Source organism: Onychomys torridus, chromosome 1 (assembly GCF_903995425.1).
Source record: "Onychomys torridus chromosome 1, mOncTor1.1, whole genome shotgun sequence".
In the NCBI taxonomy this organism is placed as follows: domain Eukaryota; kingdom Metazoa; phylum Chordata; class Mammalia; order Rodentia; family Cricetidae; genus Onychomys; species Onychomys torridus.
Genome location: NC_050443.1, coordinates 141974321 through 142104027, shown reverse-complemented (window position 1 = coordinate 142104027; position 129707 = coordinate 141974321). Strand labels below are relative to the sequence as shown.

Genomic DNA, 129707 nt, shown 5'->3' with positions numbered 1-129707 from the left:
ATTCCTTAATTTGGAGTATAAAAGAAAACAACAACCAAGACCCTAAAATGTTCCTGATGTCTGTTGCCCCACTAATAATTTGTATAGGATCGCTCTGTTCCATGTGGATTTAAAAATAACTAATTAAATTTTTATATAGCAGGGTGTTTGGTTTGGTTTGGTCTCTTCTGAGTGCAAAAATCTGACTCCTCCCACTGGTGGTGGTAGTCGTTCCTCTTCATCCTCCTCTTCCCCGTTCTGTTCTTTTTTTCTCCCATGCTTTAAGTTTATCATTAAAACAAACAAACAAACAAACAAACAAAAAAACAACAAAAAACAAAACTTGTCTGGCAAGACAGTGCACAGCTGTGATTGGAATCCCAGCACGTGGGAGATGAAAACAGGAGGATGTGAAATTCGAGGTCATCTCTGACTGGCTAGGCTATATGAAACTTAGATCTCTAAAAGCCAAAAGTTTTACAAAGCAAACTATGTGTGGTCGTTGTCCTGGTCAAGAAACAAGAGAAAGTCTACAAATTATACAAAGCAAGACGGACCTGTTTAAGACACCATAAAGTCAACCTACTTTGCTCTCTGACAAGTTCTAGGATGAAGCAGTGAAATGAAGGAGTATGTTAAGGTCTCTGGGCCAAGAATAAGTTCAAGAAGCCTGTGAGAAGAATAGGACACCAGAGGTTGGGGAGATGGATCAGCAACTAAGAGAATTTGTTTCTAGCAATCACAACCACCTGTAACTCCAGCTCCAGATCCTCTTCAGGCCTCTCTGGGAAGGCACACACACACACACACACACACACACACACACACACACACACACACACCACTTTTTTAAAATATGATGCATTCCTCCAATAGCTTCAGATAACTGGTAAGTCTGCTTCTTCTCATCAGAACCATTGATCCTTCCCTTAGTGCACTAGGGAATAGCCCTGACTTCAGAGAGCAGAGCTGAGGGAGCACACTGTGAAGCATTAATTTAATTAATCTTCATCAATAAAAATTGGGAGTCAAATATTGGGGCAAGAACTTGAAAGATCAGAGAACTGGGAGCAGCCACCAGTTTCTTCCTATCTCTTTTGTTCCTCCGTACAAAAGGGCCGAGATCCTCTCTCAGCCCTGCCTTACCATTTCCTGTCTCCTCTCTCTACAGTCCTCCAAACCTCTTTGGTCAGCTACTGCCTAGCGCTACCCTCTGACAGATGCTTTATTTGTCAGAATACAATCAAAATATCACAATTTCCCCCTTTTTGTCTAAATAAAAAGCAATAAAATATATACAGGCAAGAATTACATTAACAGTGTCTAGTCCATTTGCATTCAACAAATTCTGAGAAAATATTCCATTATCTGTTCTATCTTGGGGAGTCCAAAGTGTTGTACCTAATTCACTTTCTATCCTAACTTGCATCACCAATCCCAAAACTATCCTTTAATGTCTCTTAACTGATAGGAATTCCAGCCACACCCCCATGATTGTACATGCCCCAGTGGAAAACTTAGTCATTTCTGCCTAGTCATACATCCTACATAACCCATGCACTGTGTGGTCATGTAAATTGCATGCAGTGTGACCATGTGGTCTATGTGATGAGTGGAGTAGCCACGTGGGCCCATGTACATGTATGTGGGGTAGTCCTTAAAAGGCAGATCCCATGTCCCCTCCCTCTCCTCTTCACATGTCCTTTCAGCAGACCTGAACTAACTATAACTGTCTAGTCTTCAACTCCATCAGAGACCTGAGAAGGATATCTTACCTGAGTAAAGGAAGTGCAGAGCAAACAACTTCCAAAATGAAAAAAATGACCAAAACAGCTGACTGCCTGGACAGTCACCCAAGGTTCCTCTGTAATGTTGGGGCATTCATCTTCAGCCTATAAGTCTACAACATCTGACAGACTTTTCTGTGAAGCAGAATTTTTGAAAGACTGCCCCACCTTGTCTTGGCTAAGTTTGGCAGTCACTTTTTTTGTGTCCTGCTTGTCCAATTTGGATAGAATACTGTCAGCAGTTGAGGCAAGGGTAGTTTCTTGCCCAGTGGCTAACTTTTGCCACAAAGAAAGCAAACTCCATATGAGTTTCTTTAATACCCATCATTTTCTCTGAAGTAGAATGGTGCTGCCAGGAGCAGACAAGTCTCATAGTCATAAAAAAAAAAAAAAAAAGAACCTTATGTTATTAAAACATCTTAAATGCTATATTCTGTAGGTCTCTGAAGTATTTGAAGACCAGCTGTCTATCTAAAATATAGTTGTTTGACCTTGAAAACATACCTAACATGACTACAAGCTTGATTGTAAATAGGGGACTAACTACTAATCTGCATTTTTTATTATCCTAATTAGCTTATAATAATAATTTTCAAGGACTAGAACTTTATATTACATTGTTAAATGAGCTGTATAGGTACAATACTTTGAAAAAGAGTAGAAATGTATGTACAGTATAGTCTAATAAAAATAACTTTAAATTTATATCAATATACAAAAATATCTTAAATGGGAGTAGAAATGTACATATAATATAACAAAAATAACCTCAAATTTGTATCAATATACAAGAATCCAAATCAATGTAAAATATATAAGACTAGTAGTTACTTTTTATAGTTTAAAAGTAGATTCAATAATCTACCCTTTTATCCTATCATTTCTATATCCCCCCTTTTTCTTTTTCAGAACAAGATCCCAGAATCTAATCTCCTTTGTTCAGCTTTTTTCCTGACCATTACCAATAACAACTTGTAACCAATCCCCCTAAATGACAAATATCCATAACCCACTGAACAACCAAAACCATTTACCTCACCTCTTGGGAATGTGGGTATCATGTCCTTAATATCACCTCCTGCTGTCTGGGGGGGTGACAGCATCCTTAGAGGATCCTGGAAAGAAAACAAACCTGGGATAATGGTCAAATCCTGGGGGAGCTAGCGTATCACTTGTTGTCCAGTCTCTGTAATGGGAAAGTACTGGGCTTATCTTCAGTCCTGGGAGATAGGACCATCTTAGCTAGCCACCTTGAAATTGTCCTGCAGTGTTTATAGTGCAAAGCGGATCTCTGGGTGGTGCTTGTCAGCTTAATGTTGTTACCATATTCCCTGTGGAATTGTCATTGTGGGGCTCCATTCTCCTTTTGGAGACTTCAAAGGTTACTGCTAGGCATGGTCATAGTTCACTACAGAAAACTTAAACGTTTTAAATGTCATATGTAGCAGATCTCAAAGAGGTTAAAGGACCATAATTTGTTATGTACATTCAGAATACAAAAACTTAATTCCTACTTACCTGATAGAGCCTAAAACCCAAAATCACATACAGGAAGCTGGATGAAGCCTTTTTCTAGTATTAGTTAGTACTCTATGTGACCATTAATATCATGACAAAAAGTTTAAAAATATATATTAATCTTATAAATTTTGAGGTAATATTTATACCTTAAGAAAAGTTTTAAAGAATCAAAATAAAACCAAAGGATTATGAGATTAGTTGCAATAGTATAGTTCCTTGATTTTGGTTTTTCTTCTCTCCCATATCAAGTGGCTCTTCTGACATGCAACAGAGAATTTAGATTTTAATGAGGATGCTTAGGTTTAGAGGAGACAGCCATGCTCCAACTCCAAAGCCAGTTTTAATTTTCAATTGATCTGGGACTATTAAAAGACTATTTGTATTATATGTCTGTAGAGAAAAGTAGAAGACTTATGAAATTTTATCCTGTTAGATCTGTGAAATATCAATAGGCCAATTTACTCTTTTTCTTGGGATATTTTCTCTGGATTATTCATCCTTTTTCTTCAGATGTCTCACTTATCTGGTGATCTTCAGATTCCTTAGCTGGATGCCTTCATTCTCTTTAAAAGACAAAAACAAAACCATTCCCCAAGCCTAACTTTGGGGAGTTTCCCTTTTGGCAGGTTATATCTGACCAAATGAAAGGTATTTGTTAGTCTTATAAGTTAGTTTAGATTGGATGGTCATGCTGGTTAATGAACTATCACCTCTTCTAATTAAGAGGTGATAATTGTCTCTCTTGTTCAATCCTAATCTTTATCAATTTTGATGATATCCATAGCTTTTCTTCTCCTGTGGAAACAAAAGCAAAACTTCTTTCCCAATGTAATATACATCCTGGTTTCCATTCTGAGGTCATCACATCTTTAAAGTATACAGGCTGATTTAATTCAGCAGTTTTTACTACTGTCCAATGTCGCTCCACAGCTGTCGTTCCTTTCTCATTAGCATTTGGAAAATTTAAAGTTAACAAAGCACTGTGCAATCTATCTCTGGGGGGTCCTTCTTACCCCTTTCTGAGGTTGGTTCTCCTTTAAATTCCTCTGTCTTTGAACATCTCTGTTATCTGTTTTAGTAAGTTTTTCTAAGGCTTGTAACTTATCAGTCAAAATTGCATTATTTTCTTTAGTAACCTTTTCTAAGGCCTGTATCTTGGCACTCATATCAACTAAGTTTTTTAGGAATAAAACAAGAATTACCAAACTGATAATGTTTATAATTGACATTATGTAAGTCACAGCTAAGTTAATTATCCCCTCATTTAATTGTTCCATTTTTAAACCATCCATTGTGGAATCATACAGAGATCTAACTACATCCATTGTAAATAGTGTTTCCCATTTTTTAATGTGAGAAAAAACTCTCTCCCTTTTTTTTTGAACAAATTTCCCCTTTTAGGAATTCCAAGTTGTCTCACCAAATCTGCTGATGACAGTGAAGTGTAAGGCTGGCTGTTACTGTGTAGCTTGTCTGGGTGGAGAACACAGGTGGTACACAGCCTGGCTGAGGACAGCTGCCACTGATTGTGTGTCAGCAGCCTGAGGAGGGGGGCCAGATAAAGCACACAACCTGTGGGGAAAAGAAGCCAAGGAGCTAGCCATCTGAAAGGTAGACACAGAGGAACGCGCAAACACATCACTTCACATGCAACCCGCCGGAAGTGAAAGCACAGAGCTGTCTGAAGGCAGAGCCTGCTGGTGGTGAGGGGCTAACACCATCAGCATTTGGAGCTCAGGCTCCTGGGGAGTTTGGGACTTATGGAAATTGCTGTAGAGAGGCTGCAACAAGAAAATCCCAGACTGTATCAGAGGGCTTGGGGAAAGAAAGGAAAAGTCAATGGCATGGTGACTCCAGCTGGTGCAGCTCCAGCAGGTACAGTGGCTGCAAAGCCGTGGGCAAGCAGCTATTTCGTGAATTCATGTCCCAAAAGCTGGGTGCCAGATGAAGCACCAAGCTAATTAATCTTTATCAATAAAAAAAGAAAAATCAGTAGTCAAATATTGAAGTAAGAACCCAAAAGATCAGAGAATCCGGAGCAGCCACCAGTTGCTTCCGACCTCTTCTGTTCCTCCATCCATAAGGGCCTAGATCCTGTCTCACTTACCACTTCCTGTCTCCTCTCTCTACAGTCCTCCAAACCTCTATGGTCAGCTAGTGGCTAGCTCTGCCTTCTGACTCCAAGCAAGCTTTATTTGTCAGAACACAACCAAAATAGCACACAACAACACTGAGAAATAGCAATTTTCTAATATACTTGCATTTAATCAGAAAAACCTAAGCTTGATTCCCACAAATCTTTCAATAAAACTGTTATCCCAGAAAGATAATATATCTGCATGGTTCTGTATTTGTCCTTCCTCCACCCTCTGTACTCAGATGAAAGCTGTGAATTATATGCCTTGTGGTTCTAAGTGTTAAAAATCATCTCACCTTTTTATTACAGATCTAATATGTATAGAACTCAAATGGTTAGAACTAGAATGTGTTTGAACAATGATCCAACTCAATTTTATCAATAAGGGCTGAAATCCTAAGACGTTTAGAACTGAAATTCATAAGCCCTTATTAATGATATACAAATAGTGTGTGATTAAATTTAAGAAGAATTTGTTTAAACATTTACATTGAGGGTCCTACAAATATGTAGAAATAAAATATAGCAAATAGTTCAAGTGCGCAATGATAGAAGATTAATTGAATTCTGGTGAGGGGTCAGGGAGATGGCTCAGCAACTAAAAATGTTTGTGATGCAAGCCTGAAGACCTGAGTTCTGTCCCCAAATCCAACAGTAGAAGGGAGAAAACCCAATTAACCAATTCCAGTAAGTTGTTCTCTGGCCTGTACCTGAACTCATATATGTATTACAGTCACATACACATAATCATATAAAATTCCTAAATTATGATTTAAGTTTCTAATATTTCTTCATCATCAAAAATGACATCATAACTAAAGAACTATGCAGTCGGCCCCCTGTGTCAGCAAGCTCCGCAGATGGTTGGCTGAATCAAAAATAAGTAAAATTATTTGGCAAAAACAGTACATATGCAATAAGCTTGTACAGACTTACTTTACTTAAAACAGACTAGAACAATATAAGCTAAAAAGGCTAATAATAATTATATCTGTTTGATAGAATTAATGGAGATAACTGAGACCTACAAATATATGTTCTAGGGGCTGGAGCACTGTGGGAGGCCAGCTCCCACCTTTTCAAGGGTTCCTATGAGGAGGAGAGAGGGATAAGAAACCTTTAGATAGAAAGATAGCAGAGAGGAGAAAGAAACGCAGGATAGCTTTGGGAGGACCTGGATCAAAATCCACTGGCCCCTTCTGTCTCATCAAAAGGGCTTTTTATAACAATGCCAAGGGGCAGGGCAAAGGACCTCCCCCTTGCTAGATCAAAGCACACCACACAGCCAAGACCTTTCCAAACACCTGGTAACTACGCCCCGCCCTGTGGTCAAACATCCCCTTATGCAACCCTGCTGGGTAAAGCAAGCTCAGATTCTCAGGAGCCTGAGTAAGTTCTCACTAGAAAACATTTGTGGGTTTTTAACTATTGGAATGCCACATGGCATGGTATTGTGTCTGTAATTCCAGCTCTGGAGAGTGGAGACAGAAGGTACTTAAGGCAAGCTGGCTAACTAGACTATCTGAATTGTCGAGCTCTGGGTTTGAGTGAGAGACCCTTTCTCAAAGAACACAGTGGAAGAGCAATTGAGGAATATTCCCAGTATCAACCAGGGACCTCCATGTACATTTGCAAGTACATGTGAACATACACACATCACATCACACATGCGCATCACACACATGAAAAGAAAAAGAAAAAATACACATATATACATTTATGTTCTAAGCCTTAATGGATACTCCAAACTCTATGAAACAAAAATCCTAATGATTGTGTTGGGCCCTAGAAGGAACAAAGGTGGATACTAGACTAGTTTTAATGACTTTGGGGGAGAGAGGAAGATGACTTTGCAATCTGGTCATGTCTTTACTCTGTAGTATTCTACTTACATTACTCTGGCTCTTTGTATATGAACTCCATCTGTTTTTAGTTGAAGTCTACATTGTGATAACATTATAAAAGCTCATATAGTACTAAATGTGATCCTATAATATTGCTAGATATTTTTACTAACACAGGAAACTTATTTCATCACCTCAGCACCCAGGTGTGGTACTGCACTCTTGTAATCCCCACACCATAAAGAAAACGGGAGGATTGTGTGTTCAAGCCCAGGATGGACTACCTAGTAAGTTCCAATCTACCTTGGGCTACACAGTGAGACCTTGCCTAAAAATAAAATAAGTAAGTGTTGGCTTAGAATATTGTTCATTGATACAGTGCTTGCCTAGCATATGTGAGGCCTTGGGTTTACTCCTTAACATTGCCCTCATGCCTAAAACTAAAATGCCCAATTTTAAATACTTGATTATGATATACAATATTGTGAATATAAGCCAAACCTCAGACCTCTTCAGTGTTCCAGAATCTAAAGTTTAAGAACTTACGAGCAAAGAAACAGGAGAAAAACAACAAAATCTCAGCAAACAGGTACAATATCAATTATCTGTTTTATTAATACATAAAAAGGCAACAGGAGCATGACCTGTCTTCATAGGCTTTACTAGACTTTAGAGAAAAGGAAGAGAAAAACTACATTTTTAGAAACATACGCACTAAATGTAGAGGTGCTTGGTAGATACCCTTGGTTTGAGTATGTTGGTTTATTTCCTCAAACACAAGATTTCACATAAAAGGACTACTAAAAAAAAAAAAAAAAACCCACATTAATGCCAGGGAATGCTAATGCTATCTATTTATCTTTTGTTGACATATCTTTAGACCAATTGTTGGAACAAAAATAAAATAGACATGTTAGCATATTTAAGCTGAGAGGCACTGTACAGATGATCGTTTACGTCTGTAAATAAGGAAAGCAGTATCATTTGTCAATCAGTATTAAATAGAATAATAATAAATGAAGACTAAATGAAATACTGTTAATATGAAATTGGGTTAACACATGCAAAGAATATAGTAATATAGTGTAAACAATCTTGTAGAGTATGAACTGCTTTTAACCTGAAAAAGTAGGTAAATGCTACCAAGGGGCTAACAATGATGACTTTAAAAGACCAATTTATGCTGATGTTAGAATTCACAATGATATGAGAATGAGAACACTAGGAACATGAATGGTTTTGTTGCCAAGAGATGGCTCTTTTTCCCTTGGCATTTGATAGTTCCAAATTACCCTTTTCCTTTGCTTTGTTCCTTTTACTACAAAGGCCCGGGGGACCCCTGATGTAATCATTAGGAAAGAATAGGGAAAATATCTCGAGAGAAAAAGCCAATGCAGGACTTGCACATGGACACAGCTAGAGAGAAAGGTTCCTCTTCTAATGCAATGCAATAAATGCTTCTCACGTATTAAAGATTCTGAATTGTCATAGGCTTTTTCTTAGTAGTATGCCTTTTAAGTGGATGACTAAATAATTTTGTTCAACAAAACTGACAGATGAAAACCAAAAGTCACAAATGAATCTTTTTGTAAAAGCAATTAGGAGCTTCATTTTATTGTAGAGGAAGTTCAGTATCTCTGGTAGTAACTTTTCTGTTGCTGTGATAAAAACCCTGGGGCCAAAGGGAACTTAGGGAAGAGAGAATTTATTTTGGTTTATGGTTCCAGAGGGCTGAGAGTCCATGATGGCAGAAGAAGGGCATGATAATAAGAGGTGGGCACGCTGGCAGAAACAGGAGCTGAGAGCTCACGTCTTGAACTAGATGTGGGAAGCCAAGACGGGGAACTAGAAGTGGTGTGCGGCTCTTCATCTCAAAGCCCACCCCCAGTGATGTATTTCCTCCAGCAAGACTGCACCACCTAAACCTCCCCTAATACCACTACTAGCTGGAAACCAAGTTTCAAATACCCAAGACTATGGGGGACATTTCTTATTCAAACCACTAGTCTTTGGTATCTGACTAAAAGCAAAGCGTATACTTCCTCTCTCAAAAAGACAATCAGGAACTATTATAATAAAAAATGTACCTTATTTCTCAGTTCCATCCTATCTCCATATTTTAAACTACCTCTGAGACTCATTGACACTAATATCAGGCCAAAGTTACCTATAAGAATGACTAATTTTCCCTGTTAGATGTTGAATTATGCTTTGTAGTATAACATTTATTATAGTATTTATTTATTTTATATTATTTATAGTATTTATTGTAGTATAACATTTATTATAGTATTTATATATTATAGTATAACATTTATGTTTAGTCTGAGATTTAGGAGGGAATGCAAAGACTAATCTCCTACTTGACATCTGCTAATTTTAAGCACTATACTTTCTATGGTCCCATCCTCCAAGTCATCAGGATGAAAACCAAAACCAAAACAGTGGCAAAGATGACATACGAGGCTATAGGTAGAAAGGGCTAAAAATTGTCCCTGAGATGATGTGACTCAAAGTAGTTTTACTTAGTTATTCCATAAGTTTTAATGGAGAGTGTTCCTGAATCTAAAACATTGTGGTAGCTGCTGGGTATCACATGGTGAGAGAAACAGGTGCTCAGCCCCTCTGTGGCTCTTATATTCTCATGAAGAGATAGGTATAGTCAAGAACCAGAAACATTTGTTAGTAAAAATTGTAGTATATGACACATAGGCAAAAAAAAAAGCAAGTTATATATGATACTAGTATGAGTAAGTGTATAGCTTTTGATGGTGTTGTTAGAAAAGCCTGCTTGGTGATATACTACTTAAGCAGAAACCTGAAAAAGGAGAAAGGACCTGGCCTGTGAGAAGCAGGAAGAGGCTTCGTGAGGGCTGTGAAGACTGTGTGAAGCTGGAGGAGGGACTTGCTGAGCATGTCTCAAGGACTGAAAGAAGCCAAACTAAGTTTCTCCAATGAGAGAGAGTTCATAAATTGATTTCAGATTTGGAGTGATTGACATCTGACTACCAAAATGGAGTGTAATTGTCTAGTTCCAACCCTTTCTTTCTTTCTATGTCCTTTGTGTTCTTCATTATGCTATAATGAACAGTTCACCAAAGCAACCATTAGTTAGATATATTTGGAGAATTAAAAAAAATTAATAGCAGAAGAGGGAGCTTATGGAGATGGCTTAAATACTATAGCATCCTCCACACAAACATGAGAATCTGTGTTAGCTCTCCAGCACTCACATAAAATCTGGGCTCTGTGCCTCTCATTTGTAATGAGACAGACCTGAGAGCTGGAACTGATTGGACAGCCAGGCTGGTTCAGTGAGAGACCCTGACTCAAAAAATAAGGTGGAGAGCAATTGAGGAAGACACCCAACATTGACCTCTGGCCTTTTCACATACATACATATGTGCATACACATACATAACACACATGCAAACACCATGAAAACACACACACACACACACACACACACACACACACACACACACACAAACACACATACACACACTCATGGGTCCTAAGTATATTGGTTAAATTCCTGTCAAAAAACTCAGAATTTACCCTGTATTTTAAGTAAGAATATTTTGAGACTCATCATTTGAGGTTTACCTACCATTACAAAGCTAGAGGAGCAAAAGTCAGGAAACCTATCACCAACTTTCAGTCTATGGAACTAAAGTCAGTGACTATAATTTGTTCAGAAGATACTGCAGATCTCGAGGAACTCAGGTAGGCTCCCAACAACACTGTCTGAAACACCTATTCAAGTGAATCTTTTTTTTTTAAGCATTTCTTTTGACTTTATTTATTATGTGTACAGTGTTCTGTCCACATGAATGCCTGCAGGCCATAAGAGGGAACCAGATCTCATTACAGATGGTTGTGAGCCACCATGTGGATGCTGGGAATTGAACTCAGGACCTCTAGAAGAGTAGCCAGTGCTCTTGACCACTGAGCTAGCTATATCTCTAGCCCCTTAAGTGAATCTTATGAAACTTCTGCTTCTGCTTGTAGTGACTTCCTGGAGAATGATAATCTTTGCTCTTGGCTTCTAGAATCTCATGTTCTTGCTAGCAGGCCCAACTCTTTTTACAACAGAGAATTTTAAAATGACCAGCAGTGCTGAGAATGTGCTAATGATCCCAGGTTGGCAATAGACAATGTAGAACAGATAATCTCTCTTAGTTTGGTAAGAAAAAAGTGAATCATCCATTAGGAATAGTGGCAATAAAACAAAACAAAACAAAACAAAAACCCTACCCCATCTTGGTCCTTAGTTATCTGGAGTCTGGTTAGGGAAAAATGGTATTGTGCATTGGTGGTTTGGATTATCTGTCTATCACGAAGTGTATCAGCAGAAGCCACACTGTGCTGTCCCATCTCAGTCTGAGTCTTCAGTAAGTTCACTGTTTTTTGTTTTGTTTTGTTTTGTTTTTTTCCTTTTTGCCAGAGCTGAGGATCAAACCCAGGGCCTTGTGCTTGCTAGGCAAGCGCTCTACCATTGAGCTAAATTCCCAACCCCAGTTCACTGTTTTATTAAGCAAGCTGCTTCACATGTCAGGTATATATCATCATCAGTGAATCCTACTGACCTGACATGAAGCCTATTTCCTCATCCTTTTCTTGTAAAATGGGAGCTTTAATAAAAAAATTATGTATCATATTATCTATTGCTATGTAACAAAAGAACCTCAGCTTGGTGATTTGAAAAACATGTCTCACAGGCCTGAGTACTTACTGGGATCAGTTGGAGTGGGAGTTAGTTAGGGTTCTGCAATTGCAGTCAGATAATGGCTAAGACTACAATCAACTGAAGGCTCAACTAGCCTGCATGTCCAAGACTTACTTTACTCCATCATGTACCTTGGTATTCTCTGCGTGAGCCCCGCTTCTCAAACAGGGAGTCACAACTCCATAGAGAGTCAAAACTGAATGTAGGGGTTGTGAAAAATATGTTAAGAGTAGAAGGTTTCTTGACATACAACAACCAAAAATTAATTCAAAATCAAATGTGTAATGAGCCCAAGGTGTTTCTGGTGGTACTTGTCCATGCTGTATTGCATGACTTCACTCTAGCCTTCTTTCTGAACATATAACACATGCACTTTGCAGGGTACATGCCAATGCCACCATGCGACAACAGTGTCTGAAATGCCCCAGTTTAGATTCTAGACTTGTATATGTTATGAATCATGGGTATTTGTACTTTACAAATGAACTTTTCTGCACTTACAGAAGCATGATGATTGGATTGTGGAAAACCAAGGCTTTTAATACTTTTTTGGCATTATTCTTCAACACACACCAACTTAGTCTCTCTTTGTGTTATATTATGCAATAATGTTTGATTTTAAAAATTGATGTTGGAATTTCTGACTTGAGTTTCATTAAATATAAATTGGCGAGTGAAATTTGGTTTGTGGCTAGGATAAAATTTCTAAAAATTTCTGAAATGCCTATAAATATACTTCTACCATTTTATACTATATATTTATGCAAAGCTGAGGTCTCAGCATTGATGACTATAAGATCACAGTACTGATCAATTTTGAAAAATCTTGAAGATGTTCTACTATTTTCATATCAATATTTAGCAAAGATTTAAAAATGTTCTATTTATTATTATTTGGAGGGAGGGAGAGAGAGAGAGAGAGAGAGCGCCATAACACATGTGTGGTGTCAGGGGATAAATTCTGGAAGTTGTGTCTCTTCTTTCACCATAAGTTCTGGAGATTAGGCTCAGGTCATCAGATTTGTACAGCAGGTGCCTTTACCTGCTGAGCCATGATGCCAGCCTTCAGCAAGATTTAGTTCTTTATGTAAAAAACAAAACAAAACAATACATCTCATTAGTGTATAAATTTACTTTCATCTTTAAGAAACAATAAAATCATATGTGTATCAAATTATTTTAAAATAAGATGTGATTTGTTGTCAGTAAATGTTTGCTTCTTAAGGATTTATTTTTATTTACATGTGTATTAATACATGTGTGTGAGTGCATGCCCATGTGTGCAGATGTATGCACTGTTGTGCACACATGGAGGCCAGAACAGGGTGACATCCTCTGCCATGCTTTACTTATTCCTTCTGGCAGGGTCTCCCTGTGAACCCTGGCTCACATCTTCTACAGACTGGAAGCTCACAAGCCCCAGTGATCCTCTATTCCCACCTCCCCTTGGAGCCGGGATGTGAGGCATTTGTGAGGACACTTGGGTTTTTATATGGATACTAGAATCTGAACTGTGGTTATCATCATAGATTAAAGACTCTTACTTAACTCATGAGCAGTGCTCCAGTCCCAAATGTTTTATTTTTGTATCTACTTTATAATCACATAAATATTTCTCAGGCAAAAAGGGATTATGAATGGAAAAGGTTGAAGAAGCCCTGCTCTAGTACTCTTCTGGGAAAATATTTGAAACATAGTGACCTTGGGCCATCATACATAGGAACTGGCTCCAAAGAGGAAAGAAGTGAAGGATTTGGCTTCAATTTCACAGTCTTATGATGGTCACAGCACAACAATCAGTTACCAAGAGTCAAGGGAATGGAGAAAGTCCCACCAGAGAGTGTGAAGATCACACTGTAGAAACAGATGTTGGATATAAAGCATAATTCTGTAGATTTTTAGATAAGATGATCTCCTACCAGTGCTAATGTCATGCCATGAGGATAAGTAAGGCATCTCATGAAGAGAAGAAGAAATCAAAGCAGGGACAGGTCCAGCTGCTGCTCCCATCTTGGAAGATGCTTTGTAACAACCCACAGTGCTGACATCCCTTGGTTTCTGCTGCTGAAAGCTTGACCACCTACCAGTAACTAACTAGAGCATTATGGGGTGGGGATTTTTGAAGGTAAGTATAATCTTTTTGGTCACTTTCTTCATGGGCCCATTGGATAACTATTATCCATTATGGCTGTAATCATAAGTGCAACATTTTGTTTCCTTGATTATTGACAACTTTTTCTTCAGTGACTGCCCTTTGGTTAGCATTCATATAAACTAGCCATCAGATTCTATTCATAGGCAAAGATTTTTTTCATTATCTCTTAACTCCCTTTCTGTTGCTATGATAAGACACCATGACCCAGGAAACTTATAGAAGAAAAAGTTTGTCTGGGGCTGACATTCTCAGAGTGTTAGAATCTATGAATATCTTGGCAGGAAGCATGGTACTGGAGCACTAGCTGAGAGCTTACATTTTGATCCACAAGCACAAGGGAAAGAAGGAGGAGCAGAGGGAAAAAGAGGGAGGGGAGAGAGAGAGAGAGAGAGAGAGAGAGAGAGAGAGAGAGAGAGAGAGAGAGAATGACAAGCATCTTCTGAAACTCCGAATCCCATCCCAGTGACACACTTCTTCCCACAAGGCCACATCTCCTAGTTTTACCAGTGGGGTGGGGTAATATTAAAAAATGTAAGCCCCTGGAGACCATTCTCATTCAAACCATGAGATCCTTCTTTCCCAAAGATTGTCAATTCCTAAATTTTACTAATTCCTATATGATTTGTTCATAATTCTACCAAAGTCTCTGGCTCACCAAAGGATTTGCTGCTATCCATAGGCCAGTCAGTGTAGATCAGTCTTCTGATCTTGCCTTCTTCCAATCTGAGTGGACAGCTAGACACAAAATCTAATGTTCACATGGAAAATCTTCTTTCTACCTGGTTCTTTAAGGCCACAAGTAGGCTAAAATGCTAAAACACAGTAACAACAGGGTATGAAGAACTATTTGGAAGCTAGACATGTTCAGTCACATGTCTTGGGGGAATTCTCCATGCTGCTATAGGGAACAGGACAGGGAAAGGAAGAGGAGGAAAAAGGCATGTCGCTGCAGCAGAGGTAAGTAGTTTGGATGTCTGAGTCACTTACTCATGCCATTTGTGTCTTTGGAAAGTGCTTGAACTGATCTTGCATATCCTGCTTACAGCACTGTCACCCTATAAGCCTAGTAATGTCTTAGATCACATGATCACTTGATGTCTCAGGTCTTCAGTCCCAAGGGTGCAGGAGCAAGGCCAGCACTTTTCCCAGAACTTATCAACAGATTGGCTTTCTCCAAACTTCTGAGGGTATTGCCGCCTGTTTTTATGTACTACTGTGTTAGCATTCTGATCTGCTGTTTCAAGTGCCATTTGGCATGCTGAGTCATATGGTCCAGATTGGCTTGCACAAAGGCTTACATCTGCTTCAGAGTCTCCAATTGCTTTGGAAACCATTGAAAACTATAGGTTACTCAATAAATGACTCAAAGACAAAGAACTCAATGGGAGCATGCTACATCCAGAATCTGAGTGGGCTCTCATGTCTCAGTGACAGAGTCCATAAAATGAAGCAACTTGCCCTTCCCCTTAGTGGAAATTCTGGGGTGTGCTTTGGAACAACACTAAGTTGTCAAGGCCCTGAAGGTTTCAAGGGCCTATCTTCCATCTTCTGTGACACATGTGTCAAGGCAGGGGCACTTGCTATTTCCTGTACACAAAATCAAAACCCTTAAAGGAATGAAGGACTAAATACCCTCATTACATACACATAGGCATCTGTATACATCGTAAGTAGAATAATGCAGCTGTCTATGCTGGTCTATACTTTTGCACTGGGGAATGTAAACACAAAAGCTGGAACACTATTAGACTGTGCAATGTTATGTTCCCTATTCATTGCCTTGCATATAGTATACTTTGAATTAATACTTAAGTGAATGCATGGCTAGACAGAATTATTTTTTAAGAAAAAGTGGTAAACACAGGAAAACTGACATGAAGTATAACTGTAGTAATACATAGAGGAAATCTAGGAACTTAGCCATAAGCCTGACTACAAGGTCCCTAGAGTGCATATTTTGTCAGTTGAATTTTCTCTAAAAGGTTGTCAGAAGACATTGAACAGGTTTATGCTTTTTGTTGAAATCTACTTATTCCTTGGGGGTTGTTTGCATCACTTTATACTTTACCTTGGCCATACATGCATGCATGTATACATTCATAAATGCACATATACATTTATCTTCACATACACACTCCCAATCTTTATCAGATGGTGAGATGAGAGAACATTTGACATGAAATTTTCTCTCCTGGCATCTGGCACAGAACTTGAATGTAGCAAGAATTTCAATATTTGTCAAATAAACAAATAAAGGCTCAACTAAAATGATACCTTTAGCTTGAAGCTTTCTTGGATCACCCCAGCTAGGAGTGTTCTGAGACCTTGAACTTCACTGCACTCAGCAAGTCTTTGGCACCTTCCACATGCTGTTGAATCTTATAGTTACTTATTTATATAAATCTCTATACTAAGTTAGGAGGGGTTGTCAAATTCCTTTTAGTATCACAGAAAACAGTAACTTCTTATATGAGGAGAATATCAAGTGTACATTTATTGACAAAAACCATAATTATTCTTTTATTATTAATGTTATGAGTGGCAAAGAATAAGAAGAGAACCATAATTATAAAAATCTATCATTCATTGGTTATAAATATGTAAGTTCATTGCAATCCATAATTCATTGTTATTTTTTTACCAGCTGGAAAATTGCACAAAGTATAGAAACTATACTAGAAAAAATTATCAATAATCATATGTCTTTAAGATAATCTTGAGATAAGATAATCATACCCAAAAAATTATATGCTTTTAAAGTATATAACTATAGATATGAGGTAGATCACTGAATCTACCCTGAGAAAAAAAGATAAAGAAATAATAGGATAAATGGGTAGATCACTGAATCTACTCTAAAAAGGAAAAAGGAGAAGATATAAAAAATGACAAAAGGTAGACTACTGAATCTACTATGAAAAGAAAAAAGATAGGATAAGTAATGAAAAATTTTTGTCTGAGTTTATCAAATGTTACTGGAGTGGACATTATTATATATAATGGAGTTTTTCGTCTGAATCTGTCAAATGTTAATGGACTAGACATCATTAATGTAATTCTTGACTATATATATATTGTATATACTTATTGGATAGTTTTTCTTGTATTAGTTATAACCTTTTTTTAATTTTAGACAAAAACAGGGGAAATGTGGTGGGTATTGTGTTCCCTGAAATATTGTGTGTTCCCCGAAATAAACATATCTGGGGTCAGAGAACAGACAGCCACTAGACCAAAGCCAAAAATGGTGGCTAGAAAATGGGAAGAGTAAGCCATAACAGAAGTTGGGCGGTGGTGGTGCACGCCTTTAATCTCAGCACTTGGGAGGCAGAGCTAGCCAGGCTCTCTGAGGTCAAGGCCACTTTAGAAATAGCTAAGCATGGTGACCTATGCCTTTAATCCCAGAAACCCAACCTTTAAAACCCAGGGAGTTGGGGCAGAAAGAGAAAGGTATATAAGGTGTGAGGACCAGGAACTAAGAGAGAAAAGCATGTATTTAGTTAAGCATTTGGCTGGAGAAGTGTTCAGGCTTTGGAGCAACACAGTTCAGCTGAGAACCATTGGGATGAGGACTCAGAAGCTTCCAGTCTGAGGAAACAAAACCAGCTGAGGGACTGGCGAGGTGAGGAAACTGTGGCTTGTTCTGTGTCTTTGATCTTCCAGTGTTCACCCCAATAACTGGCCTCTGGTTTGAGTTTTATTAACAAGTACCTTTAAAATTCCTACTACATATAACTTAGTGGTTTTTTTTGTTTTGTTTTGTTGTTGTTGTTTGTTTTTTGTTGAATTCATGAGGTGTGCTGTATAGGCATCACCATCTAATTCCAGACCACTTGCCCAATCACATTGCATGTGGTTCTTGTGTTTGCTGTGTTTCTTTAGATTTGTTTTGTTTGTTTTCCTTTTAGCATGCTTTATAATTGTCTGTTGAAAACTGAGTGTAATATACAATATAAAAGCATAATTTTTCCTCACATTTCTGGAAGCGTTGAAGTCAAGCCATCTTGTTTGCAGGTGGCTGCCTACTTATTGTGCCTTGAGTTGGATTTTCTCTCTGTACACACATATCCCCAGGATCCTTGTGTCTGGATTCCTTCTTCACATGAGAGCATCCTTCATGTTGGCTTAGAGTATAGTTGGCATGTAGTGCCACCATTTTATCTTATTGACACCTTTACAGGCCCTATCTCTAAGACAGTAAAATTCTGATTTACTTGGAATTAGGGCTTCAACTTAAGAAATGTGTATGGGGATGGATATAACCCAAACCACACTGCATATCAACTGTTCTCTTTAAACTGTGTTAGTTATCACCTAAGACTGAAAAGATACTCATCTACAGCTAACCAAATTTCATTCCCAAATAACACTATCTAGCTTCAAGAGTAGTTTAAATATCTCAAAGCAATGAAATCCTAGCTTCACCTTCTGGTGTCTTGAAACATTGCTATTATTCACTTCTCTTATCTGTGAATGATAATTACCAAATACAATATTGGCATTATTGTTTTGAATATACTTTTCTTTCAGACAAATATAAGAAAATGATTCATCTTAATTTTTTTTCTCTAAGACTCATCCTCTCTTTGTACAAACCCAAGTTCTCAGTCTGTGTAATTTTACTGCCCTCTGAAGAACTTTCAAAATGACAAATTACCCCAATTTTCCTTGGTCTGAGGAAGTTCCTATTTCTGAAGGACCACTTCACTGGTACTGAATTCTGCACTGGCGAATTTTTAATTATATCCTCATTATCTATCTTGTCTTCCTGTAGCATCACTCTGGAAGAGCTTCTTCTCCTCCCACCTCTTACACATAGGGCACTCCACTCACTTTCGTTCACGGTGTTCTGTTGCTTATTGTCTATAGTTTGAATAGGAAATAATTGTGTGTGTGTGTGTGTGTGTGTGTGTGTGTGATTATCCTACTTGGGGTTCGCCGAGCTTCTTGGCTCTGTGATCTGTGTCTGTCATCAATTTTGAGACAATCTTAGTCCTTCTTATGCCAACCCTGTTCTCTGCTCTTCTCTCTGTGGGGGACCAGCCCCCACTTTTATGACCCAGGGTACTCTTGAGTAGGAGACGTGAGAAATTTTAGATAGAAAGAGATACCTGGATGATGAGAGAAAAGACAGGAACACAGGATAGCCTTGGGAGGGCCTGGGTCAAAACCCTCCAGCCCAGAACTTTATTCAAAAGGGCTTTTTATGGCAATGCCAAGAGAGGAGTAAAGGACCTTTCCCTTGCTAGAGACGGGCTATGTGTAGACCCTTCTAAGCACCTGGTACTCAGGCCCGTGGTCCAATCATCCTTTTTATGCAGACCTGCTGGGTAAAGCCACTAGGCAACCTAAATGGGCTCTAACATCTATTTTGTTTTTGTTTTCCTTTTATTGAAAGATTTTCTTCCCTCATATCATATCTCCTGATTACATTTTCTCCTCCCTCCATTCCTCCCAGTCTCTTTTCCTTTCCTTCTCATCTGGATCCACTTCCTTTCTGTTTTTCATTAGAAAACAAACAGGGTCTCCTATGGCTCTTACATTCTGCTTCCTATACCATAGGGGTCCCCTGCATCCTGAAGGGAGGGATTGCATGGAGACAACCCATTTGGGGCTGAGTGTTCCAACATCTCTCACTCTCTGAATAATGTCTGGCTGTGGGTCTCTGTATTTGTTTCCATCTGGTGCAGGAGGAAGCTTCTCTGATGATGGCTGAGTAGGCACTGATTTATGAATACAGTGGAATTCCATTCAGAGTCATTTTATTGCTATTTTTTAAAAAAATAGTATTTGGTTTTATCTATGTTCCTGGGATATCTAGTCTCTGGTTCTTGGTCATGCAAGCAGTATGTGGTATGAGTTCCCCTGGAGTGGGCCGTAAGTCAAGTCAGATAGTGGTTGGTTTTACAAGTTTTGAGCCACCCCTGCCCTGCCGTATTTTGCAGGCAGTACACTACTGTAGATAAAGGGTTTGTGGCTGGGTTGGTGTTTATGTTTTGCTTTTGGTGCCTTGCAGAGACCTTTTTGTACCAAAGGTGCTAGAAGGTAGGGGTGAAGGCTCTGTGTTGACACCAGCTTAACTCCTCCAAGTTCAATGAGTGCCTTACAGCAATGGAGCCTAGCTGTCAGTTTGTGGGGAGCAACTTATAGTCATGGCAACAGCCTGGATTACTTGGGGGTTTCCACGGGACCCCTTTGACCAGCCAACAACTCAGTTTAGATGTAACCCAATCTTGGTTCTGGAAGCTTCATCTGGTGACAAGAAATGTTCTGTTGGGACTCTTTCTCCCATGATTCGGCAATTTCAGTTAGATGGCCTCCATATATCTATATATTTTCTGAAGCTTCTACTGTGTTGGGTTTCTATACTACCCCTCAAATGGCCCTTCATTTTAGCTGTCTCTCCCCATATTCCCTCCTGAATCCTCCTTGCCCATCCCTATCCTCACTTGATCCGCCCATACCAGTGACCACCCTCATCCTTCCCTAACTGTTCCATCCCCCTTCTTAGGGAAATAAATCTGTCCCCTTTCCTAGCCCCTTATTCTACATCTCACCTCTGTGGTTAAATGGATTGTAATTGGTTATCGTTAATTGACTTAACAACTAATATTCACATATAAGCAAATACATACCATCCTTGTCTTTCTGAGTCTGAGATACCCCCATTCAGGATGCTTTTGGTTTGGTTTTGTTTTAAATCATTCCATGCTTTAGTCTTCAAATTTCATTTTTTTAACAGCTGAAAAATATTCCATTGTATAAATGTACCACATTTTCTCTATTCATTCTTCTGTTGAGGGACGTCTAGGTTGTTTGCAATTTCTGGCTATTATTTACTTTTATTTTATGTGCATCAGTGCTTTGCCTGCATGCATGTCTGTGTGAGGGTGTTGGATCTCTCACACAGGAAATGGAGCCACAGAAAGTTGTGAGCTGCCATGTGGGTGCTGAGCCAGGTTCTCTGGAAGAGCAACCAGTGCTTTTAACCACCAAGCTATCTCTTTCCAGCTGCACCCACAACCCCATTTTCTGGCTACTATGAATAGAACAGCAATGAACATGGTTGAGCAAATGTCCCTGTGGTAGGATGAAATATCTTTTGGATATATACCCAAGTGTGATATGTCTAGATCTTGGGGTCGATTGATTCCATCTTCCTAAGGAACCACCACACTGATTTCCATAGCACTGCACAAGTTTGCAATCTCAGCAGCTATAGATGAATTTTGTTTCTCTTACTCCACATTCTCTCTGGCATGAGATGTCACTTGTTTTATTGATCTTAGTCATTCTGACAGGTATAAGATGAAATCTCAAAGTAGTTTTGATTTACATTTCCCTAATGACTGAAGATATTGGACATTTCTTTAAGTTTTTCTCAACCATCTGCCTTTTCTCTTTTGGGATGTTTCTGTTTAGGTATATACCCCCACTTTAAATTGAGTTATTTGGTTTTTTGATGCCTAGTCCTTTTTTTTTAGTTCTTTATATATTTTGGATATTAATCCTCTATTGAATGTATAGTTGGAAATTTTTTTTCCTGTTCTGTAGGCTGTGAAAATGATGAGGAAATATATTTTCTCAAGAACAAAGAAAAGTCAGGAGATAGATTACAGAAGCTTAGTTCTACTTCATTGATTTATCTAGTCATTCACTCACCCAATATACAGTTTATTTATTTTGTGTGTACACATTTGGTGTGTGTTCCTGTGTGCATGAATGTGCAGGCATGCATACATACGTGTGTGTGTGTGTGTGTGTGTGTGTGTGTGTGTGTGCGCGCGCGCGAGCATTTGGAAGCAAGAGGTTGATGTTGAGTGCCTTCCTTGATTGTGCCCTGCCTGATTTTTTAAATTTTATTTGTTTTTCTTTTGTGTACATGTGTGCCCCCTTTTCTATATGTACACCACATATGTATAGGTGCCAACAGAGTCTAGAAGAGGGTGTTAGATCTTCCGGAACTGGAGTTAGAGATGGCTGTGAGCCACCATATGAATGCTGGGAGCCACCCCTGGCTCCTTTGAAAGAGCAGTACATACTCTTAACCAGTGAGCCATCTCTCCAATCCCTCCACATCACTTTTTCAGTGAATCTCTCACTGAACTTGGAGCTCAATGATTGGCTAAACTCACTGGCCAGCCATCTTGTATTTCTGCCTCTTTCTCTTCAGTACTGAGGTTAGAGACCCATGCCACTTCTGCCTCTTCAGATGAGTGTTGAGGGTCTGAGGCCAGCAAGCATTTTACTGACTGAGCCGTCTCCCCCACATCCTGGATGTGTAATCTGAGTGACTGTTTGCTTTGCCTTGGTTTTCCAAGTGTCAGTTTATGTATGAATTATGTCCTTTGAGCATTTCTCAGCAGCGACAATTTCACCATACTGGTAATGAACCAGGAATTAATAATTCAGCCTTTCACTGTCCATTTCCAGGTCTTAATAGACATCAGTTGAAAGAAAAATCATGGCAAAACCTACCAGGAGATTCTCAGATTTTTTATGAAAAGAAATAGATATAGAATTGCTAAAACCTATTATTTACAATCACTACATCTTGCTTTTGAAGGTAAATCAGCCATGTGGCCATGAAAACCTATCAAAAAGTAAAAAAAAAAAAAAGTATATATAAATGAACAACTTTTGTAGGTTGCATAAAATTTGTGACAATGAAGACAGCCAGGGAAGAAGAAGAAGAAGAAGAAGAAGAAGAAGAAGAAGAAGAAGAAGAAGAAGAAGAACAAGAACAAGAACAAGAAGAAGAACAAGAAGAAGAAGAAGAAGAAGAAGAAGAAGAAGAAGAAGAAGAAGAAGAAGAAGAAGAAGAAGAAGCGTGTTTACATGTTTTAATTCTTTACCATTAGAAGGACAAGCTTAGGATTGAAGATATAGCTCAGTGCTTTCCTACAACACACAAGGCCCCAGGTCCAACCCTAAGCACAAAAATAAAAAGGAAGAAAGAGAAAAGAAAACATCAGTTTACAGAAAAGAAACAGGGATCACCACAGATGGCTTTATTTTACCCCTGAACACGGTTCTTTTTGCCATCTGGAGTCACTAGAGAACAGTGGCTCATTCTTCAGTCTGGACTAGTCCTTCAGAAAAGGAAGTATTAACAGAAACAACATGTATTGATAACAAACAGAAACACAGATCAGTCAAATATTTTGACTTATATTCTTGGCTCCAAATTGTTGAAATGGGAGAGTTTTTGTATCTGTAAATATTCCTGTCTGCTGAAGAGTTCGATAGTGTGCTCAAGGATGACTCTCTGTGTGCAGGAGCAGTGATTTAGTTTTCTAGTGTGTTGCAGTTTGCAGAGAGAGCAGTTGTACAAATAAATATAAGGATATCTTGCTTTACGTCACAGCCTGAGGTAAAGTCCGGTGGCATGTTACTCAGTCATCATATTGAACTGTGTTTCAACCATATCAGGAGAAATCTGAAACAACTCATAATGACTCATTTTTGTAGTCTGGAATCACTAGTAATCTCTTCTCTTCTCTTCTCTTCTCTTCTCTTCTCTTCTCTTCTCTTCTCTTCTTCTTCTCTCTCTCTCTCTCTGTCACTCTTCCTCTCCCTCCCTCCCTCCTCTGTCTCTCTTTCTTCTCTCTCTCTGTAGCAAGCTTTATTTTTTTTAAAATTATTCACACTAGGCAAAGATGAAGTGTTCCATGTTGCTGAGTGGCTGATGAGGTTTGCACCCCTCAGGTCTTAGGGAAGCAGATCTATTTGCTGTTCTAAAGAATGAAGGCTCTGGAGGCTGATGCCTTGGCTTCAAATACATGTTCTACAATTCTGTGATCTCTTCTAAAAACTGCCTCAGTTTCTTCTTGTATAAAATGAAAGTATTATTTTGAGGATGTGTTGTGTGCTTATTCACTAAGATAATACTAGGAATGCTTCCAAAATACCTGGATTAATACTTGCTAATTATTTGTCACATAATTTGAAGTAAAAAAATTATAAAAATCATTAGCCAGTGGATATTTATGAATTAAATAGATTTCACTTTAAATTTTTTAGAATTGAGAGGACATTGAACTTTGTTGATGGTATTTAGAGAGTAGGGTTCCCTAAGCCCATCTCCTTCTTTTGGGATTCTGAGATAGAAACTATGAGGGGAGATGCTCAGTGTTGGGGGTTGAGTTGAGACAGGGATTCCTCAGCAGTCGAGGACTTCTCTCTTCCTGTTGTCTTCTTGTGGGGTGTGTACACTCCAGGGCTTCTTACTCCTTGGAGGCTGTGTAAGTTATGAAATCTACCACCCTGTTGCTATAGCTGTAGCGGTATTCATTGTCATACAAGGAAATGATATTTACAAAGTTTGAAACCCCAAAGCTTGCCCTAGTGACAGACCTCCTCTCCACCAAGGCCACACCATCTAATCCTTCATAAACAGTTGCACCAACTGGGGACCAAATATTCAAACAGAGGAGCCTATGGGGGCCGTTCTCATTCAAATCTCCAGATTAGCAAAAAGAGTACCAATCTCTGGGGGAAGAAAACCAGATATTTCCGATGAACTTAGACATAAATTGCTGTGGGATGTCTTTCTGTATGCTGTGAATGTGTTGCTCTGATTGAATGATAAATAAAATGCTGATTGGCCAGTAGTCAGGCAGGTAGTATAGTAGAGTGGGATAAGGAGAGAGGAGAATTCTGGGAAGTGGAAGGCTGAGTCAAGAGACGCTGCCAGCCGCCGCCATGAGAAGCAAGATGTAAAGATTCTGGTAAGCCATGAGCCACATGGCAAAGTATAGATTTATAGAAATGGGTTAATTTAAGATGTAAGAATTAGCTAGTGAGAAGTCTGAGCCAATAGGCCATACAGTTCGTAATTCATATAAGCCTCTGTGTGTTTACTTGGGTCTGAGCAGCTGCAGGACCATGGGGCTGTGGGAGCCAGGCAGGACCAGAAAAACTTCAGCTACAATAAATCCCTTTGAATACTCTTTCCCTCCCATGGAATTCATAAATTACAACTGTGACAGTTAAGTAGGTGTTCTACTTTAATTGTCATGAGAGCCCTAAAAGCCGACTCCCCCCACCCAGTGTGTACTTCGAGAAAGAACTGATTTCTATCTTTAGTCCTTCCACAGTTGTGAATTCTCTGGTAGTATCTATGTTTCCTGCAACTGCTGCGACTTAAAACTAGGATCACCCTGACCTGGTCCAGAGCAACAGAAGGTCAATGGAATGAAGCCGCACATCCGTGGCACTGCTCCCTGACCATTGGTCCTCTTGGACTTCTCATGGGCTGGAGAATTGACGTTGGGATGGACATCTGGATTTGGTGGCTACTTCTGTGACTGTGTTAGCTGGGAGCGATGATGACATCACTTAGCTGGCATGAACCAATCTGCAAGGCATCTCACTGAAGCAGTGTGGGAAATCATCACTGCTCATGTTGATTTTAGTGTAGCACCAAGCAAATTTGGTATCTGAGAAGCTTTCATTAGTTAAATGTTAAAATACACATACAGAAATCCTGCATTTACCTAAAATTGAGTTTGGGATTCTTTGGGGAAATTTAGTTGGATATTTATAACAGATTTCAGAGGATGGAATAGTCTTTCTAAACATGTCACCAAAACCTAAAACATAAAAGTATTGATAGAACATCTATGCATTTATATACATTTCATGTTAATAAAATCCAAAATATTAACAAATTAAATAATGGAAAGACATGGGAATACACATGACATATAATCAGAATTCTTAATATATAAACAGCCAATATATCAATAAACAAATGATAAACCATCCAGTAAAAGACCAATGAATACTGTTGTTTGAAGGGAGATATTTTTAAAGAGGAAAATGAATTACTTAGTTATTACAGTGAAAATTATTAATTGACAACCAGAAAGAAAATATTGTTGGAAAACAGATCAAGATAAGGAGAAATGGCAAAATACAATGTAACTGGGTTAAACATTGACATTCATTATCGGTGGCATCAACTATATCTCAAGTTAATGACATCATAATTAAAAAAACATAATTGAGGGCTGGAGAGAAGGCTCAGAGGTTAAGAGCACTGACTGCTCTCCAGAAGTCCTGAGTTCAATTCCCAGCAACCATGTGGTGCTCACAACCATTTGTAATGAGTTCTGGTGCCCTCTTCTGGCCTGCAGTCATACAGGCCTGTATACATAACAAATAAATCTTAACAAACAAACAAACAAACAAACAAACAAACAAAAACCATAATTGAGCAAATTAAACACCAATAAACTAGAACCCAAAGGAAGACACAGTGATGATTTGGCAAGTGGTCTGAGACATAGACTGTAGCACAACACGAGAAGAGAATGATCTTGAGTCATCATAGAACTTAAGAAACTTCTTGTTGAAGTGCAGTCGTCTTGATTCTCTTGATGATGAAGATTTGATTCAGGCAATAATTAATGTTCTGTGAATCTGTTACCTCATCTCTTCCGGGTGTGGTCAGTATGCTTGGAAGGAACTTCTGGACCTGGTAGCTGTTATGTAACTTTTTTTGGGGGGGCGGGGAGATGTTTTAGGTCAATACTGTGCCAGGTGTTTTAAGAGGAGCTAGAGATTCAGCATGTCAGTGAAAAGTAGGTCTTACGTGATTATATTTTATAGAAGACGATGAAGAGGTAGGCAAAGAAAAAAAAGATAAACTTACCTTTCTATCAGAGGAAAAATAGGGTTGTGATGGAGATATAGGACAGTCTAGGGCGAGCTTCTGGGGACACAATGTGATAGATGAGAAATGCCTATACAGAAAAGGAGGGGCTGCATGGTCTAGGAAGCACACTAAAAACCATGGCACACTAAAACCAAAAATTCTAATGTGGTAACGATCCCAGGGTACTCTGCAAGCAGAAGTGATCCAAGTGTGTGGTAACAGAAGGGAGAGAAACACTAAAAGGAGTTGGGGAAAATACATGGTCTACACTCATGTATCAGGCCAGGGAGGAATACAAAGACTTAGATTTTATTTCAAGAGTCACGAGAAACCACTGGATTGTGTTACGCTGAGATACAGTTGATGTAACTATCATTCTCTGGCTTCTGTGGGAAAATGAATGGTAGTAGAAGCAGGAAAAACAATTTAGAGCCTAGTGTCAGATTAAGGATGCCCAATATGGAAGTAATTGGAGAAAAGTGACCCAAATGAAGACATATTTTGAAGAAAGGATGAATAGGGTTTTGTTTGTTTGCTCTCTCTCTCTCTCTCTCTCTCTCTCTCTCTCTCTTTTTTTTTTTTGGTTTTTCAAGACAGGGTTTCTCTGTGTAGCTTTGCACCTTTCCTGGAACTTGCTTTGGAGACCAGGCTGGCATTTGCTCTTATAACTGACAGTGTAGTGGCTGTATGTTGATGAAGAAAATATCCAAAATGAGAAAACATGAAATTAGCCAGCTTTTATCATAGAATATTAACTATAGCTAGTGTGTTGTAAGCATGCTGATTTATTCCTCTTACCTGAAATATTATACCATTTGAGAAGTGTTTACCCAACTTTCTACCCATACTGTATGCCTTGGTAACCACACTTCACCTTTGTTTCTGCTAATTTCAACTTTTATACGCATATAGTATATGTAACTATGGAAATCCCAGTACCCACCTTTGCTAAGGAGGCAGAGACAGGTGGATCTCTGAAGTTAGCCTGCCAGCCAGCCTAGCCAACTTGGCAAGTTCCAGGTTAATGAAAGATCCTGAAAAAAAAAAAAAAAAGAGTAGAAAACGCCCAAATAACATATGTGAATCTGTGATTGTCCTTGGTCCTATACTTGGTCCTACACACACACACACACACACACACACAAACACACACACACACACACACACACAGGAGAGAGAGAGAGAGAGAGAGAGAGAGAGAGAGAGAGAGAGAGAGAGAGAGACTACTTACCCAGTCAGATAAATGTATTACACTGTAGTTTATTACAGTCATGTTAACCTTTGTCTTTTGTAAGCTACAACTGATGGGATGAGCAGACACACACACCTGGGGTGGATCCAGTGTGGTTGATTAATTATCTGAAGGTACTAAAGAAATCAGCACAACTAGAATATACCTCAGAGTACAGCAAATTCATCCCCAGAGGACAGAGAGGGGTTCAATCTTCTGAAATTCTTACCACAAAGTTCATATTGACAGTGGACATGGCTGAGTAAAGATTTCAATTAGTCCTTCTGGAGGCATTACCCCTAGACTTACATACTAAGACTGAATGAGTTCTCCAAGAAGATTAATCTTAATTTCTGCCCAGCTCCTCACTGAAGCCACAAGCCCTTCATTAAACTCAGCTTTGTATGCTAGAACTAAATGAAGATTAGCAAAATGAGCATATACAAAGTTATTTATTCTGAGTTTTCTGTAGTGAAAGTTAGCCACCATAGCTTGCATTTGGGCAGAAATTCAAAGGCAGGCATAAAAGTGGGAAAAAAGAAGCTTGAAGTGTCCCCTGACTGGGGACTGTTATCATAGGATGTTGCAGGCAGATTGGGACAAAATTAGTGACCCTATCATTTAATGAAGTCCTAGCCATGTGGGGTCAATTATTATATGGGGCATTGTGTGGCTTCTGAGACTGTCACTAGACATGGTATGTAGCTTTCTGTAAGTCTGACTTATAATAGGCCACCTTTTTCCAGGCTGGTAGAGTCCCTGAACAGATTGTTAGACTGTGGGGCAGAGTTCTACTGTTATATGCGGTTTGATCATTGTTCATTTGCATACCTCATGTCTCAATACAGCAGTATGGTTGCAAGGGTACCATAAACCCAGGCACAGGCACTGCCCTTGAGCTTACAGACTGCTGCATCCTAGTCCAAATACATTCTTAAACTTAGCCCAGTAGAAGCAGAATAAGTGTTTCCTCAAAGCCCTTGAGAATCACATGGCCAAAACTTTCAGTCTACTCTAAACTGTTCTGCAATTGGAGAAATAGACTGAGCCAGAAACACAAAACAAACATGTGGCCACTGTACTTTATACCAAACCACCTTCACAACCATCCTATTTTATCTGTAAACCTTAATCTTTGAGACTGTTCTCACTGTGCTTGTGTGTTTAGGGTTGTGTCATCCAAGTAAAACTATTAATGCTGTTGTGATGATGTGTTGGGCAACTTGCTGAAGGCCTTGGTGACATAACTTTCCTACAGGCAAACTGCCCTTGAACAGGATGCTGTGTGCAGAGCTCAGAGGTAATTCTGGGAACTGTGGAAGTGCTGTTACATTCTGGGTGTGAGAGTTTAGATTTGGTGGATGCTGAAGTCCCCTGAAGGAAAACAAACCAGTCATTCTCCCTTTGGGTTTGTTAGAAGAGATTGCCAATACTGAGTTGATTTTCACACATAGTTCGAAACCATCCTACTTGAATGGCTGTCAGCCACTTTCTCTTGGATAATACATAAGCAAGGAAACTTTGGCAGCCCTGTCTTCCTATTCAGGTAGAAACACATCTTCTTGCACTACCTGAGGCTATTTCCTTTCTCTCTGAGATGCCTGAGATATTCTATGAATTCCATGTCTCAAATAATTTCATATGGGAATGAAGACCAACTAGTTCTAGCTCAGCCTAATCAGGTAAGTGTCTGTGATGATATGTCTTCTTCTCGGGCCTGTCATCTCCCTTGTCAAGGATAACATTTCACTCTTGATGGAAGAGTAGGGAATGGCAGACCAAAGATAATGTTCAAACAACTTCAAAAGAGCTACCAAGAAAACAAGAATATGATATACATTTTCATTTGATGAAAAATATAATGGAGAACGGGCATGTCCCATAGACTAGGCTGAATTGAGAAGACAGCAAGGAAACACTATAAGAGGATAAAAACCATTATATAAAATATGAATTGCAATAACCCAAATAAATAGTTTAATTTCCTTCTATAAAATGAAAATATTAATTACATTCTTTCTGTGAACGACACTCATTCTAAATAAATCTAGAAGGCTAAGTCTAAAAAGGTAAGCCAAAAGCTTGGGGTGGTGATTATCTGCCTGTAATCCCAGCACCAGCCGGACTGAGGCAGGAGGATTGAGAACGAGAGACCATCCTGGGTTACAGGGAATAGCCCTGCCCCAAAAGCAAACAAACCTATGAACACCAATAGCAAAAGATAAGCAAAAGATACTCCCCAAATCAGAGTAGAAATTGCAATGTTAATGGAAAACAAGAAAATTCAGGGTCAAAATAATTCACATGGAGTAAAGTATAGAATTTAAACTCAGAGCATCTCCTGAAGGTAAAGGAAAGGATTCACTCACATGGTCAAAGAGAGTATAATAGTAGGTTCTCCTGACCCTCTTCTACTATGTCAGTTACAAAAATCTCACCTGGTCACATTCTCCTCCCTTTCCAGGGGATTTCTGCTCACTAGGATGGCTTCTACACTGCAAGATACAACTCATCATTTTTAGTGATTGCCTTTCTTTTTTTTTCTTTTTTAAAAAAAAATATTATTTATTTATTTATTATGTATACAGTGTTCTGTGTACACCTGCAGACCAGAGGAGGGCACCAGATCTCATTACAGATGATTGTGAGCCACCATGTGGTTGCTGGGAATTGAACTCAGGACCTGTGGAAGAACAAAGCAGTGTTCTTAACCTCTGAGCCATCTCTCCAGCTTGGGGTTGCCTTTCTTAAACGATACTTCTAAAAATGTCACTTCTTTTAATTTTCTATTGCTGCAAAACACATTACCACAGATGCAAAGAGCTTTGCAACAACATTTATTAATTCAACATTTTGTAAGCCAGAAGTCTGGCCATACTTGGATGAATTTTCTGGTTAAGGTCTTATAAATCTCCAACCAAGGTGTCAGCTGAATCGCCTTCTAATTTGGATGCTTGAGAGGAGATGGGGAAGAATCATGGGTAGTGGTAGAATTCCGTTCCTTGTAGTTGTAGGATAGACACCTTCATTCTCCTGCTAGCCATCAGCTTGCCTTGGCCTTCTGGACCCTTCCTTTAGACTTTGCATAACCCAGTCATCTTCAGTGCTGGTTCTGCACCTCAAACTCCTCCTCCATTTTCTTCTGCCACAGTCAGGGAAACTGTCCTCATGATAAGATATCTTGTCCATGAACTCAAAGTCAAGTAATTGGTGCTCTTTAGTACATCAGAAAAATCTCCTTTGTCGTGTGAGGTGATGTAACTACAGAGTCAACATTGCATCATCTTCATATTCCCTTGGATTCAGGCAGGAAATCGAGAGGTGGCTCTGTAGATTTTTAGAATCCTCTCTGCTCTATCAGTCAGAGTCTGAAATAGAGAAACTGGTCCTAAGGTTGTAGTGCCTGGGATTCATGTATATTTAAGTCAGCAGTATCCCTGGAATTCCGAGTTGCATACCACATTGCATAAGTCCAAGAATATCTCTGTTTGACCTAAGGGGTTGGATTGACTCAGTTCTCTGTTCTTTGTTATTAAGTATGTACTTGCCCAGGCACTGCCCTCAGTAGAACTTTATCTAGAAATCATTGGTGTTTCTTGGAGAATTTCCAGACCTAACATTAAAGCAAATGCGGGGGACTTTTATTCCCTTTGGGGCTTTTTTTTTTTTTTCCTCAGCCAGGGTCAGGAAGCTTTCCACACCTGAGCCCTTCAACCCCATGGGCAATACCGAGCTTCGGGCTCAAATGCACACTTGTCTTCCTGAACAGCCAGGAACCGCCTGGACTGTCAGAACCTTTCCCATCATCCCCGCTGAGCATCTGTGGGCGGGGCTTGTTGGGAAAAGAGAAAATGTCCACCTTCCCCCATAGCAAAAAGGCATCCAATTCCTCCCACTCCTACTGAGCCTCTTGCTTAAGGAGAGAGGGTAATCCTTTATTCAGGTTGAAGAGCAGGAGGAACAAAAAAGCCTCAGCAATATTGCCTGGATTTCCCGGACTCCTTTCTTCCTAAGAGCTGTTAACATGGTTAAATCGTCTAGTCCTTGCTACTGGCAAACGGCAAACTTCCAGAAATCAAAGCCACACTGTGCAGAAAAAGGGAAAATGAAAGGCTCTTTAGACCACTGGTGACAGCGGATATTTCGTCTTTAAATAATTAAGGATATGCCATTTGTACGATATTAAGGAAGGCTCTAATCTACATTTATGTTAGAGCACGTCATTACTATTCTACAAAATTAAATTTTTATCGTGATAGCTATGGACATTTCTGCCAGGGAATTTTACTTATTGGCTAGATTAGATATTAAAATAAGGGAAATAATGAATTATGGAATACTAGATGTTGAATATTTAATAAATCAATCCCATGTTGCCAGTGGAGTTTCTGAAAGAATGCCTGTTGCATCCTAACACTTAATCAATACCAGTTAATGACAATGCCTTGAGGGCAAGTGGAGGCCTAATTGGTCCAGTCTAAATTAGAAACACAGAGGAACCACACTCAGACTTAAAATCATTCTAAAACAGGCGGCCGAGTTGAACTGTCGGTAATTTCCCAGAAGTCAGAGGAAAAGAAAGAAGACTGATGCCTTTGTCAAGTGATTCCCTCAGTGGTTCCTGGGCCGTAAAATTTGGCTCCAGCTTACAGGACTTTGCTTGTAGGTCCAGCTGTTTTTCTTTCACATTTGTATATAACCTTGAATGGGACTAGTTTTATCCTCCTTCTCCCCTCCTCCTCTTTCTCCTCTCCTTCTTCTTCATCATGCTGAGAAGGGATTCTGACTCTCAAATTTATACTACCTCTGACAGGAAGAAGAAGAGGGGAAGAAAGGAGAGAGACAGCGGAGAGGGAAATAAATGAAGGGATGAAGAAAACAAGGGCATTGAAAAGCAAGAAACGAAAGGAGGAAAAGTCAAGAAAGGATGAGGGAGAGAGGAAAGAAGAGATGGACAGAATCTGGATGAATAAGAATATATCATTTCCAGATAACAGGTGGGCTCCAACATTTGGGTGTCTGATAAAGTACCCATCCGTGAGTCTTTTGGGTAAAGTATTTCCTCATACCAAGGTCCCTAATCTAATCTACATGTCTCTCTCAAGGAAAGCATCACATGCTTCTGCTACTTTAGCCCTTATTGTATACCATTTGCAGTACCCAAGAATCCAAGAGCTTTAGGTGTGCCAGAAGCATCTTGTGACCAAAGTCATGCAAAGGCTCTTAAGCTCCCGAAGGAAAAAATTCTACACACCCTGGAAAACAATCATCGTTTTCCACAATGATTCTTCAAGGTCAAAGTGCTTCTAGAAAACAACTCTTCACTCCAAAGTTTACCCTAGACACAGTGAAAACAATTATCCACTCTACTGTTTATCCTGGATACAGTGGCTCTGCTAGATCCCTACAAACACTAAGACAGAAAGGGAATGTGGTTGTGTTCCTTTTGTTTCCCTGCGGCAGCACTGTTCTCTGCTTTGATTGGACAGAGTTGGATAGATATGTGGTGCTCATTAACCCTTTTAAAGTCCACTTCTTTTTCTCCTTCTATCAAAAAGGAAAGGCTGAAATTGCAGCAGCTGGCACTTGGCTCATGATTGGAGACTACGCATTTGACTTCAGTTAGTTTGGATTGCCGTGGCTGTGAGCAAAATAAGGATCTTAGCCTATCCCTGGGATCCACACTATGACCGATGGCCACAGGAAACACCTGGAAGATGTGTGTAATCAAATTTATGAAATCAGCTCCAGAAGAACTCCTCAATATGGACATCAATACAATGCATCTTTGATAAGTGAATCTATTTGTAATGTGAATTATTTCTTTATATCTTCTTTATTATTAATTTTTTGCGTGTGTGATTTTTTTTTATGAAAATGGGCTCATTTCAATTTTTTTTTGTATATTGTATATTTGAATCAGGAACCAAATAAGTACTACTCTTCTGATTGGTTCATATGAATTTTAAGCTCGTTAAAAAATATTTGTTTAGTTAGTTATTAGATGGAGCCTCACTATGTATCCCAGGTTAGTCTCAAACTTAGGCACCCCACCTCAGCCTCCTGAACGCTAGAGAAGTCTGTCATGCCTCTCCAGACAGGCGAACTTTCAGTGCCTTCTGGGATCTGTGGAATTCTGAGTAAAGGGTATCATTCACATTTGTTCATTTGACACTGGGAAGACACAACACAACAATGACAAGAATTAGTGTTGACACAAAATGTCAGAAGTTATAAAGATCTTGTAGACTCTGGGAGTGGAATTCCAGGTCCTAAACTGCCTAGAAGTAGTTTGGTCTCCGTATTCCAAAGGGACCAAGTCCCTTCTCTGCTCCTCCCCTCCCCCACACTGCACAGTTCCATCCTGGCGCTGTTTGTCATAGGAAGAAGGCAGTGCTCTGCATCTGGGACTGGAACCGAGCCTTTGGCTGCTCAAACTGTTCATCTCATTTGCTGAATGGCTCTACTGTTTGGCAGGCAATAGAGCTGTACAGGGAGGTCATATTCTAGGACTGGGGTTTTCTCTTGCTCTCTTTCAGTTAAACATAACTGTGAGAGGAGGTGTGGCGGAAACAGATGGCCAGTCAAGACTACTGCCACTGCTATTTCACCTTAATTGATTCCCTGCGCTACCTGCCCTTATCCCCTTGTTTAGGTTAGGCTAGCGAGCCAGTGCAACTACAAATCCTTAGTTTGCAGCCCGCCTTCCAAAGTCTGTGCAGACTGCTACTTTCACTGCATCCTGGGAAATGTAGTTCAACCAGTAATCAGAAGACAGGCGATCAGGTTAGAAAAGCCGGAGAAACCCCACCTTCTACTGACTCCGCCTTCTCTATTGATGCGCCCCTCTCCTCCCCCGGTTGCTTAGGAGACCAGAGACGCAGAACCTTAGTCCTTGTTACGCAGAGCTGGACTGGTGCTGAGGGAAGCCTAACCCGGTCTGTCCTCAGCTTGAGCGCAGGCATGGGGACCTTTAGAAGCTCGTGTCTGGACTGTTTCGACAGTAAAGAGCACTGCTATGAGGTTGGACCCACGAACTTGCTGGAGCGCAAAGGCTCCCTAACCCTCCGCTCTCAGCACAAGAAATACTCGAAGCCAGTGTTGGTGTATTCCTGGTGAGCCAAATACTCGCCATTCGTGGGTCCTAGGGAGGGAGGAGAGGAGAAGGATCCCGCAGGAGGAGGGGAAGGACCAACAGAGTGTCAGGAAACAATAATGGAGAAGAGAGAATGGGAAAGAGGAGAAGAAAAATCAAAGAAAAGGAGAGTGGAGAGATAGGGAAAATGAACAAGAGAGACGTGGTACGGAGAAGAGAGAGGGGAAAGATCTTCCACATAGCAGGGACCTATCAAAGTGAGCAGAACTCTCCAGGACTGCTCCCCAGCACACAGCAGGACCTGCTCCAGCCGGAGTTCAGCTGTCTACACGGGCAAAAGGAGTGGGGGTCATTTAACAGGCTTGAAAGTCTCCCCCTTGACACCATGCTTACTTGTACATGGGAGTCCTATTAGAAAGCCAGGCCCACTGGCAAGGGGCACAGGTCCCTGCAGAGGAGCAGCGCTACCAACGCTTGGGGAGGGGACCCATTTGAGAGAAGTCCCTCAGCAGCCCGCAGGCTATCACTCATGAAGAGCCTTCCAGCCAGAGGTAGCAAAGTTTAGTCTCACCTTGGGTAAGGCCAGGGAAATTTGGCGTATACTCTGCTTAATTTCTTTCTTTCTTTTTTTTTATTATTACTTGGTTACACTTCAAATCCACATAAAGATCCAGGGTTGTGTGTTCCCCTGGAAAGCTGAACAGCCCACTTGTACGTCCATCTTCTTCTGAAGATGGTGCTCTCAAGACTTCAGGAAGCATTTTAAGCATTTGGCCTTCTGTGATTTGGAAATTGTGCCTAGAATTCACTTAGGTTCTCTCTCTCTCTCTCTCTCTCTCTCTCTCTCTCTCTCTCTCTCTCCTTAAAGTGGTTAATAGCTGCAATGCCAGCACTAGAAAAAAAGTGGACAGTTTTTGGGGGTGTGGGCATTTGAATGTAATTGACTGTCGTAGGAAAGTGGCACTATTAGGTGTGGCCTTGTTAGAGGAAGTGTGTCACTGTAGGGAGGGCTTTAAGGTCTCTTTTGCTTAAGCTTCGCTCAGTATGACAGTCAACTTCCTGTTGCCTGCAAGATGTAGCACTCCCAGCTACCTCTTCAGCACCTTGTTTCCCTGCACACCGCCATGTCCCACCGTGATGATAATGGACTGAACCTTTGAACTGTTAGCAAGCTACTCCAATGAAATGTTTTCCTCTATACGAGTTGCTGTGGTCATGGCATCCCTTCAAGCAGTGAAACTCTAACAAAGAGGGTCAAGTTTCTTACAGTAATTACATTCGGGATATTTGTAATATTGGAGGGAAGTAAGAAGACCAAAATGGAGAGAAGTCACAAGTCTTGTCTACTTCTACACTGTTGCCTTTGAAGAGACATGAATGATTCCGACCATAGGCCTGGTTGGACACAACCATTCCTGCACTGTTGTGACGCTGCCATTTCTGTTCTTCAGACTTTTGAAAGCCTGTCTACTCACTACATTTCTAAGGCCCACTCATTCCTCCTTTATTTCTTCTTCCAAAGTGTTCTCTCTGCCTACTTTAAACTCAGTGTGAGAAGTTATATAGGCACAAATTCCAAAGCTACCCAGGGAGACAGACTCTTTCAATAATACAATTTATTGTGGGAACAGACTTCTTCACATTGATGGCGTACTTGCTTATGACAGGGGTGGAGTCCTGAGTACCATCTTTTGGCTTCATACATATCTTATTTCGTGGCCGTTAAGCAGAACACTTAGCTCTTCCATGGACCTGTTATACCACAAGGATTTGGATCATAATAGACATCGTCTCTATAAGTTATTGATGAGAAAAGGTTTTTAATGAGGTGGCACTTTGGCTGCCTTCTGCATTTCCGTTGCTTTGAAGAACTTGTAAACAGCATGGATATCAATAGCAGAGCAGCAATGTGAAAGGGGCAGGGCCTGGCAAGAAAGAAGGGTAGGAGAGTCAGCTCAACTATTCCTGGACATGCATAGAGCTTTCCTTTGGTTCAAATGGAGAATTAAATTCAGCTCAGCAAGTATTTATGTGTCGCACACTTTACTACACATTAGGATGCAGAAAGAGAAATGAAGACCATTGAGATAATTTTTGTAAAGCACTCTGTCCTCCATACGCTATCTATTTCGATGAGGAAAAACCATGACCAAAGAAACTTGGGGAGGAAAGGGTTTATTTGGTTTACACTTCCACATTCCACAGCTCCATCACTGAAAGAAGTCAGGACCGGAACTCAAACAGGGCAGGGACCTGGAGGCAGGGACTGATGCCAAGGCATGGAGAGGTGCTTTTACTGAATTGCTCCTCATGGCTGCTCAGTCTGCTTTCTTACAGAACTGGGACCACCAGCCTAGGGATGGCACCACCCACAGTGGGCTGGGCCCTCTCACATCAATCACAAATTAAGAAAATGCCCTACAGGCTTGTGTACAGTCTGATCTTATGGAGGCCTTTTGAGGCTCCTTCTTCTTGTACCTTGTGTCAAGCTGACATCAAACTAGACAGTACACACATCTAGAGCAGAAAAAGTGGGCAATAATACATGATAGTCAACACTGTGAAGTATAGCACAAGAAAAAATCTGTTAGATAAACTTGAGCTCTAGATTTTAATGACAGCCCTATGGCTATGTGATATGACAAGTGATTTGACAGCTCCAGAACCACTTCTGGTGTTGTAGAACAGTAGTTTTAGGATTATTATATGAGCAAAAGTCACCCTTTAACATTAAGCATGGTATATAGTTAGCACAAAATTATATGTATTAAGACATTGTCAGTGTTCTCAAGGAATTTAACAGGCTAGTACAGGACTTCCTTGATTTCTTGTGTAAACTTACCTACTTGGTGATGATTATTTGCAAATTAGAATCAGCACTTGAGACACCCCCTGCCCCCATCTTTTTCACATGTGTAGAGAGGCAAAAAGGTTCAATGTTTTTTTTCCCCCTCAATGTGCATGTTCACAATTGAGGTCAAATAAGGCAAAACTCTGCCTTCTTTCTTCCCTCAGAGATGTTGTTCTTGTAGTCTGTTTTATGCTATCTTCTCTCTCTTCTGCATTTCTGTGCTTTTTGGTGATGTTATTGCTAGCATGCCCACAGACACCAGGATGAAGTGCTTCTTGGTGCCTCCAAGCATGAGAAGGGTGTGTGTGTGATGTGTCTTTTGAAGAAAGCGTGTGTCAGACAAGTTTTGTTTGTGTGTGAAGTCTAGTTGTTGGTGGCAAGTTCAATATTGATAAAGCACCCACATATGTCAAATAAGATGTCTTTAAACAGGTGGACAAAGGGGCTGAGGATGTAGCTTAGTAGCAGAGTGCTTGTCTTGTAAGTGAGAGGCTCTCCCTAAAGTCACAAGAAAACAAACAGGAGCCCCTATAAAACAAGGCTATACACTTTGGCCAGGAGGTCACAGGAACCTGAACCTGTTTCCTGTGTGAGAGATGCTCATGAGTGTTTTGAAACCTTTATAGAACATGCACTAATGAGAATCTACTGTAAAGATTCAGAAATAGTGGCATCTTATGAAGCTGGCCACACATGCTGTCTTTTCACAAAACCAACCTGTTATTTACTATCTATGCTAGCAAGGCAGCACAAAATTGAGTGTACACTTAGGAATGAACAATGTCAGCAAACACAATGGTTAGCTTTTGATTGCTTTATTTTATGACACATTTAAACTCTTCTTAAATTATATTTAGTAGTGGCTTTTTTAATTCAGTTGTTAAATACCTAAGGTCTGTGCTTAGCATTTTGGTGACCTCTCAGTGGAGTATTTCATCAGGGACCTTTTATACTTGCAGGTACAAATGAAGTGTGCAGCTAGGAGAATTTCCGATTTACTCTTCATTGTTGTTTAAACATGTGGGTTTTTCCCTGAGTCTTTCTATCTGACATATAATAAAAATCTGTTTGACCTCCCTTAATATATTCAAAATAGCTGTGTATGGCAGACATGATCAAGGATGGGAGTTGAGGGATACCTCTAGTCCATAATTAGCTTATGACATTGCCTAAAACCCACCTTCTCCTCACAGCTAGAGTGGTAATATATAGAGCCTATCACCCTTGTCTCAGCCTGCTGCTTTTGAGTTAGAAATACCTTCTGTAGATGTCATCTTTGCTCACTCCTTTCTGTACCATTTTTGGAACCATATTATAAGATGTTTCCATTAGAAGTTACAAGCTGAGAGAAAATTATCTCCTGGGATATCTTCCTATTCATTGGGAAAAAAAGAAACAGAACAAATTATACTTGCCTTTAATAAAGTCTCTCATGTAAGATGAGTTCATTCACTCACTCACTCACTCACTCACTCACTCACTCACTCACTCATTCATTCATTTTCTTCTGTTCTTGGGCCAAATTGACAACTGGTAACAAATGGTAATAATTTAAAGGAAAAATATTCATCCAGATCTCCATGGAGACAGATCCTGCTCTGGTCTCCATGGCAATATCTAGTTTTAAGGACTCAGATTAATTTTATGCATTTGTAATTTTAATTGTTTTTCTTTCTTGCCTAAGCCGCAGACTAAAGACCTTGAGGGTTACACTTTCCCCATGCCATCCTCTACCTCCTAAGAAGAAGAAAATGAAGATGAAAGGGCAGAGGGGGAGTCAGATGTAATCCTTGTGGGGACGGGGAACCGTCTCATTATAAAGGTTTTTCCAAAAGCTAATCTGGGCATCGCTAATAAATTAGAGGTCAAAGGGAAATTAATATCTCTCTGAAACTCTTAGACTTTTGCACTGCTCTGTTGGTGGAGCAGGGAGAGCATGTGTACATAAAGCCCTCCCATGAAGGGGGAGAGCCATTCCAAAGCACCAGGCCAAGTTTGTGTGCTTAGATAGAAAACAGAGTGTCTGGATTCCTTAATCTAATGTGTCACTCTTTTTGTGTTTAACCCATGACTTTCATGGGTGCTGACCTGGAAGGATTTAGAGTCCTCACATCACTGAGGGCCAAACTAGAGTTACATAAAGCTCTGCTGCTAACAGCCTTTGCTAACAGTCTTTGTGCATCTCCATTACACAGGAGGATGAAAAGGCAACGAGGAAGATCCCTTCCTAACCATGTGCTCTAGCTTGTGTCACTGAGATTCATAAGGGCCTCCTGTTCCATCATACCTCCAACTTTAAATAGACCCAGTACCTCAAGAGAAAGCGTATTAACCCTTTTCTGCACATTTGAGAAAGATCCAGTTATATGGTTTCCTTGCATGAAGTGCATAATTTGGTTTCAAGTAAAGGAGGCATTAAAGGGGGTGGGGTGGACAGACCCTGACTTTGAGCCACACCATTCCATAGCCTGGGTACATGACCAAATAAAAAGGAAGTGGGCAAAATGCTGGTACTCCTTCCTCTGACTTCTGATTGTTGTACTATGCCTGGTCGATCCAGCTCTTGTGGCCATGTCTTCCCCACCCTGCTGAACCATAGCTTTCCATGGTAGATGGCCAAAGAAATGCTTCCTGTTTTAAGTTGCTTTTTGTCCGTCTGATCTTTGGTCACGTGGAAGAGTAAGCAACGCTGCGGAGGAGAATTAAAAAAACGGGTTGAACTTGTGCTGATCTCAGTTGTGGTACTTGACGTATCATCAGGGACTGGTAGATCCTAGGAGATTTTGAGTTAAGGTAGGGACAAGTGCTTATATTATAAAGAGCTATTTTTATTTCTTATAAATGTTCAAATTATAATATTGCATGTGCATTTTTTATAATGTAAAGTAGGCTGGAGACATGGAAATATATTCATTATCTAGTGGGTAGCAAAATCCAAAATTTGCATACTGGTGGGTATGGTGGCACACGCCTCCAATCCTCGCACCTGGCATTCTGAGGCAGGAAGATTTCTATGAGTTCCTGGTCTCTCTAGGATACATCTACAGACAAGTGCTTCCAAAAAGAGAGCAAAGATTTGCCTATGATCCAGATGCATATGATACAATTTATTTTCTACAATTGATCCTCAAAACTTTTCAGCTGTTGGCTACTACAGAAGAACTTGAACATGCCAGTTAAAGCTCTTCTCTACCTTTCTAACTTTAAATGGCTTGTTTTAGGTTAAAATAGTCAATTTCAGAACAGTGCCCACTCTTTCCAGGTCCTTCCTCCCCCACATTCTCCTTTCTCCTGTTCCGTTTGTGTGGATCAAGCCCTCCCGTTTCCGGTTGTGTGGATCAGGTCCTCCCATTCTGTCTGTGTGTATCAAGGGAGAAGTGTTAAGTGATAGTTGGTAGCAGAGGTGGGTTTGTCTTTCAGAACTGTGTAGACATCCTTTTTCTTGTTCTCTTCATTCTTGTCCCACTCCTATGCTTGCTGCTGGTGAATTTATTCTTTTTTGAGGACTTGGTACGTCTGCTCTCAGATACATTCCTACTTTGGCTCTTGCTAGTTCTGAAGATCCCCATGCTGGTCTCATTCTCCCTGGCTCCTGAAATGGACCTATCACTCCATAACCACTGGTGGCCTACTTTATCCCTCAACATGGTCACTGATAGCTCAGATTCCATATATGTGTACTGCATTTGCTCTATTGTGTTAGCTTTTCTCATCATTGTCACTAAATCTGTGACAGAAACAAATTAAGGAAGGAGGGAAGGATTCATTTCGGTCTGTGGTTCAGAATGTACCATTTGCCTTGATGGTGAAGGCACAGTGGCTGCGGACTTGAGCTTGAGACACAGTTTGCTCACACTTGAGGAAGCGCACCCCACCCCACCTACAACGATCTACTTCTTCCAGCTTTGCCTCACCTAAAGTTCCCACAACTTCCTATGGCTTCTCCAGCAGGTGGTCACCTGGTCAAAAATACAAGTCTGTGGGAGACATTTCACATTCATGCTATAACACCTGATTTGCCCAGGCTAGCTCTCTCCTGTTGGCCTACATATATCAAAGCCTCTCATTCAATTTCTATAGTGTTCCTCTTTGGAAGGCAAATTTTAAGGTCACTCTGCTTGGGAACTTCCAGCTTAAAAGAAATTAGTTTTCTTTTCTCAACAATGCTGGCTTTTAAGTGTCTCACTCAGGACTAAAATTCTTAATTTATTCTGTCAGAAGTTAATCAGCAATGCTTTATTGCTTATCATATTTCTGGGGAAACAATCCTGATTCATCCCACGGCAGATGTGGATGCCTCCAATTATCAGAGTAGAAGTTATTTTAAAGGGAACTCAGCAAGGCATGAAGATTGGTCCCCCGAAATCCATGGTCCTTGTGAGAAAGTCTGACAAAGATGACGTTTGAGTGGTAGTAGAGATGCCATCATGCTATGTGAACTCAATCAGACTCAAAAAATAAATCTCACATTTTCTTGCCTTTGTGGAATGTTTTTTAAATGATAAAAAAGGAATTGAAAGCAGAAGGGGGAACTATTTGGAAACAGAAAGGAGGTTGATGGGAAGGGAAGGGATGTCCAGAGAAAGAGGTGGAGCCACAATGTGACCAAAGTACCTGACATACATGGGTAAAATGTCATGATAAAAATCCATTATTTTTGTACAACCAGTGTAAACCAATTAAACAAAGTGAACATGCTTTAGAGCCTTCTCTGTTTAACATATACACGAATCTTCATTGGAAGGCTAGTGGTTACAAGCTATAACCAAGTATGTGGTACAGACTGTTGGGCCTCTTCTTTCCCTCTCTCTGCTACTTCTATGTTTCCCATAAATAGTACGTATTGTTTTCACAGTCAGAATCAAGTGACAGTCCTTTTAAACATTGACAGCATTTTCTAGAGCTTTCCCAGTAAAGCATACGTTCTTGAAGTGATCAGAATGTAGGCATAATACTTTACCTTTTTCAGGATACAACTCACTCTAAATGGCTTATTATGACTCTTTAAAAATCTCCCTTTAATTGCTAGTTTTTGCTGGGTAAGAATCATGATGCACATTTTTTTGGGGGTTAGCCACTCTTCCATTCTTGTCTGTGAGCTGCCACGGCAGCTCCTACGCCACAGCTATTTTAAGTCTAGTCTACGTTTTTCATTCCTCAACATACTCCTGCTACCTCCAGATGCTTTTTGAATGAAGTCGTTTTTGCGGGGAGTGCAAAGCACTTTCTTTTCTTTCTTTCTTTTTTCTTTTCAAATACAATTCAAGAGGTTCTGCCTTCTTTACCCTGGCTCCTGGCTCCCCACCCCATGCTATTCTCTTTTATGCAATTCCAGTCAAATACTTTTTCAAAAACTAGTGGTTATGGAGTTGTGATGGTGCCACCTGTGCGAAAGTATGTTTCACTAGCTGGCATTTTACGAAAATGCAATAGTTTTGCAGGAAAAATTGTTATGGTTTGAAGGTGAAACTGTCTGCCCCAACTTTTGGGGCACCTCTGCAGCATGTGGTGCTGTTTTGGGAGGTTTCTGGCATCCCAGGAAGTAGGACCCTGATGACTGGCCTTTGGAGGCTATCTTGTCCATGCCTCCTACTATCTCCCTCTTTGTTACCTGTCTGCAGTGAGGTCAAGAAGCCCCTTCATACTCGGCTCTTCCAGCATCTTGCCCAAGAGTTTGACTGAAGGTTCTGGAACTGAGAGGAACACATATTCCATCCTCCTTGAGATGTTCATGTCAGAGATTCTGCTACAGGGGTGAAAAACAATAACAAAACTAAACCAGTGACAAACCCTTGAAAGACAGAGTGCAGGTGTTTTGTCATGTGGATACACTTGAAATTAAAAACCATCATTGATTGCTATGTAGAGAGACCTCTGCCAATTCCCTATCCTCATGATATCCTAGTTGAGCTGACTGTGGGATCCACCAGGGCCCGTCATCATCATCATGCTGATGTAACCTTTCAGTCTCAAGTCTGATTTCACCAAGCTTTGCACTGACGATCTCCTTGTAGATGAAGGTGTTGAGGCAGAGGAAGGGGGTGAGGAGAATGTGGCTATGGACACACACCAAAGTCCAGGCTCAGGCTTTTGAGACACAGTCTCACTATGGAGCTCAGTCTGCCCTAAAATGCATTCTGCAGACCTTGCTGGACTTGAACATAGGATCTATCTCCCTCTGCCTCCTGAGTGCTGGGATTGAAGGTCTGTACCACTACTCCAGGCTCAGACCTCTTTTCTTTTTCTTTTTTAAATGGCACTAGAGCTAGTATTGAGCAAACACCTCTAGAAGTCCCTCATCCTTGGTACCATTTCACATGTTCACCAGGTAGATCTCTTTTGGTTATAAATGGCAACTAGCTTGCACTAGCTTCAGCCAGGAGAATGGCTTAACCCATGGCATTCACCCTGGTTGGCTTAGGATCTTAGGAACACAGGGCCAAGGGGGAGTAGTTCCTGCTCATTGCTTTACTCTTGATGCCTGTTACTTGTCTTCTCATGGAAGAGCAGGAGAAGCATAACTGCTGCCATAGCAACTGATAATTTACATCTCTATCTCCAAAGGAGAGTCGGGCTTTAAGGGATTTTCAGCTCCAAATGTAAAGATCTGAAGTCAGTTGTACATCTCTGGATCAAGTGTCAGTTTAGAGTCATCTTTATAAGCAAGACCAAACTGAAACTTGGTGCCTCTCCAGTCGCCATGGAAATGTATACACAGGAGAAAGAAGAGATGATAGACTTGAGATCCCAGAGACAGCTCCTGTTCCAGAAAAGGATTCCAGATTCCATGCGTTCAGTTCATAGCACATGTTTAGAACAAAACACATTAATATTTTAGATGTAATTAGCAGAAAAGGAAATCTTGTACATAGATTAGGTAAGAATATTTTTCTGGTGCTTTGAAAGGGTTATGAATAAATTTGAAAATTGTGATATTGCTTTTGATAAACATTAATCTTCCTTTGTTCCATTTCTTTTAATTCATTTTGAAATACAATTATGCTTTAATTGTTATTAGTCACACTATATATTTTTTTATTTAAGCTTTGGTGCATTAACAAAGATAATTGATTGCCAGGAATACAACATACTTCTTTGGTAACATTAGATCTCTAATCAGACTGTTAAACCTTCAATAAATGGAATAATTAACATAATGCTATTTGTCTCTAAATAAATTTTAGTGCAAATAATTTAGGCTCCTTACATAGAAACTATTGAGAAGATTATTTTGAAATTAAAATGTAGTGAATAACTTGTCACAACTTTTTCAAAACAAATTAGGTATAGTGGTGCAAGCCAGGGATCCTAGCATTCTGAGTCAGGAAGCTTGAAAGGTCAGGGCCAGCCTGGGCTACCAAGCAAGACCTTATCGGAAGCAAGCAAGCAAGTGAACATACAAAACCCACCCCGGAATAGAACAACCTCTCACCTTCCCCGACACAACCAAAGCAAAAGGCCACAGCCAAAGACAAGTCAAAGTAACTTTTAAACATCTAGGAAAACTCCAAATTGCTCACCCAGGAGCCAGAAGTATTAAATGAACTTAAAAAAAAAAAAAAAAAAAAACAACTTTTCCCCAATTATGTTCTCCTTAGATGCAGACCTCTTTTGTGAGTATAATTTATTTAAAATATATTTACTGGGGTTAGGGTTATAACTTGGTGGTAGAGCATTTTCCTAACATGTACAAAACCCTATGTTGGATTTGTGGCACTGAAAAAAAGTCAAATATATTTATTGCCATGTGTATCAAAGGCACTGCGGATTCCGGACCTCACACTGACCATTCTCCCTGTCCTTAGGATGCCAGGGACTATTACTATGAGACAGTGGTGGGGAGGGCTAAGGTAGCAATTGTAATGCCTGCGGCATGTGCTACAGTTAAGGCTAAAATAAGTGGGGTGTCCTGGTTATTAGGCACAGATCAGAGTCTAGACCCCACCCACTGAGGTTTCTAGGTGCTGTGGCTCCGAATAATGAATCAGAACAGAGACACACAGATAGTGACAGCAACAGATAGTTTATTAAGAAAGGGAAATGGTTCTCTTGAGGGTGGAAGCTGGCCAATGAGCTGGGAGGACAGGTGCTCAAGAGCCCAGGGCCAAATGAGTTCTTGTGCTTAATAGGTTATTTTCATAGTGCCTGCCTTGTGCTTGTATCCTGGGGCTTTTCTACCTCATCTCTGCTGTTATATGGCCCAGGTAGAGAAGGGTTTCTATCTATGCCATTTGGCTTCTTTTGTATGTAAGTCTCCCTATCTCTCTCTCCATATGCCTACCCTCCTCTCACATTGGGAGCAACTAGGAGAAGCATGTATCTTGGGCCTCAAAAAAAAAAAAAGTAGAAAATGATAGAGGAAGACACAAAATGCTCTTTGCTGGCCTCTGTACACACGCATAGATACATAACTGAATATCTGAATGTCCCCCCTACACCTCTCTCTCTCTCTCTCTCTCTCTCTCTCTCTCTCTCACTCACACACACACACACACACACACACACACACACACACACACACAAATAAATAAATATAAAAAGAAAGAAAAAATAGTCTGGAGGGTGTAGAGTGCTTGCCTAGCATGCCCAAAGCCAGGGCTTTGGGTTTGATACTCAGCGAGGAATAAAATTGGGTATGGTATCACATGCCAGAACTCTGGTGGTAGGGGAAGGAAAGTTTCTCTGCTGCATAGCAAGTTCGAGCTGCCCAGGCCTTGCCTTCCTGAACCCCCAAAAACTTCAGTCTACATAGATGGCTTCACTTTTGAAATTGGAGCTTTTCCTTGTATGTTAAACAATCCCTTAAAAAACAGAAGTGTTTTGGGGAGCTACCTTTGGTTGGCATGTACTTATGTCAAAGTCAGGGTGAATTAAGCTTGGTTTAATGGCCCATTGTGAGTTTTATGTCAACTTGACACAGCTAGAGTTTTCTGAGAGGAGGGAGCATCACTTGAGAAAATGCCTCCATAAGATCCAGCTATAGAGCATTCCCTTAATTAGTGATTGACGTAGGAAGGACCAGCCCACTGTGGTGGTGTCATCTATGAGCTGGGTTCTATAAGAAAGCAGGCTGAAGTTGGGCAATGGTGGCACATGCCTTAAATCCCAGCACTCGGGAGGCAGAGACAGATGAATGAATCACTGTGAGTTCAAGGCCAGCCTGGGCTACAGAGTGAGATACATGAAAGGCACAAAACTACACAGAGAAACCCTGTCTCGAAACAACCCCCCCCAAAAAAAAGAAAGAAAGAAAGAAAGAAAAAGAAAGCAGGCTGAGAAAATGACTAGGAACAAGCCAATAAGCATACCCCTCCATGGCCTCTGCGTTAGCTCCTGCCTCCAGGTTCCTGGCCTGCTTGAGTTCCTGTCCTGTCCATCATTGATGGACTACAATATGGAAGTAAGTGTAAGCCACATAAACTCTTTCTTCCCCAGCTTACCTTTGGTCATGGTTTCATCAGAGCAATAGAGTCTAGGGCACCAATCCTCACTGCTCCAGCTCCTGACAATGCCACTCCATAAATAGGCTGGAGAAGACATGGCAAATGTCTTGCCATGTGTTGGGCACAAATTTTAAGTGTCTTACCCCTAGAGAACCTTCTGGGACTGATAATGTCCTGAAGGACAAATATTTGCTACTTAAAAACTTTCTCTGTATCTTCCTTAGTAATTATCCATTTTGGCTTTTTGCTTCACAGGGGGAAATTTTGGTAATTTTTCTTTTTTTCAGTTTCTGTATATCATCCAATTTTCTAATATATGCACAGAATTATGGAAATGTAGGCTTTAAGACTTCTATTTTAAGGAATATGTATTCCATATATAGGCATATATGTATGTGTGTGTACACATGTACATGTATATGTATCAGGCTGACCTTGAACTTCTTACATAGCTGAGGATGATCTTTTATTCCTGGTCATCTTGCCTCCATCTCCTGAGGTCTGGGATTATAGATGGACATCCCCACACACAGTTTAATGAAGTGCTGTTTATTGAACTCAGAGCCTTGTGCATATCGACAAGCACTTTACCATCTGAGCTATATCCCACCCCTTTAAATGATATATTAAGTCATAAGTCCCATAGACACAGATTACTCCTTTAAAATACAAAATTCATTGAGTTTTAATATATTCACAGAGTTGCACATCTACCACAAAGACCAGTTTCCTGACTCTGTGATATGAAAGTAATGTGATCTTTCTGGAACCATGAAGCCATAATTAACCCTTCTATTTGTAAGTTGGCTTGGTCATGGTGTCTAATCGCAGCCACAGAAAAAGTAATTAATACTCTCTCCATCTAAGCTCTTTTTCTCTCAGCCTTTTCTTCCAGACATTCCCCAGCCCTTAACCTCAAGCTATTTCCTGTTTTTACAGTTGCCTTTCACTTCATAGAAACAGAACTGCAGAATTGATGGATTTTTGTGACTTAGTATAATGTTTTCAAGGTTCATTTCTTTTTTTCTGCTTGATCATATTCTGTAGTGTGGACATTGTACCATTCAGGTTCCAATCTCCCTGCTTTGCCTTGACTCATTAGATAGGGACTTCTGCATTTTATTTACTAAATTTTCTTGGTTCTGCTGTTCTTCCATGTTATTTTTCATTTGATGTTTTATTTTGAAATTTCCCCCTGTTCATATTTAATGATCTTAGTACTTACCTACTTAAAGCTTTGATATTTTCTCTGGGTACTGCCTTAGGTAGATCATATGCATTCATGTGAGTGTTGGGTTTTTTTGTTGTTTGTATAATTTTTTAGGTAAGGTCTCCTGTAGCTCAAGCAGTCTTTGAACTCACTTTGTAGACAAGGAGGACCTTGAATTTCTGACCCTCTTGTCTCTACCTCCCAACTGCTTGGTTTTTATAGCGTGCACCACTATGCCTGGCTAATGTGGGATGGTTTTACTGTCTGCAGGGTCTCATGGACACATGGTTTGTTTTCTTCTTCCTGAGGCGATCAAACAGCTGAACGTCCTTCCTAGTCTCATCCTCCTGTCAGCACTGTATGCTTCAGATTTTTGTAACACTGTGTCTCTCCACTTCTGCTGCAGATTCCTTTGCTAGTTTAAGTTGGGATAAATATTTGATAACAACCCCCCCATCTCAGTGGCTTATCATATAAACATTTATTTCATGCTCCTACAACAGCTTCTCTATAAGTTTTTTGCTGGGGTGGGGGTAAACCACTGCTCCTTCTGAGGCCAGTTCTTTACTGGGGTTTAAAAGGCTCCTCCAAAATGCATGTTAAAATTTAAGTGCTACTGAGATGGTAATGGAAAGTTCACCGTTTACAGGTCAGGAGACCCCTGATTGAATGGATTGGTATTATCTTGACAATGGCTCCGTTATAGAGTAGGCATTCTCCTCCCTCTTCTTTTCAGACTCCTCTCTCTCTCTCTCTCTCTCTCTCTCTCTCTCTCTCTCTCTCCCCCCTCACTTTCTCTCTCCCTCCCTCCCTCCCCCTCCCAATCCTGCCCTATGACTCCCTCCTTATGTTATAACAACAAGAAATCCTTCATCTTCAGCTGCCCAACTTCTCCATGAGGAACTTCTTTTCTTTATAAATTATCCAGTCGGAGATAAGCTGTTACAGCACCAACAAGCAGGCTACTCGATGATCCAGAAAAGCATCTCTCTGTGTGGCAGGAGGAGAGCTAGATTTCAACCAGAGCTTCCTTCAACTGTCTTAGCCCCTAAACCGTGTAATTTCTGCTCGTAGTTTTCTATTGGCCAGATTGAGTCAAATATTACCACTAAGTGTAGGGGCTCAGGCATCTTTTTAGTTCATTTATTTTTATTCTGTGTGTTGACTATGCATAATAATGGGTTTCGTCGTGGTGTTTTCATAGGTCCATGTAACGTATTTCTGTCATGTCCACCCCGACTTCCCGCTGGTCTGCCCTGACCTCCCACCTGGTCCCCCTCCTCTTCCATGTCTTCATTATTCATTTTGATGACCCAGTGAGTTTCATTAGGGTTGCTTACTGGGCCCTGGTTGAATGATTATTTACAGAAGCATTAAGTGACCACTGATACTCAGGGATGGGTGAGGCCTCTTGAGGAATCCTCACCCCCCATTACCATGATGTTGGGAATAGGTCCTGGGAGTGGGGAGCTCAAGGGCCTTTCTCTCTGCCTTGAGGGATGTTGACAGGTCCAGCCTTACACGGGTCTTGTGCAGTGCCCTGCCTCACTCTACTCCTTCCTCTGCCTCTTAATTCTTTCCACTCCACCTTCTGTGATGGAGTGGGCGATACAGGAATCCCATCCATGGCTGAGCTCCAGCAGTCCCAGATTCTTACACTTGAACCAGTTAGGGGTCTTTACAGTTAACACTGAAGGCCTTGGGGTTCTGTCTTCTGTATTCCCAGGACAAAAGGAGACATTGTACTGGTGAGCACAATGCCTGTCACATACAGAAGACTGTCATGTAAAACTCCCCTAGAGGGACTCTGGGATAGGCTTGTATCCCTTTAATGTTGGTGTCCTTGAGCTACTCACCTATTACCTATGCTGAAGAGCAGTGTTGGAAAACACTCTGAGTGCGGCCTTGACTCAAAGGTTCTTCTTATCTCTCTGACTACAGGCTTTCATTAAAAAATTGACCTGGATTTGTAGCTCTTGAGAATTACTAGCGTGTGAGACAAAATTTAAATGTCTTCTGCCAAGCATTTTCCAATGTTTACAGTGAAAGAGTCCGTGGGCACAACTGAAGTGCGATCTAGTCCAGTCAGTACTCAGCAGGTTCCCACCTATGAGCCACTTGATTACTGAGACCGTGTCTCACTCAGTCAGCGTTACTATTGCTATGATGAAACATCAAGACAGAAGGACGGTTAGAAAAAGAGTTTCTTTGGCTTACACTTCCACATTGTAGTCCATTATTGAAGGAAGTCAAAACAGGAACTCAAACAGAGTGGGAACCTGGAGGCAGGAACCCATGCAGTTAGCTATAGAGGGTGCTGCAGTGCTGTCTTGCTCCCCACACTTGCTCAGCTTGCTTTCTTATAGGACCCCGGACCGCCAGCTCAATGATGGCCCCACCCACAGTGGGCTGGGCCCGCCCACATCAATCACTAAGAAAATGTCCTATAGGCTTGCCAGCAGCCTGATCTTATGGAAGCAGTTTCTCCTTTGAGGCTTCCTCCTCTCACATGACTGTGGCTTACATTAAGTTAAGGTAAAAGTAGCCAGCACAGAGACCTCTTTCCCACGACCTCTTCTGATCCCATCTCCTGCTTGGTTTTCACTGGCTCCTGGCTCCTTTTAAGTAGCCCACTCACATTAAGTAGTCCACGCACATGGTGTAATCTGGGGCTAACAGTTCCTGCTTCTGCGAAGATTTTAGTTTTGCTTTTAAGTCCCCCTCTTTTTTCCCTGTTTTTGAATGATTTCCCATAAAAAAAATGGGAAAAATGGACATTCTTTAGCTTTTTTAAGATGAAACTGTTTTAACTCTAGATCCTATTTACACAGAAAATCTCATTTGGTTTGGTTTTGAGTTTCTAATGTGCTGAGGAATCCGAGTCTCCAGGGTAATTTTCTTTTCAAGTCTTAGATAGCAGAGGATTAGAAATAAAATGAATTGGAACCAAATAACCTTATATTATCTATTCACTGTGCACAGCTCACGGAATCGCAGACATACTCACTAAACTGGACATTAGATTCGTTTAATATGACCATCTGGTATTTACTCGAATGATATTGAGATAGAGGGAGAGGAGCTTGCATAAGGAATCAGATACCTTTTGCTTGTTTGCAGTCAGAGGGACAACTAATTTCCATGCCTGTTAATACTCCCCCAAGCAGCCGTGCTCAACCTTCCCGATGCTTTGACCCTTTATTTATTTTCGTTGCTGCTTCATAACTGTGATTTTGCTACTTTCAGGAATTGTAATGTAAATATCTGATATGCAGGATATGTGACCTCTGTGAAAGGATCATTTGACCCCTCCAGAGGGGTCATGACCCACAGGTTGAGAACCACTGATCTAGCTGTCCTTTGCACTACAGTGAACTATAGTGAGTGTGTAATTCATCTTTCAAATCGTTGACTCTTTCTCTTAATCTCTTTCTTCCACCACTCAGAATACCTTTTTGTTTCCTTTTGTTTTTTGAGTTGTGGGAGCTGGCCTTGCATTCACAAATGTCTGGTTTCCCCCTATCAAATGCTGGGGATTACAGACCCGAACTACCACACCAGGCTCGGGGTGTCTTTGGACAAATAATACAAGCTATTTTGGGGAGGGAAAGGTCACAGAAACCCTGAGAAGTGTATTAGAATGTGGAGATAATTGAAGGCTAGTTGTCTTGGTTTGAATAGATGGTTGTCATGTCTTCTGCTGGACGTCATATCATGAAATGTGTCCCAGATGGTCTAGTCAGTTGTACTGTCCCCTTGCCTGAGACGTGTTTCTTCAGCTATCTGTAAGTCATGTGTTTGGCAGTCAATCAGACTGACATTTCCTTAACTGGTTACGCCTCCAACTGCTGAATTCATTTCTTTCCTCACAATATCCTCTGTGGAATTTCTTGTTTTTGAAGGTTTTCTATGTAGAAAATTTATAATAGTGATGACTCTTGATTTGCATGCCACTCAATATATGTTGAATGAAGAAAATATGGCATCTTCATCTTCATCAGGTAGTTTTCTCTAGAGCACAGTTTAGGTGCAGGTTTCCGGATTGTGGTGCAGATGTGCAAATCACATACAACACAGGATATACTGAAAAGGTCCCTGTTCACTACTCTAAGATGTCATGATTCCTCTCAAGAACATAAAATTTCCTTACAATGCTGCAAATATATCTAAATGTCCTTGTTGGTTTCATGTATAAACCACTAAATAACACTAGCTTGGCCTATCCATCTTTTTGCCTGTGAAATCTTAAAAGGATTGTCAAATCTCTTTGCAGCATTTGCTTCTATTGGTTTTAAGTTTTTAATGTGTCAGGGAATATGGCTGACTCTCCAGGGTAATTTTCTTTTAAAGTCTTAGGTAGCTGAGGATTATGAAACTTAATAGCAGAGATATCTCTCTTCTTATTTGCACTACATTTACATCAGAAAATACAATAGCTGACAGCATGGCTGCGAACTACATTAATAATTCTAAAGCTTAAAGTTAATGTATTCTGCCATCTGGAGTCTTAACTAAACATTTCTAACATCTTTGAAATCTGCAAAGAAAATGTGTCTCTTGTCAAGCAACCAGAAGCTGCAATTTCATTGTCCTCATGTCAGATACTTCTCATATTCAAAACCTTGGCAATTGGTGTTGTGCATATGTCCAGTGAGAGTGCTCCATTGAGAGGTTGATTTATAATTCCTCTGGAGACAAGCTGGTGTTGCAGAGAGCTGACTTGTCTGTATGCGTGATCACTCCCTCCTCATGGGGGCTTTTGAAGACTGAGCCAGGATACTCTTTATCTTTGTGGACACGTTTGAAAGCCTTTTTCTTCCCGAATTTATATTAGGGTGACAGTAACAAAATGCAGGAAGATTCAACTCGTCCATCAATCATGAAGGAGCTAATCATTTATAACGTGTCAGACTGTGCGAGTCACCAGATCAAAGAGATGAATCAAAAATAATCTTGATGTCTAAGAAGCCCTCAGTCTCAGGAGAGCTGGATTCTATAATGATCATTACAGAACAGTGCAAAATGTGGGACCGTGAAAAAAAGTTTCTTTGCAAACGTCCACTTCCTCCCCACTCCTTAGAGATCCAAGACCACAGAAACCCTAGAGTGCAACCTGTTCCCTTTGCTACGAGAGGAACCCAAGGCCCTAACTCCACCTTTTTTTACTAGAAGGAATCCCCTGTGGTGGGGTGGCCTGAACAGAACTGTGGCTTCCTGCTAAAGCTCTGGGATAATTTGTTGAGCCTCAAAACTCATGTGGAGTATTATGTAGGCTTGCATAAGAAGGGTTTACAGATCCACAAGAGAGAATCGTAGACTGGTCATGAAGTAGTCCTCAGATTCCCATAGAGTCCTGGGTAGCAACTTGGCCTGGTCCTTTTGATGAGATAGTGAATTACAACTGAGTCAGGCTCAAGATGCAGGCTCTTCAGGGCATCATCCAGCATGGGATCTACTTACACTGGTCTTTGCCCAAGCCCTCGATCACTGACAACAAGGTCCAAATTCCTGTTGTCAGGCTGCTTTTTTATATAGCTTATAATTTGGTCTCTGTCTCATCAGCCCTCTTTCCATTCCTAAGTCTATTTATAATGTTAAAACACAAAATTACAGCAAAATTGGTGTAAGAATCAAGTTGGCTTTACTTATAATTCCACAACTAGGCAGTATCTCATTTTAGGAAACAGTGTTAAGCTGATCCTAGTCTAGAAAACTGGCTCTGTGGGGAAGAAAGAGTTGATAAAACAGACACAGAAAAAAGATCAGAGTAAAAGGTCATTCAAAAACTTCTTTAGAGCATTAAGATGGAGGGCATTTGTGACTTCATACTGACTCAGGTAGCCTGGGTTCTGACTTGTTTTAAAGCTCAGTTGGATTATATAGCTTGTGGCACAGTGATTCCATTCTTGTTTGGTCTGCTGGAGGGTGATGCAGAGAGCTAGTTCAAACAGTGGCCTCCTGTAAACTCTGATGGTTAACATACAGCTTGTGGTGTGGCTTCTCTCATAGAAAGGCAGAGCCTCATCTACTGCTGGCTAAGGATAGTTCAGATAATCTCTTTATTTATTTATTTATTTGCTTGTTTGTTTGTTTGTTAATTTACTTACTTATTTACTTGGTGTGTGTGCGTGTGCGTATGTGTTGCATGTGTGTGGGTGCGTGCACATGTGCTGTGTTGTGAATGGAAGTCAGAGGCAATCTGAGGGAGTCATTTCTCACCTTTCACCATGTGGGCTAAAGGGGTGGTACTCAGATCATCAGATTTGGCAGTAGGTGCCTTTCCTGGCGCTCACATAGGATTTCTGTCTTAGGGTTACTATTGCTGTGGTGAAACACCTCAGAAACATCAAAGAAATTTGGGTAGAAAGGGTTTATTTGGCTTACACTTCCACAGCACTGTTCATCAATGGAGGAAGTCAGGACAGGAACTCAAACAGGGCAGGAACCTGGAGGCAGGAGCTGATGCAGAGGCCATGGAGAGGCTCTACTTACTGGCTTGCTCAGCCTGCTTTCTTATAGAATCCAGGATTACTAGCCCAGGGGTGACACTACCCAAAATGGACTGGGCCTTCCCCCATCGATCACCAATTAAGTAAATGCCCTACAGGTGTAGCCATAGCCCATCTTACGGAGGCATTTTCTCAGTTGAGGTTCCCTCCTCTCAAATGACTTCAGTTTGTGTCAAGTTGACATAAAACTATCCTTTACAATTAATTTCTTATAAAGAAATAGCCATAATGTGTATATTGTGGTTTCTATTTTTAATGGGATTTCTGTGTGTGTGACTATGTGTCTCGTGACTATATGTGTTTCTTGTGATTTTCTTTGGCTCCTTTTCTTCTGTTTGTTTTGTTTCTATTCTGCCTTGCTTGTTTTGTTTCATTTTATTATTACTTTTCGATGCCTGTTTTCCAATGAGAGAGAGAGAGGAGAGAGAGAAAAGATAAAAAGGGTGTGGATTTGCATGGGAAGGGAGGTAGGAGGGCCTGGGGGAGGGGAAACTGTAATCAGAATATATTGTATGAAAAATATCTATTTTCAATAAAAGAAAAATAGGAAAAAGTAGCCATAGCTACCAGATTTGCTGGGTAGAACATGGTCTTTTAGAAGAAACAGGCCCATTCTTTTTTATTTTTAAACATAGCTTTTTTTTTTTTTTTTTAACAGATTCTTTAGGAATTTTACATTACAACCCCAATACCACTCATTTTCCAGTCCTCCATGTCTGTCCTCCACCCTTGTCACCTTCCCTCTGAAAAGAAAATAAAAATAAATAAACAAAACAACAGAAAACACCCCCCCCCTTCCCATCTTTCCATCACACATCATTTGTCGCAGCAGCCTCCTGAGCTTTGGTGTATCACCAAGTAGACCCTCCTGCCCAAACAGCTCTACTTGCAAATGTTCATTGCAATGAGTTGTTGGTCAGGTTCAAGGCCTCTGGCTTCTTCTACACTATCAATATTGAGCCGTCACTGAAACTTTTCTCAGATATCCTGCTGTTGAGTCATGGAGATCCTGCGACTGTGGTTCCACAGGACCAGACCGGTTCCTTCATGAGCTCCAGCATGTCATAGATGGGGTAGATACTAGGGTGGGCCAACACAAAGCCCTGGATGTGGTCCCGGGTAGTAGCTGAAGTAGTTAGTCAAGGTGTCCTCCATGACCACCCACTTCAGGCGAGGGTCACAGCCGGCTCTTCTGTGCACATATTATTAGGGTCAGCTCTTCCTCCATGCTCATGGTGAGGGTTGGGGCCAGCTCTCCCATTGTGGCAGATGATAAGGATGAGCCTGCTCTCCACTGATGTGCAGGGCCATTTCTCCCAGGGCTTGTGAGGGGCCGGGTCATCTCTACACATCCCTCAGACATCAACATGGCTTCAAGGGGCAGTCTAGACCATATGACATCAACATGGCCCCCAGTTGGTAACATAGGATATCATCACAGAACCTGGCTATAGTAGGACCATGGACCCAGACATGGCCCTTGGCTACAGTTTAGGCCTGGACATCACCATTGCCTTGAGTGGCAGCACATGCCACTCAGATTAGTATGGCCCCAGCAGCAGCATTGCTCTTGGACATCAACATACTCCCATTTTCAAATTAAATTTCATTGTGTATTTTTAATGTACATGATACTGGGTTTCATGAGGACATTTTCATACAAATGAGGTACTTATTTAAGCATGTTCTTCACAACCCCTACTTACCTTCCTCTTCATCAACTGGTCCCTTTGTTCCTCTAGACAGTTTTTGAGGGTTTTTTGTTTGTTTGTTTGTTTTTATTGTTTTTTGTTTGTTTGTTTTTTGAGACAGAGTTTCTCTGTGTAGCTTTGTAGCCTTTCCTGGAACTCACTCTGTAGACCAGGCTGGCCTCGAACTCACAGAGATCTGCCTGCCTCTGCCTCCTGAATGCTGGGATTAAAGGTGTGCGCCACCACCGTGTGGCCCTTCTAGACAGTTTTGTTTCTACCCTCATGTCATATCTATGTGTGACCTTATCTATCCATGCAGAATGTAGGAATAGAAACTTAGAGAAAACGTATTTATCTATTAAGATGGGCTTCACTTGTTCATTAAGCAAATGCTTAATGTTCATTTGCTTATCTCCAGTTGTCTCCATCTTCCTGCAAACAGTCTAGCTTCATTCCCTATGGCTAACATCCATTCCTCTGCTGCTGGACACCTAAACTGGTTCCATGACTTCACTACTTGTGAATGGTGCTACTGTGAACACTGGTGAGCGTGTGTCTCTGTGATGTGTTCACTTAGAGTCCATTGAGAAGATACCCAGGAGTGATAGAACTGGACCATATGGCAGTTCTGTTCCTAAGTTGTTGACAATGTCCACTCTGGCTTCCATAGTGAGAGGATAATGAATACCCAGGTCTGGGAGATTTCGCTATATCTGACGTAGGATATCTGAGGGAAACAAATGTGTGTACACTATACTTTTATGTCCATTAACTTTATTCCTCTAAGACAAAATTCTATCAATACAGCTATAGCTCCGTCAGGCATTCAGGGCAGGAATAACTCTGGATACACCAAGCTCTTTATCCGTCTACTTTATTTCTCTGGTCTGAAATCCTGTCTACTTAGCTTTAGTTCCATCTGGTTCCTTCACATAGTCCTGTTAACGACTAAGCTCTTATGCTTTCAGCCTCATCTTTGTCCTCTTGTTTCCGCATTCTCCATCTCTACTACTTCTCTACTCTAGTACTAATGGAGTACAAGAGTTCTGTCTTACTGTCTACAAAACTTCTGTCTTCCTCTTTCTGGCCAAGCCATTTTGTCTGCTCTACAGATAATGCCTGTCCTTTCTTTCTGGCCCTCGTTCTCTGCCTCCTCATGAATGTTGCCCTACCTTCCACCTTGATATGTAAAAACTTCTTTTCTCAGTCAATTACTCTGGAGAGCCGCTAGGCCTCTAGGCAGGGGGGATGGTCTGAGCTTCATTTGCACAAGAGCAAAGCTATGTGGCTCCAGTCAGCTTGTCTCCTAGCAACGTGTGTGTGTGTGTGTGTGTGTGTGTGTGTGTGTGTGTGTGTGTGTGTGTTATCTAGGAGTTCAGCAGGTCTGGGGAGCTGAACTGTTAGCCAAATGGTCTGCGCATGCAAGACTTTCATAGCAGAAGACAGCTGAAATATTAAGGGCTGGATAACACCAAATATTTATAATAAATGGCTTGCCTTTTGACAAACCCTTGGCCGGTCAAAGCATAGCTTTAATACACAACTGAATCTCTATAGTATGTTCTTGTGGCTCGCCACAAATGGACTAGTTTATACCCTCTCCAGCAGTGCATACCGGCTCCCGTTGTCCACATCTCTGCTAGCATTTGTAATTATAGCTATTTGTATATATACTCAGATGAGAGTTATACCAGTGCAGTTCTGATTGGCATTTCTATGGTGGCTGGCCAAGTTGAATGCCTCTTTTTTCTTTTTTCTTTTTGGTTTTTTTGACACAGAGTTTCTCTGTGAAGCTTTGGAGCTTTTTTTGGAACTCACAGGCTGGCCTCAAACTCAGAGATCCGCTTGTCTCTGCCTCCTGAGTGCTGGGATTAAAGGTGTGTGCCACAATCATCCAGCTGAATGCCCGTTTTTTCATGTGTTTGTTGATCACTTGTTTTTCATCTTTTGAGAGCTGCCTATTTCATTATGTTTTGTTGTTTGAGTTTCTGTTTAGATTTTTGAGTTCTTTGTATATGCTAGGTAATGTTACTCCTTTGCCAGTTGACTAGATGCTAAAGACATACTCCCGTTCTTCACTTGATGAACTATTTCGAATTGACAAATGGGAATGGGACCTCATGAAATTAAAAAGCTTCAGTCTTATTTCTTGAGTGACTGGCGTCCTTTTGATAAAGCCCTTCCTGTCCCAATAGCATGAAGGGTTTCCTCTAATAGTTTCAGACTTTCATGTGTTATGTTGAGGCCTTCTATATATTTGGTTTTTGTTCTGGTGAGAGATAGGAATCAAATTTCTTTTTTCATAGTAGATACCTAGTTCTCCCAGCATCTTTTATTGAAATGATTGTCTTTCTTGCCCTAATATGTGTTTTTGCCACCTTTGTTACAAATCAGGTGCTTGGAGTTGTGTGGGTATATATCTGTGTTTTCCTACATACCTGCTTGTGCCAGCACCATGCTACCCTTTGCTGCCATGACTCTGCATTACAGCCTGAAATCACATATGGTAATGCCTGTAGCATTGCTCCCTTTGCTGAGAACTACTTTGACTACACAGAGTCTTTTGTGTTTACATGAGTTTTTAGGGACATATGTTGCATTATACTTCAGATTTAAAAATAGTTCAGTGTTGAAAAAAATTACTCTGTTGCTTTTCTATTCTGTGTTTTTATTTTTTATATAATAGCCTTACAACATGTAGTGAACTAAAGCTAAAAAATTATTTATTAAATTTGAGCTTAAAAACAACATGTCCAAGAATTTTTAAAAGCTCCTGCTTTTAGAACCAGAGCACCTCCCAGGTTTGGGACACTTTCCACTATTTCAAACTTGCCCTTATTTCACAACAGTATCAGCGTACTTTTTCCTTAACTATAAGATGAATCAAGGTTTTGTGGTGCTTATACATTTGAAGCAAAGTGGATAAGGTTTTGATAATGCTCCGATAGTTTCTGAAATAATCTTAAGAATTCAACATTTACACTGTGAATCAGTTTTAGCTAAAAAGAATTTTAATCTCTTTGGTTAATTAAATTTGTTCTTTGACATTTTCATACATGTATAAAATGCATTGTGATTACTCCCCCCTCCCATTCCTGTGAGCTTCCTGCCTTTTCCCCAACAAATCCCTTCCCCACATTCACAGCTTTTTGTTTTTTTTTTTTGTGATCCATTGAGTTTTACTAAAGCTGCCATTATGATCATGGGTTTGGAATTATCCACTGGAGCCTGGTGGACTCACCAGTGAATATGAAACTGAAGGAAATCATTCTCTCTGTCACAGAATCTTCAGTAGGGAGAGGCAAGTCTCCATGAGTGTAATGGCTAGTTTTCTGTCAATTGGACACAATCTAGGGTCATCAGAAAGGAGGGGTCCCCAGTTGAGAAAATGCCTCCATAAGACTGGGCTATATGCAAGCCTGTAAGGTATTTTCTTAATTAGTGTTTGATGGGGAAGGGTCCAGCTCACTGTGGTTGGTGCCTCCCCTGGGCTGGTGGTCCTGGGTTCTATAAGAAAGAAGGCTGAACAAGCCATGAAGAGCAAGCCAGTAAGCAGCATTCCTCCATGATCTCTGCATCAGCTCCTGCCTCTAGGTTCCTGCCCTGTTTGAGTTCCTGTCCTGACTTCCTTCAGTGATGAACAGTGATGTGGAAGTGTAAGCCACATAAACTCTTTTCTCCTCAAGTTGTTTTGGTCATGGTGTTTACATCACAGCAACAGTAACCCTAATGAAAACAATGAGTTTCCTATCTCTTCACAGTAATTATCAACAGGGCCAGTCCTGCTCAGGCTCTGGTGTGAGGAATCATGGCAGCTGTAATTCGAGATTGCAATGGCTATGTCATGCCTAGACTTCGAGATTGCAATGGCTATGTCATGCCTAGACATCCATCTCTCACGTTCTTCCTGTTCTTCTGTGATGTTCCCTGAGCCTTAGAATGGGTGGTATAAATGTCTGGTTTAGAGCTGAGCTTTTGTCTGCTCGTGCAAGAAGAATGGCATTGGGATTTTGATGACCACTGCACTGAATCTTTTGATTGGTAAATGGCCGTTTTCGTAATATTAACTCTCAGCTGTGAGCAGCAGAGCTCTTCCCATTTCTAAGTATTTCAAAGTTTTCACAGTAGAGGTCTTCTTTCACTTTAGATTTGCTCCAAGGTAAATTTTTCTTGAGGTAATCATGAATGAGATTCCTTTTCCCAATTTCTTTTTCAATACATTCTCATTGGTATATAAGGATACTGGTTTTTGTGTATTGATTTTATATCCTCCCATTTTGTTGAGATATTTTTAAAAACCAGATCTGAGAGTTTTCTGGTAGAGTGTTTGTTGTCTCTTCTGTACAAAGTCATATCATCTGCTCATAATGAAACATATTTCTTCCTTTCCTATTTATATTCAGTTTTCCCTTGTCATATTGCTCTAAGACCGTAAGCACTATGTTGAATGAAAATGGAGGAGTAAAGCCATTTCTGGAGGAAGATCCTGGCACTGTTGGCAAGAGGCTATGGGTCCTCTTCCCAGTATGAACTTCAGTCTGTCTTCCCACCTCGCCTGGAAGATAAAGCCCTTTGTTCAGTGGTATAGAATGCCTATATTCAGATGCCTTTGGCCTTGAGCTAATTGCAGGCAAGCTCTTGTTAGAGTTCTGTCTGGATGGGGATCTACAAAAAGACCCTGGGCCTGACCACTGCTGGCCAGTGACACTCCTTTTGGTAATTCAAGTTGCTGTGCAGGCTACAGTGACAGTGTAGTGCATTTCTTATATGGTTGACTTTACTCAATTTGAAAGAATGTGATTGTTTTATTGTATGCTGATTTTATGTTAAAGATCTTATTCTTAGAGTTGATAGATGACTGTTTTATTTTGAATGTTCTTTTCAAGTAAAGTACTTGGCATCTTTGTATGTGTTCCCCATTTCAGGGGAAGATTGATTGTTCTGGGAAGCAGAGACTTGGGTACTAATGACCTAAGAGTCAGGGATGCATTGATTCTCCACAGCTGTCTCAACCTCAGTGCTAATGACATGCGTTACTAGATGCTTCTTTGTGATGGGCACCTACCTGGACTTCATAGGAGTTCAGCAGTGTCATGGGCAGCTCCTTGCTAGATCCTGGCAGCATCCCAATCTCCTAAGACTAGAAATTTGTTTTGTTTTCCTTTGGAGACAAGCCTAGTTTAGGATGTCTTCACACTCATTTGTCCTGAGATTACAGATGAGTGCCACTATTTTGAGCTTTAGATACTATGAATAAATGAATGAATGAACAATGAACGAACGAACGAACGAATGAATGAATGAATGAATAAGTAAATAAATGTCTCTAAGCACTCACAAATGTTTACGTTATGTTCAGGGGGTTGGGGTGCAGTTTAAACTCAGCCCCAAAGTCTACTAAAAATTGCTAGTCTAGAACAGTGATTTTGAGATCACAGTCTCAGTGTGTTAATGTGTTGTGAACTCAGTTTAGAGCATTAATATCACTGCTCTTTAAAAGTGGAACGTGAGAAAGGTTAGTGCTTTCAGTTAACGTGCTGAGGAAATGGGGTACACACATCCAGAATGTAAAACTAGACCTCTATCTTACCAATTACAAAAACCAACAAAAACCAACCACAAATGGTTTAAAAATCCCAGTGTGGTAGCATGTGCCCAGAGTCCCAGCATGCAAGAGGTTCAGTCAAGAGGACCAGGAGTTTGAGGCCAGACTTGTCTCTAAAAACAAACAAATGAGGGCTGGAGAGATGGCTCAGCTGTTAAAGGCTAGGCTCACAACCAAAATATAAAAACAAACAAACAAACAAACAAAACCAGTTAAAATATTAGATTTAACTATAACACCTGAAATTTTAAACAACAAGAAGGAAAATTAAATCAGAAAAATGCTTCAAAACATTGAAATGGGCTAGGAACTTTTTGAAATAGACACTCCCCCACCCATGCAAAATCACAAAACCAAAACCAGACAAACTAGATTACATCATTTGAAAAGCTTCATTGCAGCAGTAGAAACAGCAGATCAAGGGGAAAAATATTAACCAACTCTTCATCTGGCAGAAGGTCCAGGTCCAAAATATACAGGGAACTAAAAATCTCAATCATAAAGAACAAAATAATGCAATTTAAATAGCAATGGACCTTAACAGACATTTCTCAGTCATACAGATGATCAATAGATACACGAATACCCAGCATGCATCATGGCTGGATCTGTACTGACACAGCATAGGGATCTGGGGACGCTTCTGCTGATGAAGTGACAGCAAAGAGGCATTCTGGGTGACATAATACCATAAAACCCCCCATAGTTGGCCAAATTAAGGCTTTCCCTCATAATTACTTAGTTATGTCAATTTCTACAGAGGCAGGAAGTAGCTGAAGGTAGACTCCATTAGGTTTATTCCCCAATGCAATTTTGTGCCTGTTGCAAATGTAGCCCAACAAAATGTAGCAGACACAATACTGGTAGCTGAGTGCACTAGTTATTTTCTTGGCTGCTGTGGTGGGTTGAATAGGTATGGCTCCCATAGACTCATAGGTTTGACTGCTTGGCCCATGGGGAGTGGCACTATTAGGAGGTATGGCCTTGTTAGAGTAGGTGTGGCCTTGTTGGAGGAAGTGTGTCACTATGGAGGCAGACTTTGAGATCTTAGAAGCTCAAGTCTGGCCATTGTAACACAGTTTTTTCTTTCTGTTGCCTGTGGATCAAGATGTAAAACTCTCAGCTCCTTCTCTGGCATCATGTCTGCCTGTACACTGCCATGTTCTGCCACAATCATAATGAACTAAACCTCTGAGACTGTAAGCCAGTCCCGTTTAAATATTTTGCTTTGTAAGAGTTGTCATGGTCATTGTGTCTCTTCACAGCAATAGAAGCCCTATGTTTCTGTGACCAAAGACGTGACAAGAAGCAATTCTGTGATATCACTCTGTATAAATAAAATGCTGATTGGCCAGTAGCCAGGCAGGAAGTATAGGCGGGACAAGCAGAGAAGAGAATTGTGGGAGGTAGAAGGCTGGGGAGGACAGACACCGCCAGCCGCCACCATGGCAAGAAGGATGTAAGGTAATGGTAAGCCACGAGTCACGTGGCAAAGTATAGATTTATAGAAATGGGTTAATTTAAGATAGAAAAAGTAGATAACAAGAAGCCTGCCATGGCCATACAGTTTGTAAACAATATAAGTCTCTGTGTGCTTTCTTGGTTGGATCTGAGCCACTGTGGGACTGGCGGGTAAGAGAGATTTGTCCTGACTGGGCCAGGCAGGAAAACTCTAACTACAAAGCAACTTAAAGAAGAAAGTTTGTCATGTCTCACAGTTCAAGGAGATACTGTATATTATACCAGAGGAGGCATGGGTCAGGGCCCAGGGAGTTGGTTTGAACGTGAGCTGACTGGTCATATTACATCCTTAGCCAGGAAGCAGAGAGCAGACAGGAAACAGGGTCTAGATGTCAAACCTCAAGGCCAACCTGCAATGACTCACTTCCTCTAGCAAAGACCCACCTTCTAAAATGTTCTATAACTTTCCAAACAGTTGGGGACCAAGTGTTCAAACACATGAACCTATGGGGAAATTTCATACTCAGACCACAATTCTGGGTAATTTATAAAAGAAAGCTCATAGCACTTAAGGTTGGAAGTTTAAGACCAGGTGATTGCCCCTGCCAAGAACCCCAGGCTTCATTGCAGCGTGGTCAAACAGGAGGAGCAGGTAAGTACAAAAGAGGCAAGCGCAAGGGGTGGTTTTATGTAACAGTCTGCTCTCCAGGTAACTAATCCAGTCTCTCAGGAGCAAGAATTCACCTAGTATTACAAAAACCATCTTCATTATGGTTTCTATTGCTATGAAGAGACCGTGACCATGGAAACTCCTATAAAGGAAAACGTTTAATTGGGGTGGCTTACAGTTTAGAAGTTTAAGCCATTATCATCATGGTTGGGACATGGCAGCATACACACAAACATCTGCAGGCAACAGGAAGTGAACTGTGACACTGGGCATGGCTTGAGCACAGGAGACTTCAAAGCCCACTCCCACAGTGACACACTTCCTCCAACAAGGCCACACCTACTCCAACAAGGCCACACCTCCTAATAGTGCCACTCCCTGTGAGCTTATGGGGGCCAAGTACATTCAAACTGCCACACTAACCCAGTAAGGAAAGGCTCCATTGCATCTTAATGATCTAATTACCTCTTTTTGGGCCCATCTCCCAGCACTACCACTGAGGAAATCTAATTTATACCAGCATTTCAGAGAGGACACACTGTGTTCAAAGCTCACCAAGCAGGGCCTTACAGGTTGTCCAACAAATGGTTGGATGTATTTTTGGGTATGCCATGCACAACCCTTGCCTTGTGTCCCTTAGGGACCCTTCTGCAGATGCATAGTCTCAACTTCCTTTATTTAATCTAAAAAGCTCTAGGAAAACTTACTTATGCAGCCAACCACAGAACTTCCTTTTCATTTCTTATCACACCAAATTGCTCTTTCTCTTCCCCCACTCCTTTTAAAATTAGCCTTAACATCTTTTAGCCAAGATGATTGGAATGCTTTTTCTTTTTCCACACATATTCTAAGAAGTGGGGCTTTGGGGCTGGAGAGGTGGCTAGGCAGTTAAGAGCACTGGCTGCTCTTCCAAAGGTGGCTCACAACCATCTATGATGGGATCTGATGCCCTCTGCTGGCATAAAGTCATCCATGCAGGCAGAGTATTAGAACACTAATACATATAAAATAAATAGATAAATCTTAAAAAAAAAAAAAAGTGGAACCTTGTTGTTTGGTTTTTAGCTGGTGGTTATCAGTTTCTTTGTGTGCTCTTTGGAAATAGGGACTATGCAGGTTATCAGTCACTACATCCTGCCTTGATTGAAAAACAATGTAATTAAAATTCACGGAAGAGAGAATTTGTAAAGTGACAAGCTGCCTTTTAAAGCTGTTCCCATAACTTATTTTTGAATTTACCGTCAGTAATTAATCTACATTATTAAATAAGATCCAGTTCACTGGAGCCACTGAATAATTACTGTGTTAGTTAAGTAGTGTTTCTATGATGGTGTAAGTTTTATTAAATATGCCAAGTTGTTTTTAGGGAGCAGTCTCGGAATTCCTTGAGAAAGGGTGAGAAATACATCATTCATCATGAATCTGACCTTTATGATTAAGATAATAGCATGGAATATAGCAAATTAAAAATTTAAATGCAATACATGGCCAATAAGGGTTATTCCTAAGGAACTTTTTTTTTTTTTTTCTGAAGGCACCGTGACAGAGAAGCTTTTCCCAAAGATTATGACATAGAAGGTCCTGAGATGGTGAAAAAACTGTGTAATTCAACGTATTGGCGACTTGGGACTGACTGTCCAGTAAGTAGTTGCTGTTAATTTCTTTGTCCGAAATCTCTGTCATCCTGAAACAGCAAAAGGTAAGGTGAGGAGTATCTTTTCCAACACTGTTACTCATTTGTGACAATAATTAGGTGACTTAGTTGCAGTTCACTTAGCAAACTTGTACAGTGCACCTACTTCTTAAGGTTACAGGGTGAACTATATGCAACAAAGTGCTTAGCATGCTGCCTGACTGTATTAGTTAGTGTTCAGCTGCTATAACAAGATATCTTACATAGGCTACCTATGAAGTAAAGCCATTTATTTTGACTCTCAGCTCTGGAGGTTTAAGTCTAAAATCAGGTCACCCCACTGGTCTGATAAGGGTGACTGGCGTGTCATTGGGGAATGCATGTCAGGGTCAGTAGCCACATTTTAAGGCAGGAATAAGAGGGAAACTGAAACTAGACCACCCAATTTCTTTTGAGAGTATACCCTCAAAGAGTCTCTTACCTCTTAAAGATCCCCATGCTTCCCAGTTCTACCACCATGGGAAGATGTGATGCTATGCAACAGCAGCAGCGTCTTGCTGGAACAGCAGCAGCTTGCTGGGTGACTTCCAGCTTCCAGAATGACCCTGTGAAGCATGTGTTTATCTCCATTTTGTAGAGGCAGGGAGAGACTTCCAAGTGTGGAGCAGTTCATTCAGAGACGTGTAGCCAGGGAATGGGAAAGTGCAGTTTGAACCCAGGTGTTACACAAATCTTCAAAGGTCTTATTAATAAAAACAAACCTGGAGCTGGGTAATGGGGTGAATGCTGGAAGATCAGAGAAGCAGAACAAGCCACAGCTTCCTCACCTCGCCCATTCCTCAGCTGATCCTGTTTCTTCAAACTGAATGCTTCTGTGTCCTCATCCAAATGGATCTCAGATGAACTGCTGCTAAAAAGCCTCAAAGCTTAACAAAGGCTCTAGTTTCTGGTTTACATGCCTTATATACCTTTCTGCTTTTTGCCATTACTTCCTGGGACTAAAGGCATGAGTCACCATTCCTGGCTATTTGCAGTGTGGCTTTGAACTCACAGAGATCCAGATGGATCTCTGCCTCCAGAAGGCTAGCATTAAAGGTGAGAGTGCCACCATTTTCTGCCCTCTATGTCTGTCTAGTGGCTGTTCTGTTCTCTGACCCCAGATAAATTTATTAGGATGCACAATATATTAGGGGACACAATATACCACCACACGCAGGTATCTGATTTTTTTTCTTTTTCTTTTTCTAAAATACTTTTCTCAAGGTAGATGTTACAAGAAATTAAACCTGCTATTAGTATGACCACAAAGTTTTGGGATCCAGGTACAGAAGCTTACCAGTCTAAAAACTCTTCACTTGTACAGTATAATGGCAGTAGTTTTGGGGCTAGATAAAAGCCTGTATAGGGGATGGAAGAGATGATTGAGTGATTGAGAGCCCTTGCTGCATAATCATGAGGACCAGAGTTAAGATCTCAGTACACACACAACAAGCAGGGCATCTGTCACTCACCTATAACTCCAGTTCCAAGGAGGACAGACACAGGATGATCAGCCTACCCAGAAAAAAACAAATGAACTCTAATGTCAGGGAAAAACCTTGTCCCCCACCCCACCCCAAATAGGGGGAGAATGGTAGAGAGGAACATGTGCCCTCTTCTGGCCTCTGTATTGGTAATGAGATCTAAGGCATGGGCACCTGAACATATGTGTACACATACACCATGCACTCACACACACAAAATCGTATGCACACAACTAAATTCTGAAGACCCCATCAAACCCATTTAAACATTGGGATGTCCTGTTGGCACTCAGCTAGTATGTGAGTGGAGCTCATGTGTCTGATGTTGAGCGCAGTCAGTGGCACCTCTGCTACACTCCCTCCAGGCTTTCTTGAGCAACTCTTGAGAGATATCCTCAGATTCTGAAGAGCAGGTTTCTTGACATAGTGGAAGGTGAATATGTTGAGAACACTGGGTAGATCTCATGTTTTGCCCCCAAAGGCTAATACTCTCAGATGGCTTTGTGAAATTGGCAGGCCTAAGAAAAGGCATAATTATACGTTGGAAATTATTCTAGAATATTCTCTAGAATTCATTCCATGGTAGATGGAATACATTGACTTAGCATGGTGGTTTGGCTTCCTTCATTTCTTTTAGTTGTAATGAGTACAAGTAGGATGACCTGGGAAATATGAGATTCAGTATAAAATTACAGCTGGCTTGATGTGGAATGAGACAACTTTCAGGACCCAAAACAACGATAGAGAAGACATTTACCTCTGCACTGTTCTCATTCACACACGTGGGGTTTTCTTGACATATCAGTTTCTCCGTTCTCTTTTTTTTTTTTTTTTACTGTTCCAGCCCAAATCACATGGGCAGTGTGAGATTTCTGTTTTTGCTCAAGCTTCTTGCTCTTTGCCCCCAAATATCTCATTGACAGTACGCAGGTGGAGCTTATACGCCTGATGCTGAGCTCAGTTAACAGCACCTCTGCTCCATTTTCCCCAAACCTGGACTTTCTTGAGCAGATGCGTGATTAGAGCAAGAAAAATTGAGCAAGATGCATATTGGTTCTGGGTTGTGGGAGGTGAACTGAAATTGAGACTACACCATACAGGGTCTTAGACACTTCTTTCCTTGGCTTCTATATACTATAATGGTCAAGGCTTAGACTTAACCAGGATATTTGCCTTTTCTATACCTTTGGTGACGATCATGAAAACCCTGTTCTTCCTCTACAAGCTACTGAAAAAAGAAAGAAAGAAAGAAGAAGAAAGAAAAAGAAAGAAAGGAAAGAAAGAAGAAAAAAGAAAGAAGAAAGAAAAATGACTGCACTTAGGTGTGGTGGAGGAGAAAGTTTATTATAGAGATGTGGGAGAGCAATAGTCAGAGTCAGCAGCGAGAGTATGGAGTAGACATGACCCTGAGCTGGATGAGGAGAAGGGGAGAGGAAGAGAGAAGAGACAGCGGAGAGAGGGGAGCCAGGTAATTCAGTCAGGGGGCCCAAAAGAGAGTACATAATAAGAACCCATAACCAAACTGGCTGGATTATATGGGAAAAGCAGCCCAGCCTCCTGGGCCGGAGAGTTCAGAGTAAGGGCAGGGTATGCAAGCCAGGAGGACACTGTAATAGGTAGGGACTGAGGGATGCTGGGAGAACTCGGTGGCCAGATCTGCTTTGATATATTAAGTAAGCACCTCAGTTGTTTGTCCCCTTGAAACCTTACAGTTTCTAGTCTGTTTTTCTGATAGTTTTATGTATAAAGTACTGATCCATCCATTTTTGTTTTTGTTTTTCACAGAAAAGCTACAAAGATGTGGAGAAAAGTATTAATTACTAACCTCATTCTAAACCTAACCTGATCAATCATAACATCACTTACTCAATGTCCCAAGTGTCCAGGGAGAGGTAGACACCAGTTCAGGGCCTCCCAGACACCATCTGATGAATTCATGAATCTCTTTTCCTGTTTTTACCAAAGTTTTGACAGAGGCCTAAAGTCTGGAACACTTTAAAAATTTTTTTTTCAGCTAGTATTTCATGTAGTTCAGGCTGGCCTCAAACTTCCTATGTAGGTAAGGGTGACCTTAAACTTCTGAACTTTCTTCCCCCACCTCCCAAGTGTTGCCATTATACCTATCTATGAACACCCTTGATAGTTGCTGAGAAGCACATTGCCTAAGAAGCTGGCTTGCCTAGGCAGGACCATCTAAGACCTTCAAACCAGAGTAAAAGTATTTGCTGTTATGTTTTTGGAGAGTGCTGCCCAAAGATTTGAAAGAGGATTTGTTTACCTGGGGATTGCTAGTTCCTTTTTCTCTGGTTGAGAGGGATTTCAAAGGAACTATTTATAGAGACATGTGTCCTGGAATTTCAAAAGTGTAGGGCCCCAGTCTGTGACACCAGCTTGAGAACCTTAGTGTGAACTGCTGTACCTGATGTGGTAGAAGAGGGGAGAGGGAGCAAGCTGCCCTCAGAGTGGCCAGGCTATCTTTGAATGGGTTCACCTGGATAAGTCACAAGATAAAATCTGCTAGAGTTGTTTGACTGTAGGACCGGGGCAGAGAGCCAGCAGCCCAGCACAGGAGACCTGCTAAATCCCAAAGTTCAGAAGAGGAATTGCTATTCCTGTAGTTGGCCAGAGAACTGACTCTGGGTGGTGGTGGTGGTGGTGGTGGTGGTATCTTCTTAATAGACCGCACTGCCTCCAGAGTCCAGTCAGAGACATGTGGTGATGGCAGGAAGCAGTGTGTGTTGTTGCCGCACTCTGAAGGAATAGCGAGAGAGTCATCCTAAACCCTCACCAGGTACCAAAGGAAACTTCGGTATTATGTAGAAGAATAGAAGAATAAAAGGATGGGTCAGGAAGTATGCATAGTCAGTCTTGGTCAAACTGTGGTCTTATGGATCATGATCTCAGGTCTAGTTCCATGAGGTCCTGCTGGCACAAGGGAAATCATTATTGCATGGATGGTGGCAGTTCAGTTCCTGTCATGAAGTGACTGCTTCTACCTGGAGGTGAGGGGACCAGCTTGGCTCATCATAGCATGTAGGCAGCGGGGGCTGTTACTGCAGGGATTTGAGATAAACTGGAAAGGATTCAGATCATAAGCTATGGCAGTAAAATATAATCAGTCAAGACAATGACTGAGTCTCCCATAAGGGAAATGAATGATGAATGAGCCAGCCTCCATTGTGGGCTTGAAGGCCATCTTACAGTAAAGACAAACCAGGTGCCTTGCTTTTTGTGATTAAACCTCTGTTTCTCAAGGATTGGGCTATGCTCCACCTGTCACCTTAACTACAAAGGGTTCTCTGCTGCCTCTTCAGAAATGGCAATGGTGTCTTTGTTTCAAAAAGTTGTTGTGACCATCTTGCACCCCTGCCTTTGTTTCGAAAGGTTATTAACTGCCTGTTGTTATGACTACTTTGTTATGTTCTGTGCCTGTAAACCTGCCTATTGGTAAACTTGACACACACACACACACACACACACACACACACACACACACACACACCCATTTGGAAACCCCCTACTCCTGAGCTACGAAAACCTTATCTTCCCCACACCCAATGCTGACCTTTTAAACCCCTTCCTGCCTTTTTGGCAGGCAGCCCGTGTACATGAATAAAAAGCTTGCTTTAATTCATTGCTTGCTTTAATTTGGCTGTGGTAATTTGGGTCAGTGGTCCTTTTCCTTGCATTTTTTTTTTTTTATTGACATGAAGAAAACGTTAGAAGGAGCTCTTGCTGCCTTGTTTGAGCCTGAGAAGGAGTGTATAGGGAGTGTGTGGGGTGTGGAGGAGCCCTGCCTGTCCCCAGCAAGCAGCAATTGGAGATCCTTAGTGAAAGAATGCCCAAATGCAATCTCAAAAATGTCCTAGGAAAGGAGTTGGTTTTGAATGTCAGCCAACTCATGTGCACTGGCTCATGTCAGGGGAGTAAGAGCCACTTAGCATTACATCTTTCCACCCAATCTCTGCCCCTCAGCCAGACCTGGCAGGCATCCATGAGTAGAGAAGGGAGACAGCAAAGCTCCATCCTTGCAGTTCTAGGCTCTCAGACATGCATGCAGCTCGAAGCTGAGAAAGGGGGTACTTGGTGTAATAGAAGTGCTGATTTCATTGAACTGGGGACTTTCATAAATGGAATTATACTCTTCTGGAGACTTGAGGGGCCCAGAAAAGCTACAATACTGTCTCAAGACTTCTATCGAACTAAAGGTGGGAATGCACTGGGTGTGGGGAACTGAAGAGACAGTTTGGCTAAGATAGTTTTGTGACTTGTCCTATCAGTGTTCAGTGTCACAGCTCAGTTCACTACAAAAAGCCCCTGGTTTCACCCTCTGCATAACTTAGGCAGGTACCACCTGGGACCTGTAGTATACAGAGAAGGAAACTGAGATCTGTGAAATCAATCACTTGTTCAAGGTCAAATAACTTGACAGTATATTCAAGTTGGCATTAAAGTCTAATGTCTGAAATATTGCTGCTGTAAGGACCAGGCTTCAGCATCTCAGGGATTGAGGGGGATCCACGGAGTTGATGAATTAATCACTCACTTGACTTTTCTATCTGAGGGAGTAAAACTTAATTCCCTAGGGCTGGCAAAACAAGGGAAACACACACACACACACACACACATACACACACACACACACACACACACACACCCCTCCAACATGTCAGGACCTCACCTAGGGTGCTGATGAATGGCAAGCCTTCAGCAGGTCAGATAAATCAAAGAGGAGATGCAGAGTAGGTGAACTACTGGACAGACAAACAGACACATGAGGGCTTTTCTGAGGGCCAAAGCTTATTTCTTCATTTTATTATTGTTTCTGTTGCTTGTTCTACTCTGTTCCTTTTCTGTTCTGTTCTTCTACCCTGATGTCTCTCTTGATGTCTCTTTTTCTAGCTGGTTCCTGATGTCTTCTTTCTACAGCTTTCCTGGTGATTTCCTTCTCCTGTGTCTTTATTTTTCCCTTACAGCTTATATACCCCAGAAAAATCTTTCAAGCAGTATAAAAAATTGCAATGTGGTTACATTCTACTTTTAAGTGAATGATTGCAATGAATACAAATAAAACACAGCATGTTTTCCATATGCCTTACATGATTAAACATTTTACATATTATAGGTGAAAAACAATTTGTCCCAAGAACCCACATACATTCATACCCAAGTATGGTGTTCTAGATTAACAGAGTATAAGCAAGCAAGGTATTTTATTTTATTTTATTTTTTTGGTTTTTTGAGACAGGGTTTCTCTGTGTAGCTTTGTGCCTTTTCTGGAACTCGCTTTGTAGACCAGGCTGGCCTCCAACTCACAGAGATCTGCCTGCCTCTGCTTCCCGAGTGCTGGGATTAAAGGCGTGTGCCACCAACGCTCAGCACAAACAAGGTATTTTTTTTATCAGCCAGCTCTTTTGCTGGCAGGCTGCATTTTGCAGTTACAAAGAAAGGACCAATATTTTATTATTTATCTCAAAAGACAATCTTAGAGAAATCATAAATCTAAACTTTTATATACAAAAAGGAACCAGTCAGCTCTATTTTAAATCCTCAGGGTACATACCCACTCATCAATAGATTTTTATATCAGGAAGCTGAGGGCAGAAATGGGTACAAAGAATTAATCATCACCTTTGATCACCAACCCATCCTAGCAAGAAAAGTATGTCAGCCAGCAGTAGCCAGCCTGTCATTGTCCTTGTTTCTTGACTTCAAGCAGTCCCTCACTCAACAATGTGCCTTTCTAAACTTTAAATTGTTCCCCAAGATTTTCTACCTCAAAGCCATTAACAGAAACACCCTAACCTAGCCTTATCAACAATTATACATGTCTAAATTCTTTCTAAGGGTGGTGCTTGAATGATTACTCTGTTCCAGCAGCTTGGAAGAAGTCAATCACTATTATTCTAAGTACCAGTAACACTGTCCAGTGAGGGGCTAGAAGCCATTTGAGAGTTTTCATACAACCCAGAGATGATGAAGGATGTGGTAACCATGAAGGCAACAATCAGAGCCATGCTCAATAACATCATGAGGTCCTCAGGACATGTAGTCCTCAGGGCTTTGCCTCTTCAAGGCTCACTCAGGCATGGCTTTGCCAACCACCCAGCCATGTTCCATGAGTTCCAATGCTGCCTGTTGGTCCCCTCACATGGCTCCCAACACTGAATTAGTCTTCCAAGCTACCACTTGCATTTGCCACACTGCTCCATGATGAGTCCACTAGCTTGTTGGTTCCCATACACTGCATCCTGACTATTCTGTAGTCTTGCTTGAAATAATACACATTTCACTGTATATGTCTAGATCTATCTATCTATCTATCTATCTATCTATCTATCTATCTATCTACCATATATAATGTATCACTATATGTTGGGACTTCAATGTCCTGCTCTGAGCTTCAGCTTTGTCCCTGTCCCTCTAGTTATGTGCACAAACATGCTGGCTAGCTCTTTCCCATCTGTTCCCCCTCCCCCAGAATGCTTTCTTAGCATTTTCCCTTTTTTGCAAGATTTCTGCTGAGTGGCTGCTTCTTATGTCCAACAATATTTCTGTTTAGCTAGTTAAAAGTCTGTATGCTTGAATTCCCTGGCTGTAGGGAATACTGTGGGCATCATTTATTTGTAGGAGTATCCAACAGGACTCTGTCTATATGTTGGCTAAGGCTCTAAGAACCAAACAAGTTTTACAAACTGAAGTGAAGCATGAACTTACATGTGCAAGGCTCTCATATAAGTTGGTCCCATTAGGCCCCCATTCACATGAATGGTACAAGAAGCTTGGGATCCAAGATGCCCAAAGAGGAGTTTGAAGGTTTGGGTAAGGCTGTGCTCTAGGTTGCATCTGTAAAGCTCCTTGGATGATGTGGAATTACAGACACGAGGCTCTGATGATCTCCCCAAAGAAGCAGAAGAGGAGGAGGGAGCTGGCTACATGACTGCGGGGTGGAGCAGGGATGTCCTTGGGCCAGGAAGTGGCATTTATGAATTAAGTGTGTGGCACAAGGAAGGGAAAAATGACATGTGGTCATTTCAGAACCTGACCTGGGGGGTGGGTGTGGGGAGATGGGAGGAAGACGACCTGAATTTCCAGAGGTTGAAGCAAGATACTATTTCATTTACATTTTTTACAGGATTTTGCACGGGAGTACTGCATTGGCATGATTTCCATCCCCCCTCTAACTCCTGTTTCCTCCCCACCTCAAATTCCTTTGAAGCAGTATTTTAAAATCCAGCCAGAGTCATCCTGCATCTGAGACACACCTTTTATTCTTCCCAGAGAGGATCTCAAAGCTATCAGAGCATTCCGAAGAAGGTCATCTTTGAATAGTCATAAATGTCAGGAATGGGTGGTGAAACATAGACATTCCGGATTGCATCCTGCCCTTCTTCTGCCTGCCTCTCCTCTGCCCCATGTCCTGATACCCTTCCATCAGCACCTCTCACCCCCACTCAGACAAGAGGGCTCTGGAGAGTGGGGGACCAATTCCAAGAGTGCAGTAAGACAATTGTGCCCCCTGTTTCCACTGAAGTAGATCTGGACAAAGCAAGCCCCAAACAAAGATTCTTCAACTTTAAATGAAGTGTGACCTTTGTATAAGGGACTGAGCATTCAACCTATCTAGCAAGATGCTTCTTGGGAAAAAAACAGCCAGAGCAGGTAACCAGAAAAGCCCTAGGGCTAGTTTTATATTTCATCAAGCACAAGAAAGGACTAGCCCCTCCAAATGACTGAGCAGGGGCAGCGGCTGGAGGAGGAAGGACATTTGTTTTCTAGTTGTTCCCAGGAAGAAGTCCCGTTTACTCAATGACCAGTTACACATTTGCCAGTTAAAGGGCAGCTCAGGCTCTGAACCTCCTCTATTCTCTATCCTTACTTTGGGTTTCTTTGCAGATCACCAGTCACATTTCAGACTTAGCTTTTGTCTGTCTCTACTAGAGTACAAGCTCTATACATGTAGGGTCATTGGTCTGTTTTGGTTCCTGTTAGAGCTCCAATTTTTTAATTAATTAATTAATTAATTAATTAATATTATTATTTTTTGAGACAGAGTTTCTCTGTGTAGTTTTGGTACCTGTCCCGGATCTTGCTCTAGTAGACCAGGCTGGCCTTGAACACAGAGATCCGCTTGGCTCTGCCTCCCAAGTGCTGGAATTAAAGGCGTGCGCCACCACTGCCTGGAGAGCTCCAATTCCTAGAGCAGTGCCCAGCACATAGTTTGTATTCAATACATATTTGTGAAAGGAAGGAAGGAAGAAATGAAGGAGGGAAGGAAGGAAGGAAGGAAGGAGGGAAGGAAGGAAGGAAGGAAGGAAAGAAGGAAGAGCTACATTAAATAACTATGTATTGAGGCATCATCCTCATTATTGTTATTATCATTATTATTATTATTATTGTGTGCATGCACACACACAAGCATGTGTACACATACTTTTACTTGGTGACCCATCTTTGACATTGAGGTGGGAGCCACTGGATAATAGAGGCCACTTCATAAGAAGTGGTTTGTGACTCGCTTGACTAAAGATCTTATTTGTATGTAGAATTGAATAAAGTTGAAGGAGAGAGTAAGGCACTTGTTATCAGAGGTTTGGAGAGGAAAGATGGGAGTGGGAGAGGGTGGGGAGAGTGAGTACCAGGTGCCAGTTAGGTCAGGTGAGTGAGTGCTGGTGTCCTATTGCACAACACCAAGGCTATATAGTTCATAAATATGGGATTTTGAAATAGATGAAAAGAGAAGGTTTTGCAAGTCTTTAAAGATATGGCTTTAAACGTTTGAAGTAATGGCTATAATAATTATGAAGATTTGGTCATTGTACAATGCAATGTGTTGAAACATCACAGCCTATAAATTCATGCAATTAGTATTTGTCTGAAAAAATATTAAAGATTTAAAAAAGAATAACTAATATGCCTAAATATGAACTATGTTGGTGGAAAACATGGCATTGAAAGTTAATGACCCTAGGGGAAATAAGAGGTAAAAATTATATCAGATCTCAGACATTCTGGTATAACTCACTTGGTTAGTTCAGATATCTGCCTTTGACTTAGTAGATAGTAATTGACAGTATGACTTTAAAGGTGCTATAGTTAGAATTTCTTAGGACCGCCAGCTCCCAAATAATGACAGAGACTTCTTATTAAGGATGAAAGCTTGACTTAGTCCCAACTAGCTCTTTTATTTTTTAATGATTTATTTTTATTTCATGTGCATTGCTGTTTTGCCTGCATGCATGTCTGTGTGAGGGTGTCGGATCCCCTGGAACTGGAGTTACAGACATTCAATTAGCTCTGAAAACTTAAATTAATCCACTTATATTAATTTTCATTCTGCCGCATCACTCACTACCTCTCCTCAGTGCTGTACATCCGACTTCCTCCATGTCTCACTGGCAAACCCTCCATGCCCCAGATTCTTCCCAGAGTTCCTATCTCTCTCCAGAAGTCCCGCCCATCCTCTCCTGCCCAGCTTTCGGACATTCAGCTCTTAATTAAACCAATCAGAAGGTGCCTTTCCCCCTACATTGGGTACCAATTGTTGTTTTTAACTAAGTTTCTATTGTTCTATTTACCAATAAAGACTCAGGAGTCAGATGTTGAGGTAAATACCTGTAGTCCAGAGAGGCCAAGCAGCAACCAGCTTACTTTCCTTTTTGACTGGAGATCCACCAGGAGAGTGTCTCTCCAGCCATTCCAAACCAAAAAGAAAAAAAGACCATGAAACTCCAAGTCCCTTCCTATTCTTTCCTGTGCGTCTCCCTGTCCATCTTCCTGGCTCCTCTGTACTCTGTGTGGCTAATTCCTGTCAACTAGTTTCTGGTTCTGCTGCCTGGTCCATGATTTATTTTGTTAACACAGCTTTGGGGTTTCACAGTGTGATCAAATACCCTGCAATAAGATGCTTCTTGTCTTTCCTGCCTAAATATCTGAAGGAAGCATACAAACCAGAATCTTAACAGATAAATGACTTGAAGGGCTGTTATCAAAGGAAGGCATTGGGCAATGGGCTGCTGAGCTGGGCTAGCTCTTGTTTCCTGCCTCTGCATCCTCCTAAATGTCGATGGCAGCCTTCTAAGCATCCTCCTAAATGTTGATGGCAGCCTTCTCTGCATCCTCCTAAATGTTGATGGCAGCCTTCTCTGCATCCTCCCCTGGAACTCCTTTAGACCATCTTTCCTAGCATCAGCACAACTACATCTGCCTTTCCTCTTTGAGGAGTTCTATATACATTCTGGCCCACTGAGTGGTCCTTGCCTGATTTCTGCTGCATCTGTGGGTTTATTTCTTCTACAAAATATTTTCTCTGCAATTTCTAAGGATTTGGGACAGGAATGAAAACAGGGCACACACCATGTAGATCACATCACTCTCCTTTGATGCTCCATTTCTGCATCAGTCACCATGCCTTAATTTAGCACAGGAATGAACTAGTTTTTTTTCTTTAATGTGTATCAGTTTGTTTAAGCAGGTATAGGGTTACATTTTATTAATGGTCACAGACATACATACATGGTGGAAGATGCACACATCTGTAGTCTTCTGACTCCACCACCTGTTTATACGGCTTTGTGGAAGTAATTTTTCATTATGCTTATAAAGTCATGAGTTTGAGAGGTGGGGGTGACATGAGAGGAGCCACAGAGGGGAGGGGGAGACTGGGAATAATACAAATACAGCACTCATGTATAGAATTCTCAAAAATTGAAATTAAAACATCCAACTCCCCATTGCTCCATCCTCAGCTTACTTCCTACTATTGAGTCTGTGTCTACCCAAATACCCAAAGTAGGTCATAATCAATCCCTAACACTTATTTTCATTATTTAAATATTTTATTTGTTTAAAATTAGCTTATAAAGCAACAGCTGGAGAGATAGCTCAGTGGTTAAAAGACTTTGCTGGACTCAGGTTCAATTCCCAGTACCCACAACTTCCTGGAACTCAAGTTCCAAGGGATTCTTTGTCTGCTTCTGACCTCTGCAGGCACCAGGTGTACACATGGTGCACAGACAAACATGTCAGCAAAGCACCTACACACATAAAAATGTTCAAACAAGCCAAAAACCACATGGCATTTTCACACAGACTTGATTTTGGTCGATTCTGTCCCTGCCCACGATGTCTCCTCATTCCTCTGCCTCCTTTCTCCACTGCTCCCTTTGACCTCACGGTCTCTCTTTCCCACTTAGTTCTGTTGTCTCCCCATCCTACCCCTCTCCTTAAAGCGTCTTCCTCCTTCCTTTATCATTTCATGGGCTCCTTTCTAGTTTCCTGGCCTTTACATATTTGCTCCCACCTAGATATAAATATTTAACAGCTGTAGGCTAGAATCTGCAGAGGAGAAAGAACACGTGGAATTTGTCTTTCTGAGCCTGGATAACATTGCTTACTTAATACAATATTTTCCAGTTTCATCCAGTTTCTTGTTAGTTTCATTTTTCTTTATAGCTGAATAAAATTCCACTGTCTATATGTAAATAATATCTGGTGCAAGTACCGTCAATTTTATGGTCAGATCATAAAAACGTCAATAATTAAAATATCACATCAAAGTGATGAATTTCATGTAAGGCCAAAGCTTTTCTCTTATCAAGATAGATAGATCACTCTGGGTCTAGAAAAGGCTGCAGAAGGGGGTGGGAAGGTGAAGTACAGGGTGCGACTGATTGACTTTCTGTTTTCCTACCTGCTCCACTTCCCCCCACTCCAGACAACTCAACAACTAGAAGGTACTTTTGTGATGGTCTACTATTAACCACTTAACTGAGACTAGTTCATGACAGGAGATGGTTTTGGTATATGTCAGAATGATCAGAGAACAAAATAGAGATTACCCAGGATTTATTTCTTTTAGGGATAAGAAAAAAACAAAATAAAACAAGACAAACAAACAAAAAACTCACATAAACTTCCTTGAACAGATAGCAGGGAAAATGAAATTATTTTTTTTTTCTGATTGTATTCTGAGAGTTCTATCTGTTCAAAGCAATGTTGGTTTTGTTTGTGGGGACCTCTCTAAAGTCTTTCAGATTCTGAGTTAACCTAGATATAGAAGCAGAGCTAGGGTCTCCAAGGATAGCACAGCAGTTGAGAAACAAAAATGATGTTTCTGATGATCTGTTATTTGTTTATTTATTTATTTATTTATTTATTGGTTTTTTGAGAGAAGGTTTCTTTGTGTAGCCTTGGATGTCCTGAACTGGCTTTGCACATTGAACTCACAGAGATCTGCCTGCCTCTGCCTCCCAAGAGCTGGGATTAAAGGCTTTTTTTTTTCTTTCAAATAGACGAAGTAGGTTGTATTTTTCCATTTTTAATGTCTCTTTAATTAAAAATATTTCATTCAATATATTTTGATCATGTTTTCCCTCCCCTAACCCCTGCCAGGTTCTCCCTTCTCCCCTCCCCATCCAACTTTGTGTATGCTCTGTCTCAAAAACAAGCAAGCAAATAAACAAAAGCCAGAGGTACACAAATGAAAATTACAAGAAAAACCAAAAATTAAGCAGATTAAACCCTATAAAACACAAAAACTAAAATAATATGAAAAGGCAAAAGACCAATAAGACAAAAGAATGCCAAAATACCGAAAAGTGAAAAAAAGTTCACACAAATACCGTTTTTGCATTGGCCAACTGCTCCTGGGTGTGAGACCTGCCCTGAACTGTGGTTAATACACATAGTGAAACTCTGTTGGAGAAAACGGGGTTTCCCTTTCCAGCAGGTATTGGTTGCAGATAGCTTCTTAGTTAGGGGTAGGACCCTGTGTCCATTTCCTTCTCTTAGCACTGGGACCCTGTCTGGCTTGAACTTGTTCAGGTATTGGGAATGCGGCTACAGTCTCTGTGAATTCATATATAGCTCAGTCCTATTGTGCCTAGAAGACATGGTTTCCTTGAAATCATCCGTGACTCACCTCTAGCTTTTAGTCTTTCTGCCTTCTGTAGATCCCTCAGGCTTGAGGGGAGGACTTTGCTGAAGAAATCCTATTTATGACTGAGTGTTCCAAAGTCGCTATCTTTACACTGTCCAGTTGTGGCTCTCTGTGTTAACTCTAATTTACTGTGAAAGCTTCTCTGATGTAGGCTGAGCCATGGATATAGCAGTATGTTTTTAAGGATCATTTTAGTGCTATGTTGCTTTAGGAGAATAATAGCAAGAGAATTTCCTTTAGGCCCAGGACCTATCTAATCTCAGGTTCTTGGCCCCTTTAACAGTATGGGTTTTATCTCATGGACTGGGCCTTAAATCCAATGAAAAGGTTGTTGGTTTCTACCATAACACTTGCACCCCCGTTTCACAAGCATATCTTGGAGGCAGGTCAGTTGTAGGTCTTAGGGTTTGTAGCTGGATTGATGATCCTCTTTCCCCTCCAGTAGTGTGCTGAGTAACTTCCAGTACCATGAATGCAAGTCAGTAGGGGTGAAGCTTCTAGCTAGGCACCAGCCTGATTTCTCTGTGTTCAATGGCATCCATGTTGTCTTCAGCAACAGGGTCTTACCATCAGTTGTGGAGAGCAACCAGTAGACTCGGTAATAGTCTGTGATGTTTGGGGTCCCATGGGAACTCTTGTAACCCATTCTTAAAACAGGAAGTTTTACTTGGTGGTGTAAGATTTCCAGTTGGTGCATTTTCTTGCCTGTTATTTGGTGACTCCACTTAGACTCCTTCCATATATGTATATGTTTTTAGAAGCTTCCACAATAATAGTTTTTCAAATGCCCTTCAGTTAGTTGTCCCTCCCTATATTTCCTTCTTTACCCTTCTCTCCCACCTCCCTATTTAATTCTGCTTCTCTAGTTTCATGTTTTTCAGTCTCTGACATCATTTCAATTCTCCTTCCTAAGGAGATGCTCTCCTCCCACCTAGTCCCTTACTAGGTACCTGGCCTCTGTGGTTATTCAGGTTGTAGCACACATATCAAGCTTATCAAGTTAACATCCACAAATAAGAGAAAACATATAATAATTATCTTTTGGGGTCTGGGTCATCTCATTCAAGATGATTCATTTTAGCTTCATCCATTTGCCTGTAAACTTTATTTCTTTAATGGCTGAATAATATTCCATTTGCATACACATATCACATTTTTATCAACTATTTGTCAGTTGATGAGTATGTAGACTGTTCCCAACTTCTGGCTATTATGAATAGAGTACGTCCTTATGATTCTCTGGATTTCCTCAGTCTCTTTGTAATGACCTCTTTTCATTTCTAATTTTATTAATTTGGATCTTCTCTCTTTTTCTTTTGGTTAATTTGGCTAATTATTGGTCAATCTTGTTAATTTTTACAAATTTCTTTGTAGTTTTTGTTTTTGTTTTGCTTGTTTCTAGTTCATTGATTTCAGCCCTGAGTCTGATTATTTCTTTCCATCTATTCATTTTGGGTATGATTTGTTCTAGAACTTTCAGGTGAGTCATTAAGTGGCTAGTCTGGAATCTCTCCATTTCTTTTATGTAGGCTTTTAGTGCTGTGAACTTGCCTCTTAGAACTGCCTTCCTTGTGTGCCATACGTTTGGGTATGCTATCATTTGATTTTCATTTAGTTCTAAATGTTTGTAATTTTCTTCTTGATTTCTGTCTAGACCCAGTTTTCCTTCAGTAGTGAGTTGTTTAGTTTCCATGAATTTGTATCTTTCATTTCTTTTGTTGTTGTTATCCAGCTTTGATTTATGGTGGTCAGAAAGGATGCAGAGTTATTTCAATTTTCTCATATTTTGATACTTTCTTTGTGTCTAAGCATGTGGTTAATTTTGGAGAAAGTTTCATGAGCGACTGGAAACAAAGTATATTCTCTGGTGTCTGGGTGGGATGCTCCATATCTCTGTTAGGTCCAGTTGATTTATGCCATCATTTAAGTCTGGTATTTCTCAGTTTAGTTTTTGTCTGAATGACCCGTCTGTAGTTGGAGTTTTTCTGCCTGGCCCAGTCAGGACAAATCTCTCTTACCCGCCAGTCCCACAGTCGCTCAGACCCAAACAAGAAAGCACACAGAAACTTATATTGTTTAGAAACTGTATGGCCGTGGCAGGCTTCCTGTTATCTGCTTCTTCTATCTTAAATTAACCCATTTCTGTTAATCTATTTTTTGTCACATGGCTTGTGGCTTACCAGTGTCTTTACATGTTGCTTCTCATGGCGGCGGCTGGCGGTGTCTCCCCCCAGCCTTCTACTTCCCAGAATTCTCTTCTCTCTTGTCCCGCCTATACTTCCTGCCTGGCCACTAGCCAATCAGAACTTTATTTACACAGAGCGATATCCACAGCACCTGTCCACTGGTGAGAGTGGAGTATTAAAGTCCCCCACCATCACTATGTGATGACCATTATGTGGTTTTAGCTATAGTAGTGTTTCTTTTATGGGCTTGACTGTCCTTATGTTATAAACATAAATGTTTAGAATTGTAATATCCTTTGGTAATTTTTTAAAATGGCTATGTAGTGTCTGTCCTTATCTCTTCTGAGTAGTTTTGGGTTGAACTCTATTTTGCCAGATATAAAATGGTGATTCCTGTTTGCCTCTTGGATCCATTTGCTTTGAATACCTTTTCCCTTCTTTAACTTGAGGTGATGAACATCCTTGATGGTTGAATATCTTTTTTTGATCAGCAAAAAGATGGATCCTGTTTTCTAATTCAGTCTGTTAGTATGTGTCTTTTTATTAGGGACACTGAGAACACTAATATTGTGTTATTAATGAGTTGTATTAATTGATTCTTATTATTTTGTTGTCATGATATGGATTTCCCCCTCCTCTTTTGATTTGCTGGTCTGGGATTATTTATTCCTTGTGTCCTCTTGGGTGTAGTTAACCTCTTCAGACTAAAATTTTCTCCTAGTGACTTCTGTAGAGATGGATTTGTAGATAAATCCTGCTTAAATTTGTTTTTTGATCATAGAATGTTATTCTTTCTTCAGCTATTATGATTGACAGTTTTGCTGGAGAGAGTAGTCTGAGCTGGCATCTGTGGTCTCTCGAGTTAGTAGAGCATGTGTCCAGGCCCTTCTGGCATTCAGAGTTTCCATCAAAAAGTCAGGTGTTAGACAAAATTCACTTTCACAATATCCTTTCTTTGTTTTGACTATTTAGTGCTTTAGTTATTATGTATTCTGGGGAATATTTTTTCTTATCCCATCTGCTTGGTATTCATTTGTACCTTGAAGGACATTTCTTTCTGTGGTTTGGGGAAACTATTTTTCAAAACTATATTCTGTGCCTTCGACCTGTGTTTCTTCTGTTTCTTCTATCCCTATGATTCCTAGGTTTGATCTTCTTTTATAGTGTCCCAGATTTCCTACATGTTTAGTGCCTGGAATTTTTTTAGGCTTAACATTTTCTTGGACTGAGATATCTATTTCTCCTACCTTGTTTCCAGCACCTGAAATTCTGTCTTCCATGTCTTGTAATGTGCTGATGAGCTTATATCTGAGGTTTTTATTTGGCATCTAAGGTTTTCATTTCCATTTTTATTTCAGTTTGGGTTTTCTTTAGTGATTCTATTTCTTTGTTAAATATACTTTCACGTCTTGAAATGTTTTCATTACTTCATTCAACAGTTTGTGTTTTCATGATCTTCATTAAGGCATTTATTCATATTCTCTCTGAAGTCCTTGAACATACTTGTAATTATTATTTTAAAGTACTTGTCTTGTGTTTCAGCTAAATTGCCTTTCTCTTAGCTTATGGCAGTTGCTGTCTTCTTGAACAGCCATATTGTCTTGGCTGTTTGTGTTTGTATGCTTTTGTGCTGGGATGTAAGCATCTGGCATTAGGATGTTTGTGGTATTTCTTGATGTAGTTATCAGGTCTTGTCTTGGTTGGGTGGATGTTCTGTTCTTTGGTTGCCATTGCTCATCCTGTATCCTAGGCAAATGCAATGATTGGCTGTGGATAGAGAGTGTTCATTCAGGTCTTTAAGTGACACAAAGTAATGGAGATGGGCTAGAAGTCAAGGCTGAGAGGGGCAGCAAGAAAGAACTCATGAGATCCTGGGTCCACACCGAGAGGCGGCAGAGTCTGCAGGGAATGGAAGTGGAGTGGGTGGTAGGGCTCCTGGAGACTACAGCAGGATTAAAAGGAAGTCTGAGAATACTGAAATGAAATAGCTGGTGATTTTTAAATAGAGGACTTTTTACAATGTCTTGGTATTGTCTGATGATGACAGTGATGATGAATTTTTAGCAATGATGCAAAAAACTTTATCCTTATTTGTCAGTGCTATTTAACAGGCTTAAATAAAACATTCTTTGTTAATGACTAAAGAGCTAAGATCTCATCTTTATTCCAGAGATGACGTGCTACTCATGTAGACCATGCAAAGTATTTGGGCAATAACTAGATCTCAATGTTTTGGTCTTTTATTCACCCAGAGTATTTGAAAATAAACAAGTAATTGAAAAGAACTGGCTAGAAGTATTTGGGGAAAGAGAGTGAAGCTAGTGAGCACATCTGATAAGAGGGCCTGGAGGATATAACCTAGGCAACCTAAGTGTTCCATGTAGGTTGGGATTTCACTTATACTTGCCAAAAGACTACAGGATAGAAAGTTCCAGAAGCAGCATGCGGTATGGGAGAGGGGACTTGACTTGGCAAGTATTTGTACTTCCTTCAGAGGAGTCAGAGGAGTCAGCTTTTCCAGGCCCTATACAAACCAAGAAAAAGTACCAGTGGAGGAGCTTCTGAAATGAGCTGAGCCACAGGGTGTGAACCACACTGAGCAGGGTGCTGGCTCCCCTTGAGTGTAATGTGTGGGGAAGTTATAAGTGGACCTTCCCATTCCCTTTAACCTGTTAGGCAGACTTTGTATCTACTGGGTTTTCTTTTTTCTTTTTTCTTTTATTATTATTATTATTATTATTATTATTATTATTATTATTTTTTTCGAGACAGGGTTTTCCCTATGTAGCTTTGTGCGTTTCCTGGAACTCACTTGGTATCCCAGGCTGGCCTTGAACTCACAGAGATCCGCCTGGCTCTGCTTCCCGAGTGCTGGGATTAAAGGCATGTGCCACCACTGCCCGGCTACTGGGTTTTCTTAAATGCAGCACACATGGGTGAGTTTATTCTGGAAATTTAGAAATTGGGATCTTTAAAAGAATTGACTCTCAAGAAAATAGAAAATATTTATGATATTTTGAAATTAGCTTCTTGTAAACGTTTGATTTTTAAAAAGTATTATCACTTGATTCAAGCTAGACTTTATTATGCAAATCAAATATAAATTTTAGTGACTGTCCTGTGAGTTTGTGCTGTGTTAATTTAGCTATCTCATGTACCAAATTCCCAGTCTCCAGTGTGAGCATATATATGTGTAGCTGGAGTTTTCTCCAGTCCTGCCTGGCCCACAGTCAGGACAAATCTCTCTCACCCGCCAGTTCTGCAGCCACCTAGACCCAACCAAGTAAACACACAGAGACTTATATTGCTTACAAACTGTTTGGCTGTGGCAGGCTTCTTTTTATCTAGTTCTTCTATCTTACATTAACCCATTTCTATAAATCTATACTTTGCCACATAGCTCGTGGCTTACCAGTATCTTCCATGTTGGTACTTGTGGCCACAGCTGGTAGCATCTCCTGCCTCAGCCTTCCTGTTCCCAGAATTCTCTTCTCTCCTTGTCCCACCTATACTTCCTGCCTGGCTACTGGCCAATCAGTGTTTTATTTATTAACCAATAAGAGCAACACATTTAACATACAGAACATCCCACAGCGCATATATAAAATTTTAAACATATGGAAGTGCTTTTATGAATCATGCTTATATTAGGTTATAAAGCAATTTTCACATTAAGATGGTTTAGGATTAGATTTGGCTATGAGCTGCCAAATCTAGAAATCAACAGAGGCTGTTTACATAGGGTTTTCTTCTCTCATGTAAAAGTCTGGGGTATAGCAAACCAGAACTAGTATGGAAGTTTCACAGATGGTCACAAGAGATCTTTCCTTATAGCTTTCTGCTCTGCCATTCCTTGAGTAAGATCCAGAATGGCTGCTGGATACCAATTACAATGCTCACCTTCTGTGTAGCAGTAACAGGAATTTTAAAAAATTGTCTCATGAAGCTGTATAAATGATTTCCACTAATGCTCCATAGTGCATTGTACACCTTATCTAAGTGTGAAGGGAGCCTGGAAGATGTAGTCTATATAACTCCACGAGTCCAGCTGAAATGTGAGATTCTAATATTGAAGAGGAAGAAGCAAGGCCTAAATTTGCCTCTCCTACACAGCAGCTTTGAGTAGGCTCCGTGGCCAGACAGCTTCTTTATCTCTATATTCTAATTCTGGTGTGGAGTCTTGAAACTTTCTATTCCTGGAAATCCCTGTGCTCCATCTAGCCTTCAGAAAGTTGGAAAGTTAATTTTTGAAATCTTACACCTTCAAACAAGGGGGAGGACTTCTAACTCACCCCCACCAAGAGACATTTCAATATTTCTTCTTTTTGTTACAATGTACAAGGCCCAATTTACTTTTCCTTGCTCCTGATTTGTGAGCAGGAAAATGCAAGATAAAAAAGAATAACCAAGATAATGGCAAATGGACCAGCGCAGGGAACATGATGTTGGGAGGCCATGTGATTCAGAAGGTTGTGGTCTTCTGAGATCAGAGGTCAGAGAAGCCAAGAATCTAGAGAGCCATGGCCTCAATCAGGGAACCATGACCAGAGACATTGAAATTTCCTTGAGTAGCTACAGCAGAGTGTGTGCTAACCAAACTGTACGAAACCTTTGTTTATAGCCATGATACTCATGCAGTGAAAGACTTCAAGTTTCCTAAGATTGGTTCCCCCCACTGTTTTCTTAAAAAAATTATATTTATAAACAAATTATTTGGGGGTATAATGTATTCTGGAGTTTGACTGACTGTCTTGGGAAATCTAGTCCTCTGGGTTAGAAAAATAATGTATTTTCTGGGTGATACATTCTGCTCCTCTGTTCTGGGCTTCCGGAGTTCTGACCATCTAAGTTTGTGTGGTAAAAATACTGAATCCTTAGCTCACTACAGTCTTCCAGCTATTAGGAACAATAAATTCAATTCCTAAGGTCCAATAGATGCTAACCCTGTAAGGTCTTATTAATTAAAAAAAAAACAAAAAAACCAAAAACCCAAACCCAGTGCTAGCTATTGTGGTGAAAACTGAGAGATCACAGAAACAGAACAAGCCACAGCCAACCTCACCTTGCCAGTTCATCAGCTGATCCTGCTTCCTCAGACTGAAAGCCACTGAGTCCTCACCCCTGAGGATCTCAGTTGAACTGCCTAAAAGCCTCTAGTTCCTGGTCCTTATGCCTTATATACCTTGCTGCTTTCTGCCATCACTTCCTGGGATTAAAGGCGTGTGTCCTTCCCAAGCAAAGACATGAGATCTCAAATGCTGGGATTAAAGGTGTGTGTCACCTCTGCCTGGCTCTGTTTCCAGTGTGGCCTTGAACTCACAGAGATCCAGAAGGATCTCTGCCTCCCGAGTGATAAGGTTAAGGGTATGTGCCACCACTGTCTGGCATCTATGTCTAATCTAGTGGCTGGCTCTGTCCTCTGATCCCGAGATAAGTTTCATTTGTTAGAGCACAAATAAAATATCACCACACTACCCACAATGCTTCTGTACATGGTCTAAGTATATCTTTTAATTTTCAGATGATCCTTCATAGTAATAATTGATTGACAATCCACTGAATTATTCTTTGGTAGAAAATGCACAACACTGAAAATTATGACAGTGATGTTTGAAGAACTTGAAATCCTTTAGGGTTTTCTTAGGGAAGTTAAAAATATATGAATCCTGAAAAGGTTAAAGAAGGGGGAACTGGGAAGAATTAGTACCTAGTTGAAGGAATGCTTCCCATTTTATGTGAGAAAGGAATTGATTATTATTTCCCAACAACACACAGATATTGCTATTTTTGGATACTTATGATGAAATAGTCAGTGGCTATGAGCTTTTTTTTTAATCTTTAAAATGTCAGCTGGAGTCAGTAATTAAAATCAGAAAATGCCTTAGTATGGAAGTATTTTAGTGCCTGACACTGATGGTGATTAATTAATTTTTCTTTCATGTGGCTTCTATTTCTCCAGACCTGGGTATCAGAAACACATGAACAGATGTCCCAAGCTTTTTTAAACAAAGACTTGGTGCAAAATAGGAAAAAGGCCATGATAAACGCGGAAACAACATGTCCTGGGATTTTTGAAAGGTATTCATTGTCTCTTCTTTTGCGTGGAGAATCCACACATTTCAGGAATGATTTATATGCACAAGGAAGAGGCAAGTATGTTCCAGCTATGTGCCAAGGACTGGGCCATAGCTGTCTCTGCTTCCTGCTTATTCTCTACTCTATTTCCAAAAGAATTCTTCACCCCTAATCATTTGCCAATGAAGGTTTTACTTATTCAAGGTTCTACTAAAATTCACATTTTGTTAATATAATTTTCTGGCTCGGGGTCATTCTGAAGTTTGGAAGAAATAAAGTATGAAGCATGCCTAGAACTATCGCTTGCCAGTCAGAATTAGGAAAGTTGGCATTGATCAAGATTAGTGGTTCTGCTGTTCTTGCAGTCTGATTCAGGTATTTTTAAGTCTGATTCATAGGGGATTGCAGGTATTTCTTTGTATTTCTCCAGAAAGAGACAGAGTTCTTGAGGGTAGCAGCTATGTGTAGCCACACCTGCTATCCTACACCAGGCACAGTGCCCTCCAGAGAAGTGCATAGAATAGTCTTTGTTTTATATTGTAATTATGGGAAATGCTCAAAGTAATGATGAAAATATAGAATCTTTTGTTGGCTTATTTTAGTTTTTGAAGTATATAAATATTGCAAACTTCAAAAAATTTTCTGAAAGTCATTGGCTCCATATTAGTTCTGAATGGCTTTGAAATGGCAAATGTGGAAGTCTGACATAGTTCTTAAAAGACACTGTCTTGCTTGCAGGGATCCTGAATTGCCTCCCACAGGCTTTCGGCATGTTTTTGTGGGATCCCCACCAGATCAGAGAAAACCGTAAGTTGTCCCTAAACTGCTGCTGATTGTACAAAATGTTATTTCAACAGCTTTGTTTGCTGGGGTGAGGAGTGTTCCAAGGTCAACAAAATACTCTTTATATGAAGTTTTAGACTCTCCTATAATAGCAGACCTTTTGTCCATAAAGAGGCATAGCATCAATTGACAATAGTAACAATAATGACCACAACAAGCGCTTATTTGTGAATTCTCCTACTCTCTGACATTTCTCAAATGGTGGCAGGATGGCACATGCTTACATTGCCAGCACTTGGGATGCTGCGGGGAGGGTGTCGTGAGTTCTAGGCCAGCTTGGGTTACATACTGAGACCTTTTCCAAAACAGACAAAACAAACATGCACTGTAAAAAAAAAAAAGGAATACTTATGCAGCTGATGAAATCATCTGTGGCATGAGCGGATAATTGTGTCACCTGTGCATACACTTGTAGCTGAGGTAATAAAAGATGATCTCTGTTGCCGTTGTAGCTCTCACGCTATGAACATGTGTTCATTTCACAGATTGCTAAGTGTTAGGCTTTGCTAACTTTCATGCTCTTTATCAGTCTCATTAAAATCACTGCCTAAATGTAGAGCTGGAGAGGTGTCTTGTTTTTAAATGCAAGAGAGCTGTGGCATGACTTTTGGGAGGAAGAAAATCTAGGCACTAAGGAAGCTTCATTCATGCAAGAGTTACAGAATAATTGGTGGTTAAATTCAAGGTACCTGAACCACAAATATATTCTAAGACATCCTTAAGCAGAGACACTGAAAATAAGGTTGTGTGTTGATCAGCTGATCAAATGTAACCAGAGGCTTACAGGTACTTCATTCCCACTTGTAATCTTGGCAGTTGTGAGACAGAGGCCATCTGGGCTAGACATTAAGGCTCTTTCTCTCTCAAAATGAGAAGAAACCTGTGGTGACATTTAATTTGTGCTCTAGCAAATAACGCTTGCCTGGGAATCAGAGGACAAAGTCAGCCACTATATTATACAGCCAGACAGTGGTAGCACACACCTTTAATCCTAGCATTTGGGAGGCAGAGATTCATCCAGATCTCTGTGAGTTCAAAGCCACACTGGGAACAGAGTCAGATGTGGTGGCACATGGCTTTAATCCCAGAACTAGTTAACTATAGAGGTCTAGAGGTCTGTACAGACAGACAGGAAGTGATGTAGCAGGGCGGAAAGAGGAAATGATACAGCTAAGTGGAGAGAGGAAGTAAGATGGCAGGGCACAGAAAGGTGTATAAGGTGTGAGTATACAAGAAGTAGTTCTCTTGGGCTGAGGATTTTCTAGTGGTAAGAACTTGTGGCTGGCTTGTTCTATTCCTTTGATCTTTCAGCTTCCACCCCAATATCTGGCTCTGGGCTTTTTTTATTAATAAGACTATTTAGCAATTCCTGTTACAGAAACCAAAACCAAAACACACTAGAGCCCTGGAGGCTTGCAGGAATCTACCCTCACCTTTCCTCTTGTGACGGTTCAGTATTTGCTAGTTTGGTGTTTGTGGCCGTGTCCTAGAGCATGGCAGTAAACAAAAAGAATCGACTGTACAGCAAGCAAGACATGGATATTTTTATGGGTAAAGAAATGTACTTATTTGAGGTGAGCAAGAATTGTCATTGCAAAAACAATTCTGACCCACTCATCTTTCTGAAGATGACCAATGTTCCTAATGTATAAATACGTGGAAATAGTCTCATGAGCATGATGAGATTCTAAGTGTCTGGTTCTGTGTTATAGAACTCACTATGGTAACAGATGCGGGCTAGATGCCTTACTCTATAGACTTGCCAATGTCAGGAGCATTTCATGATTTATCTCTCCTTTTCTGCGCTCTAGTCTGCAAATCCCTTATTTGGAGATGGAGTTGCTTGTCTGGGTCCTCTGATTTTCTTAGCTTTTTTTTTTTTAAACTCTCTCTTACTATGTTTTGTTTTGTGACATCTTCTTTTCTTTCTTTTGAATTCATTTTTTGTTACCCAAGTTCACGCCTACTGGATCTTTTTCTTATAAATCTAGAATATTAATAACTATTTTTCTTTACTTTTTCTTCATGCATGTGTTCTGTTTTCTCCAAGATGCTTTTTTTTCTTTCCCTTGTTTCACTTGTGAGTTGTCTGTCTATCCTGGAGACATGTTTCTAGGCTGGTAATCAGTCTTTGGCATTTATAGACATGATCAATGGTAGGAGTCGAAGCCTGTGAGGCATTCTGACATAGAACTTCACTGGAGGGGACTATGCAGGTCATTGTTTCCAAGCAGCATCGTGGTCAGGTTCCTAGTGGAGGCCCCCAGTCTTTCAGCTGAAGAGTGAAAGGCCTCTGTCCTTGAAGGCAAGGGTAATCATGCTGGGACATCATTACTACGTCTACCGGCTACCGATAGAGTCACAGGATTAGGTGGTTGACCGAGGACTTCCTCCCTCACCCTTTCCAGTGGGTGAGTCTCCTGATGAGAAGGGATGAGGCTGTTGCTCTGCAGTCATTTGGGAGGGAGGCAGGGATTAGAATTTTAACACTAAGCAACTATTTCCTCCCAACACTTTTTGCCAATTTTAGATTAATTTTTACAAGCCAGGTTCCTCTTCTTTTGAGCTCTTAAAGGTTGTTTCTGTTCTCTCTGTTCTTGTGGGCTCTAATTTCTAAAATATTCTAAAAAATAAAGTTTTTAAAGTATTTTTGAGATTATAATATAACTACATCATTTCCCCTTCCCTTTCCTACCTCTAGTCCCTCCCATATGCCCCTCCTTGCTCGTTTTCAAACTCATGGCCTCTTCTTTCATTAATTGCTATAATATGTGTATGTGTGTACATATATGTGTGTATATACATATATTTATACATATGTATATATAATTGATATATGTAGATGCATATATTTATGTATTTAGGAATATGAATATTCCTGAAGTTTTAATAGAGTCTTTGAGGAAACAGGATTGATGTGCATGTTTAAGCCCAATCCTGAAGTCATGCAGTCTCTCCTGAAAGGCCATCTTTTCCTGAAGACCTTTTTATACTGTGCCCTCATTCCCATGACTAGTTACATCCCTCCTTTTGAATATCCATAGCACCGTGCACCTCTTTTGTCTAAACATCATTCATCTTTTCGTGTAATGATTGGATCCCCATCTTTCTTGCTGAGTTCCATACTCTGAAGGGCAAGGCTGCCATGGCTCCATCCCCATAGGTTCTGGGATGTAGAGAGGCTGATGTGCTGGAGCAGTAACATGGTTACAAATTGTTTATTTCTAATGTTCAACAGCAAATTATAAGGGAAGAGTAATGCCAAATTCCTGTCTTATTTGATTTGAGGATTCAAGGCCTGTAGATCAAAATGTTTTCAGTTTTAGTAAATGCTTTTGAAGACAAATCTTTTAGAAACCAACACTTACTAGTTTGAGTTGCAAGATTACTTGTTTGCGCAATTTGATTTGTGAGCACGAGCAAGGAAAAAAACGTATGTGCAATGGCAACGCTCTTCAACTAATTCCATATGTAATTCTTCCTCTTGGTGAATGTATATTAATTACAGAATGGCACATAGTAGAATCCTGTGGTAGTTTGAAATCTACTCTCTAGAATATTAAAATTTCTTTTGCTGTTTGCTAGCTGTACAGCTGTGGAAGTTAAATGTCAACTTTAAAAGGCAATGAATAAAAATGAGTTTGTTCAATGGACCAAAATAATGTGCTTCAGCTTATAAAAGTAAAGCTGTATTCATAATGTAAATTTAAACTTCGTGTTACCTCTTAAGGAAAAAAAAAATGAGCAAGTGGGTATAGCCTTACTATTTAGGACCTATTGTTACCTTAATTTCCAGATAACACCATTTGTGTTGTAATGGTGCTGGACTGTCTACTTCATTGTCTCATAACTCAACCCATGGCTGCTATATCACTTTGCACCAATATGAAGAAAACACTATTTATTCATAAATTGATAACGATACTTCAGTGAAACACTGGGTGTAAGAACAACTACAGTATTTCATGGCACTCTCTTGACACTACTGACTTTAACCAGGCAAAAAGGCTCCATTAATAATGTCTTCTTCACATGCCATGGACTAAGGGAAAGGGGAAAGTTGTACTAGAGAAATGCAGTAGCTAGTCTTTGTCAATTTGGCATCTGGAATCAACTAAAACAAACTGCTGGGCACTCCTGTGAGAGAGTTTCTTTATTAGATTATTGAAAGCAGGAAGACTCATACTAACATGTGAATAGTGCCTGCCAGTGACTGCCCTTCACTGATGTGAGAACCAATTCCTTGTAGATCAAATCAAACCAACCCAATGTAGATCAAAACCCAGTATCTCTCCAGGAATCCTACAGGTCTTTGGCTCCATATTGGGACCACTGGGACATTCAGCCTCATGTACTGAGCAACTACCCAATTCTCACCCTCTCCAGTGTGAGACAACCATTGTTGAACTACCCAGATCACATCCTGTAAAACAATCTAAGAACTCCCTTTTTAATATACATACGTGTTCTGTCAATTCTGTTCCCTTGGAGGACCCTGAGTAATACAAGAAAGCAGTTAGATGGAGATGAGAATTTATATCAAAGACATAAACCTGAAATGACATTTGTGGACTTGAAGGCAGAATTATCTAGTGTTTCCCTTGAGATCCAGAAACAGATGAGTTTCCCAAGGCATTAGCCATGGTTGGTGATAGGAGTGTTGAAAATCAAGGATGCTCAAAGATCTCTTAGAAATCAACAGGGCTCTTTTGCTTTCAGTGTTTGAGATATATCTTGAATATATATTATTTTTACTCCATGTTTACAGTCGAAGTTAAGACAGTTGTGGGAGGCATAGCTGCCTAAGGCACATAAGGAAGAGAATGGGAGCATGATCTACCAAATATGCTAATTTTGAAGGGTCCAGGAATATAGTAATATAAAATTGTAAACCTAAAGTAAAATAAAATAAAATAAAAGTTGACAGTCGTCAGCACTAAAGATAAACTTCTAACAATGGCTCTCTGCTTTACAGCCAGCTCCTCTGTCAACATCCAGGGGTTAACTTTTAACGATAACCACCTTGTCCCTTGTAACCAACAACTGCCTGGACCAAAGTTAACTTTTAATAGTTGTTTCTATGAGACTCCTAGCATGCATCCAATGCCTAATGCTTACTTTTGCTATAAAAAAGGGTTTGAAACCCACCCCCTTTGCCACAGCTCCAAAATTCCTGACTCTGATTGTGGTCCCAGTTAACTGGTAAGCTTTTGTGCCCCACGGTGATTTTTTTCTTCTTCTGGTTTAACAGACTTTGGTGGTCTGTCCCTCATTATTGAGCGACCCTGGACCCAACAATTTTAAGTTTTCCTTTGCCTTTCCACCTTATTCTCAAGCCTCTAAAGTAAGTTTAAATTAATTTAGAAGTATTATTTATGAGGCATAGGAAACTAACTTACTTGTAAGTGGGTCCTTAACTATCTGATTGTTTAATACAAACCCATTTTATGTGAGGATCTTAGTAATAAGAAGCCGTGTGTATGTGTGTGTGCGCGCGCACACACACACACACACACACACACACACACACACACACACACACACACACGTCTACATACACACAACTATGTGTGGTCTTGTGATAAGAGGCCATGAGAGAAATCAGAGCTGGCCGCCTGCCTGCCCAGGTCTTCCTTCCTTCCTTTCTTCCTTCCTTCCTTCCTTCCTTCCTTCTTTCCTTGATAGGAAAAATTCAGTTCTGGCACAGGATATTTGTGGAGTGTGAAGCGTGTCCACAGGGGCTGGTGCGAGTTTAAGAGAAACCCAGTACTGAGCACTCATTGCTGAGGAGACAAATACCCAAAAAAGACTTTGCACAAGGTCTTGCCATTGTTATCAAATTTCATTGCCTCCTGTGGTAGTGATCGGTGCATATTTGTTGAAATTTTATAATAAAGTGTCTTGTTTCCAGAATTCAGCTGAAAAAAAAAATTAACAGTGTATTGGTCACTGGGTAGCTTTTGACACTAAATGACTTCTCCCTGAGAGTACAGTTTGGGAAAAGAGAGAATGTGGGACCTTCTGGGACTGTCCAGAATGGACTAGGTGACCTTGCTCTTGGTTAATAGCCCTCCCTCCCTTCCATCTGGAACATAAAGGGTTGAACCAAATGATCTGTAACCTCCTTTTCCTGTGCTAATGAATGGCTATTAGGGGAAAGGTGTCTAAATAGGCAAATTAAATGAGACCTACAGGTAGCTGAGGCAGTTAATTGTCCATTGTTGGCAGAGAGCTCCTCTCTCCCCATGTGAAGTGGTCTCTTCTCAGAAGCGGTAGCAAGCTCAGGCCGTAGTTTAACTGCTCACGGTTTGTTCCTCTCCTGGGGCAGCTAGCATTTCTAAAACCTGCTTCACTCTGCAGAGGAAAAAGGGACTGTATATAAATCACAAGAGTGTTTTTGTACTCTTTGTCTTTTCCCCTCTGAAAGTATGAGGCAAGGCATGTATTTTCCTTTCTACTTATGGTGACGACTTGTCTCTTGGTGAAATACCATCTAGTTGCCGAACATATTTCAAGAAGGGAAACACTGTGAAAAATGTCCCTGTGAGAATGTAGAGTAAATAATAATAAGATGTGACACGGAGAGTGGGGGTGGGGAAAACCATGGAATGGCAGGGAAATCGATCTGAACTTCGTTCTCATCTCCATTTTCCATTGAACCATTCACTTACGTGTGTCTAGGCTTGTTCTTGGGGGCAATATCCTTGCCTCCAATCATTGTAATTCAGCCAGGCCATGTGACAGCCAGGCTGATTCTGTCCATTTCACCCTTCCCACAAGCCCAGGTGTTGGTCACATGATCCAGACTTGGATATTTGGAGAACATGTTATGATAGGAAATGGAGTTTGTGGGGAGTGGAGCAAGGCCTGTTTCAGTTTCAAATCAGCCACTTACTATCTCTGACCATTTGGTAGGGGGAATGGGCTCACTGGGGTTTCTGTTCCATGTGATAATCAGAACCACTATGCTGTCCAAGATGGCTCACTTCTACTCTTGTCGTTATTCTTATTGCATAAGAACTCAGCTGGAGATGCCAATACAATTTTTGTCACCTCCATGTGACTTCCCTATGCATCTTTAGTTTCACAGTATGTCAGCTGGAGTCCAAGAATCAGAAAACAGGAACTGCTAGTGTTTTTAAGGTCTGCACTAGGAAGTTTGGAATCTCGCTTCTGTAGCACTATTTCTCACAGCCATCACAAAGCCAGCCTGGCAGCAGAAAGGAGGCAAAAATCTTCCACTTCTTCCTGACACATGCAGAGAGGTGGGATGACTGTAGCCACTGGACAGGCTGGCAACCTCAAGAGGTAATCAAGGATGCCTAACTTTATTATTCTTGATTGCCTCATTGAACAAATCTGGAAGGCTAGGAAACCCAAGTTTGTTGATGGAACTTGAAAAGCTACTGTAACAGACTCAGATGTAGAAGATGCATGAACACTGGGGAACAAAGGGTAGTATGAATCAGCCATTGTTTAACTGTTACGTGAAACCTCGAGAGCCAAGAGACACTCCATCACATGCTTTGACCTAAGTTTTGTTATCAAATTATTTGAATTACAGTGCAATGATAGCAAATGGAACAAGATATTACTAGGTGCTAAAACACCTTGCCAAGGCACACAACCCAAATTCCAGATCAAATCAGGACTTGTACCACTACCCCAAATATTGTTATAAGGACAAGCATCCCACTGATTTGGCAGCAACATATATCATCTGAGCAAGGATACACTACCTACAGGAATGATGTGAAGAGAAATAGTACTTAGTTGGCTCTGAAGTCATTTCAGCAAATTCAGCCAACTAGAAAGGCGCCATCACTCAGTACTCCAAGCATCACACTTCAGGCCCAGAAGGATGTTAACATGATCCCTGCCTCACAGGGGAAAATGTCAGGCTAGAGTCTATGCATGCTTGAATAATCAGTATCCCCACTTGTTTAAAAAGGAAAATTTTCACTTGAAGTTTAGAAGCTTGGTGCTCACAAAGCTTAATTTTATATGTTAATTTGACTGGGCCAATGGATACCCAGAGATTTGGTAAAACACTGTTTCTGTGTGTGCAGGTAAAGGTGTTTATGAATGAATTTAGCATTTGAATTAGACTAAGTAAGGATGCTCCCCACCCATGTGAGAACAAAAACAGAAGAAGGACCAGATCTGTTCTCCTTGTACTAGCATGTCATGGTCTCCCATCCTCAGACACCAGAGCTCCTTGTTCTCAGGACTTTGGATTCTGAACTTAGATTCCATCTCACCCCAAGTTCACATGCCTGATGATGGGTTATATCATCAGCTTCTTTGTATGCAACTTGCACCAATGGCTTTTCTGGTTCTGTGGCTTGCAGAGAGCAGGTTGTAGACTTCTTGGCCTCCACATCAGCCAATTCCTGAAATAAAATATCCTTATACACAAACAGTGTCCTTGGGCTCAGCGTTTGGCCTGTCTAAATGTAGCAATTATTATTTCCGTGTTTACAAAAGAAAATGATGTACAGAGAACTATATATTAAAATTCTAGTTGTTCTTTCATTCTAATTAATAATAAAACATCTCAGACCATAAGTTTTGGTGTTAATAAATTTTTATTGCATTTATTATTTTGTGTGTGTGGTGGGTGTGCTCACATGGCATGTTTGTGGACATCCAGGGGTGACTTTTGGGAATCAGTTCTCTCTTTCCATTAAGTGTATCCTGGAGATTGAACTCAAGTCGTCAGACTTGGTGGCAAGTGCCTTTACTTGCTGACTTGTCTCACCAACATCTAAGTGTCTTAGCTCAAATCCTAGCTTGTTATAAGTACCAACTGTGGGAGTTTGGACTTATTACTTTAGTCTCTGTGCATATGTTTTACCCTGTACAGAATGTAAATGATGAAATCAATTTAGAGAGCTCTTAGGAGTAATTAGTTAACACATACAAAGCCATTGGAATAGTGTTGATACATAATTAGCTATTTGGAAGAATTTGATCTTACTAGTTTTGCTCTCATAATTGCAAGGTGTTGGAGCCCAACTCGAACTTGAATAGTAAAAGGAAATTCTAGCATATACCATAGAATATCTTCAGAACTCTTGTTTTGACTGACAGTTAGCTCTTCCTCTGATACAGAATGTTGCAGAAGTGAGATTCCAAACTTTCCAGTGCAGACATTAAGAAAACTGACAGTTTCATCTTTCCGATTCTTAGACTCCAGCTGACATACTGTGAAACTAAAGATGTGTAGGGCAGTTACATGGAGGTGACAACACACTGTATTGACATCCCCAGCTGAGTTCTTATACAATAAGGAGAATACCCATGAGAGTGGAAGTGAGCCATCTTGGACAGCACAGTTGTTCTGTTATCACATGGAGCAGAAACCTCAGTGAGCCCATTCACCCCACCAAATGATCAGAGATATTAAAAAAGTATCCTGTTAAGTAAACTATATACACAAAAATGAACTGCACTATCTCATTTATATGTGGAATCTAAAAGGTTGAATTCACAGAAGCAGTTGTACAATGATGCTTACTAGGCAGTGGAACAATGTTGATCAATGGGTACAAAGTTTCCATCCTAAAGAATGAATAAATTCCAGAGAGTCATTGACCCGTTAGGGGTTTTAGTTAATACTTTAGGATTGTACATGTGAAATTTGCTAAGAGAGTAGATCATGAGTATTCACACTACAAAAATAAAAGGCAACAGTGGGAAGATATTTTTGTGAGTTTGACTGCATTAATTCACTGTGTCCAAGGATAGCAAAACATCACGTCATGCACCAGAAATATAAGTAATCTTTATTAAAAAAGCAACCACGACCAAGGCCAAGATGAGTGAAGATTTTCAAATTGTCACAATGGGGGAGTTCACACATGTCTATCATTCCTTATGTCCCATGCCAGAGTTCCAGGTAGAAATGACACCTGAGCTGCCAGATCAATGGGATAAAAAGATAATCTAAGCAGAGCATATAGGCCCCACTTTCCTTACCTATGTTGGGGTGAGCCTACAGTCATAATGTAAGCTATATAGTTGTCATTTACAAAATATTTATAATCACTTGAAGTCTTCAGCTTCTCTCAGTGGATAGTACATCTTTAAGGTAGAGATAGAGTTTAAATAAAATAAAGACTTTCTAGAATTACAGAAACCTTTGCTGCTTTCTATATTTGAGCCTACACTTTCATTTCCATAAAGTAATACTTAACCTGGATGCTTTATCCTTTTAAATGGCTTCCAAAATTTATTAGGCTTGAGGCAATTCTTACATTTGATGACTGTCTACACTTTGCAGCAGGAAAAAATTGACATTGGTAGTATAGATCCAAAAGACAGTCTCATTTGTCTGATATCTGAGGCAGGAAAAGAAGTTAGTCCTGGTACATTGGTAAACAATCAGCTAAAAGTAATAGAAAACGTAGCTAGTAGTTCGGAGTAATTAAGGGATACATTTGACCACGTGGTATGAACTCTAAGGGCAAGGAGTCCGAGGCTGGGACGGTGCCAAGCAATGTCTTAAGGGACCTGAGATGAGCTGCTTTTCATCTTTATAGCCTCGCGTGGTTCCTATGCTGCGAACACGAAGCTGTTCTAGAAGGGACAAAGTGAAGAGCTGCACGGAAGTCCTCTCTAGACTCTTCATCCCATGCCTAATGACAGACACTGGCAGGGTCACCTGGACTGCAATATTGTTTTAGGCTTCTAGGTAGACAAAATGAGAGGGCAGGCTGGAATAGTGTTGAATGGACCAACCTGCAGAGTGTTGCATGCTGGGAGTAAACACAGGATACAAGGGAGCAACGTAACTCAGACAGAACAGACTCCTGACCTGCTAGACCAATGCGAGAGAAGGACAGTCTTCTGCAGTAGATATAGGACATGTGGAGACAGGGCCCATTATGGGGTGGATCTGCATTCGAGACGTGGAGTGAGCAGGACCTGAAAGCTGCGTCAAGAATTTGTGTTTGATCATATCGGTGATGGGAAAGGTTTTCAAGCACAGGGAAGACATCAGATATTGATGTTTCAGAAAGCACAAACCTGGTGGACCATTGAGGCTGCTGTCAGGAGACTCTTGTATGTATCAAGGGAAGACAAAACAAGATCTCACTCTTTGACAATGACAGTGTGGCAGGAGAGAGGGGGGCAGTTTTTTGATGCATCGAGAAAGAACTGACATTTACCGGATCACTGGTTGATATGGGGGTGAGGTGGCTGCAGGTTGGTTCCTAGCCTTCTGGGTTAGCCATCCAGAGAGGGATGAGGCCATTAGCTGAGGCAGCATCAGAGGCCGGGAGACTGAGACAGGAGAACAGACAGATCCCGCCCCAGCTGCTAATATCAGTTCCCCTTCCCTTCCCACACCAGCCTTGTCTCTTTCATCCGTTCTCCACCTAACAGATAAATGCTCTCTTTTAGGAGTAATGAGATAACCATATCATTGCAGGATACTTTAGATGCTGCAGCAATTCTCACTAAATAGGGCTCAGTAGGATGTGGTAACTTTCTGAAAAACAGGAAGGGACCTAGAAAACAGTAGAGCTTGACTTTTCTTTTGTCTGGTTCAGTTGATGGTAGAGTGTTTCACCAATCAATACACCGTGTTTCATGCTTAATTATGTATACCATACCTTGTCCTTCAGAACTTCCACATGTTTTGTCTGCATTCTGTCCTTCCTAACAGTCATCCAAGGTCATCTGGGTGAGGTTGTTCTTAACTGTGTAGAAGAAGAAATTAAAGCACGGAAATAAGATGTCTGATTCCCCATTAATTAATCCACTTATCTATTCCATAAATATTTATGAAATAAATATGAATGGGAGGTGTTTGATGCAGAGTGTTTAAGTCACTGTTTGAATGTTCCAGAATGGCTTAAGCGCAAAGCAGAAAGGAAAAAACTTGGGTCATTTCACTGTGTTCCTGATAGGAGGGGAAGAATGCTCATAAAGATGTTAGGGCTTTTTAAGCCAGTACTGGCCTTGATCGGGAGTAACAGTAGATTCCAATTGTCCTGCAGTTCATCATTGATCTCCATCACGTAGTCATTAACTTTTTAGGAGGTAGTTTCTAAAATTTGCCTGTATTCTGAAGCTGTTGAACAGCTACAGAATTCCATCTGACTTAATCAGAAGGGAGATGAAGGAAGAAATGACCAGGGCAATCAAATCAGCTCAATGTATGAATGGCAGGGGAAGTCAGCGTCTTGTGTCTCAGACTAGTCTCCAACTTGTCATGCTGCCAAGGATGGCCTTGTCCCCCTCCCCCTCCCAAGTCTACCATTGCATGTAGATCGACATGCAATGTAAAAGAAAATGATGCTTATGAATGGGATTTAATTTTCCAGAGTGCAAAATCTTCCCCTTCTTACCCATAATATGGAGACCCATGGCTGCCAGTGGCTAGACTTGTCTTAATAGTAGGTATTTCTATTGTTCCCAGGGAAGAGGTTAATTTGAAATCAATTATTTATTTCTTTGAGTCACTCATATTTAGAAGACACCATATGATATGGTAAGTCCATTGTATAGTTGTTCTACATCCTGGAAAGGAGGTAAGAAAATAGCTTCCCTTGCCTTAGACAAAATAAAGAACAAGCAATTAAACTTTGAGGGTTTTGCAAGCTAGGAAAACTCTGTGGGTTGGGGTGCATCATCTTACCAGCCATTCCCATTTTCACCTCATGTTAATTCACATATTGATATTTTAACTAATGCCATGGATCTAATGATAAATATCAGCCTTGCTCATCTCAAAAAACATCTTTAGCTATTCTCTGCACCTGTTAAAGGTCAATGAGGGTATGTGTGGCAAATTGTGGGTGATACTGGATGAAAGCCAGCTGTCCAACTTCCAGACATCCTGACAGCATTAGCATTGCCCTCATGAATCTACCAGCATCTGGTCTTCAGTTTTATACTTCCAGAAAGGCCGTTTTTATCTGTGCGTCAGCATTTATCTGACTCATGGAGACTGGCTTGTGCTCATAAACTAACTTTCTCTCTCTCTCTCTCTCTCTCTCTCTCTCTCTCTCTCTCTCTCTCTCTCTCTCTCACACACACACACACACACACACACACACACACACACACAGAGAGAGAGAGAGAGAGAGAGAGAGAGAGAGAGAGAGGAGAGATTCTAATTAGTTAATTTATAACGAGAAATAAAAATTTCAAGCACACCAGACAACCTAATGAAAGCATTCTCCCTCTGTGGAAACCATATGGGAAGCCAGCTTTTCATCAGAATGTTTGGACTCAAAGCAAGGGGAATTGGTTATATGATTACAATGATTAATGGCCACAGGCTCTGGAACGGGACTCTTACAGTTGTAGGTGACAGAGACACAAGGTCATTTTAGGCAAAAAGTAAGTTAAAAGAATCCATGGCACAGTTGGAAAGTCTGTGGGGGAGCCTGCATTCAGGACTCCAATCCTCAGCATCATCTTCCTGTTAGCTTCTTCCATGAGGTGGAGACACTACATTCTATGGCTCCTGTCACAGAAGAGTGGCCTTTTACTAAGTTTCTATCGGTTTCTACTAAGAGAAATCCCAAAGGAAATCCTTGATACTGTGGGTGTGGATCTGACTTTGGACATATCAGCTGTAGATAGGGAAGGGACTTTAAGTTACTGTAGGCTGCCATTGAGTCTGATTAGGGTACCTACACCGAGGTCCTCCAGCTCGGCTCTAGACCTGACAGATCTGCCTATAAGCCCAGGTTCACAGGATTCTTGGACACTGATAAGTTCCAGGAGTATAGGAATACTCATTCTTTCATACCCTCAAAACATTATAAAGGTTTTAACGTAATACTCTAATGGATAAAATGGTACTACACTGTTTCATTTTGCATTTCACCAATTACTGGATTTATTTGTCTAACTGCAATGAGCCTTCCCGATTTTTTTTTTTTCAAATTGCCTGTGTATTATCTTGGTCAATTTTCCTTTGGTGTATATATATCCATTGATTTACAAGAGCTTAAAAATGTTTTATTTGGATATTAATTATGTCTTTGTAAAATTTATGCAAATATCTTTTGTAACTTTCCTTGTAACTTTATGTATGGTATTGTTCGGCCAGTACAAGTAAAGACATATGCTATGAAATGCCAAACTTACATGTTGCCACTCTTTGCTAGTCCAAGGGTAAACTACTTCATATGTGATCTTGTATCTGGCAACCTTGTTAGGACTTGCTTGGTACATTTTGTGGATTCTCTTGGACTTTTTAATCTTTTCAGCTTTGGGAAGTAAAATTTCTCATTCCCACTTAATTGCTGTAGGACACTCATTTTTTAATTTCATTTTCTAGACTGCAGTGCATCTTAGAAGCTGTGTATCACTTATATAACACCCATGCACTACTTGTCACGTAAAACTAGCCATTGTTGCAGCATCATGGTGTTCATCGCCTTGTCATTACGCCCTTTCTATCAGAGCTGCACAGCCATGCTTAAGCAGCTTGATTTCTGAGCTCTGGAGTCTGTCTTGCTGGCTTGTTTGTTTACTCCTGAAGCAACAGCACTGTCTTAATTTCTGTGACTTCACACTGCTCCTTTGTACCTTGGTGGAGTTTAATCCTTCGTTCCTCTTCCTCTTCTCCAAATTGTCATCATTACATTGGCGTTTTATAGAATTCTATGTCTATTAGGAATGTTTTGCCAAGTTCCATGAAATACCTTGTGTTTTGATTCATGACACTTCATCAGTTAGATGGAATAATGATCACCATCAATGATTCTTCTCATTCATAAGTAAGAAATTATTCTATAACCAACAATTTTTGTAAATTTCCCTTTGTATATGTGTTATATAGCTTTGGTTTTATATATTCTTCTAGGAAATTTAGAGAATGTGTTACAATTGTGAGAGCTTTCCACTTATGCGTTGCCACTCTTTGTTTGCTAGAAGAAGGGTAAATAACTTCGTATAATGATCTTGTATCTGACAACCTTGTTGGGACTTGCTTGGTACATTTTGTGGATTCTCTTGGATTTTTTAATCTTTTCAACCTTGGAGAATTAAAATTCTGTGTTCCCACTCAATTATTGTAGGCCACACATTTTTTGTTTCATTTTCTAGGTTCTGCAGTACATCTTTAAATAGAAAGGCTCAGTCAGTGGTTGGGAGCATTTCTGGAAGAAAGGATATTTATGAGCTTAATTTTGATTCTCACTTTTTCTTATAGTAATGTTACCTTTTTCTGCCTCTTTTATTTATGTTGGGTTTTCCTGGACTAGTGACAATCACAGGTAATCCCACCCAGGTAATCCTACTGAGGGAAATGAGAAGTGTGGGACGTTTGCTCATTATCTTAGTTCAAGAGTGCCATCTTCTGTTAGACCACCAAAGCAACATTCGACTGACACAGGGGGTGGTGTGAGAAGTAGGGGCTGCTGATGCTGTGATGCTGTCTCACAGTTCCAGCATCCTTAACTTCTGGTGTTTAGTTTCTCAGTTTTGTTGACTGTCTTGGTTGTCTCTCTCTGTTCCAGAAACAGTGACTTCCCAGAACTGTCATTCTGGTCCTTCCTGGTGGAAAACTGTGGTTCAAATCCTCTGATCTCAGTATCTCCCCTGTCAGGGTGGGATGATGTTTCTGGAAGTGATGTCTATGTTGTTCTGTCTAACCACAGGCACCTGTCACTGTCTGTCCTCCTGTAATCCCTGCCAACACTCTGGTCCAGTGTGGATTTTGGTCTAACTCTACGGACAGGATTGTTAAAACTTAATCACATACAAATTGAAACTTAGAGTCAAAATCAATACTATTACAAATGTAAAAGTTCCACCCAGCTTTTATTTACAATTCTAGAATCAGAAAATATCGCATCCTATAAAATAAGAGTGTTCTGATGAGCTGAGTGGACAAGGTTGTTTTGATAGATAGTGCTGAAGAAAGCAGAAACAAAGGAGCTGAATTGGCTGCTTTAGTTTTTTTCCTTGTAAAGGTAAAATGGGATGGATCCCCATCTCCTTGAAATATCATATGAGCAACTGAGTTGGGGCTGGCTGGCATGGAGTTTATCATGAATAGTTCCATTTTGATTTGGTCTGTTGGATCTGGTGCAGGAGTACCTATGATTTTTTTTTCAAGTTCTATTTTCCATGCTCCATTATGTTCTCCCTAGGGACAACTGTATAACTTAATTCTCTTTGTTGTTGACCTGTCTGTCTTTGTGGTTTTGGAGGGTAGGGGTAGATTTAGGATTAAGAAACCAATGGTGGAAGGATGTTTTACAGTCCTCCTCTGACTGTAGATTTATTGCTTATCTCTGGAATCCTGCCTTTTTCTGCTTTACATAGCTTATACATTTAGAGTCCTAGGCATATTATTGGTAAGTTGCTCTTTTAATCATGAGTAATGGCTCCTATAAACTAGTGATTTTTTAAATTTTGTCTTTTACATATGCTACTACCAGAAAAAATATCTCTTGGCTAATACTTATATGTATGTTTGCATGTTTTTACTTTCAAGATTACTTTGAAAATAGTTTTTTGTTAAGTGTTAAAGTATACAGATGGACCTTTAAGAAGTTGTGTGATAGTCAATTTGACGCCAAAAAGTCTTAAATCCCTCACTTTTTTAAATTGAGATTGCTAAGTTTTTCTTACTCCTTTAGTCCTTCTTTCCTTCCTTCCTTCCTTCCTTCCTTCCTTCCTTCCTCCTTCCTTCCTTCCTTCCTTCCTTTCTTCCTTCCTTCCTTCTTCCTTCTTCCTCCTTCCTTCCTTCCTTCCTTCCTTCCTTCCTTCCTTCCTTTCTTTCTTTCTTTCTTTCTTTCTTCCTTTCTTTCAAGTTGGTCTTTCAAATTTCTTTACTGATTTGAAAGTTAGGAAGTTGAACATCTGATTTATTGTAATTTTTAATTATCCTTTGACAAGTTCATGTGTATACACAATTTATCTGAATCACATCCACCCTCATCACTAGCCCTGGATCCCCTGCCATACACCTCCCATCCACCTTCATTTTGTCTTCTGCCTCTGTCCCCTCTCCCTCCTCACCCTTCTATTTTACAGCAGCCACACTGACCACTGAGCCCACTTAGTGCTGCCTGCATCCTCATTAGTAGGAGGCCACCCACCAGAGCGTGGCCACAGCCACGAAGAAGGAAGCTGGCCTCCCTCTCCCAGCAGCCCCAGAGCCAGCAGCTCTTCCCCCATTCATGCTGCAGTGTTGACTGACTTGTTCTTGGGCAGGGCTTTTGCTAGTAACCACAGCTGCTGTGATTCATAAATGTGGTGACTATGTCATGTCCAGAAGATAGCGTTGAACAGGACTCCCCCATCTTCAAGATCTTAAATTCTTTCTACCCTTCTTCTCTGATGTCCTCTGAGCCTTGGGGGAGGGGCTGATATGTAGCCAGTTTAGTCACTCATCCTCAGCACTTTTGACCAGTTGTGAGACTCTGCATTGTCTGCTACCCACTGCAAAAAGAAGCTTCTCTGACCAAGGTTGAAAGCTGCACTACTCTATGGGCATAAACATAAATATTTACAAGGCAGATTGACAATATGCTTACTTAGTAAAACAATAGTAAGTTCCCTCCTGGGGCCTTTGACCTTCACACCCATGGGTTTTTATTAGATTTACAGAATCAGCCATGAAGTCCCTCCTGTGGAGCAGACCTCATTCCAACTTGCAAGTTATTGGTTATTCCTATAACAGTTATGCCCTATTGCTCCAGTAGGGAGGTTGATATTTTAAGATACAGAATACACTATCAGTAAGTCCATTGATGGCTTTTCTCCCCAAGTGACCTATGTAGCATCTTCCAGGGCTATGAAAGAATATCCAGGTCAGTTCTTGTTTGCTTTCCTCTATGTTCTTCAACCAAAGGGTATTGTGTCTTCAGCGGTGTGATCTTACCATCTAGCTGTAGTGGACAGTCAAGAGCTGTAGCAGTAGTTTGAGTTGTTTGGGGGCCCCTGGGGCCTCCCTGACCAATAACTTCAGAGGAGGGGTATCCCACACAATGCAATTTTCATTTAATATCCCCTGTTTTTTGGACAAAGCATTGTTCCTCCTTGCAGGCTCCCTATGTTCAAACTTCTTTTTTAGTTGTATTTTTTTAATTAGTTTACAAAGCAGGAGATTTTCATAAGGCTTCTGTATATAGTCTTAGTTTTAGTTAATCCTCCCCTCCACCATCTTGCTATTCATTCTTTTGTCCCCATTAAGACCTAACTATTATCATGCATTTCACATCTGTAGAGTCAACCAACCATGAACCAAAAATAATTGAAAGAAAAACAACTCTTTGCTGAACATGCACAGACTTTAAAAAAAATTATTCCTGAAACCATGTAGTGTCCAAGCTATTTACTGAGCATTTACATTATGCTAAGTGGTATAAGCAATCTAGAGATGACTTACAATGTGTATGAGGATGTACATATGCTATATACACATTTACGGAAGGGACTTGAGCATCCATAGATTTTGGTATCTACTGGGGGTCTTCATCCAAACTGCAGGGAAGACTGTATTCTCATATCTCTCAGGCTCCTGGTGCTGCTGCTGCTCAGGAAGCAACACTGATAGCAGTAACTGGTGGTCACCACCAGGCTAAATCCACCACCTGTACCCATTTGCCCGCTTGAGTTGGAGTTTGTTATTTTGAGATTTTTATTGAATGCTCTTGCTTTCCAAAGAAACTAGGTATTTTCTTTGACCATCAATTCCTATAATATAGCAGGGAACACAAGAGGACCTTCATTTCTATAGAAGAACATCTTCTCCCTTACCCAAAGCTCTAAACAGAGAAACACTTGTAAGTTTCTCTGGGCTCCTAACTGGGGTTTCTCTAGTCTCTCTAATATGGAAGTACAGTAAATCCTGGATCACTTCTCTTTTTCATTACCAGTAGTTAAAACTCTCCCCTGTAGGCTTAGGGTGTCAGCTTTTGTGACGTCCATAGCATGTGTCTTTTCATCTCCAGCACCCCGGGGGCTTACTTTTGAGCTTGGCTAGGCTTATATATTTGGTGGAGGGCATATGATTCATCTAACATTTCTGGTTTTTGGGAAGTGGGGGAGGGGTTCTGGGGATAGTCTATGATTTCAGCCACCTAGGTGTCTTCCAGGTCTCTTTAGTTATCATCTGGCAGAGAATGTAGGATGTGGAGTCAAAAAGATCTTGAGGGTAGGAAGTGGGTGATGTAGGGAATCTGGGGACTACAGAGCACCTAAGATGTGGACATGGGACTCGGTAGCTATAGGTGTTAATAGTACAGGCACACAGAAGGTTGTAAGGATTTGGAAGTAATTAAAGGAATGCTTGCTAGGGTTAGGTGAAGATGGCCTGGGAAGACTGGACTTAAACTATCAGTGCCAATCTTTATTGAAATGTTTGTTTCATGTCAGTGGATTTTTTGGGGGGGTTGGGGGGAGTCATTCTTTTTCTGACATCTTGGCTTCTCCTTCTTAGATGTGCTTTAACAACATACTCTGAAGACTATACTCTGCAGTATAACTATCCACCACCTGTGAGTACAAAAATCCTATTCTAACTACTCCTGTAGGTAACTCATTGCATGTAGAGCCTAAGTGGAGAGAAGGGATTACTGAGACTTATAATGTCTTGTATTTACTAAGAAATACTTGCTGCTTATAAGAATCAATGATGTTTTATATCTATGATTTATTTTTGGAAATTAATGGATTTTTTAAGGGAGAAAATATCTAAGGTTCAAAGTATTTAAGGCATATTAATCATCCCCCCCCCCCCGATTATTTATTGTCTCCATCCTGAATTGAACTTGCAGGGAATGAAAATTACCTTTCTATTTACTTTTATCTTATGAGCACATAGAAGTATGGAACTTAATTTAGCTCTGGAAAATTGAGTGTTGATTTTTTTTGAAGTCCAGTTTATAGCTGGAATATATTATATTTTAACAATTAAACAACAGGACAAGAGGGCAAGGCCTCACTTTTGAAGTACTTGAGTAGCCAGTGGAAAATCTTAGGCTGATCTCACGTATGAAGAGTTGGGGTGAGAAAGGGGGTGTAGACATGGGGACGGGTTAGGGGAGAGAAAACATACCAGAGAAACTAAATAAAAGTGGCTTCCTGCTGGCTTTACCTTGGGCATCTTAACCAGTAAAATATCTATGAGATAAAATTAAAATATTTAACTACTGACAAAGAAGATTTAAAAATGCCACTATTGTCTCAAATAGTGTGATTAGCTACTATTAGAAGAACCAAGATATATTAAACTGTGAAGTAACAGGATGAACAAAATAAAAATTTTCCATCTGGGTGGTGGTGGCACATGCCTTTAATCTCAGCACGGCGGAGGCAGATGCAGGCAGAACTCTGTGAGTTCAAGGCCAGCCTGGTCTCCAAACCAAGTTCCAAGAATGCCAGAGCTGTTACACATGGAAACTCTGTCTCGAAAAACAAAACAAAACAATTTTTTCTTCATGCAACATTAGTCAGTAAATTGTAAAAGAAGAAAGCATACAAAATAGCAACACAACATAAAATAATTTCTTGGAGAGAATTTTTCCAAGCCCAATGCAAGAAATGTGGTGATTTAGTACCCCCCCCCCCAAAAAAAAAACCACCCAGACTTTTTTCCTTGTAGAGGCTCCTCCATCACCAAGTGACTGTTTCTGTCTCCAGAATCTGAGCTGTCAGGTAACTGAATTGGTCATCAGAACATGACAAAAAGGACCTTGTGCTAGCTACTTCATCTTTTGCAGGCTTGAGTAACTGGGCTACTGTTAAAGGGAGGGGTGGGGAAGGAACACTGAAGGGTATGGCTTGAGACAGGAAACAGTCTCGGGTATCCATCTTGGTTAAGGTGGGAGTCTGTTTGAGGCTTCTGTTGGCTGTAGCTACTGTGGACTCAAGGGAGGAAGGAGTTGTTGAGGTTTTTCACTTACTTGCTAACAACAAAAACAAAGATCTCAAGAGCTGATACAGGAATTGTGACTGAAAGAGACAGTACTGAAAAACTGATTACAAATGAAATGTGTAAGTTTAATATAACTAAAACCTCAATGGAGTTTTGCTTTTTATCAGAATTGAAGATTATAAGAATTATTTGAAAGAACAAATAGACTAAGCAAATAGAAAAATGTTTTGAAAAGGTTGCAAAACCAATTTAGCTTTTACAAGGTTAGAGAAAAAAGAATTTATGATACCATATTTATTGTATGTTACTCTCTCGCTATCCTTTTTTCTTACTGAAAATAACTCTTAATCCTTAACAACAGAAAATATGGTAGCTTATGGATGGATATATTTAACACATACAGAAACAATTATTGCAAGAGAATTGTCAAAGACCTTACAGAAATGAACAAAGAACATGTATAGGCAATGTATATGGTCAGAAATACAATTAACCAAATAAATATAGGTAAAAGATACAATTTAAAAGTAAGAAATATGAGTTAAATTAAGAATTTTGCTAATAAAATTGGCAATGTTTTTTAAAATGATGATGGGAAATAAGGATGGGAGGAGATGGATAGTTTTGTTTGGTGTTAGACAGGGATACATTGTTTCATCTTCCTGGGAAGGAGTTTGCCAGTTTATATTAGGTTACTATTTAACCCTATAAGTCTCATTTAAGGAAATTTCACCAAAGAAAAATAATTCAAAATAAAGATAAAGCCACATATACTAGTCAGTATATTATTTATAATAGTAAAACTTGGAGAATGCATGAATATATGTTATTAGGGATAATGTTAATATATTATGATCACAGATGGCATTGTACAGCTTTTACATTGTTCATGAACATTGCTTAATAAAACATTGAAGGTTAAAAAATTAACATTAATATGTATAGTTCATCAAAACTACATAAAATATAGATAAAATTAAAAACTTGGAAAAGCTCTCAAAATGTTGGCAAAATTGGCCATTGAATGTGAAATTTTGGTGATTTTTTAATCTTTATATATTTTTTAGAATTTTCCAATGCAACAGGACTTATAATTTATGATAAAAATTTATAGTCCACATACACATGCAAAAACTTGTTTTCAAAGGCTAATGAGATGGCTGAGTAGGCAAAGGCTTTAGCTGACAACCTGAGTTCCCGCATGGTGGAAGGGAGAAGGAGACTTACACCCAAAAGTTGTCCTCGGACCTCCATGCACACCGTGATACATGATTCTCCTCTCCACAAGAAATCAACACAAGGAAAAGCATAAGGAAATACATAATTCCAAAATGAATTTCAGGCCTGTTTATTTTTCACAAGACCTGGCTCTAACTTTCAACAAAATGAAGTTGTGAGTTCTAATTCGGTGCCTGGTGCTGTGATAAAATACTAACGTGAGCCCTGGCTATAGCCCATCATCATGAGGGAAGTTACAGCAGCAGGAACTTTGAAGGAGCCAGTTATATAGCATTGTCTCAGTTACTTTTCTCTTGCTGTGATAAGACACCATGCAGAGATAGAGTGTATTTGGTGTTTAGTGACAGAGGCTTAGAGTACATGGCTGGAAGTGTGGCAGCAGGCAGGCAGTTCAGCCCTGGAGAAGTAGCTGAGAGCTTATATCATCTTGATTCACAAGTGTGAGACAGAGACAAACAGACCGACACACACACACACACACACACACACACACACACACACACACACACAGAGAGAGAGAGAGAGAGAGAGAGAGAGAGAGAGAGAGAGAGGATAGAAAGAGACAGACAGATGGACAGACACACAGAGACGGCAAGCGTCTTTTGAAACCTTAAAAACTGCTCCCAGTGACATCTCCTCCAACAAGGCCACACCTCCTAATCCTTCCCAAACAGTTCCATTAACTAGGAACCAAGTATTCAAACCTATGAGCCTACAGGGGTCATTCCATTCACACCAGCACACACATTTACAGTTGAAGGCAGATGAGAAAAAATGCTGCCATGCTACCTGCTTGCTGCTTTTGCTCAGCTGGCTTCCCTCACTCTTCCACAGTTCAGGGTCCAGTCTATAAAATGGTGCTGCACACATTTAAGGTGGCTCTCCCATCTCAATTAACAATCAAGACAAACCCCACAATCATGCCCACATACCAACTTGATCTAGACGATTCTTCAGTAACACTCTATTCCCAGATATTTGAGTAACACAAATTGGTCTTTAAGGGTTTTTAAAACAAAGAAAAACAACCACAAAAAATAATACAAATTGGAGTGTGTAAGGAAGTGAAGGTGGATCTGGGAAGAGTTGGGAGAGTGAATATGATAAAAATATATTGTATAAAGTTCTCAATTTGGAAAAAAACTCCCCAAGGCGATTCTATTTTGTGTCAAGTTGATAGTGAAAACTACCCAGCACAGACACCTAATTAAAAACCCACAAAATACGAAGGACAAAATATACAGAATGTAGCTGTGTTCTTGGAGGACATAAGTGTTTGGCCACTCACTCTTTTCACATTGTCCACGTTCTTGCTAATATTTGTCACTTTGCTCGAAAGCTTTTGTGGCTGTGAGCATGCCGGGGCAGTTGTCTGGCTTTAACTGTAGACTTCTGTTCATTCGCTTCTCCCTTGATGCCAAAGTAATTGAGTTTGAGACCTGGCTCTAGCACTGCTTTTCATAACACATTAGTAAGTGTTACAGTATTATATTGTGACAAGACATTTTAAATTGTAACAGGCAATGGTTAAAACACAGTGGAATAGCACTCAACTCTTACAATGAAATTAACATGCACACACACAAGTGTATGATTCACAAAATGCTGACAAGGAAAGAAGAATATCTGTTACCCCATTAGAGACTTGACCATGTGATCTTTGCATGCGTTGCTTTCTCTATTCATTCAATCTATAACCTTCACATATGCAATTATTGAGCAATTTTGAAAGCGTTTACACTCACATTATTTCAAATGTTTGTGAATTGAGACTTTATTTTTATACTGGTCTCTTACATCAGCTCAACCCATGTTTGTAGGGCAGAATGTAGAAAATAAAGGGAATGCAGTTGGTGCAGAACAGAATCAACTTTCTTGAGGCATGTAAGGAGATTCTCTCTTCCATCTCCTATATTCTGTTGGCAAGGTTTGCTTCTGAGATTCCTGTTTGAGTTCCTAAATTTTCATTCCCAGATTTCCCTTGGTTTGTTTTTTTTTTCATTCTATTTCCACTTTCAGGTCATGTACTGTTTAACTCATTTCCTCCCACTGTTTCTTTATTCATTTTTTTCTTTAAGGACCTCTATCATGTTCATAAAGGCTATTTTGATTTCTTTGTCTTATGTTTAAGCTATGTTGCAGTACTCAGGACCTACTGTATAAAGTTTCTGGACTCTAGTTGAGACATATTATCCTGCTGTTATTGATTTTTGTTTTTACACCAGAGTCTAGGCATCTGGGTTTGGATGATTGTCATTCTAGGTGCTGATATGTGGTCTTGTCTTTGTTGGGCGAGTGTTGTGTTCCTTTGTTTCTGTTGCCCCTTCTGGTTCTTAGGAGAGTGTGGTGGCTGTGTGTTGCCTGGCAGGATCCTTCCAGGTGTAGCCACTAGGGGTCTGGACAAACATGTTTTTAGATATTGGGAGCTGACACTTAGAAATGAGAGTGGGCTGGAGGGTGTGATGGAGATTGGATTTGGAGGGAGGGAGGAAGAAGTAAACATCTGTTGTTAGCCCATGTGTTTCCCTCCAAGTTCTCTAACTCTTAAATTGAACAATTTGATATGATATGACTCGACAGAGACACATTGACTCTGACCCATTATAAATCTCATGAACAGGTGACCTTCTGGAGTAAAGACTTTGGCAGACATTTTATTCTGTCAGTTTGAAAACTGGATAATCTTTTAATTCCCCCATGCACCTGGTAAGTCACTAATATTCCAGGATTGTATTATAGGAAAGTCAGCTTCCGAAGTGCCATAGTTTTCCCACAGAAAGATGTCACCATTGTTCTGATTGCCATGTTCCTCCTAACAGTAGTTAGGTACCATACAACTTTGCCTCTAGCTCAGTTCTGTTTTAGAGAATCTGGGATTAGGAGAGATTTCACTTTCTTCTTTTCAATTGTTGGATTTCTGCAAAAAACACATGTGTTTTTTATAAAGGAGAAAAAAATTTTTTTTTGAGCTGAGGATCGAATCCAGGGCTTTGTGCTTGCTAGGCAAATGCTCTACCACTGAGCTAAATCCCCAACCTGGAGAAAAATATTTTAAAAATTGAGATCCTTAGGCTTCAAATTTACATGTGATACATTATGTCATATGGTTGTAAATACAAATCATTGTCAAAGAAAGATGTCCTTATTTAATCCAGACTAAAGAATAAGAAAAATGATCTGTGTGTTTTGTATGATTGGAATGGTAGGACTAATATCAGTAGCTAGTGTTACATAGGCTGCTATGAGTGTTACTGCCTGGACCTTAAGGTGTGATGTTACTTAAAAAGGTCAATTTATCTGTCAAAGTGAATATTCATATATATCTTCCTATTTTTCCTTATAACAAAACCTTCTTAAATTGGGTACATTTGTTAGTTGTGTAGCAATTTATATTTGTACTCACAGCCTCAGCTCCTTTATATCTCTTGTGAAATTTCCTTGTGGTTGAATGTCTAGAATTACACAAATGCTGTAACTGGAGTTTTCTCCAGTCCTGCTCAGGCCCACAGCCGCTCAGACCCAAGTAAACACACAGAGACTTACATTACTTATAAACTGTCTGGCTGTGGCAGGCTTCTTGCTATTTAGTTCTTACATCTTAAATTAACCCATTTCTATTAATCTATAAGTTTCCATGTTGCTTGTAACTTATCAGTACTTTACTTCTTGCTTCTCATGGCGGCAGCATCTGGCAGCATCTCCTGACTCAGCCTTCCACTTCCCAGCTTCTCCTCTCTGCTTATCTTGCCTATATTATACTTCCTGCCTGGCTACTTGCCAATCAGCATTTTATTTAGCAATCAATCAGAGAAACACATTCACAGCATACAGAAAGACATACCCAGTACCCAAGCATGTTGTTAAAAGGAAAATGCAAAATATCTGTATCATGCCAGAAGAAAGAGCCATCTTCTGATATGGGATAGAAGAAAACAAAATGTTAAGGAACTATTCTATTGCTACTAATCTCAATTCTTTGATTTTATTTTGATTCTTTAAACTTTTCTTAAAGTATGAATTTTATATAAAAATTTATAAGATATATATATATATATATATATATATATATATATATATATATATATATATATATAAAACTTTTGTTATAATATTAATGGTCATATATAGTACTAACTAATTCTAGGAAAAAAATTGCTTCAATTAGCTGCCTATACATGTTTTTGTATTTGAGTCTCTATCAGTTTTCTGCAGGGAATCATGACCAGGCCTAACATCAAATTTGAAGTCTCCAGAAAGATGATGGGGCCCCACAACAATGATTCCACATGGACAATAATAATACCACTAAGCTGACATCACTCACAGATCAGCTTTGGACTACAAACTGCTTAGAACAATTTTGAGATGGCTAGCGGAAATGATCCAGTTTCACAGACTACTTGAACAAGGACTTGATTTGATAAGTCCTCAACTTTGGCATTATGCAGAGACTGGTCAACAAATGATATAGCTACCTTTCCTAGAACTTGACAACCCAAAATTTTTCTTTTCAGAATAAATATGCCTTCACCTACAACCAGCAGGAAGCAATTTTAAGAACACAACACCCACATTCCCAATGAGGTGGTGTGGGGCAGGCAGTTTTTGGTCTATCAGTGGGTTTCTGGTCTGGGATAATTTTCATTCTTTAGGAGGGTTGGGTACAAGTTGTTGTTGTTAATGGCTAGGAAAAAGGCTAAGCAAAGGAATAGAGGATAGATTATTGAATCTACTTTTAAAAGACAATTACTAGTTATAAATACTTTACATTGGACTGGATTTTTATATATTGTGTACAAATTATATATATTGAGATTGATATTATCAGAAAATGCTGTATGTATATTTCTTTTCTTTTTTATTTTTTTGAAGCTGAGAATCGAACCTAGGGCCTTGCACTTGCTAGGCAAGCGCTCTACCACTGAGCTAAATCCCCAACAGTATATATATTTCTAATCTTGTTCAGTATATTGTACTTAGACAGTTCATTTAACAATGTAATGTAATTTGCTAATCCTTGAATGTTATTATTATCAACTATTAGGATGTAAAGAAATGAAAGTTAGTAATTAGACATTACAATCAAACTTGTAGTCATATTAGGTATGTTTACAAGGTCGAGCAGAGATACTTTAGATAGACAGGTCATCTACAAACCCTTTAGAGATCTACAGAATATAGCATTTAAAATGTTTTAATAACTTAGAAATTTTTACTTTTTTTTATGACTATGAGACATGTCTGTTCCTGGCAGTACCAATCTACTTCAAAGAAGATATGGGCATTGAAGAAACTGCATATGGAGTTAGCTTTCATTGTGGCAAACGTTAGCCACTGGACAACAAAGTGTCCTCGAATCAACTGCTGACAATCAGGACAAATAGGACACGAAACAAAATACTACTCTCACTGAATATGAGGTTGAACTGTAGGCCTTGTGTACATCCTACTTCACAAATGAATCTGTCAGATACACTAAGCCTATAGGCTGAAGAAGATTCCCCAACACTGCAGAGGAACCTGGGGTGACTGTCCAGGCAGCTGGCTATTTCTATCAACTCACATTTTTTTGGAAGCTGCTTGCTTGCACTTCCTGTTTTACTAGCTAATATTATTTCTTTCTTGGGTCTCTGAGGGAGTTGAAGATTAGATAGTTGTGGTTATAGTTAGTTGAAAATTAGATAGTTACAGTGAGTTGAAGATTAGATAGTTATAGTTAAAGATTAGGTAGTTATAGTTATAGTTTTCCTTGTTAAGAATTTCAGAAAAGAAACTCACTAAAGAAGTGTAAGTGTATAAATTGAAAGACATTATAAGATAGTTCTCTGTTAGTAATATAAGATAGGATAGAAAGTGAATACAGTACATTTTGGACTTAGCAAAATAGGATAGATAATGGGATATTTTCTCTGAGTCTGTCAAATGCAAATGGACTAGACATTGTTGAGGTATTTATTGCTTGTATATATTGTATATAGTTATTGTACTTATTGTATATAGTTTTTCTTATATTAGTTATAACTTTTTTCTTTTTATTAGAATAAAAGGAAAAATGTGGTGATGTTTTAATTGTGCTGAAATGTGATTTTATTTGTATGTTAATAAATAAAGTTTGCCTGGAGATCAGAGGTCACATAGCGAGGTCACAGAGCCATAAACAGAAGTCAGGCGGTGGTAGCACATGCCCTTAATCCAATCACATGGCAGGCAGAGTCTCTGTGTGGTCAAGAACACAGCCAAGCCTGGTGACACATGCCTTTAATCCTAGTACCAACCATAGAGACCTGGAGGTCTGTATAGACGGGCAGTGACAAGGAAGTCATGTGGCTGGGCTTAGAACCAATGAGAAGGCAGAACAGGAAGGCAATAAAAACACAAGTCAGATGGGAAGAAGCTCTCTCTGTGGAAGTGACTGTGGCGAGATGGTAAGATACAGTAGTTGTGGTTCTTTGCTAGTTCTCTGATCTCTTTGGCTATTTACCTCTGTATTTGGCTCTGTGTTTCTTATTTAATAAGACTGTTTAAAACTTCATCTACAAAATGCTTTTGCCTTTATAAAATGTGTTCACTAAAAAGAAATAGGAAATTCTTCTTAAATGTATAACAAAATGCATCCCACTAGTTACACATTTATTACTGCTGTGCCAGCTGATTACTATTATTTTTCTAATACAACCATCGAGAGGAAATAACATCCAGTGGGAATCAACTCACTGCAGATTAGTGAAGAACTGAGTAAGGTTTGTCACCCAGTGTCACCCAGCGTAGGTAAGGCAGATTCTTGCCCATGTCCTCCCATGCTGCTCTGCATGTGTGCTTTCCCAGGGGGAAGGGACGTTCTTCATTCAGGTACATAGGAGTCATGGAGTTTTTATACATTTAAAATAAAAAAAGAATACCTTACAGGCAAGCTATAAAATAGGTACTTTGGTTTTGTCCAATGTGACATTCACATCAGAATGCTTGCTGCTTTGAATGCCTTTTAAGAGTAAATGAAGTATCCCAAATGCGTGTCCTTATGGGCACACAAGCAAAGGCGAGCCGTTGCTATATTAATGCCAGGTGGGCAATGGCTGTCATTACAGTACACACAGGGTAGTTCACAGTGGCCGACTTGGCCAGGAAACAACCCATTATACATGTTTATGGACGAGCTGGGTGGATGGACAGAGACTGTTTTCAAATTACAGTACACAATTAGGCAGCTAACAATGTTTCCGAAGACTGATCTCCAACTGAAAATGACCTTGAAAAATAAAACGATCAAATAAGAAAGGAACCAAGGAAACAGAATGAAATCAGTGAGAATAGACCCTTAGAACGGCCTGTTGGAAGGTTTGGAAAACTTGGCTGAGGATTAGGTATACATGTTGACTAAGAAACAGAGGTGTCATTTTTATCAGGGTAAAATGATGCAGGAGATAATGGTATACAGGGGTACCCACATAACTTCTGGGAGAGTCAGGAGTGGTTTATTCTCAGAATATAGGTGACTGAACCATGCTTCTTTATTCTAAAATACAAGAATATGGCACCCAGGAAGCACAGGGTGTCAGGGTGGGATGAGCTATGAATAGTGTGTATCAGTCTACATGATAAAACCTGTCACTCATCTTTCGAGTAAGTGAGGGTCAGTTGGGAAACTCCTCACTAAGAAGCCTATTGTAACATCCTAGGCTGCCTGCCATGGTCTATAAAAGAGAAAGAAGGACGCAGAACAAAAGGATGGGAAGAAGAAACCTCCTCAGCCAGTTTTCCCCAGGCTAGCCTTCTTCTGTGTGCCCTGGCAGCAGCTTCAGTGGTTTCCAGCATGTAACCAGGCTCTTAACCCTCGGCGTTCCTTTCTTCTCTGCCTTTTATCGGCATGCTTTATTGAATTCCCTTAATCCTTTTTCTGAGCTGCATATGCTAAGGTGACTAGAAATTGATTCACTCCACTGTGTTTAGTTAGGTCTGGCTCTGTCGCTTCTTTCCAAGTTAGTGTTATTGGTGTCCACTGAATTCTTTAAACTACAATACTCTCCTTGCTGCTTCTTACCTATCTTCCATGACTTCTCTTTTGACCCAGACATGGGCACCACTGACATTTGGGTTCCAGAACACCGCTCATCCAATTTTACCCAATCTCAGAGAATTCATCTGTCCCATTAGCTCTGCATCCATCATTCTGGGTGTACAGTTTTTGATTATATAATGGAAACCTTACAAGAACATTTCAAGAAATCCATAGAGAGAGCCACATAACTTCTGTTAGAGTCAGCCATTACTTATCCTCTGTAGAGGGGCAACTAAACCATGATCCTTCATCCTACATAAATCAACATGTAAACCAGAACAAGGACACATAGCTATGGTAGAGTTTTCAACTTCAGGAAAATTCATGGAGTGCAATTATGTAATCCACAGTCCATAACAGATACCATCCATGGTCCCTGTGATGTTCTCTACAGCTATTTTCTCCCTGCCGATGATCACTGTTGCGTGTAGGGCACTGACTTCTCTCCAGGCCATCTGTCCCATCACACCGTCTTCCAAGTAAACATTTTGTACCAAAGCCATCTCAAATTAGAAATGTCTAAAATGTGACTCATAATTTCCCCATAAAAGCCCTCCCCCTTCCCTGCATCTTATTCTTTTTAGTGGTGTTACAACTCTCCCCACTATGCAGATTTGATGCTATGAATCATCTTTGATTCTTTGTATGCAGTTAGCCATGAAAATGCTCTAAGCTCTTTCTGTGAAATGTCCCTTCTCTATATTCTTCAGAAAACTCTGTGCAATAATGCTTACTATGTACACATGAAGCACTAGTTTCCAGCTATCCTTATCTATAAAGGGCCCAGAAAGATCTTTCAAATCCTAATCCTGCCTCAGAGAAACAGGCAGAAATCATGGTCGGGGTAGCACTGAATACTGGGCCTGCCAACAATCTGTAGTAATTTGAATGTCTGTTTCTACATATGATTCTAAACACTCTTCCCACACCCACTAAGGAAACATTAGACAAGGATTTTAGATATTCTTTTGGGATACTGAGCATATGATAACTGTCTGCAGCTTGTGTTAGAAGAGGAAGTGAGTCTAACTGGTAGCTAGCCTTCTTCCCAACTCTATCACAGTGGAAAACAATTCCTCTCTCCAGGTAAAAATCTCCTTTTGATACCACAACTTAGTTCTCATAAGGAGATTGAATACTCCCCATTTCTGCCCTCCTCTCTTTGCCTTCTCCCCCTTCTCTATCCACTTAAATTTTTGTAGACAGGATCTCACATGGCAGCCCAGGTTGACCTCAAGTCAAGGCAGTCCTTGGGCCTTAGCCTACTAAATATCTTTATTCCAGGAGTGAGCCACTGTGCGCAGATCAATCTCTCTCAAAAATACTCACTTTCTCAAAGATCATCTCCCATGCCCTGTGCAGTGAAAAAACTAACAAATAAGAGCCTAGACTACTATCCTTTCAAAGTCCTGTTCTAAGGCTGTCCTGGCTCGCATCTGGAGACTGGCTTTCAGGATCAGAACTCCTTATCAGAATGGCTCCCTATGCCAAATCTAATCATGCAACACACCTGGTTTATGCCAAAAACCTGTTTTTCTACTGGAAGTATAAAATTTTGGTGCATGGAGACTGGGTTGGATGTGACCAGCGCCCAGTAAAAACCCTGGGCATGCATTTCTAATGAGTTTCCTCTGTAGAGAGGCTTTAACCCTGGTCTGGGATAGCAGTCCAGGGATCTGCACCTGGTATCCTCTGGGCTTTGGCCCAGGCACCTGTTTTTGATGTTCATTTTGCTGTATATCCCTTTGAGATAATAAATAACAGCTGTGTGCAGAATTTAGATACACAACCGTGTATCTTCCTAGAAAATCAGACTCAAGGGGGATTGGAGGTTCCTGACCCAACTTAATCTTCTCCCTAAAAAGAGGAGAGAAAGAAGTGTACTAAAAATGACTATAATCCATGCTCCACCCCACATGGATAGATGCCTTTTGCTGAAAGCCAAGTCTGCTCCCTAATGTGGAATCTGCATGAGCTGTGTCTCTGCTGGAAATGGCGCTGTTGGACTTCTGAGGCTAGATAATGAAAAGTGATGCATATTCCTCAGGATTCACTTTATGTCAAGTTCATTCTCAGAATTTGGTCACCACTGAGGAAGCCTGAGCAAATACACAGGAAGGGCCTGTGCAGTCATTCCAGCCAGGAGCCTGCAGCAGATCCCAGTGGGAACCTACCATCACTACCAACCATAATGAGAGAATGTTCCCAGGCCTTGACCCTCAAGGCACCCTCAGTCTGATTCCCTAGACATGGTGTGAAGAGGTGCTATCTTTGCTGTACCGTATCCAAATTCCTGACCCAAAGAATCTGGAGGTGTCATAGAATGGCCACTGATTTACACTACCAGAGGTGGATGGCTTGTGATGCAGAAACAGAGTTGGTGGCTTTCCCTAAGTGGACATCTAGCTGTAGTGAGAGGTACATGCTTAGCATCATGATGCCAGGGAGAGTGGAGTCTCTATCTGCATCTATCTCTGGCAGGATACTCTGGTCCACCTAGTGATCTTTCCTTGTTGTCTTTAGTGGCTAACATAGATAATCACTGAAATTCTCAGCCCCTTCCCTTTCTAATCTTGGTTGGAAATGGCTGGCCCCCTTCTACTTTCATTGGTACTATAGATGCCACAGAAGCCTCTGTGACTCACATTCTGTCTCTACTCTAATGCTTATCTTTGCTGTCTTTATTAATACCCTGTTTTCAGAACTGCAGCTCCTTCCAGATTGGCCTCACCACAATACCCAAAGTGGCTCAGGATAGATGAATCTTAGAGGTCCCTTCTGTCTGACCATCAAAAGCAAGAGAAAGGCAGTATGAAAGGTCACCAATTTTAAGAGTTCCCAAATGGCCTGGGTCCAGGAGACCTCTATGTTTTTCTGTTTTTATTATAATTTCCCTACTATACTTCTTTCTGTCCAGAACCAAGGGACCCTTCATGGTTAAAGAGCAGGGATGGGGAAAACATTGACCTTTTCTGATGTCCTGATTTCCTTCTCTTTCCGTTTTTCTTCCTAAGGTTCCTTAGATGCTATCCTCTCTCCCTGACTCTTCTGTAAGCCATCAGAGTAAAGGGCCTTTCTGTATACATTGAAGGGAACCCCATCATCTGCTGTTTGGTGACTGCTGTTCGGACCCCTCAAGCCTGGTCATTTACAACGAGGCTAATACCTTGCTGGGGAAAAAAATAGCTTGTTTTGCATGCTGCAAGCCAACATTACTTTGTTCTTTGCCTGGTGTCGTTCTGAAACACATTCTATACTCCCCTTCAGCAAATGGGTGGATACAGACACTGAGGGGAAACACATTAATGATTTTTTAAATCATCTCCCCCTGTGTATTGATCTGCCTGGTACTCCAGATTGCTTGCTTGTTCAGGACTCCCACTACCCCAGCTTTGCCTTTGGGTCTGAGCTGCAGTCACTGTGGGGAACTTGCCTTTTCCATGTTCCATCTCAAGGTGTTTGAATTATACTTTGAAAAGGTGTCTTGCCTTACTTCCCAGTGAGGAATTGAATCTCCCCAGCTCCTGATGAATTGTTTTTGTTTCTGAAGGCCTATGTTGTTCACCTGGTCTGTGTTGGGATCTCTCTGCTTCCCAGTCATCTCCCTTGCTACAACCTCACCCACCGTTTGCCCTCACTACCACTTTCTAAAGTGTGCTCTGCTGCCATGGTTCTGACTCATTTCCTTGGTCCAAGAGCCTCAGTGTTCTGAGAAATTATGTCAAGATGCTTTTAGCAAGATGCACAAAATCCAGCTTAAACCGAGTCAGGCAGTAAAGGCAATTCATTGGCTCACATTTTTGAAACATTAAACTTTGGGAAAGGATCAATACAATAATGTGTCCTGTTTCTTAAAGACTCTCCAATCTCCTCTTTACAGTGTTGGCCTCGGGGGCTGGAGAGACACTGAGTTTCAACCCTGGCACTGAAAATAAGTAAAAAAAAAAAAAAAAAAAAAAAAAAAACCTTAATCTCATGATCTTCCTGCAGGGAAGCTTCTATTTTTGCAATCTTGTCTAGAAGCTTCCTCATTTAGGTTGGCAAGGTCTCTAATGATTTGTTCTAATCTTTGAAGACCTGCTGACTTGAGGATGGGGTGAAAATATACCAATTTGCTTAGGTAAATTAGATTCTGCCCCTTTTCCTGGACTGAGGTCATCCTGCTTCACACTGGCAACTTCAAACTGGGAAAGGGAACTCGGGGAGAGCTGGGGTGAGCTCTCAACATTCTGTGGGAAAGATTAAGCTCAAATCTTTATTACCGACCTTGCTCTGGTCCCTTGAAATGGGCAACAGCAGGGGTATTTATGCCATGGAAACTGGCTGCTGTTACACAGTGGCTCATTTGTTTAACCAGCAGACATGCTGCAATACATGTTAACAGGCAACAGTCTTTTTAACTAGTTTCTCTAACTTTGGAATCACTCCCATCAATGCACATGTTGATTTTAAACAACGCTTTTACTGAGATATAATGTACATACCACAGAATTCATCCCTTTTTAGGTGTTTGGCTTGTTTCACTTTGAGGAATGTTTTCACTCATGCCACAGTAACTATTTGAATTTCTCTTGGTACTAAGAAATATCTGTTTGTCCATCCATCAGAAGATGCTGCATGAGTTACTGAGAGCCAATTCCAACTGCAGTTCTTAAATCCAGTCTTGTTTTCGCCAAGTGCAGCAGTCTGGAGAGCAGGTCCTACATCTCACCTGGACAAAGCCATAGAGCTGGCCCTGGTGTGAATGCCATTGAGCTGGACTGAGGGTGTGAGAGCAGACCTGGCCCCGCTCCTTGCTGTCTGCTACATTGGGTGAGAGAGCTGAGGCAGTATTGGAAAGCCCTACCTGGTGGTGACTATGAGGGAAAGCTGGCAGGCTGACAAACCCAGCTACCACCCAGAACCAGAACCAGGACTACAAGGTAGCCCACCCCAACACCCACCTCATCTATGAACTGCTGGAGCATGGGAAGGGACCTGCAGATCCAAAGCTTCAGGATCTCCATGACACAAGGCAACAATATGATATCCAAGAGGAGTCCCAGGGAGGGTCCAGTATCTTTAGTGTGGCAGAAGCAAGTAAAGACGTATGGACAAAAGGGTAAACTGTGTGACTCACTGGGCCACACTACAGCTTCCATGCTGAGATTTTGTTTTGTTTTATTTATTTTTTGTTTTTACTTTTAAATTTTGTTTTGGGGGGAGGTTGCAAGGGCAGAGGGTGAAGCAAAGGGACAGAGAGATGTGAGGGATTGTGATGCATAATATGAAGCCCACAAAGAATCAATAAAAAGTAAAAAAAAAAAAAAAGTCTTTTCTTCCTCTAGTCTTTTAACACTTATGCTGCAGGAATCATTTCCCTAAGACATGACACTTTGACTTGTCATTCACCTCATAAAAATACATTGCCCTCTCTTCCTGTAAGTTGCTAAAGGAACACATTTGAAACTCTTCAGTTTGACTCCAGTAAGGAAAGGAATGAATGGGTAGTTTGGACCAATAATACAAAATCTCATTAAAAGTACTTGTATCTGATTGATGGACCATGTATTCCTCCATCCCTCCATCTAGCCTTCCATCCATCCATCCATCCATCCATCCATCCATCCATCCATCCACCCATCCAACCAAACAACCAAAAACAGAAAAATCCTTCCACCCTGAAAATAGCACCCAATGTCAAAAGCCAAAGTCCAAACCATGTGGAGCAGCATCATGAATTTATTGTATGGATGTATGATATCATTGTTTATGCTTCTGAAATGACTCTGGATTTCAAGTCAGACAGATCTGGTTTATAACCACTTAGCACTGGCTTCCTTTACCCTCTCTCCTGGGTCTTTAGGAAAGTCTTTATGTGCAAAACGGGAGTAAGAATCAAACCCCAGTATCTCATTACTGGATCAGAAGACATCAACTCTAAAGTATTGTGCTCAGCCCATAATGGGCACTCCACAGATCAGTGGACACTGTGATTGAACACATGGTTAAAATGTCAATAAAAAAAGAAAATCTGAGAGTGTCTTTGGTGTTCTTTAAGGGTTTCAGAGCTTGCGTGATTTCATTTCCATCTGGTGCTTTAAAATTAGAACTGGTTTAAAGCAGAAGTCGGGTGATCAGTTTTTTATCAGGCTTTATGTTGTGGATCTGCCATCACTCCTGGTATAGTTCCAAAGAACCAGTTCTTTCTTGGGAAATGGTCAACAATAGCATCATACTTTATTACTATGAAACTTTTAAATGAAGTGACCTAAAGATAAGCATCTTAAACTCTATTGGGCTGTTTTGAGTCAAATTTCTCATAGGAATGAACCTTGGAGATTGGCCCTTACCATTGTGGGAAGCATGATTTAGTAATTATTAAATATTTAGCACAAGATATTGTTCTTCAAAATAAGCCTGACTTGTCAATCAACAATATTGAAAGTAGTTAATCCTAATGACTTTGGTTTTATTTAGATTATCATAATGTTTAAACTGGCCTCTATACTTGTCCTTAGTTTAGAAAATTTATACATGCATAATAATGTACATGTTTAAAGACTCATCAAACTACTGTGAGGTAGATCTTCTTTCAGGGTTGGAACTACTTGTAAATGCCCAGCCAGTGTTTGGTTGTTCTTCACTGAGACATTTGGTAAAACCAAATTAATCCATTGTTATTGTTGAAAATTCACCTTTACTCATAAGAACCAACCTTTGGAGCTTGCTCCTTTGAACATATACTTCATTTACTGAACATTATTTCTTTTCTCTCATTGTAGGCTTGCCCACGTCAAGATGAGTACTCCACAGTCTACAGGAAGTGCCGTTCACAGTTCACAGACCTAAATGGCTCCAAGAGATTTGGCATCAACACATGGCATGATGAGAGTGGGATTTATGCTAATTCAGAGGCCAAGCAAAAACTCTATTCATTGGCAAGCAATCCAATTATCCCACATTAAAAGCAATATGTATGCAATTAGACTCTCAGGTTAATGAAAAATAACAAATGTACTAGTAATAATTTCCTTTAATAAATACAAAGTCCTGATCCAATGAAATGTTTATATTCATATTCTCATGGGCTCCTCTATATTTCTCCAAATTTAGCATATACACCACTAAGGTGAGGCACACAATTGTAGAATGTATTTATGGCTGCTCTCTTTGTTGTATGTAATATGCATTTCTTTCATTGTTACAAAAATGTGTAAAACTAGCACTATCCAACTTGTAATTGTTTAGCATGTAGCTAATATTTATTTATTTGTTTGTCTGTTTGTTTTTTGAAGCTGAGGATCGAACCCAGGGCCTTGTGCTTGCTAGGCAAGTGCTCTACCACTGAGCTAAATCCCCAACCCCGTTTGTTTGTTTTTATACCCTACTGCAGTTTCCCCTCCCTTCCTCTCTTCCCAGTCCTTCTCCCCTCCTCTCCTCCATCTCCTCCTCCTCCTGTTTCTTTCAAAAAAGGGTTGGCCTCCCATGAATATCAGCCAGCTATGGTATATACGTCGCAGTGAGACTAGACACCGCCTCTTCTATTGAGGCTGAACGAGGCAATCTGGTAGAAGGAAAGAATCTCAAAAGTGGGCAACAGAGTCACAGATAACCTCTGCTCCCACTGTCAGGAGTCCCACAAGAAGACCAAGTCACACATTTTAACATATATGCAGGAGGCCTACATCAGTTCCGTGCAGGCTCCCTGGTTGTTAGTTCAGTCTCTGTGAGCCCCTGTGAGCCCAGGTTAGCTGATTCTGTGGGTTTGAGGGTGATCTGGCTGGGGCATTTATCACTGCATTGATCAACAGGATTGATTCTACTGATCTGGTTGGATAGGCCTGTGTCTGTCCCCTTAATCCCTCACCACCCCATGTGTGTCCCTCCCGAAGCTGCACGCTTTGTCAAAGAGGATGAAGAGGATGGCCTTCCCAGAATAGAGGAGGACCTGTCTTCAGCCAAGGGTACAGGATTAGCTGTGCTCCCCTGCTGGAACTTCCAAACAAGCTAAGTTTTTAAAAAGTGAGTCACTTTTATTTCACTTTGGTGGTTCTGGAGATTACATGAAGGGCCTTGCACACACTCGGCAAACACTCTATTACTGAGTGACATTCCTAACCAATTTCTTCCCACTTAAAAAATTTTAGTGGAAACACAATAGTTGCTGATATTTCTGCCATATGATATGTTTCAATACAAGTATACCATGTACAGCCTGGTGTGGTAATACATGCCTGTGATCCTAGCACCCGGGATGGAAGCAGACAGATCCAGTGTTGAAAACTAGACTAGGCTACATAGCAAGTCCTTGTCTCAAAAAGCAAAAAAGAAAATAAACCAATAAAAAAACAAAAAATCAAATAAATAATCTATAATATTCAAGTTGAGTAACTAGTTTAAAGATTTATTCTTTATTTTACAGACATTCAAAATTCTGTACTCTATTTTGAAGTATACAGTTAATTATTGGAACTAAATTTATCTCATTGTACTATAGAACACTGGGCTGGCTCTTCCAACTGGTCCTGTTTTCTGTCCTCTCTCTGTCCCACCCCTTAGCCTCTCCTAGTCTGGTGACCACTATTCTCCTCCCCACCTTAAAGATAAGTTCTACGTGTGTAAAAACATAAGACCAAGAGTTAAGGTTTGGGCAGCACTGATCCTATAGTGATGTTGAGTGTGTGTGTGTGTGTGTGTGTGTGTGTGTGTGTGTGTTTTTGTGTAACCTACAGGCTTTGATTTTTTTCCGTGATAGCTAGTTGCAACCCATTTACTCAAGGTGAAAGCTTTTTGAGTCTTTAAGATAGACAATGAGACCTTTGGAGGTTGTTGGGAAATCCAATCATCTAGGATTAAATTGAAGGAAATCTTAAGATTGTCTTGACTTACCCTCCCATAAATTAGTACCAGCCACCTGGGGCTGCAGGACAAAGTGGCTTACACAATAGAAATCTTTTTTTTTCAGTTTTGGAGGCTGAAAAAGCCCCAAATCAAGTTTCTGACAGGCTTTGTTTATGGCAAGGACTCGTTTCTAGTGCTTTGCTGCATCTGCTTATGTGGGAGAAGGATGGACTTGCTCTCTTCCTATAAGACCACATATAGCTGGGATAGAGCCTACCCTTATGACCTCACTTAACCCTAATTACCTTCTAAAGACCCTGTCTCTCCAAAAGTTGTGCTTGAAGCTTAGGGGTTCTGCATATGAATTTGGGCAGGGCATAGAGTAGCACACAACCATCAGCCAGGGTTCTATTAATATTCTGTATTCTGGCTTATTTTTTAGGTGAATTTGAACTTTGATTTCCTCTGAGGATGGGTTCATTTTGTTAACCTGGCTTTAATTTCCCATCAGTATTTTATTAATTCATTTTATTTTTAGTAGTGTGTGTGTGTGTGTGTGTGTGTGTGTGTGTGTGTGTGTTTGTGTTTTGCAGGGTTTATGTGCACATGCATGCAGGTTCTTGTGAAGGCCAGGACCAGGAGCTGAAGTTATAGGCAGTTGTGAGCCAAATGAGGTGGGTGTTTGGAATTGAATTGGGGTCTTCTGCAAGAGAAGAATGTGCTCTTAAATGCTGAGACATTTCTCCAGTCCCATACTATCATTTTTATTTAAACAATAAGTTCATGGACTGGGTAGATGGTTCAGTAGCTATGAGAACTGGTTGCTCTTCCAGAGGATCTGGGTTAAATTCCCAGTACCCACATGGTAGCTCGCACCTGTCTTGACTCTAGTTCTAGAAGATCCAATGCTCTCTTCTGGCCTCTGAAGTAGTATGTGATGATAAATGCC

General features: G+C 40.4%; 1 protein-coding gene across 1 annotated transcript; it reads left to right on the top strand.

Annotated features, from left to right (window-relative positions):
- Positions 1-34957: 34957 nt before the first annotated feature.
- C1H9orf135 (chromosome 1 C9orf135 homolog) lies at positions 34958-126966 on the top strand. The gene is made up of 6 exons (XM_036176274.1): positions 34958-35159; positions 66115-66220; positions 88822-88940; positions 89676-89744; positions 109204-109261; positions 126700-126966. Exons 1-6 carry the CDS (start codon positions 35008-35010, stop codon positions 126880-126882), a joined length of 687 nt encoding a protein of 228 aa, XP_036032167.1. The 5' UTR covers positions 34958-35007; the 3' UTR covers positions 126883-126966.
- Positions 126967-129707: the final 2741 nt, after the last annotated feature.

Coding starts and splice junctions, on each gene's coding strand:
- C1H9orf135 (XM_036176274.1), top strand. CDS start 35,008: ATGGGGACCTTTAGAAGCTCGTGTCTGGACTGTTTCGACAGTAAAGAG. Junction 88,941..89,675: donor TGTCCTGGGATTTTTGAAAG/GTATTCATTGTC, acceptor TCTTGCTTGCAG/GGATCCTGAATTGCCTCCCA. Junction 89,745..109,203: donor CCACCAGATCAGAGAAAACC/GTAAGTTGTCCC, acceptor TCTCCTTCTTAG/ATGTGCTTTAACAACATACT.